The following is a 144,179-nucleotide window of genomic DNA, read 5'->3' on the forward strand; positions in this document are numbered from 1 at the left end:
GCTGTTGTTGTTGTATCTTTCGGCTTTTCCCGGTTAGGGGTCGCCACAGTGGAACTCCGGTCCGCTAATGATTTGCAGTAGATTTTTATGTGCCGAGTTGCCAGCTCTGATGCACAACCTTCAACGAAGGTACGCCCATTCATACATGTCTCCACACAGGAGACGCTTTAGCTGAGAATTGAACAAGACAACATCTTTCTGTGAGGCAACAATGCTACCGCAGCACTGCCACCACATTTTTTTAGGACTTTACTGGTAATCAAATGTCAGTAAATAAGTACATAAATACAATTTACAGACTTCAATTCCCAGTAATTTTACAGAAAAAAACGCAAACTGTATGAGGAATATATGAAAACTATGAGGCAAAATCTGGACATTCCACAAGAATCTCCACAGTTTAGAGGTATGCCATGAGTAGGTATGTTTTTCAAAATGCCTTTACTTTTTCTTATTCAGTGCAAATAACATGCACTTAGCCTATTTGCAAATACTTACAGCAGTGCCCTTCATGGATAATCACTACCCAGCTATGAAATCTTGGACCACGCTATCATGTCTCACATGCAATCTGTGTGCAAAGTGATACATTTTGATGGTACATGCAGCTTTTTACTAAAATGTTATTGCATGCTTTAATCAAATAGATACCACAGATGATGGTGCAGTGGTGCAGCAGTAGCGTTTTCACCTCACAGCAAGAAGTTCACCAGTTTGATTCTCGGCTGGGGTGCCTTCTGTGTGGAATCTGCATGTCCTCCCTAAGTTCATGTGGGTTCCCTCTGGGTGATCTGGTTTCCTCAGACATTGCAAAGACATGCATGTGGAGTGTTTCTCCCCAGTCCTCTGCTGATAATTGGCTTTGTTCCAAGTCGGACTTCCCCAGTAAACAAATGCTAAATAAATAAATAAAGATTGTGCAAATGTCAAAACTGGTATTCCAAGCAGGGACTTATAAGCCCATGTCTCTGTGCCAAGTGCACAAACAGCACTGTGATGCCCCTGCACTGGCCCAGTAATCAAGGAGCCTCAATCCTCACCACTAGCACCAGTGATGGACATGTGCATTGAGAGGAAAACAAGTATACACACAACAAGTATACACACAGTAAAGTACAATTTTCCTTAAGAGCATACAGAGATCACAGTAAGTCTGAGGCAGGTTTCTCCCTATTTCTCCAGATCCCCAATAAGACTCCCCACTGGCAGAGCTATAGGGTTAAAATCTCAGTCGAGTGATCAAGCCAAAACCTCCAGCACCCTCTCTGTCCAACCAGTGTTTCATGTCCTGCCCAAGTAGCTGACACACACACTTGAGATTTGATTTATATACAAACACACACACACCTGGGAAACCTGGCACAGGTTTACTAACTATGCCCCTTCTGCCCAGACTAAAAGGTAGTTATCACTACCACCAACCAGCTCTTTATTAGCTACTATAAGGCCCTTACAAGGGTGACCAATTCTACTGTATAATGATACTATTATACAAAATGTAAGTGTGACTAATAGCAAGGCTATTGGAGTGGCCTATACAACGTCACCAAACACATATGCAAGTACTCTAAGAGGTTAAATATCTCTAAACAAACCAGCCACAATTAAAAGGTTTAAATATATTTAATAATAAATAATAAAAGAACAAGACAGGACTCAATAACTCAACGCAGTGACACAGAGTTCAGAATCACAGGAAATATTTTAAAACAACATTGCAGGACAGTCTCAAATAACTACAGAAAACATCTAAACTAATCTTTACTCTATAATCTTTAATCTTTAATCTTTACTATATTCCGATCTATATCTAATCTATATCTAAGAAAGAGTATTGGTACCCTGATTACTTACTATTAGCAAGGCAAGCACTGATGAGAGGATGTTTCCAGGTTGAAAGGCAAATACAAAATGCACAGTCTCTAAGAGAGTTCCCAAATTAATATCAAAACATTACTGCTTGGTCAGCTGGATTACATCACTATTTGTCACCTGCCTTCAGTTCTCAGGCAAACAGATACCAACAGAATTTTTAGCATCTCTGTGTGAGAAGTACATATCTCTCATATGCTTGCCTAGAACTGGAAGTTGTAAAACAGTTAAACACTTTTACATTTTAAACCTAGTAAATATTTCTGTTTCAAGACAATAGAAAGAAACTCCTAACTATAGACATCTTTTCTCCTTGCTGCCTTCAAACTAACTTTTATAGCACATTGTAAAACACTTTTAACTTATTTTCTTGAAGTTCTGCAAGTTAACTGTGTATGTTCCAACTTCTACCATTAATTTACTCTGGGATTTAACAAACTCTGTGCAGGAATAGTGCTATTCCTACATGGAGTGAACCATGTCTATTTATCATTAGCATTAACAACAGCACATCTTGCGTATTCATGAAGGCATGCTGCTGCTAAGGCTAAATGTACACGAAGAGTACTGAGTGCAGGGAGCCTTTTTAGGTGGTGCACGCACATCTAACATGCCCCCTGCACTCAAAGTGCCATACGGCACTTTTGAAAAGCATTTCAGTGTCTGTGGACATTGAAATGAAATAAAATGAGCATTTCCAAGTCTGTTGACACTGAAATAGCTAGGGGACCATGAAACAGTGCAGGGGGTGTGTGACAGGTTCTGTCAAACACCTCCTGCTTTATAAAAGTGCCGTACGACCATAGCCATCAACTGAACAGGTGCCTGCAGAATGCCCAAATGCCTGCCTCACACACTTTGCAACCCTCTAGAGCAATAAAGCTGTGCAAAGCCATAAATAATGGTGGGATAATGGCACACAAATAAGGACATTCCCTAACAATTGTACTGAGAAACTTGGAAACCTGATAGAATAAAAGGTGTGCAGTAGCACAGACTTCCAGAAGGGTACGAAGACTGAAACACAAATGTCTGCCATATGAAATTGCCATACAGCCATAGCCATTAACAGTAGAGGTTGCTGCAGAATTGCCAGATGCCTGTCTCACATAGTTCTCAACTTCCTAGAAAAAGAAAGCTGTACAAAGTCATAAATAATGGGGGACAAAGGCACATAAATAGAGCAGCATTTGAAATATTGCACTGACAAACCCGGAAAGCTGATAGATTAAAAGGTATACATTAGCACGGACTTCCTGAAGGGTATGAAGACTGAAACACAAATGTCTGCCATCTGAAAGTGCCATATGGGCAAAGCCCTCAACTGTACAGGTGTCTGCAGAATGCCCAGATGTCTGCCTCACATACCTGTTAACCTCCTAAAGTAAATATTTTTTTCCACACTAGGGTATGTTTAAGTATAGCTGAGCGGGTGTGCGCATTATGGCCCTCTGCCCAGCATTGCTTGAACACCCCAGAGGAGATAAATAAAAATATACAGCTAAAGTCCTAATGCTGGGATAGTGTAGTGGTTATAGTCCTAGCTTGGTAGACAGGCATTCACAATTCAAGTACCAAGACAGACATTTCATCCTTACATCGGAAAGTGGTGTTAAAATTATTTTTTTCTTTTTTAAATCATGTAGTAATTGATATCTGTCAACCAGGGTACTGTAGCTGGTCTAAAATGGAAGTGAGAGTGCATATACATCTGAAACCACCCATGTATACACAAGTGTCCCATACAGTATAGTCACACCCCTTGGTAATGTAATGAAAGCACAAGGAGGGACGTAATGTAAAGTAAATCACATACACTTATGCTTAAAGTGGATAAGCATAGCTGAGCACTGTTAACCATTGCTCACTTTTAAATTTTAAACATATCAGACTAATGACTTCATTTAGTAAGTGTATATGATTTACTTTGCATGACGTCCCACGATATGCTTTCATTACATTACCGAGGTATGACTATACTGTATGGGACACTTGTGTATACATGGGTGACCTCACATGTTATATGCACTCACACTACCCTGGTTAGACATGAATGCTAAGCAGCAGTCAGCTCAGCTAAATGGAATTTGTGCACATTTAAGCAGTGCTCAACAATTTCCCCTTTAAGCATTGCTGAAATCGGCTTACCATGTTTGCACACTGCTAAACTGCACTCAACATTTTCAAAATTGACCAATGATGGGAATGGGTAAGAATATGGCCTTATTTAAATTGCACAGGTGGGAATACAACCAATACCTGTTATAGTTCAACCTGTGCAGGAATCATGTCTTCGGTAGGTGAGGGTTTGCACATTAGGGTGCAGCGCTGGGGTATACTGGATTCCAGGGTCATGGCTGGACTCCTCGTAAGTAACCATGATGAGATACTGCTGCAGACCCTGTACCAGGGCTCACAATATAAAGCAGAGGCCTGGGACTGTCTTGCCCGTGATCTCACCAGTGCTTCTGGCATCCCCCAAACTGGTGAGCAGGTCCGGCACCACAATGCTGACCTAAAGCAGAGGAAGGCAGCACTCTTGGACCAGTAGATCCAAGATGCTAGGGATAACCGTGCTCCAGCAGTTTGTAAGTATCACAGAAATAGGTGTACCAAATTCTAGCCTGACGATGTGATAAACAGGTATGCATAATGTTAGTTCTTCTCCCTTACAGCTGCAGCAGTAGTAACATCGAAGCCCATGCCAACAGACTGCTGAGGCTGCACCAACAGGCTGGTGAGTAAAAATCTATTTTGCAGTATATTGAGCAAATAATTAAGAAGGAGTACATTGTTTACTGCTAGTAGGTATACTGTTACTGTGTTAACTGAATAAATAAAGTTTGTCTGACTAATATGGATCTGTAATAAACATCTATAACAGAAACTGTTGTGTTTACTCCGGTATGTTGTTGTAGACTTAGAATGGAGCTGTAAAACCAGATATAAATGAAATGTGAAAAATATACTGCACTAAACTGTGAACCCTGAATAGTACTGTGTAATGTATCAAAGTGTGTTCCATGCAGCAGTGCCTTGTGTTAACCTTTGCTTTTCAGATTGTAGTAATCCAAGGGATTCATGCATAGTACACTATCATTCTGTATGCATCACAGGATTATAAGTTCAGACTGTCTAACTAAGAGACTATTAGGCAGAAACCAGTGAAACAAGAAGCAACAGTTCTTCATTAGCTCAGTGTGATGCAAAATAGCTTAGGTGTTAATTTTGCACACCCAGACATGGTTCGAAGCCAGGGAGTGGTATTAAGATGTGCGCATATCTACACACAAGGAATCAGGAATAAATGTAAAAAAACAATCAGGTAGTGTTAACAGATATTTTCTCCACAGGTTTTACAGGTAAGGAAATGTCGATAGTAGCTGTATGAAGGATATACGGGTATCACTTCTGTGTCACTGTTAGACAGAGGCACAGTATACTAACCTCAAAAAAGGGCAGAGCAAAATTCATTTAAAATGGGAGGTGAAAGCCAAACTCTGGCTAGGCTTATAAATGCCCTAGGGCAGATAGCCTAGTATGAACCTATGAACTATGTACAACTGTTCAACTGTCCCATCACATGCCTACAAATGACAACAGGATAGGTATATACAACGTGCACTCTTCCCGATACATGTCTCTCAAGAGTCACACTGTCACTGCTAGTGGTCACTGCTGCCAATAACCCTGGACATAGATAGGAAACCAGTTGAAGTATGCCAGTAAAACACTCACATAACAGCAGTTCAGGGTACCCCTTCTGTGGCAGATATGTAACCCTGACATTTACGAGTCCCCTCTAGACATGTACCCAGAGTTGTCACAGTTTGCCCCATACCATTCCTGGCTGACAGTTTAATATGTATGTTAGTGCTGCAGAAGCTATGGGCCATAGACAGATGTAAAGTGAGGGCAGGCCCATAGAGTATTGAGCAGTAAAGTTGTGGAAAATAGAAGCATAAACAGTTGTTAATGGATGTTTTGTCTCTCCCCCTACCCCTTATCTTGATCAATACTACAATTCATATACTACAGGTATGTTGTTCTCCAAACCTAATGTTGGGACTTGTGTTCTATTATTGTTCATATATTTGATTGGTTGCATGTTAACATACCTTTTCAAATATCATTGTTGCTGGCCTGTTGCCGTCAATTTTACTGGCATGCTGTTACGATGCATACTGTTGTTCCATTTATGCATGTGTTCTGTTTGCTATGCACCCTTTTCAAATATGTTTTATGGGGTTAATTGGAACACCCACCATGCTGTTATAACTAATCTTGAAATGTGTTGTTCATAACAACCAACATATTTTGTAAAACCTCAACTCCATAGCACGTTTGGGAAGGCAGATTCCAGTGGATCCACCTGTCCCACCTCACCTGGGTGTGGAACCAGGCCCCATCACATCTGGGACCCAACCCAGGACTTCCTTGTCCATTGGTCCTGTATTACCTGTGGGTGGAACCACCTCAGGGGATGGGGCCCATCCCATCCTGGGAGCAAGCGCAGACAGGAACCTGTCACCCACATGCAGTTCCAGGGTATGGTGTGCAGCATCATCTGAAGAGAGTTGGATGACCAGCTGCACAAGATGGAGGGCCACCTGGTGCACCTCAATGGGCAGCCTGCTCCTCCTGTCCAGCCCCACAACACAGCCACCTTCAGGGCCCTGAAGGTACAGTGGTGACTGCCCATGGGTGTGGACCTCAGTCCCACTGTATCCATTTGGGGTCTCATGGGCTTTGGATTCCTAACCACCCTCCCAGTCAAAGGTGTTTACTCCCATCATGTGTCATATACTGCCCCTGTCTGCTGTCTTGTACATTTGCAAATGCAACCTATCCTACCCAACCTACCTCCCCAAACATACCTACTGCAGTTCCCCAGCAGGCCACTCTCACCTTAAAAAACAAAAAGGGCATCTGCCCCACAAAAAAACATTGCCCCATACATAGCTCTACAATTTGCCCCATGTACAGTGAACCTAATCAATCTACCCACAGATTATTCTGCAAATGTCTGTCACCAACACCACTCCCTGTGTGGTGTGAGGCTGTAAATTCCAAATTCTCCACATTATTTACAGCTGTTGCTGCAGAAGAAATGTGGAGCTATGGTCCTTTCCTACACCTGTCCTGCACATCCCTAGCTGGATTTCCTAATGTTTTACCCCCTGCTTGGCCCCATTTCACCACTTTCTTATCACCCTTTTTTTCTTTTCTTTAATTAAAATTAGCGCGGGTGTAAATGGGAATAAGTGGTGCTAAGTGAACCTAAGAGGAATTAGCAATCTGTTAGCAATGCTTAGCTCCATGCAAAACCACGCAAACCTACTTACAACTGCTTAAAAGTGACTTAATCACTCTGTCTCAATCAGCTTTTGTTCTGTCCAGCAACAAAATAATCAGCCCTGCCAAATTTCAAACCCAGGAGGCTGTGCCCTACAATCACAGCAATATACCACTACACCATCTGGGCTAGGGGAATTTGTAATGCTTTTATAAACATATCATGCATTCTGGTCATTTAACATTAATGAAAAAAGTTAGCACTTCTAAGTCTAGGACCCAGGACCCTGTGTACTACAATCACAACAGCATGCCTTTACACTATCTGAGCTATAGAAATTTTGCAATGTTTTAACAAACATATCATGCACAACAGTCATTTAACATTAAGGAAAATATGTATCCATACTACTCTTATATAATTATATATGTATATGGACATACCAATATATATATATATATATATATATATATATTGGTATGTCCATATACATATATATTCATACATAGCTATATATATAGATGGCCAACCTCTTACTGCAAGACATCTGCAAAAAGCCCAACAAAGTGGGGAGGATAAATGGCAAACAATAGTGACATCTTTGAAATATGGCTGTCATGCGCATAGAAGTCTATTAGAGTGGCATGGCTTGATTTAACATATAATTCCAGAGAGATTCCAGGTCTGAAACACAAATTAATGTCATTATTTACTAATATCAATGCTCACATCATCCCAGTGGTTTGTCAGAAACCCACAACTGTTATGAACAACAGACCAAACATATGAGATATGCATCTGGACAGTGTCTAGAGATCTGGGCAGTGGAGAGGTATGACCGCAGTCATGTAACAGAATAAAAAAAATCTGTGACAGCTGCTAACCATGTCACCCAGCACCTTCTGAACCACAGTAAGTCCAACACGACATTACCCCAATACAGTCCTGGGAAATTACCAATGTATATCCAAATATATCATGCACTACTGGGATAAAACTGTAGGGAGTAGCAGATATTGGTGCAAAAATGTCCACCCAAAACCATGTGCACCACAATCACAGCAACATACCAGTAGCCCAATTGCACCCTACTGTAGAATGACTGCTTTAACAAACATATTCTTATTGCCGGTCACACACTACACTGACATATACTGGCCCAACTCACAGTCTACTGAGAATCATGAGGTGTTACAGGACATTTCATAGTCTGCCTCTACAAATATATACACCTGATAGACTACCAGCAACCATAGCAGTATGCACAGTCAGATAGAAAAAGGATCTATGACACTCACATCTGCTACTCTCCCTACTTAGCCCAGCAAGCATTTACACACAACACTGCCACACATTCTTGGCAGTCTGTTAACAATAGCCAGACATACATAACTCTCAACTGTACAGATTTCCACAGAATGTCCAGGGTGTGGGACCATATTCATGGCCACTGCCGCATACCACTTCCAGGAGTCTAAGTCACTGGGATAATACGTTGAGTGCAGTCACTATACCATACCACTAAACCTCTTTCTGCATGACATGTGGACAAAGCATAACATATTTGGGGGCCAGGGGGCCAGAAAGAGGGACATATCTCACATAATGGTGTTACAGGCTTTGTTGTAACATAACATCCCTAAAGGGCATGATGTCTGAAACACCAATGGATGTTAACATTTACTAACTACAATCCTCACATTAGCCTACTGATTTCACAAAAACACATGTCTGAGGAACAGACTAAACATAACAGGCAAACCTCTGGGCAATCTGTGCACAACAGGACAGTCGAGAGGTATGTCAGAGACATATGACTGTCAGATGTCAGGTGACACAGAAAATGCATGTCCGGACAAACTCGGTTAATCTAGCAACCCGCTATGTGTATAACAACACTACTTACTTACAATCTGTACCCAGTTCTTGAGCTTTGTTCCCCATGTTGTGGTGTCTCCACAAGTCCTGTCCTGAGAGGTATTCCAACCTACTGTCTGTGAATCTGTAGCCCACACATCTCCATAATGTCCTCCACAGGCAAGGAAAAGGGGCAAGGCCCACATGAAGGATGTAATTATATCACTGCATTGCTATGGTATTGGCTAATGGAAAGACAACACAGCTGCTCTGGATGCAAGTAGCAAGTGTGAGACACCGATTGGTGCACAGGCATTTACCTGCTCATGAGCAGTACCTACAAAAGGCAAGCTGCTGCCTATGCAACACAGATCAGAACTCATCTACACAATGATAGACTGCGACTACACAAAGCTAACCATTTGCATTGCTGTGAGGAAACACTTCAGCACTATAACATGTATGTCAATCATGAAAGCTTGTAATAGAATACAGAAAGGGGGATGCAATAATGCCAAATGGGACATTAAAACTAGGCCACAATAAGACCTGCTGAACTCACATGCTGCTGTCCAGCACCTATGGCCATTCCTGCGTGCCCTATCTGCATTGACATGGAACACATCTCTGGCCCCTGAGTCACCCCAGCAAAGGTCAGCTCATGTATGACTACCACTGGAGTGTCTGTTGTCCAACACTGAGTGTGTCACTGCTAGGCCAGCTACCTGGGATGCTGCAATTATTCATATGTCACTTGTGAATGCTACTCTGATACATATGCTTGTCTTACAAATGTCAGAGACTTGTATTGGGTATGTGCATAGTAAACAACAGATGCAGAGGTGTGTGCTGAACTGTATATGATATACTGAGCCCATACCTGACAACTGTCCAGAGTTTTGCAGACTGACAACATCTGCCTCATATTTGTAGTCAGTGTCTCATGTATTGTCTATATGCCTTTGTGTAGATGTCATGCTCTAACAGGAGTTAAGTGTCTTACTATGAAGCCTATGTAAATGCAAGCTTACCTTGTCCTGTAGGATGTTGACATTTGTGCAGTCAATGACATCTGCTTTGTAGCTGTGGAGAGCACTCCAACCTTGCCAAGTCACTCATCCCATCATATGTTTAGACCCTAAGTGAAGGCCTGCAAAGCCACAGGAGGTGGAGTGTTGAACATTAGCATACACATACACACATCCAGGCTGGTCAAACAATATGACACATGGGAGACATCCTGAGTGCAGTTAACAGCTGACCAATAACCTAATCAAATCATAGGTAGCTACAGGCTTCCCACCATGACTATGGACAACCACCCCACCTATTGGGACCTGCTGGAATCTATCAGGATTCAATTGTCTACCCTGCTCCTGGGTGACTTCAAATACCCAACCATAGTGTGCATGACCTATGCCACCTGAACATGTATGCATATAAATTCCACTGCTTTGTCAATGGCAATGCAGTGGATCAGCTGGTCAACACTTCTACAGCAGGTGGAAATATCCTGTACCTGGTCCTAACCAACATGTGTAGCCATTGTAGCACTCCTACAGTGCCATCCTCCTTGGTAATATCTGACCACATAGCCATCACTGTGCAGGTCACCATCTCCCCTGCCTCCCCCTTACAGTGGCAAACTGAAGTAACTGTACACAAATGACTATTAACTCCCTTCAGAGCAGGTAGAAGTAGCTTTACAGCCAATGTCCTGTGTGTTGGAACTAGCAGCAGTGTCCCGGCCCACACCATAATACTATGTGGGTACCTACATAGATGTATGGACTCAGCAATACCTGACAGGACATCATCTCCCTCATGGTAGGGTAAATTCCCTTGGTGGATCGCAAGAATACACAAATACCATTATAGGTGGAAATAATTACTGGGCGGGCCAAGGAAGCAATGTCACCTTGGTCTGCACAATCACTAGGCCTTCCACATGTGTCTGCAATTCCAGAGACAACACACAAATCTGCCCTGTAGTGTTGGTCAATAACACAACATACACATATGGCATAGATAGAGGCAACTGGCAGCAAACTGGTGAAGTATAAGCATCACCCCCTGACCCCCCATTGGTACACATGTGCATGCACAGCACCTGCCCCCTCCCCATATCATCAAGAAGCAGGTCCGTAATGCCCTCTCAAAGGCAGCACACAGTGATCTCCATAGGCCTGATACCATCCCTGGCTGCATCCTACATGAACATAGGCATGAGCGCTCAGATCCATTCTGCACTGTAGTCAAACACAGCCTAAGCACCGGTGTCATCCCATCTGCGCAGAGGACAGCCACTGTCATCCCTCTACACAAAGGTGGAACAATCCACCGACCCAGTCAATCATATGCACATCAGTCTAACTAGCCTGCTCTGTAAGGGCATGGAAGGCAATATCAAGGACATTATGAACAGGGACATCAACAACATTGAAATGCCTGAGCCCACACAGCATGGTATTGGCAAAGGGAGATCAGGCCTGTTAAACCTGTCCGACCTCTCTGAAGTGATCAACATACACAAGGATAAGGGGGATATGGTGAACAATGCCTACCTTCACCTAGCCCAATTCTGTCACAATAATCCCCAGGTGGCCAGGATACATGCACCTGCACAGCTAGGCACCAAGCTGTATGTTACTGGATGGGTAGTAGAGTCTTCCAAATTGGTGCACCCCAAGAATCGGTCTAGGTGCCTCTACTGTTTGAGATATACATATCTGAAGTACAAAACTAAAACAGTAGTCTGTGGCTGACTAGGTGTACAGATGCTTGCAAGCTGGACACTGTCTTACAGTCCCCTACTAATGTGAGCATCCTCCAAGAGACACTCACCCAATTAATGACTGGTGCAAGAAGAATTACCGCAGAATGAATGCCAGGAGAGGCATAATTCTCCCTGCTGTGGCAGATGTCATCTGCACTAAGTATGACAGTAATAATGTACTGAGCATGCAATCAGGTGTGAGGTGACTTGTGCACCAAGGTTGTAGCAACCTGATAGTTTCCCAATGTGTGGGCACCATTGTATGGAAGGCTGTCCACATGGCCCACATAACAAATATGGGTATGTAATCCAGGAACCGGGAGACCACAACATCCCTGTACTCCATACTTATCAGACACATTACCAAGTACAATGGCTCCTTTAGCATGTACCTTGCCAAGCAAATGCAGCAGTTGCAGAGACCACAGAGGTTCCTGACCAGACAATTCCAGGGTCTGCAACTCCTATCCTATACAGGTAGGCTGGAAGTCTTGTCCCTGTACTCAGTCTCATACAGAATGATCATAGGTGACCTGTGCCTGGCATCAAAGACCATGTCCAATTCAGCCTTGATGGTGTTTCTGCATATCTGTAAGATGACTTGCACTCATGCATCATGCACGCAAGGCCCTCACCTTGTCTGTGACATGTATAGTACTTGCTGGTGGGATAGCGTGGTGTCCCACACAATACACTCTCTGTAAAATGCACTCCATCCGCATGTCTAGCAGTGTACGTGCATAGCCCTCTGGAAGAGGAAACTGGACGACTGCATGGGAAAAGGATGAGACACCCCTGAAATCCTATGAGTTTGAACTGTGTATGTACTGTAGTGATAGTGTATAGTCCTATCCTATCATCAGTTATCATCACATATTGTTATACCTTGTCAATGTGTGTGGTCTGTATAGCAGTAAGTCAGCCCTTACAGTACATGAATATGCACTTGGAGACACTGTATAGCTCACTCTAATAGCCTTGGTCTTGGCCACAATTACCACTCTGTTACTAGGCCAATCACACAGTGGAATTTGTCACCCTTTGTTGTGGGCCACACAGTAGCAGTGATAGCGATGGATTGTGGCAGGCAGAACTGCAAAAAGAATGTTTGGCAATGATATCACAGGAATGCTCATTGTCAGGGGACACAGACAACATATAGGTTGCAAGCATGTGGATATCCCATATACAACTGTACAAATGACTGGTATGGGCTGTATAGTTTTACATGGTACATGTGAGGCAGATGCTACTAATAGGGTCTTTAAAGTAATGTCATGGGTAGGGGCCAACAGCCCATAAAATGGTATAATATACACACACAACAGCCACAGGGGACAAGCTTCATACACTACTATAGTTGTTGGTATTGATATTAGAACCCCTACCTATCTATTTTCCCTATAGTATTTCACAGTTATTGCACACACCACAGAGCTTGGGGGGCTGACAAGTGTATACAGGTACATCTAGGATGAATGACATCAGCAGGCCTTTTAAAATAGGGCAATAGAATGTGTACTAGGTGGTACACACCTCAAAAGGGTATAACCCACACCACTAGAGGATATAATTCTCAACCAAACACACAGATGTCAGTTACACACACACACACACACACACACTCACACACACACACACACACACACACACACACACACACACACACACACACACGCACACACACACACACACACACACACACACACACACACACACACAGTTTCATAGTTGTCAGTATTGAAATTAGAACCCCCTATATATCTAGTTATGTATACAACAGTGTTACATAGTTATCACATGCACCACGGAGCTTATAGGATTTAACAGTGTCACAAGGTATGTCTAAGGCGATTTCATCAAGAGCCCTTGTAAAGTATGGCAATGGGAAATGTACTGGGTGGGAAGGGCATTAAAATACATTATCCTACAAATACCTTTACACTCCCACACATTTGCCAAAACTAAGTATAGGACCTCTGCCTATCTAGTTATCTGTACTATACAGTTACATAGTTATTACACATGCCACAGAGCTTATACGGCTGAGTGTTGTCCAAAGGTACTTCTAAGGGCAACAACATCAGCAGAACTGCTAAAGTAGGGCACTGGGAAGTGTTGTGGGTGGGAAAGACCTCAAAATACTTCATCCTACAAACATACACACTTACACCTACACACATTTGCCAGATCTGAGAGTAGAACCCCTGCCTATCTACTTATTTGTACTATAGTGCTATGCAGTTATTGCACATACTGCAGAGCTTGCTGGGCTGACAACTACCAAAAGGTGCTTCTAAGGGGAATAACATCAACAGGACTGTTAAAGTAGGGAACTGGGTGGGGAAGTCCTCAAACTACTTCATCCTATAAACATACACTTTTACACCCACACACACACACACACACACACACACACACACACACACACACACACACACACACACACACATTTGCCGGACCTGAGAGTAGAACCCCTGCCTATCTAGTTATTTGAACTATAGTGTTATGCATTTATCGCATGTGCTGCAGAGTTTACTGGGCTCTTAACTCCCCTAAGGTGCTTCTAAAGGGAATGACATCAGCAAGACTACTAAAGTGGGGCATTGGGAAGTGTTGTGGGTGAAAATGGCCTAAAACTGTTTCACCTACAAACAGACACAAACTCCCTCACACACTCTCATTTGCCAGGATTTAAATTAGAACCCCTACCTATCTAGTTATTTGTACTATAGTGTTACACAGTTATTGCATGTGCTACAGAGCTTATAGGGCTGATAGGTGTCCAATTGTATTTCTAAGGTGACTGACAGCAGCCAATCTTGTGAAGTAGGGAAATAGGAAGTGTACTGAGTGGAAACAGTCTCCTAATACTTAGACTTACAGAAACACACAAACACACACACACACACACACACACACACACACACACACACACACACACACACACACACACACACACACACACACAGGCAGATTATGTGATATCATAACCCCCAGCTCAGTACAGTTACCCATTGGGGCTCACCTTTTGGCATGTGCAACTGGCTACAACCTTTATGCTCCTGTCCACAGCAGGACATCACTCTATGCCATTCAGGGTATCCATGTGTGTGACTCACTCTGTCTGTGTCCCCCTGTGTGTGCGTGTGTTTCTCTCTCTATCACTGTCTGTCTCTCATTTCCCCACATCTATGTGTGTGTGTATGCTTGACATATTGTTATCTGTTGCCCATATATATGCCTGTATATCACACACAACAGATGAAGATATATCACATATGGGCCCCTATAGCTAGCTGAGGGTAATCCTGTCTAATGGGTGTGTGTATGGACAGTTAAGGTGTACATAGCTGTTTGTATGCAAAGACATATATACACAATACCGCCATATAGTCCGATGTGGGTTCCAACATGGTGTGTGATTCTCTAAGTGTAGGAGCATGCCCAGTGTGGCCTTCTATATTGAGAGTAGGAATCCAGTCCAGAGATAGGTGTACTCCATTCTGGGGTTTTGTGTGCTACAGCCATACCTCTCAGGAGTAAACAGGTCTTTCCTAAGGGTACTGGGTTTGTTTAGCAGTCAGTTTCGGACATACTTGTAGTCTCACACTGCAATGTATTATGTCATTACCTACTGACAGACATCCTCAGATCATCACAGTGTTTTATCAGAGGAATACAAGATGTATGGTGCACAGACTAATTTTATGAGTCCAGCTATGTACATTCTTGCCTAACAAGGTCAGTTGGGATGTGTGGCTATGACCAGTTGACTGATGATGCTGTGGAAACAGTCCAGCAACCTGGTGATAGACTGGCTTGGGATCTCCTGCTAGTGTGGTATCTTTCTTACCTGAGATGTCATAACCTGGCTGTCCAGGTGTTTGCCAAGAAGTTTCATCCAGTCTACATAAACTTGTGTTTTTATGGCAAGTTAGTTGCATATAATTGAAGACTGATGTTACAGAATAATGACAAACATTACTGCTTTAGACTACATAACCTTCAGACAATTCCAGCTAATGCAAACCCCTTATCCTACCAGCTTTCCCAGTATGTAAGGGCAATATTTCTAACACAAGCCCATGATTGTGCCTTTGTCTCACTTTTATTTATGACCTTCTCCAGATGTGTTGCTGTCAGAGGTTGGAAGGTATGGATGTGGGTACAGAGTGCATTCTACTGTGCAAATATGTCCATTATATGTGTAGTATATTCCACAAGGCACTGTGACTTCCAGGTATGCCAGTGACAGAGCAGTAGGTGTAGCTGAAATATTTGGTACTGCAGTTATCCACACATGGCCTTGTCAAAGACAGCACTGTACCAAGGCCACTACAACACGACAGCCGGGAGTAAGTGCTGGCCAGATCCTGACAGTATTAACCACACATACACATAGCTCATTGACCCCTGCATATTGTGGACATGCAACATGTTTTCATGTGTATTGGGACAACCATGGCAATGTGTGTTCTGCTGCTATTTTCCTGCAAACATACATGTTACTGTATTTCTGTGGGAATATAGTGAGGGTCACACCTGTCAACTGTACACACTTGCACAGACTGTTCTGATATTTGCTTTACATTTTGGTTCCATTTAACATATTATTGTGACCTGTCTTGGGGACTAGAGGAATATCACTAAAGACCACAGGTCAGATTGTAATGGCATACATTTGAGTTTCAGACTTCTTACCCTTCAGACCCTTACGGCAACTGCAAGGCCTGCTATGCTATCACTGTGCATGTCTGTAGGGGAGTCATTTGACATTGTCGCCATTTGTGGGCCTTTGCCAGACGTTTCTTTAAGCTGACTTGCTGGGTGAGGCTGAGATGTGAGTATGGGACCCCCAGACTGACATCTTAGCCTGTGACCTATGACCTCCCAGTTAGTCCCCCCCACATATACTGCAGTGGGATTTGCCACCTTGGGTACTACTGCATAGTGTGGGGAGGCCAGTATTGGGCAGACATTTCCTGGCATCCCACATAGCTGTCAGTTGTTTACTGCTATCCCAGTAGGCCAGCCCATCCCCTTGCATGCATGCAGCAATACCACAGATATGCTACCAAAACATACTGATGCATTCATTTATCTTTAAGAAGATTGACTTACCTTGTGCCTGTGGCAGTTGTGTGGATGGTGTTTGAGGGTTACTATGTCAGATGTATGCAGTACACTGCCTATACATGGTTGGTTACAGGTGGTGTGATGTGTGTGTCATCCATTTTTACTGCGTGTGTGGGTCAGAGAGAGGTGTCAGCCCCTGGGTGCCTACAGTGTCAGTGTGTTTGCTATGCATTGCCTCTTTGCCAAGGCCAGGCCAAACTGGGTGGGCATGCCTCCATCTGCCTACAGGAGCTGGCTCAGGGGGTTCCTCCTCCAAGTCCCTCTGTGCCTGTGGGGACCTTGGCAATGGTGGGGGCTGTGTAGCCCTTCTCCATGTTTTTCCTGCTGCAGCTGTTTCCACAGGAGCATATTGTGTAGCATGGCACATACTGTGAACATGAGGGAACAGGTGAATGGAGAGTACTGCAAGGCTCACCAGATATATCAAGGCAGTGGAACCATGACTTGAGCATCCCAAACACATGCTCTATAATGATCTGGGTTTGTGCCTGTGCCTCATTATGGTGTTCTTGAGTGGGTGTGTGTGCATTTCTGATGGGTGTCATCATCAATGGCTCCAGTGCATAGCCAGCATCCCCAATCAGATAGCCAAACGGAATGTCCCCCTTGCAAATCCCTGATACAGCCGTGAGGAATGCCAGATGTGGGAGTCGTAATAGCTACCAGGGCTGCCAGTGCACACATTTATGATAATGCCCTGGGCATTGCACATGGCCTGACAGTTTATGGAGGCAAAGCCCTTGCGGTTTATGTAGACCCTACCCTGCTCACCGCATGGTGCTTTGATGTGGATTTGTGTACACTCTATGGCACCCAGTACCTCTGGGTATTCTGATACATGGTGAAAGAGGTGCATATTGCTGGTCAACTCCTTCCCGGTGCTGGGGAAGTGAATGTGCTCACTGGCATGTGGTAGCATGGCATCCATGACCTGGTGGAGTCCCCTGGATGTATATGCCTGTGAGATGCCCATGATGTCCCCAGTAGGTCTTTGGAAAGTACCTGTGGTTAGTATTCTTAAGGCTACACATACCTTGGCATCCACTGGGATGGGTTCCCCTCTGTTGGCTCTGGGTCTGAGTTGAGGCCGGCACAGTTCGATGTTTTGCTGAAGTGTGTCTTTGTCCACCCTGTAGCACTCTACTATCTCCAGATCATGTAGCCCCATGGTAGGTTACCCTAGGTCTGAACACTCTTCTCCTCCTCATCAGTCTGTGGCAGTTGTCAGCATTATCCTCCTCACCACTGTATTCCTCCAGCACATATAGGTGTATCAAAACAACAGCAGCCCCTGTTGGTTAAAATTACCCTGAGTGTGAGCACAAATGGTGCAGAGTTTGTGGGAAAAAACAGACTGAAAGGTGTTTACACAATTTATACTTTTGTGCTGCAGATGCTGCCTGTATGATTGGCTAGCTATGATACATTTCACCTGCCTGCTATTTTATTTATACTTGAATACCTTTTTTCCCTTCCCATTTCCACTCCTTTTAAGTCCTATGGTGGACTACGTAAACCCAATCCCCAAATGTAAACAGTTCTATTTCCATTTTTTTTTTGTTCTTGTTTGTTTTGTTTTAGACCCAGTGTGTGCGATGCAAACCCATTTAGCTAAGGTAAACAATGAGAAATGGCCCTCCTCTGGACATGAACATGCTCTTCATTTCATGGAATAAGTCAATACAGCCTCAGACACACACCCTTGCTTAGCTGTGCTTAGTTAAGCTCAAATGGGAGCTGTGGTGCTCCAAGTTGCTTACACCAAGCACGACAGCATCCCCCTCCCCTTTAAGCTGCTTCTCCTGCTTACACCACTGCCTTATAGCTCATACACAGATAAGTGCAGCCAAAGGATGGTCTCCCGTTTATTGATTCAGTAATATTTGCTCATTTGCATACCTCATTGCCTTAGTCCCTGGTTACACCACTACACCACAGCCTTCCTCCTTAGCAACCAGTGTTGCTTGCTATTGTTTTGATTCTGCATGCCATGGACTATAATGGCAAATTGCAGACTTCAGTTAAAATTGCCTTTTCACATTTCTTTTTATTTTCGGCATAATCCCATTTGCACTCCGCTGCCTTATGCTTAAATGGACAAAATCGGCCAAAAAATAAACTTTCATTTTTATGATTTTCCAACGCGTTTCCATGCCAATGGCCATATATTTGGCCACTGGCATGCCTAAGGATTATGATACATGCTTTACTTTGAGCTGTCAAATTGATCAGTCACAGCATGAAGTTATGGGAAAGAGTAGTGGAAGCTAGGTTAAGAAGGGAGGTGATGATTAGTGATCAGCAGTATGGTTTATAGGAAAGAGCACTACAGATGCAATTTCTGCTTTGAGAGTGTTGATGGAGAAGTACAGAGAAGGTCAGAAGGAGTTGCATTGTGTCTTTGTGGATTTAGAAAAAGCATATGACAGGGTGCCTAGAGAGGAGTTGTGGTATTGTATGAGGAAGTCAGGATTGTCAGAGAAGTATGCAAGAGTGGTACAGGATATGTACGAGGGTAGTGTGACAGCGCTGAGGTCTGCGGTGGAAGTGACGGATGCGTTTAAGGTGGAGGTGGGATTACATCAAGGTTCAACTCTGAGCCCTTTCTTATTTGTAATGGTGATGGACAGGTTGACAGACGAGATCAGACAGGAGTCCCCGTGGACTATGATGTTTGCAGATGACATTGTGATCTGTAGTGAGAGTAGGGAACAGATGGAGGAGACCCTGGAGAGGTGGAGATATGCTCTAGAGAGAAGAGGAATGAAGGTCAGCAGGACTAAGACAGAATATATGTGTGTGAATGAGAGGGAGGACAGAGGAATGGTGAGGATGCAGGGAGTAGAGGTGGTGAAGGTGGATGAGTTTAAATACTTGGGATCAACAGTTCAGAGTAATGGTGAGTGTGGAAGAGAGGTGAAGACGAGAGTACAGGTAGGATGGAGTGGGTGGAGAAGAGTGTCAGGAGTGATTTGTGACAGATGAGTGCCAGTAAGAATGAAAGGGAAGGTCTACAAGAGGGTAGTGAGACCAGCTATGTTATATGGGTTGGAGACAGTGGCATTGACAAAAAGGCAGGAGTCAGAGCTTGATGTGGCAGAGTTGAAGATGTTAAGATTTGCACTGGGTGTGATGAGGATGGACAGGATTAGGAATAAGTATATTAGAGGGTCAGCCCAGGTTGGAAGGTTTGGAGACAAAGCCAGAGAGGCAATATTACGTTGGTTTGAACATGTGCTGAGGAGGGATGCAGAGTATATTGGGAAAAAGATGCTAAGGATAAAGCTGCCAGGTAACAGGAAAAGAGGAAGGCCTAAGGTAAGGTTTATGGATGTGGTGAGAGAGGACATGCAGGTGGTTGGTGTGACAGAGCAAGATGCAGAGGACAGGAAAAAATGGAAACAGTTGATCTGCTGTGGCGATCCCTAATGGGAACAGCCGAAAGAAGAAAGAAGAAGAAGAAGACTAGTAGCTGAATACATTTCTGCACCTCACACTGTTCTTGCAAGGATGCCTGCCTGCTTACTGAATCTCTAATTCACCTCATGTGTATGTTTTTCACCAGCAAATGAGGTAATTAGCATTATTCAGTGGTGTCCGTGCAAGAATAGTGCTGGCAGGCATGTGCACGCTCCCAGCCTTGTTTACTGGAGCCATATTCCATGAAGGAGCTCCTACACTATTCCTGCAAAGAGAAAACTAGTTATTGAATCCCAGGGATAGTTTATATACATTTCTGTTCTTTTCCCATCGGGTACACTGTGGCTACATTCTTGAAGCTCAAGTACATATACAGTTCAACACACACTTCTACACCAGTAGTTTAATATCCGCATAACATATAGTTCTCTTACATTTGTAAGACAAGCCTATGGATCATATTAATATTCACAAATGACATATGATTATTTAAAAAATTCCAGATAGCTGGGCTGGCAGCCTCACAAGCACATATTTTGATCACCAAAGCTATGAATCAGAGTTTCTGTGTTGGTTATTTTATTGATTCATTCAATGGTGAAATAAATATTACTGGCTCCATATTACAGGAATTTGTCTATGATTTGGTCTGATTGTTAAGAACAGTAAACCAAAACCATAAAATACACACACACACACACAATCTAAAAATATATTGCATTCTAAAATTTGTGGTTGTTATTAATACATATTACATTTTCTAAGTAGTAGCTTTCTTTACATAATCACAAAACAGCTTCTAACATAGCAATGTACAAAAGTTAAACATTTTAACGATGATAAGCATTTCCTTTTATAAGGCAACTGGAGAAGCTTAAACGAATAAGACAGTAGTCATTGCAATTATTCTAACATTAACAATTTTCAATATGCAATTCAGACATTGCCTCAGTTTATATTGCAGCATCAGTTCTGGTAAATACAATATACTGCTCTTGTTTTATTACATATTGCACAGACACAGTGTGATGTTTTATAAAGTGTTAAATTTGCTTCTAATCAACAGACATTAGCTGAAAGATATAACACATCAACACAGTTTGTAATATGAGCAACGACTGTTTTCACTGGACGTAATCAGATCAGCATAAATGAACAGACTGAGTTTGTTTTCCCTTACAATGCAAACAGAGACAAATATCTCAATCATAGGGGTTTCTTGGCTTCTCTCATGAGCTGAATACACTTGTAAGGAACAAATAAAAGGCACATTTGAAATGGTATCAAATGAACAGGTTTTAATAATGGGAGATAGTAACTCATATAGAAGAACTGTGACATTCCAGAGGGCACAGCTGCTAGAACACAGATAAGGATGTTTTATACAAATGAAAAGAAAAAATAAATAAAAACTCGGATAAAGAAAAGCTAACTCACAATTAAACTAAGCAAAGCATCTTATGTAGAACAACTTGCCTAATAACTGACACCTTGTCCAAATAAAAGAAGCAATATCACCTTCTTCTGTGGAGATTTACATTTTATACAAAGTAAAAGCAAATAAGAAGTAGCATAATAACATATAGATAGAAAACATTATATGATAGATCACAGTATGTGAATAAACAGAAGCGAGTACTGTGGAATATCTGCAATGCATGTAGCTTGGTAACACAGACAATATGACACAGCAAGAAATACAGAATTACTATGCTAAATAAAACAAAGCTGCTTGTGCACACACAGTACATTATTAGATTTATATTAAAAAAATGCATTCGGCATATCCAGATGGCATCATACGAAATAGCAAGATTTAGCATAAAGAGCAGTTCTTACAAATAGCTTGTATATACCAGTATAAAAAAATAATATTTTTGACAAGCAGGCATATAAATGAACAGCCACTGCTCAGGCACACAACTATGGTCAACTAATATTTTCATCATTAATGCCATCAGGCATATTTTAAACACAAAGATAACCCATACTTTGCTGATCATCCTTTCAGACTTATATCCACTCATGTAAGAGACCGATAACAGCTGTGGCATATTTGATGGCAGTTCCGTAAAAGCCATCACATTTAGTATAATTGTCTTGCAAATTTTACTACAGGCATCCACAAAAGCATAGCCCACAGTGCATATTAGTCTGGATTGTTGACGGGTCACATAAAATCATACACAATGATCTAAAACAACAGAAAGGCTGCATTTGCCTTGTGAACTATACTTAAAAAGTCCATATTGACATAGCCATAACAGCTAAATATAGCAGATATGTGAACATAATAAAACAACAAGCATGTTCATTTGAGCAGTTAAGTGCCTTTGTGTACAAAGCAAATTCTTTTGCAGTGGGGCAGGCAGGCTAAGTGACAGCTACTGCAGACAGAGGGATGTGAGACACCAATGAAACTGTACACATGAGTAGTAAAGGAAATCAAGGCACACAAATTATGTGGCAGACTTGTTCCAATTAGACCAGATTGCACAATAGTTATTATATATAAGCAACCTGTAGCAGCATGAACATTCCACACCGTCAAATCAAAGCAATATCCATAAATACAATGCACAGTCACATATAATAGCCATTTAACATGCAATGGGCATTGTGCATAACAACCTCATTTTGCCAAATGGGTGACTCTGAGAAATTCACTAAAGAAATGGAAAAACTAAATCTGAAAAAGGTCTATGTAAATCAATGTTTAGCCTCACTCACAAGTACAAACAAGCAAATAAATAAACAAATACATTTGCAATATGCAAATATCTCAGTTCTGTATCTTACTGATCTGTTTGTAGAAATTCAGACTCCTTATCTGGTAAAAAAATTGTGTGTGTCTTGCTCACTTTAAGAATTATGCAAGCCTCCTGTGCCATTGTCCCTTTTTATGATTTTGGCTCACTCCTCAAGGTTGTTAATGTCATCACTCATTCTAACCCTTTTATGATTAATATGTCTTCTGTGAGTGATATGAAATTCTTTTTTTCAACACAAAATGAATCCTGGACTGTCTGTTCAGTTATTACGCCTGCAACCAAGTGAGCTGTCTTTTTTATAATGAATTTCTGTTAGAACTGTTTTTGTCTCATTTTGCACCAATACTTGGTTAATTGCAACTAGTACAGTATGCACATGACTTATAAGGAATAATTCAGTAAGACTCTGACCAAAACTATAGCTAGGTACGGTTGTCTACCATACTTGTCACTCGACTAGTCAGGATGAAGTAGACGAACATTGTGGGTTCTGTTTGAGCAGCTTTATTATATACAAACACAAACATATATACAAACTAGCTGTCTCATACATAGATGTACAGACTCTCGCTGTACTCACAAAATGGCACTGGAGCTAGCACATGCCTGCTATTTATACTGCATGTTCAGGTCTTAGAAATGCTTCTTAAAGGTACAACACATCTGTTATTCTACATCCTCCCTCTTTGAAAAATGATATCAGCAGTATTGGCTGACATGCTATAGGTACAAAGTAATTTTCTATCATGCAATTATACAAAACTAGATACATATATACAACTACATCCAAGCTGCTGTATATCTCACACAATGTGCCTGGAGATATGACCAAATCGTGTGACGTATAAATAGGAATTGGGATTAGCAACTGGGATTGTATCTGCTGAATGTTCAACCTTAGGGACGTTATTAACATTATCAGAAATGGTAGTGGGAATCAAGACATGTTCTGAGATGGGAACACTGTCTGAATCACTTTGAGATTTAGAGTCTATATCACAGGAATAATGCTGCAATAACGGCTCTGATACATTGAGTAGATGTCTATGATTCCTCCTGTACTCCACACCCTCAGATTTCACATGATATCTCTGGGCCCTCACATATATTTGTTACCTGACCAAGCCAGTCAAAATCTTTCCCCATTTGTATCCTCACTGTCTCTCCTTCTTTTTAACGGACTAAGAAATCTGCTCAATTTCTCATAGCTGGACCTCTGGAAATAATGTTTTCTGAACAATTGGGCTTTAATTGCTTTGTTGTTTTTAGTTTTAGGCCTTAATAAACTGGAACTGATAGGCAATGTTGTTCTCGTTTGCCTAGATAGAAGTCTTTGAGCAGGTGAGCCAAGTATGTCATCACGGGGTATGTTTCTGAGATTGAGTAGTAAGTTTAAAAAGACATTGGTATTATCATGCTTTGACTTCTCAATTAATGCTTTGCACTCTGTACTGAAAGCTCAGCCAGTCCATTTGACTGTGGATATTATGGACTACTAGTAACATGTACAAAGTCCCATTCTCATGCAAATTTCTGAAACAACTGACTGGTAAATTGGGTACCATTGTCAGAGACAATCTTTTGTGGACTTCCACTGACTGGGAAATTACATTTCAACTTGGTAATAACAGTAGTGGAAGTTAGGTTAGGTAGTAAATTGATCTCAAACCAGTTTGAATAAGAGTCTACCAGTACTAAGTAATTTTGATTGTTCCACTCGAATATGTCAGTGGCTACTGTTGACCAAGGTAGTTCAGGAACTGGACTTAGCTGAAATGGTTCTTTTTGCAAATGCAGTTTAGTACTATTGCATACTGAACAAGAAGAAAGTACTTTATCAAAGTCTTTGGCTAGAGAAGGCCAAAATACTAATGCTCTTGTTGTTCTTTTGACAGCTTTGGAACCTGGGTGACTACAGTGCAAAATCTGAATGTATTCATTTTGTAAGGAAGCAGGAACAACAATTGTAGGACCTGTGAAAATAATGTAATCTTCCATCAGCATCTCATCTCTGTAAGGAAAGTAGGGATGCACTTCAGGTGGTACACTACATTGCTTTGATGGCCATCCAGCATGAATGTAGTGGATGAGTTTTTGCAAAACTGGATCAGTCTTTGTATGATCTTGTAGCTCATCAAGTCTTGTGGTAGAAAAATGATGCACTTCCACGACATCAAAGTCAACATTTTCTGTGTCAAGCTGCTCTGTTGTATTTCTGGAAAATCTAGATAAGGTATCAGCCAGGTAAAGAAGTTTGCCTTTTGTATAGACCACTTTGTAGTTGCACTTTTGCAATTTCAGTGTCACTCTTTGTAATCTCACTGGAGCTAAATGCATAGGCTTCTTTAAAATAGTAACCACAGGTTGATGATCAGTTTCAATCTCGACCATATATATAATCATGAATCTTGGAACATGCAAACGCTATTGCCAAAAGTTCTTTCTCAATCTGAGCATATTGCATTTCAATTTGGGTAAGTGTTTTAGATGCATAGGCTACTGGTCTACCCTCTTGAAGAATAACTGCACAAAGACCAAATTTTGAAGCATTGCAGGAAAGAGTTACTGGTCTTTTGATTTCATAGTATCTTAATGTAGGTGGAGTAGCTATTTTCTGCTTAAAGTCTTCAAATGCTTTCTAGGGATGTTCTAACCATGACCATGTAACATTCTTACATGTTAGCTCTCTCAGGGAAGCTGTCAACTTAAGGAAGTCTGGTATAAACTTGCCTAAATAGTTGACCATACCAAAAAAACATAATGCTTGAACATTATCTGGTGCTAGCATTTCAAGAATGGCTGCTTGCGTGGATAGGTCTGGTCTCAAGCCAATGCTAGTAAATAAATGACCTACATATGCAACTTCCGGTAGTCTGAATTTGCACTTTAGAAGATTGAGCTTTAAGTTCACTTCACATGTTCTGTCTAGAATTCTCTTAAGATTTCTGTCATGCTCTGCTTCACCATTGCCTCTGAATAAGAAATCATCTACTATTATGGTACAAGCATAACCTGAAAAAATTGCTCTGTTGCACACTGAAAGACTTCACTTGCAAAATTTATTCCAAATGACATCCCAAGAAATCTGTATCTTCCAAATGGGGTACTGAATGTAGTCAGTAATGAAGATTTGCGGTCAAGCATCACTTGCCAAATGAACTTTTTGCATCTAAAACAGGAAAAAAAACAGTGGCATTTGGTATTAGAGCTGCAACTTCTTCGACTGCACACATAGGATGATATGGTCTTTTTAATGCTTTGTTCAAATCTCTTGCATCAATGCATATTCTGATTTTGTCTGAGCCTTTTTTTGGAGCTGCTACCATGGACGACACCCATTCTGTAGGTTCTGTAACTGGAGAAATTACACCTTGCTTCACCATTTTGTCCAGCTGAGCTTTAACTTTATGCTGCATAGCTATTGGAACTTTTCTTTCAGGTCTGACTACTGGACGGATTTCTGTGTCTAATTTCATAGAATACACAACTGGAAGTTTGTCCAACTTGTCATCGAAAACATCAGCATACTCTGAAAAAAATAGTATTAGTGAAGCTGGAACTGGGACATGTGCTTATATGATGAGCTTCTTTGGTAAAGGAAAGCAGATTCATTCTCAAACTGTCTCCGAGAACCAATAATGACTGCACAGGACTTCAAAGTACATAGAATAATAAGCTATAGCAGTTATTGGCTACATAACATGAAAGCACTACTGAGCCTTCGGTTTGAATTTCTTCACTTCCATAAGCAACAAGTTTCACACAACTGGTGACATGCAGCTGTTCACCAGCTCTCACCTTACCAAAAGTATCTGTAGACTTAACATTACACTTTGAACCAGTGTCTACTTTGAAGTCAATGGATTGATTAATCTGGACAGTACAAAAACTTAATTATTTGCCAATAAATCTGCTGCATCAATCTTTTCACCACTTACTGATATACCTTCTACAAATAAAGAAGACTGTTGCAGTTCAACTTGATCAGTTTGCTTTTTCAAATGATCCTTCTTTATAACAGTGTGAAGTTTACTTGATTTGCAAAATTTTTGAAAATGGTTTAATTGCTGACACTTATGGCATTGCTGATCAACTGCTAAGCACTTTTCTCTTTTAGACTCATGGTTGGCACCACAGTTGCGACAGTTGGAGTGAAGTGAACAATAAAGCTTGATTTGAGTTTTGCTGATTCACTCTTGTATGGCACTGAGCATGCTCCTTTAATTGAACCAGCCTTAGAACTTGCTGGACGTTGCGGGACCTCCTAGCAAAACTTACACCTACAGCAGCTGCCATGTGCTTAGGCTTATTTCTGCCTGCCACATGTTGAATGCTGTCTACATTTGCTCTGGAGCCTGATGAAACCATGTTTTTATCACCTGCAAGCATATTTGTGTGCCTTTCTGTAACTTCATGAATTTGACAAATCTCAATAGCTTTACTCAGCATTAAATCACTGTCACGCAGCAAAATCTTTCTCACAGCGGCATTATTAATACCACACATGAGCCTGTCTTTGATTGCCATCTTTTAAGTCACCAGACTTACACATCTTAGCTTTATTTCTCAGGTCAGTAATATATGCTGCAAAGGTTTCTCATTGCTTTTGCTCTCTAGTGTAAAACAAATGCCTCTCTAATATAACATTGGTCTAGGGGTTGCACATTTCTCTAAATCTGAGCTTCAAACACTCAGTGTTGTCCCATGATTCAGCCTGCACAACAATATGATGATTTTCCCTTCATATACTGCTGGTGCATATACAGATTAATGCTTTCTATGGCTTATGACCTTGCTAGGTTTAGCAAAATGAATGCCCTGGTGCATGCATCTTTATCAGAATAAGCTGCTTGTATGAATATATTGTTCACTTGCTCAAATATTCTCCAGTTCTCTGCAATATTCTGATCAAATACAAGTGGTGGCGGTTTGTGATAGCCGTCTGCAATATTAATGCACCTCAGTGAAGACTTTTGCCAGTATGCAAGAACACACACACATGTACATATGCCTGAAATTTATGCCAGTAATTGTAACTATGCCCAATAGCACAACAAGCCTCTGTATAACTTGAACTTTGCAAAAAAAATTTCCCAGGCACTGTAATACTCTTGAAATCATCATACTGAAAAGTCACTTATCATCATTTTAAGAAACATTTCAAATAACTGCACTGTGCGAGTAAACTGGGCAGAAGATGCTCAGAGTAAGAAATATTTCAAAGTGACTGCACTTTGTGAATAAACAGTACACAGCACGTTGAGATGTCCCCAAAATGGCTGCATTTTGGTAAACAACTCTGTATAGTACAATAAACACTCTATAATGGTGACACTCTGCAAACAGACACACCCAGCACAACAAACTTTTCAAATTGTCTGTATTTGACTGCACTTTATGAATTAGTGGCACCTTGCACACAACAAACTCTTTGAAATAAATGCACAGTAATAAACACACACTATAAGCACTTTTGCACACTTTTAGATACTTTGAATAACTCTAGTTATATTATCATAGCTCTAGTTAATGCAAAGTAGTAGTTTATGCCATAACACAGTAATTCAACAAACACATGCAGTCGACTTTATTTACACTGAGGGCCGGATTCACGAAACCTCCGTGTAAGACTTAATATGTCTTAATCGGAGGCTGCAGTTGAATGGTATGACGTCAGCATTCCATGAATATTCATGAGGGCACGCTGACTCATCCGTAACTCTTACACGGACTGAGTAGGCAAGCAGGGGGCGTGTCCGACTGCCAAGCAGTCTAAAAGTCCACGGCCCTGCAAGATTTTAAAAAGCATAATGTCAACAGACAAGAGCGAGTCCACTCAAATGTACTTGCACCCAACACCACACTCCCTGACACTGTAACCCCCCATCAGAGTTATAAAATGGAAAAAAATATTATTTTTTTTAATCCACGATATAGCTGCCCGTATTTGTGCTTGTTTGCGAGGGTGTGAACATTGCGTAACCATAGTTAGCAATTGTGACATTGAAGAGCATATAAGAACTACTTATTCAAATTAATCCAAATAGCGATAGCGTAATGGTAGAGCATATGCAGAAAGAGAAGGCATTCACGGTTCGAGTCCCACCACTCCCCTTCTTATTTATGTTTTAAATCAGTATCTGAAATAATACCAGACAAATATGATTAAAATGTTATTAAAAGCAGTGACATGGCCAATGTATCAGTGAACAAAATATATATTTTAAAAGACCCAGATATATAATAGCCTGCCGTTAAGCAATGTTTTACACAGCTAAACACAGGTGCCCATAGTTTAATAGTGCTATACCCATCTAAACAGAGGTGCCCATAGTTTAATAGCGCTTTATCCAGCTAAACAGAGTTGCCCATAGTTTAATAGCGCTTCACCCAGCTAAACAGAGTTGCCCATAGTTTAATAGCACTTCACCCAGCTAAACAGAGTTGCCCATAGTGTAATAGCTCTTTACCCAGCGCAATAGAGTTGCCCAACATTTAAAAATGCTTTAACCAGTGCAATGTGTTTGCGTGCATGTGTGCGCCAACCAGGGCACAGTAGGGCACAGGGGAGCAACGTAGAGCTAAGTTGCTTAAATGCAGCCACACCCCCTAGCCTGTCTAGACAGTATTAAAATAAAAGAATGACAAGGTTTGAACCCAGGACCCTTTGCATCATAATCAAAATGCATAACCACTAAGCCATGACAACATAAGGGAAACAGCCACTATTAACACACATAAACTTAGGAATGGTAGTTTAACCATTACTAAGCAGGTCTGCAGTCAGCCGAGAATTTTACAAAATGGCCAATCACAAAAAAGTGCGGGAAATGCGGCATATTTAAGCCCCACAGGCGGGAATACACTTCATAACTGATTGTAGCTCACATCTGCGGTCAGAATGTCTGGTGTTGGGGAGGGAGTGCACTTCCGAGCACAGAGATGGGGCACCGAGGAGTCCAAATATATGGCTTGGCTCCTAGTCCACCGTCATGAGGCAAGACTCCTGCAGGGCCAGTTCCAAGGGATGGAGTACAAGGCAGAGGCTTGGAACCTGTTAGCTCGTGACCTCACCAGTGCCACAGGCATTCCCCAGACTGGTGAGCAGGTCCGTCACCACCATGTTGACCTGAAGAGACAAAAGGAGGACCACCTAAACCAGTGGATACAGGAGGCCTGTGGGATGCGGGATGCCCCACAACTGAGTATGTAGCCATGGAATGCAGTATGTAAGGATGTAAAATGGAGTATGTATAATGGATAGGAATGTCTCAATATCCCTTCATTTACTTTACAGCTGCAGGTGACCGTGTTATGAATCAGCAAGCCTATGAAGATAGGCTGCTAAGGCTGTGCCGCCAGATAGGTTAGTGATTATTCTGCATGTATTGTTATATAAAATATGGGAGAGAGCATGAAAAAAAGTGTTGTAGTCCAATAATACAGCCATAAAATGGACTGAATAAGTCCTCTGCATGTACTGTCAGATAAAAACGTTAGAGATGCAGAAAAAGAGTGTAGCAACCCATTAAGAAAGGTAACAAATGTCTGGAATAATATCTCTGCAGGCACTGTCATATAAAATAATATGTGAGTGAGCCTGAAAAGAGTATGCTAACCTATTAATAAAGGTATAATATGTTGTGAACATGTCTGCCATATATAACGTTAAAACAAATAAAGGAGTGAGCCTGTGGAAAAGTGTGTAATGTCATTAATAAAGGTCTAAAACCCAGAGTGTGTTTGTTTCACTTAGTATGAACTGTTGTTGTACCCTTGCATTATACAAATAGTAATGTGTTAGAAAGTGCTGGCAACCCAGAGTTCTGCAGTCCCATCTAAAGTGGGTGATGGAAGTGCTAGTAGCTGTGAAATAAATATACAGTCCTCAACAGTCAGTTACTGGCTGGCATGCATAAGTAAATCTGGCACACGAGTAGCATGCGAATATGTTCCCCAGAAATGTAAGTGTGCTTCAATAAATGCAGGGTTCTGTACAATTAGAAGTGAAAATGTCATGTGAAAACATCTAGATATGTAGATAAAGAAAATATAAATGTAACCATGAAATATGTAGCAGTAACATCTGCATCCTGGACAGTTAGTATGTGAGATATAGGTCAAGTATAGATTGAACTAGCCAAACCCATTACACAACCTAATGCATGGTGGCAAGTGTAATAATACATGTAGGGAATATACACCTGAAGTCACTAGGAATGTAGTGTAGAGTAAAAGTGTTTATAAGATGTTAATGGAGGTTTTTTCTACACCCTACTGTTTGTGCATAAGCCATGCAATTCCGCACCTCAGTGGGTATGTGTAATCTTAAATATTTGTCGGGATATATGTCCTATTGTTCCATAAATATTTGCACTCATGTTGATGCATGTGCCCTGTTCAAACACCACATTCATGGTGGCCTGTTGTTACCAATCATCCCTGCATGCGGTTGGAATAACCACTGTTGTTCAATATATGCATGTGTTATGTTTGCCGTTCAACTGTTGGAACTGTGGTGTGTTGGGTTAATGGGAATATTACTGCATGCTGTCACAACTAATCTGGAATGCTGTTGTTTATGTTGTAATGAAACACACTGAATCACAGAACGTATGGGAAGGCCGGTCCCAGCGGACTCACCTGTCCCTTCTCAGCTGGCGAATGCACCTGGCACCAGTGGCTCTGGTGCTCAGCCCGGACTCCCCTCCTCTGTTAGTCCTGTGCCACCTTTGGGTGGAAATGCTGCAGGGGATGGGGCTCATTCCCCCGTACAAGCATGGTGGAGAAGGGCCACCCATCACCCTTCGAAGGGTCCGGGCTGTGGTGCGTAGGGAAATCCAGCGTTCAGTTGCTGATCCCCTACGCCAGCTTGAGGCAAGAGTGGTGCGTCTCATGGGTGAGCCTGCCCGTCCTAATCAGCTCCAAGCACAGCCACCCCTGGGGCTGTAAAGGTGCAGTGGTGACTGCCCGTGGGTGGGGATCTCAGTTCCACTGTTATGATCTGTGGGCTCATGGGCTTGCGATTTCCAAACAACCTTCCCTGTCAATTGTCTTCACCCACTCCATGTGTCAAATTCTGCCCCTGTATGCATCTTGTTTGTCTAGTCTGTTTACCTCCCCAACCTACCTCCCCAAATATACCTATTTCCCCTACCTCACTTACCACTCTCACCTGAAAAAAAAAGGGCAATCTGTACCCAAAATAAATTACGCCCCATACATAGCTTCCCATTTTGCACACATGTCCATAGGACATATACACTGATAATTATAATTGGCAGTACAACAAACTATGTTGTCCTCACCCCTCTCTCAAAACTCACTCCAAATTTTCAACATATGCACAGCTGTTGCTGTTAAAGAAATGGGCAACTATGGGCCTTCCCTACACCCTTCCTGCACATCCCGAGCTTGTTTTCCTACTGTCTGTCCCTCTCTGTGCCCCCTTTTTTCACCACTTTCCTGTCTCCCCATTTTCTTTTCTTTAAAAGAAATTAGCGCGAGGGTTAGCGGGAGTAAGCACTTTTAAGCAGTAGTTACCGGGGGTGCAGGAGTGTGAGCTTGTGTGCGCTTAGCTAAGCATTGCTAAGCATCGCGCAAACCTGCGCCAGCCCGCTTACAACTGCTTAAAAGTACCTTAGTCACTCTGTATGACAAGGCCCTTGTATTGCTCAGCAGCAAAATAAAAATAGCCTTGTCAGTCACGAACCCGGGACCTTGGACTCATCAGTCTGCATGAAGTACCACTAAACCACAGTAGATATACAATAATTTAGTGCTGAAAGCAATTTATCATGCATTACCATGAGTGAATGTAAAGGGAAAATAGGAATGGCATAACACAAATCTTGTTCTGTGGGCCTTAACCAGCAGGTGTTGTTGAATTGCATGACATGACTGTGAAAAGAGAATCAGCCATGCTAGTAGGGAATAAGGTTACAGTAGCAGCTTACAAACCCCACACAGTATCGGAGCAGGATACACACTGGCATATTAGCATAGGTCACAGGCCAGACGTCCCAACAGTGACTGCTCTACAGTGATGACCCTGATTAGTAAACAAAAGTTAGCTGTGCCCCTCTGACTCCCTGTGAAATGTACTAACAGTAGGCAGAAAGGTGTTGAATCTCACTTAATAAAAAATGTCAATAAGTGAGAGTAGACACCGCTTGCACGTCAGAAAAGGTGTAGTAATAGAAATGGTCTGAATGACCCAAAGTCTGAACTGAAAAATGTCAGAACTATATCATAGGTGTATCCCAGTTATATGTACCTTTCCCTGAGGCTGTTCAAATATATACGTGAGAGTATCTGAGGCCTGGAAGAGTCAGAAACACACAGGCATATCAGCTTGTCTGCTGTTACACACTCTGCAAATAGCTGTAGAATGAATCCCACAAGCATTCCCTTATGTAGAAGTACAACACAGAAATAGCAAAAGATGTAGCCATGCACTGCTAGCAACCACCTGTGACAATGCCATTGTTCAGGTGCTGAAAAGACTGCTGTGGTGTGCACAGTCAAAGAATACTAGGCTGACCACTGTCTACCATCTGGATATGTCTACAGGTGGGAGCTACTCAGACAGACTACAAGCCTTCATAGACTTACAGGTACACAGCAACTCTGCATGTTCAGCAAGATAAACATCACACGATAATAAATAATGCACACTGCAGTTCTGCACCCCTACCCAAAGGTACTATATACCTGTGTAGTCAGGCACAACCAAGGGTGTAGGTAGGCATACACAGTACAGAAATATATCCAGTTGTTCTGAGCAGACTGTGATAATGCCAACACAAACCACAAACTGTTCAGATGTGAGTAACGTACTAATGACAGTATAGCAGTTCACAAACAGTGCATGTGCCTGATATTCATAATTGGTAGTACAACATACTTAGATGTCCTCACCACTCTCTCAGGGGTGGAAGGTTTCAAATATCCCACCTAATGTATTGCATATGCACAGCTGTTGCTGGAAAGAAATGGGCAGCTATGGACCTTCTCCACACCCATCGTGTACATCTCAAGCTAGTTTCCCTACTGTCTTCCCCTCTTTGAGCACCCTTTATCACCACAGTCCTATCTCCCAATTTACTTTTCTGTCAAAGACATGAGCGCAGGGGTTAGCGGGAGTTAACACTTGTAAACAGTAGTCAGCGGGTTTGCACCAGTGTGTGCATGTGTGCGCCTAGCTTAGCATTGCTAAGATATGATAAGCTCCGCCAAGCTTAGCTTACTATTGTTAACATAAAATAAGCTAAGCTAAGCTTAGCTTAGTACTGCTAAAATACAATAAGCTAAGCTAAGCGTCGCGCAAACCCGCGCCAACTCACTTACAACTGCTTAAAAGTGCCATTATCACTCTGTATGACAAGGCCCTTGTATTGCTCAGCAGCAAAATAAAATACCCTTGTCAGTCTCAAACCCCACAACTTGGACTCACCACTCTGCATGATGTACCACTAAGCCACAGCAGATGCACAATAACTTGGTGCTGAAAGAAATATAAAATGCATTACAAGGAGTGCATGTAAAGGGAAAATAGGAAAGCCATAGGAATACATTGCAATAAAGAAATGTGATATGCAACACAAGGACTGAATGTAAATGGAAAATAGGAAAGCCATAGGAATCCATTGCAATAAAGAAATATAACATGCATTACAAGGACTGAACGTAAAGGGAAAATAGGAAAGCCATAGGAATACATTGCAATAACTACTGTTGTATGCCAGTTAATTCCCTAATTCCAAAAGAAAGTATATACTCCCATGTATCCAGTGTTAGCATTAGCAGGTTTGAGTAAACTTACACACTGAGAAGAGTGTACTGGAAGAAGCAACAGTCAGGTTTCAGTACAACATGCATTTCACTGGCTACAACCCAACTTCAGATATGAGACATATACCAACATTCTGACTGACACAACAGTGTCCACAGCAAACAAGCATGGTCCCCACCTTGCAAAACTGAAAGGCCTACACCTACCTAACCTATCATTTTATGAAATCACTGTGAAAACTGCAATTACCACACAACAGGCTGCATGCACTTACTAAATGGTGGGCACCAACTGGTGCAGCGGCCATCACATGCACATGTGCAGATACCTACAAAAGCAGCCTGTACTTGCTGTCCACACATACAATAATATCATTGCAGCAACTGGAGAGAGAGAGAGAGAGCGAGCGAGAGAGACAGACAGAAAGACAAATAGACAAACAGTTGCAGAGACCAACCCAAAAAAAAAAAACAGAGGCGGTTGGAGACACCAACCAACCAAAACAAAAAAATAAAACAAACAGAGGCAGTGGAAGACACCAACCTAAACAAATAATAAAAAAAAAAAACATCAACTAGTACAACAGACTGAGGTGAGAAATACAAAGGTAAGGTATGTAACAAGATGTATTTGCTGGCATCCGAATTATGTGTCTGAAGGGTACTCTAAATTCTGTGAACACTCCTTATGTGGTATCAGTCTGCATCTCTATGTATATGCAGATGTGCATAGGGCAAGGGGCATACTGCAACTGTTAGTGAAGGCTGGACATATATATGTATTTGAAGGTTGCTATGTGCACATATCTTTGTAGGTTGTAGTGTGTGGCATTGAAAACAGCAAGCAGTGCAAGTATATGTCATGTGGTTGTTAAATGCTGTGGGACTGAGTTATAGCCAGTGAGGTGTGCTACGGCTATATGGCCTGAGGACAGCAAAATGCATTCTGCACAACACTGTGCAATATTATTACATAATTGTATGTCTCACAACTGTTCCATAATTGATATTCCCACCATGAAAGGTGGGTAGTATATGTGCATATATGTGCATGTATATGTACAGCAGTGGCTGTTTACAAGTATGTGTGTGTGTATATATATATATATATATATATATATATATAGAGAGAGAGAGAGATAGATATATATATATATATATATATATATATATATATATATATATATATATATATATAGATATATATAGACATATAGATATAGATATATACATATATACATATATATATATATATATATAGATGTGTAGATATATACATATACAGAGATATATAGATATACAGAGATATATATATATATATATATAAAAATATATATATATATATATATATATGGATATCTATGGATATATAAATATATAGATATATATATATATATAGATATATATACATATACGTATAGAGATATAGATAGATATGTATATATAGAGTGATATATAAATATATATATAGAAATATTCATATATATATATATATATATATATATATATATATATATATATATATACAGTGAGCGAGGGAGACACAGGGTCAGACGTATTGCAACAGGTGCCTGGTGACCAAGGCATGGACTGAACACCAGTGTTGATACTGCAGTGCCATACCCCATTCCAAAACACTTTGCCCACTAACTACCAGATAGGTGGTTGCCTGACTAACACTGAAGGTGTCAGAAGGGAACATGGGACACAGGTGGACAGTAGCCTCCCCTTTTATATTCACAGTGCCACACTAGTCTTGTAATCTGTCTACGTAAGTGCGTGTAATCACAAACGATGTGTCATGTATGGAAATATAGGTCAGTGTTCCCCTGTACTCATCACAATGCCCCATGCGGTATGTACCTCACATGACAACTACAGCAAGTGAAAAGGCCACAGACATACCTCACAAAGGGTAATACTGCCCTGAAACACATACCCTATGCAGACTGACTCACATAACCACAGCTACAGTGCGTTGTATACCGGCCACCCAGACGTTACCTCTGCCAAACATACAGAGGTATGCCACACCCATAGCAGTCAGACAACCACCATGTCAACACCTCACAATCCCACTGGGCTACACGGCCTAGGTCCCTAGTCCCAGAACCTCACTAAACAGCATATGCTGGAGGGATAGGCTCCTATTGGCAAATATGCCATACTCTGGAGTAAACCACCCAGCATGAACAAACAAGGCTCCTCAGTAGCAGATGTCAGACATACCCCTGATGATTGTCTGGGGGATAGGTAACACGCCCTGGAAATCATCTCTGTGTATCCGGTTGACAGGAGGAAGTGAAATCTAATTACATGTGTGTCACAGGCCAGGGTAGCATATGGCTAGGCTGTTGTAGGACCCAGGGACAATAGCATATTACCTACTTATGACACAATGCACACAGACATGTACACAGTGCAATACCTGCTATGTGAGGTGGAATGAGTGTCACAGTGAATGTGTGCAAGGTCTGTGATGGTGTGATAGCTAAGTGTGAGGTTGTTTCTGTCATGGTCGTTTGTGTCCTAAGTGTGAGGCCAGAGAAAGATGTGTCAGTTATTGGGATGCAGACATAGTAGAATGGTATATTTTGTGACGTAGTTCCTTGTGTACGACTGTGGTGTCCCATCATAGGCTGAAGCAATACATGTATGCTCAGTAAGTGGTACTGCTGGTGAATCCAGCCGACATTTAAACTGTTGTACCACCTGAAGTTGTCGGCCTAAACAGCACAGTATGGTGTATGTTCACATTCCCTCGTAACACTGTCTTGTGTGTTTCCTGTAGTCTGCACAGATTACATTCCTCAGGCATAGGTATCTGTAAGTAGGGGCACACAGTACTGTAAGGTACATAGCAAATGCTAATCTGTGTTAGCATACATTTGTGTGTTGTATGAATGTCTGATGTGTGTGTAATGATGCCTGTACCATGTCCGCAATCACATGTGTGATGCAGGGTTTGCGTGTGTACCTAGCAACCTGTATACTCTGTTACAGCAGTATGCCAGCTATATTAACAAATATGCACATATGTTAGGTAGGGGTATGGCATCAACAACTAGAGTGGGTTACTGGTTACCGGAGCCACCCAGCATGGTGACATGGAGCATGCAGGTAACATTGCTAGGGGGTGGTCTAGCACACTTTAGTGGCCTTGAGTGACCACATGATGCATGATGATGATGGCTAATGGTACTACACCCCATACTGTTACAATGGCCATGCCCAGGATCGGTATCCCATCACATATACATGCACCACTCAACCCGTGTGTGTACATAGCATGCATGTGCTACACCTGTGTCCATAATTATCTGCTACAGACACAGACACTGCAATAAGACATGGAAATCCACGTGACACACAGATATCACACGCAGCCATGGTATGTATAACTGTGTGTGATGGTGCACAGGACATTGCAGAGCTTATAATACTTGCACGGAAATGTCATGTCCTTGTACACATTGTGTTCCAGGGTGTAGGCAATCACTGAACATGTACACACATGCACCACAGCCATGTACACTGTCATTAACTATGGCTGTCTACACTAATACTGCATGGACTTGATCAACACTTATTCTGCATGCTGACACATGTGCGTGACTGTTTGCCTTGTGATACTGTCACCCACCTTCAACCAGTATTGAGTATGATTTGGATTTCAGTTGTGTGTGTGTATCTGCTGTAGTGAGGAGTGTGCATGTGTTCCTGTGTTCCTGTGTGCATGTGTTCCTGTGTTCCTGTGTTCCTGTGTGCCTGTGTGCCTGTGTTCCTGTGTTCATGTGTGCATGTGTGCATGTGTGTATGTGTGCATGTGCAGACCGTAACGTGTGTTTCCTGTCTTCCTCTCACAGGTGCTGAGGTAGGGCTTGGCGAAAGCAGCAGATGACCTGAAGCCACTGCCATGGATAGTGGTGATGATGACACATGTATTTTGGCACAGGGAGATTTGACAGGGTCTGTCGTTGGTCCACCAATCGACAGTACACAGTGTTCAACCCCATCTATACGCACACTCATACTGCCATTACATCCCTCACCACCAATGGCCATAGGGGAGGGACAGCATACAGTTGGCATTGACCAGGAGAGTGTGGTAACCATGGAACGTGCATCCCCTCACAGCAGCCATAGCCATAGACCCGGAACTGTACCACATAGGCGGAGGTCCAGGGGTTCTCGGGGGAGCACCACTGGATGTATTGCCCCTGGCAAGCATGCCCTCACAGGTCCTACAATGACCACTATGTTCCAAGCTGTAATGCAGGCTCAGGCACGTATGGAATGGTACACCAGGCAGGGACTTAGGGCGCAGAGGGCACATAACACCGCTATCAATGACAGCATCCGTGACCTTGCCGGTGCCATCTGGACATACACCGAGGTCATTGATAGACGTTGGGTGGAGACAATAGATGCCCTCCACAACATGTCTTCCTTGAGCCAGGACTAAGGAGTGGATGGTTGTGATGTCAACCCAGACGCATGCCAGCATCAGCAACAGCAACAGCTGGCAGTGATCGTGGATGGCCCACAGCTCACAGCCGCTCCCGTAGTGGCAGTATCTGCCCCAGCAATGCTGGGGCTGGCATGTCCATTGTCCACCTCAGTAGACCACGTACACGTGGCTCTGGCCAGTCCCAGCAGGGACATGGGTCCAGTCATCATATCTCTGCCTCTGATGACAGCACCCAGTCAGGGCTGGTACCCGATACCATCCGTAGCACCCCTGCCAGGCACAGGTACTGTGTCCGTGGCCGGAGACAGTGATCTGCACAGCCAAGCAGGTATAGTCTGCGGCTGTCCCACAAACCACCATATATGGCAGCCACATGGTGGAGCTGTGTGCATGCAGACACACACAAATTAAGCAAACAACAAGGGCTCACACATGCACACACACACACATTAAATCAACATTGGCCCATGCTGTACTGATGTCCCTCACACACACACACACACACACACACACACACACACACACACACACACACACACACACACAGACATGTCGATTGGATGGGTCAATGCCAGGCTCTGGCAAACAACAAAATGCCCTGTGCATATGATGATACCTGTGTCGCCGCCTGTCATCTGCATTATCGATGAAGGGACTGGCTAACATGGTGCTGATGCACAGGGTGACACTATAGCAGTCTAGCAATAATACCGAGTTGTCAACAAGGAAGTGTAACTACATCCTTGTAGGTATATCTGAGCAGACATTATGCATCAAAGCTCTGATTGTCAATGTAGCATTGTTTACACCACTGTTAGGTCTGAGTATGTATTATCCACCCATGTGTCACTTGGCTGATGTGTGATGTGTTGCCAGCATGTGTTAGCAAGTGGACAGTACATGTGTGATGTGTGCAGTACAGATTAGCAAGTGTACATCTGTGAACATGGTGGGTGCGCACTGTCTGGATGTACATGCATAGTGGACACATGGGACGTGTGGCATACCCTGTCGTACACATTATTAACATCCCATTGCATCTTTCAATGGCCAGTATGCATTCTACTACAGTTATGTACTAACATCGGTAGACATGTGTATGACATGGGTTGACACTATGCTGCGGGTGATACCATTAATATCAGTCAATGATTTGCAGTCTGGTAGTATACACAACCTCAACAGCATGACTATAAGCAATCATTGGATGATGTCCTAACAAATGACACACAGTAGTAGTGAACCCAGTATCAATTGGATCCTTCCGGTGCTACACTATAACACTAACCAGTGGTGATGACCGCCACCCATTACTGTGACCACACCTGTGTGTCATATAGCCCCCTTAGGTAAATGCAGACACACTAGGGATGTGTCCATCCAAATCTGGGAATGCATGGAATGGCCTACAATGCATTCCCTGGATGGGACACATATCCTACACAAGGGTATCATACAGACAGATACCTGTTGTGTGATACATGCTATATAGCAGTAAGCCGACTATGGCATAGTCATCCTCATGTACTATACATACTATCCCATCAGTACCACACCGGTGGTAGCCCTCAACATGTATGTTGGGTACCATTGTGTACATACAGACCCATGTTATGTCATGTGTCCCTTGGTATCCACATATCCATAGGTATTGTGGAGTCCCAAGGTGTATCACAGACATTAGAGGCCTGAATGCATATCCACAAGGCAGTCATACACCTATAAAGACTGTCCATTCTTGGCAGACTTTGTTGTGTATGACCATGTCTGACATATACCCCAGGCATATACCCTCACTCACACTACTCTTAAGTAACTGTCATGGGTGTGTGTGCCACAGATGACCTTGGCCACAGAACACGATAGTGGACGGCCATGTCACATACATACATATGTGATCTACGATCTGAGTAGCAGCGGCACAACCTGTCAATGGAAACAAATGTATTCATGTAGTATGCAGGCTTCACGCCTATGTACTGATTGAGGGGACATGTTCACATATATATTTGCCATGCAGATACCTGATGTCTGCATTGCACTTACTGTTGTCATCATACCATAGTAAAAGCAAAACCCACACCATGTTGGCCAACAGTGACACACACACAGTCAGTATTTGCAGGATTCAAACCCTTACCTAACTATGTTATGATACTAGGGAGAGACACATTAACACGGCACGCTATTTGCTTTACTGGTGGGTTTCCCTTCTCCTGCTGTATTTGTAGGGTGGTGACATCATCAGACTTTCCAAAGAGGAATGTACCTCTTTCAGTGTGTTTTCACAGTCTCCAAAAAGGGCACTCCTTTCAAAGACAATTGCACACACTCACTGTTTGCAGGATTCAAACCCCTACCTAATTATGTTATGATACTAGAGAGAGACGCACTAACATGGCAGGCTACTGCTGTAGTATTTGTAGGATGGTGGCATCATCAGACTTTCCAAAGAGTAATGTACCTCTTTTAGTGTGTTTTCACGATCTCCAAAAAGGACACTCCTTTCAAAGACAATTGCACGCATACACAAACTCACACTCACTGTTTGTAGGATTCAAACCCCTATCTAACTGTGTTATGATACTAGAGAGAGAGATGCACTATCAAGGCGCACTATTTGCTTTACTGGCTGGTTTCCTTTCTCCTGCAGTATTTGTAGGATGGCGACATCATCAGACTTTCCAAAGAGGAATGTACCTCTTTTAGTGTGTTTCAGTCTCCAAAAAGGGCACTCCTTTTAAAGACAATTGCACACATGCACACACTCACTATTTGCAGGATTCAAACCCATACCTAACTATGTTATGATACTAGAGAATGACACATTAACACGGTGCACTATTTGCTTTATTGGCTAGGTTGCCGTCTCCTGCAGTATTTGTAGGATGGTGACATCATCAGACTTTCCAAAGAGGAATATACCTCTTTTACTGAGTTTTCCCAGTCTCCAAAAAGGGAACACCTCTCAAAGTAAACTGCACACATACACCCCCCACACACACACACAAACACACTTTGCAGGATTCAAACCCCTACCTAACTATGTTATGATACTGGAAAGAGACACATTAACACGGCGTGCTACTTGCTTTACTGGCTGGTTTCCCTTTTCCTGCTGTATTTATAGGATGGTGACATCATCAGACTGGACATAGTGATGTGTGCACACTTTATTTTATGCCATTCCAGGAATGGTCCATGTGGGTCAGCAGGTGTCAACAGCTTGAACATGAGCTCAGTATCCTTACCTTGTGTGATCTATCTGTGGACACATTGACATTCCGTCATATGTCAACACATATTTATGCACAGCTTCTTGGTTTTGTGGATCCTACATGTGTCTGGGATGTTGATAAAGGGCTATTCAAAGTCTATGTGACACATGTGTAGATGTGTTCATTGATGTATGTCCTGGGGGCTGCCTTGCAAACAGTCTAGCATGTTTGGGAACCAGGATCCACACATGAACATACCACAGTTAATAGGGTTGTGTGTGTGTGTCAGCTTCCAATAGCTCTGTTTATGACTGCAACCATGATGGACTCCATGACCTTGCAGATCAGACCTCATAGGCATACTGGACTTGACTTCCCATGGTGTGTTGTGCACCAACACTTGTGGGGAGTGCCATATGTAGCTGTGACACATTCAACGGTTCCACATCCTGTGTAGGGGGTGCGACTCAGCTGACTGTTCAGGTGCATGATCTGTTTGTTCTGTAGTTTGTGCATGACACATATTGGGAATCAATGTATTCCACCTGCTGCCATGCTTTTGGCAGTGGAAGTAGCTGCTCATCCATTCTACATGTGATATCTCCTGGTATGATGATGTGGACTATTGTCAGTGGGGGATGGGTATGTACGTATGGGCCTGTCTGTCATGATGTCGGCATTGGCACTCAGGTACAGTTGGCCCTGACTCAGGACATATATGGGTGTACATTGATATTTATGACATAGCTGAAGGAGGTGTCATGATTCAGTCTGGACTCCTTCTCAGCTCCTCTTTACAAAGCACTAACAAACATGAGCACTAATCCCTGTTATACTCTTTTACATGGTTAACACCCTACTGATCCTTTGTGATCAGGCTACAGAGTATGTCATGATAATATCCTGGCATGTCCAGGGGTCGGTTTTGTGTGTACTCTTCAGTCCAGCTGGTGGATATTGTGATATTGACACAATGTCACATCTGCCTCGTGTACACAGATAACCCTCTCCTCCTCCCGACAAACTCAGATATATGTGTGAGATGCACCTATATAGACATACAGGGAGCTGAACTCTTTCGACCCATGACTGACACAGTCTATCAGGTGGTGAAGGTAACCACACACACACCACATATCAGTCTCACATATCCTCTAGCAACAGCACTCAAACCACATTAGCACACATTGACATACTTGGATGCTGTAAATGTACTCTACCTAAGCAGCAGAGACCTCCAAAGCAGACACACACACATCTGCTACCCCACTACAATACCCACATATCACTAAGTTCACAATGTCAGTGTGCCACACAGTCACTGCCCTTCGGGCTAAACAACACACCTGATATACTTGTAATAGGCAACACTTATGTTCAGACACACAGATGTACCACTCACCAGCCCTGACAAGGGAATAGTCACTTTGGGCTGTCTGTTGGGTGCCAGGATCTGCCGCATAACACAGGCAGTCAGGTCACTCCAAAGCAAGTACAAAACTGGCACCATCATTGTCCATGCTGGTGTGTGCAACCTCAGACGTTACTCCCTGGACCACATGACATGATACATGGAGGTACACTCTGATCATGTAGCCCAGGCCAGTATGACCCTGACCTTGTCTAGCATCTTACACCCACCAATTATGATGTCACAGTATACGCTCACACATATCACATTTAACAGTTGGCTAACAAATTTGTTTCATTCATAGGGGATACAGTGTCTGTCAGCCTGTGGTGACATGCTCGACATGCCACGTAGCTTCACTATGGACAGCTTGCACCTGTCACCCTTGGACTTTGGTATGCTGGCTAAGGCTCTTGCTACCACCAGAGTGCCTTTTTTTAAGCAGGGCTCAGATGACAAACCCACCTCCATAGACATTACAGGTTAAATGAAACTAAGGGTAATGCTGCTCAACAACAGTTGTGTTAACCTCATATTGTGGCCACTCAGGACTCTCCTCAGTATGGAGGAGAGCAATATCTGTGCACTGACAGACACCCGGTTCAGACTTGCTTATGCACACTAGCACTACCAGGTTATGTTTCATACCATGCTGTCTGACAACAAGACTTGGAACAGACAACACAACTAGCGGGAGTATCCATATACATCACAGATAAACACACCTCCGGGTTAGTAGCACTGCACAAAGCATCACAGACCATACATATACAACTACCATTGTGCAATACTGCCTTTCAGTTTGTTGCCTGCTAGAGAACACACTCCCAAACTCAGGAACTACACTCGGCTTTTGTGGGAACTATGGAGAATACGAAGGTCTCCACAGACACCATTATATTGTGTGACTTCATATACACACATATTGACTGGGGATACTACTCAAGCCCCGACAACCTCACCCAACAGTCACTACAATTTGTGGACTCATATGCTTTGGCACAACCAGTCAGCACATCCACAAGGGGGAATACATATTGGACCTGCTCATCACCAACATGGGCACTCTATGTTCCACACCAGCGATACACCCCTCATTGGTAAGGTCAGAACATACATGTATCTCACAGGACATACATATACCTTCCACACACCCATCCTGGGTAATCTTGGTGAACTTCTCATGAGCCAACATCTCACTTCACCAAAGCAAGGTGGTATCCTTCAGAGATCCTGAGAAAGTGGCATATATGGCTCACACTGCTGCATCCTTTACATACACATTCTATGGACACCTAGTGGACTGCATGGATTGTGCTATCCCAAATAACAACAAAACCCACTACTACAATGGCAGGGGACCTGTCTGGTAGACCCCAGCCATTAATAAGCTGTACAACGTCAGGAGGACACTACTATATGATAGAGCACAATCCCAGACTGTGAAGGCATCTGTGATCTGTACTAGCAGATAGCTACAATCACTCATGGACTTTTCTAAGGGCCGCTTCGACCAGACAATTGCACCTGACATGTAGGACTATCACTCAGCCTTCTTCAGTTATGTCAGGAACCTGGGTGGACACTCGCTGATATGCTGTGAGTTACTGCATACTGACTAAACCTACCCTGAACCCACTGGCATTGCCTACATCCTGGGAAACAGGTTTAGTGCAGACGTCTCCCACCCATCCCCCCTAAGGAGCAACTATCCATCCCAACAGAGTATAACCTCCCTGACATCACACAGTAACAGGTGAGTGCTGCCCTCCCCACAGTGTACATCACAGTATCAATGTGACCAGATGGTGTCCCAGCCTGCATCATACACGAGCATCATGACAAACGCAACCCTCACATTATATCACTGTTCAATATCGGAGTTACCACAGGATATGTACCCAAGGAATAGCGTACTGTGACAGTGGTCCCGCTCCACAGAGTTGGTGCCACAACGGACCACAGACAATATTGCCCTATAAGCCTATGTAGCCTGTTCTGCAAAGCTATGGAGCATATTGTCATAGGATTCTTACACATAGACATCGGGAACCTACAGACACTGTGTCCTACTCATTTCAGCGTTGTTGTGGGCAGATCTTGCTTCTTGAACCTGTAGGTATTCTTTAAATGGCTAACAGGTCCATCGACATAGGGACGGCTTATCCACACAGCCTACTTGAACCTTGCAAAACCATTCAACACAATAACCCACTGGGCCATTATGCATAGGCTCACCAGCGTCAATTTGGACACATATCTCACACAATGGATTGATACCTAGATCAGGGATAGCACCCACATGGTCAGGATTGCAGGTGCCATGTATGACTATACACCAGTTACACATGGCATCCCACACAGCTTGGTCCTGGGATCTCTCTTGTTCAGTATATATTTGTCTTACGTACAGGCTATCACAGGGGGAATATGGCTGAACATGTTTGCACTTGACTGCAAACTGGGTGCCATGATCAACTCTCCAGCTGCCACATGTATACTCAATCAGGGTCTCACAGAGATGGATGAGTGGTGCCTGAGCCATGGCCTACAGCTAAATGCGATTAGTTGCATAGTCATCCCCTTTGGGAGTAACAACATGCCCACACATTACCACATAGGTAGTGCTCCATTACATATGGTAGGAGTTGTTAGGGGTTTGGGGACATCACTTGTTCGTACTGTCGCCTTTAACATTCACATTGCCAAAGTGGTTGGACACACCTTCTATGTGTGCCACCTTATCCCATATGGTTTCACATCTAGATCGAGTGAGGTCATTGTGCCCCTATACTCATCACATACATGCTTGGTTACAATGCCACATTTGGGGTGTACCTTACCTGACACCTGCAGCAACTATACTGGCCATGTACGGTCCTCACCAAGCAGATCTAGGGACTCACACAGATGCTCTGCATAGTTCAGATGCAGTAACTCCAGCTCTACTCAGTCACTTACCACCTACTCAGATATGATGTGTGCCTGTTGTTTACAGCTATACCCAAACCAGAATTACTGGACATGCTCCACCTCAGGATATCCAACTCCCTTACAGCTACACACTGCAGGGATGTATACCTCAGTACAGATGTTAATAGGACATTGTGGAGGGACAGATTCTTATCCCAGAGGCTCCACTCACTACAGAATGTAATCCCAGTTTCACATAGGCAGAGCCACCCACTGACCACCTACTGGAGACATCTTGACGACTGTATAGGTGATTGTATATTTACCCCTGGGATATCTTCTGTGTCCCTGCTAGACAGAAGCACACTAGCATAAATGTACATGGGCTATCTTGTGTGATCTACTATTTACACACACAGTGTAGTAATCTGACAGGGTTGCGAATGCCAAACACACTCTGGCTAGGCTTGTACATGCCCTAGGGCAGATAGCCTAGTATCGACCTCTGAACCTATGCTAATGTTCAAGATGCACAATGTTTATTGCTGATACTGTTTGCAGGTCTTTATCATCTTTGCTTTACCAGTTTCCATGAAGAACTTCAGTATCTGCAGAACATATTTGATTATGACAGGGTTCCACTATATTATAGATGTGTCTGTTATCATATAACTGTGTGCACAGGGCAGATTGCTGTATAGTGACAGGTTCCTGGGTTAACACATGCAACTGCCAGATACAATCCCCCAATATCTCAAAACTACAAACTTCCACCTCCAAGTCACCCCCAGTATTCAAGTTAGAACCAGTACCAACATCATATATTCGATCCCTTCTCCAAAAGCTAAAAGCAACAACCCCCTCTGCTGATAAACTCCCAGATGAATTCCTGCAAATAGCATCTAAAGCCATAGCTCATCCCATCTCCATATTGATAAATTGAACCATAAACGAAGGTATTATCCCATCCATCTGGAAAATTTCTCGTATTATCCCATTACACAAAGGTGGTAGCTCCAACGACACTTCCAGCTATCGTCCTATAGCACTGCTCTCTCTCCACTTGCAAAAATAATGGAAAAGTGTGTATACAAACAGCTAATGAACCATCTTCTCCATCACAAGCTAACTGTCAACATGGATTTAGACCTTTCCATAGTACCTCTTCTGCCTTGCTTTCCTTCACTAACTGTATCAATGAGAACCGCAACAAAAATATCCTCTCCTCAGCAGTCTTTGTTAATTTATCAAAAGCTTTTGACATGGTTAATCACAAAATCCTCCTTCACATCCTAAAGTCCTACTCACTGAATCCACTTTCAATGAACTGGTTCACTTACTATCTAGATAACAGACAGCAGGCTGTACTCTGGCAAAATAGACTATCAAACCTTCTGCCCATTACATTAGGTGTTCCACAAGGATCCATTTTAGGCCCTCTCTTGTTTTCCATCTACATCAATGACCTCCACTTAGCCATCCCTCTCTCCACATGTATTCAATATGCAGACGACTCTACTATAGTCTGTGTAGCCACCTCTCAAGATGAACTTCAGGCTCATACACAAAAAGCGTTTAATATAGTAGAGAACTGGTTCTCTGACCGCTGCCTCCTACTAAACCCCCCAAAAACTAAACTTTTACTCTTTACACCAACCCAAAAGACTACCCCTGTACACTTCAATATCACATCAAATAATGGCACCCTTATTACTCCTGATCTAACCACTAAACTCTTAGGAATCACAATTGACAACAATCTCAACTTTGATACCCACATTAATGCCACAGTAAAATCAGTTAACCATAAATTAGGATCCCTCTACAGAATTAAACCTTTTCTTACACCACTGGCCAGGTCCACTATAGCTAGAACTCATTTACTCTCAACTCTTCTTTATGCCTCTCCCATTTACACCAACCTCTCTAAAAAGAACCTTCACAAACTAGCTATATCCTATAATAACATTGCCAGGTTCACTACAAGCTCCCCTTTTAGAACTCATCACTGTCTTAATCTGAAACAACTAGGCTGGTTAGAATTTCATAATCAGATACAATTTCTGTAACTTACAATAACATACAAGGCCCTTTATCAACCCCATAATACTCCCACACTCTCTAGCTTCATTATACCATACAGCAATCTCAAAAATTTACGCTCCTCTAACAAAATGCTTATGCATATTACTAAATCTAAAAACTTAGCAGGTGATTCTTTGTTCTCTAACTCTGTCGGAAAAGTATGGAATCAATTACCACCCGACCTTACATCTCTGACCCCTCTCCCACTTTTTAAAAGAAATCCAAAGCTATATTTCAATAATCACTGGTTATGCCCATGTTCTAACCCTGACTAACATTCTCTTGACTCTAATCTTTTACCTTTCTCCTATTACAACCTTCTTAGATTACTTCTATACCCTTTTCTCTCACATAGAAATAAGTGTTACTAGTACACCCTTCTAAGACTTGCTTCCAGTATTTACATACTACTACCTTTTATATTCTTTTACAATTTCTTTAGCTTACATGTTTAGGCTAAATTTGTTGCAGTATAAAACTGTATTAATCATATAATTATTGCTGTATAAAACTGCTTTTATACTATTGTCTATTAATTGTTTGTATAAATATTGCTGTATAAAAATGTTTTATGTTATTCTCTATTAATTGTATGTTTTTTCCCTGGAGCTTTTCTCCCCGGGCCTCTACTGAAAATGGACATATATCCAGTTAGACTAGCCCGGTCAACAAATGTAAAAATAAAAATAAATAAAATAAATATGTGTGGCCCACTGCTGTACTCAGACATGGCCCAAGTGTGTGAGCATGCCCAGTTCTGACATTCCATGTTTTGTTGCCTGACATTTGTCTCATTTATTCAAGTGTGTGAGCATGCCCAGTGTGACCCTTCAGTATGTTGCTATCTGAGGTCCACTACATTTGCTGATGTGTGCGAACATGACCAATATTAACATTTATACTCTGTGTGTTGGAAGTGAGGTTCTGTTCTCACTGCAGGACTCACCTTTGTGTCATAACTCAACAAGGATTATGCTGTGCCTGCAGGGTTTCCATGGAATGCTTTGCATTAGACTTATCAACATTCCATCATACAGTTGGACCACTGCAATACTGTCATGGCTTAGTGGTTCAGTACTTTGGCTATAGTGCACAGTATCCTGGGTTTGAGGCCCATCGCTGCTTTAAATTTTCATACTGAGCAGACCAGACTGCTTAAGGGCCTTTTAAGCAAATATGAGCATGTTGGCTTTTGTTCAGCTATGCCCTACTTAGATCAGGCTTGTCTGACATTGCTCAATATTCACCAACATTGCTGGACGTTGCCCAATATTACTGAACATTGACCACAGTTGTGCTAGTTGGTGTGTGCGATTTTGTTTGCGTATACTACATGGTGGTAATTGCTGTTTAGCACTGCTTTATATTGCTTAACACATGGCATTCATGCCTTAGGTGGTGCTGCAGGGCTGCCTATGTCGGATGCACATACTACACTCCCTGCACATGTTTGGAAGCAGGTAGTGTCAACTTAGGCATCCCTATTACTTTATGTGCGAGTGGGAGAGGGGTATCATTTCCAGAGTTCCTACTGAGCCAGTGTATGTGCTATGCATTGTCTGTTTGCCAAGGCCAAAGCATAGTGGTCATGCCTCCTTCTGCCTACTGGGGCAGGCTCAGGTTGTTTCTCCTCCGAGTCACGCTCTGCCTGTGATGGCCTTGGCAATGTTGGGGGGCTGTTTGCCCCAGACCTATGCTGGTCCTGCTGCAGCTTTTTTCACAGAATCATATTATGTAGCATAGCACATACCATGACAATTTGGGTACATGTAGTTGGTGAGTACTGCAAGGCTCCACCAGATGTGTCCAGGCACCAGAACCATGACTTGAGCAGCCCAAACACATGCTCTATTACATTACGTGTTTGTGCGTGTGCTTCATTATGGCATTCCTGTCCAGGTGGGTGTCATCAGCCACGGCTCCAGTGCATAGCCAGCATCCCCCACTAGGTGACCATGTGGGATGTCCCCATTGGCAAATGTCTGGTACAGCTGCGTCAGATGCCAGATATGGGAATCATGGTAGCTTCCAGGGCAGCCTGCACACACATTCAGTATTATGCCCTGGGCATCACACATGACCTGGCAGTTGATGGAGGGGAAACCCTTGCGGTTGAAGTAGACCCTACACCGCTCGCCAGCTGGTGCTTTGATGCGTATGTGTGTGCAGTCTACTGCACTCACTACTTCAGGGTATTCCACTATTTGCTGGAAGAGACACATATTGCTGGCCAATACCTCATGGGAATTAGGGAAATATACATGATCACCGGCATGTGCTGACATGGCATCCAGGAACTGGTGTAATACCCTGGATGCTGATGCCTGTGATATCCCCATCATATCACTAGTTGGTCTCTGGAAGGTACCTGTTGCTAATATTCTTAGGCCAACACATACCTTGGTTTCCACTGGGATGGGTTCCCCTCTGTTGGTTCTGTGTGTGAGGTGTGGCCTGCACAGCTCAACAATTTGCTGCAGGAGGTCTCTATCCACTCTATATCGCTCCACTATCTCCAGCTCATGTAGCCCCTGGTAGGTTACCCTGGGCCTGTACACTCTTCTCAGTCTCATCACTGTGGGTTGTCCAGCAGCATTTCCATTGCCACCACCCTCATCATGTTAGATATGTCGCCTTATAACAGCAATGGCAGCCCCTAACATTTCTTTGTCTCAGTAAAGCTGTTTCAGTTTTCACTTCTATTAGCTTACTACAGTGTCTGTTGTGAGAAACATAATGGACTGTTGTTGGCAGAGTTTTAAGTGCTAGGCTGGGCTGGGCTAGTGTACTGCCTGTGTAATTGCCTGATTCTGATTGTTTTCACCTGCTAGCTCTGCTAGTACTCCCTGGTAGCTTCCTACTATTTGTTGTGCTTCTTTTTTTCTTTCTGTTTCCTCAGGGGGGAGCGCCGTGCACACAAGCCCAAACACACGCACAGCAGCTAACATGCACGCACACATGCTTACACAGACTAAAACTTGCTTATTCGGCTTAAACCATGTGCACACCAGCGCAAACGTGCTTACAACTCTTTAAACAGCCTTATACATGCTTACTCCGGCTTAAACACGCACACTCACACTTACACACGTGCACTCTGACTTACTCGGGTTTACAGGCATGCACACGTGCACATGCACGCTCAGCAAGAAACTTTGGTGTTATCCATGGTATACACTTTCCATTTCATGGCTTTCCCTAGCCTACCTATTGACACACCTCTTTCCATGATGTCTAAATGACAGCGGACACATGCCACTCTGCTCCAATGAGCTCCACTTCTTTCATACATACCCACCTCGTGATGTCACCTATCTTCTACTCTGTTACTCCCCATATCCTACTCCTACACTCCACTGACTGTGCTCATTTGCTATGTAAACTAGCGATTCACTATCCTAACACTCATTTACATAGGATTGCCTACTAATGCTTGGTTACATGTCGTAGACTGAGCTTCCCCCCTTAGCAACCTCTACTCAGTGGCCATCTTGTCTTCAGCCTGCCATTCCCTTGCATTGTACATTACCACTTTCAATAAAATCACATTTGTGGGTTTTAATTTGTAGTATTCTGGTTTTTAGAGCGCTGCCCATTTGCGAGGTGCTGCGCTACGCTTAAACATCAGAAATCGGCAAAAATAAAATATTTTTATTTTAATTTTGCATCAAGGAACGTTTCCAATGGCCGTATATTTGGCCATTGGCATGCTTCCTGCACTGGATGCAACCTTTATTTGGAGCTGTCACGGCTCCGTTTTGCTATTTGCAGAACGGTACTCAGTTGTCAACTGAGTACATTTCTGCAAATAACACTGCTCTTACTCGGACAGGTTCAAGTTTCCTGAATCGCAAATCTACCTCATTTGCATGCCTTTCACCTGCAATTGAGGTGATTTGCATGTCCCAGCCCTGTCCGTGTAAGAGCCATTTTAGGAGCTCTCTTACACGCCCCTACAGGCTGTTCCTGGATCGCTCGTCAGACATGATGGCTGCATGGAGTCTTACTCTACTCTTAGACTCCGTGCAAGCCATCATGAATCCGGCCCTTAGTGTGCCCTTTTTGCTCTTTGTTATATTCATTTTGCTCATTTAATCTCCTTTCATGCCCATTATATTTCCTTGTGTTCATTTTAACTCAAAACATGTTATTTTACATTAAACATGCTCATTTTGCAATTCTGAGGTAATTTTGAACCCTTTATGTGCTTTTCTGATGCTTGTTTATCAAATCTCTTAATTTTGAACATTTCACTTAATAAACTTTTTAGGCCTTTTGTTTGCTTAATAAATGTTGTTCTGCTATTCATTTGCTTAGTAATGCATGCTGTGCCCTTGTAATGCTCTGTTTTATATTTTTTATAAAATAAATAGTTTGTGCAAGTGTTCATTACCTTTAGTTCGTTTCTGGATCTTTTTTGATCTCGGTTAGTTCTCCTTCACTGTTATCTCTGCACCTTCTGGCTCTGAAAAGCAGTCTCTGCAATCCCGGTTCTGACACCATATTTGTTACCTAGTCAGGATGAAGTAGACAAACATTGTGAGTTCTGTTCAAGCAGCTTTATTATATACAAGCACAAACATAATCTAGCTGTCTCATACACGGATTTTCACACTCTGGCTATACTCACAAAATGACACTGGAGATAGCACATGCCTGCTATTTATACTGCATGTTCAGGTCTTAGAAATGCTTCTTAAAGGTAAAACACATCTGTTATTCTACAATACTGAAAGGAACAAAACTATACCTTCCATACTTAACATTTCATTAGGCGATTTCTTCATTGTAACTTTGAACATTAGACAATACCTTTGGTTAAGCAATTTATAGCAGGGTTCATTCGTACAGTATTAAATTGGATAATTATATTATATTTAATTAAAACAATTCAATTATTCTTCTCCTTTCAACCTTTTCCCAGTTAGAGATTGCCACAGTGGAACAACTGTATGCAGAATGATTGGCAGTGGAGTTTTACTCTGTCGAGTTGCCAGCCTGGCACCCAACATTCATAAAAGGCACACGCTCACACCTAGGGCCAATTAAGAGTATCCAATCCATCTACAGCATGTCATTGGGATGTGGGAGGAAACTGGAGAACCTGGAGGAAACCCACGTGACTACAGGGAAGACATGCAGACCCTGCACAGAAGGCACCCCAGCTGAGAACTCAACCAGGGAACCTCTTGCTGTGAGGCAGCAATGCTAAATACTGACCACTGCGGCTACCCAATTCAATTCTTCTAACACTGATATGCACAATAATTAGTAACAGTGTATTCTTGTTGTTGTTGTTGTTTGTCTTTCGGCTTTTCCCGGTTAGGGGTTGCCACAGCGGAACTCCAGTCCGCTAATGATTGGCAGTAGATTTTCACGAACACCGAGGTGCCAGCTCGACGTTCAACCTTCAACGAAGGCACACCCATTTACGCATGTCTTTCAAAGGCCCACTCAACTGTGGGGAGGACATGCAGACTCCACACAGAAGGCACTCCCCACACTCAAGCCAAGAATCGAAGAAGCTTTAATAATTGTATGAAGTTTCATGCTAGTGTCTTCATTCTCAGAACACCAGGATGGAAAACATGCATGGTACAGTAAACTCTCAGTAAACCAGCACCCATGGGGATTGGTGGATGCCAGATAACTGTAGTTTCTGGTTGCTTGAGAGCTACTATTAAAAATAGGCCTGACTAATACTGTACCCTATACTATTTGTTTGATTTGACTTCTTCTTAGGTTGGCGAAAGAGGGAATGCATTCCTATCTTCCTTTTTAAAAGTCTAAAACTCTAAACATGTAAGGTATGTTTCTGTGTGGGAGGGGCAGAAAGTGCAGCACATTGAAATTGTACTGTATTTCTTTAATTTTTTTTCTGGTTGCTTGAGAGTTCTGGTTGCTTGAGTTCCGGTTAACTGAGAGTTTACTGGACTGCTTTCTTTATTTAATATATAAAAATAACTTTTATTCTTGCAGAACACACCCTTTCTTTATAAAAAGTTTAATATTTTTGATGCACTTTTAAGCTCTCATCTCAGCAGAGGCCAGTCATCTGTAGCAAAGGTTAATACACTGGTAGTTCATTATTTTTTCTTGTCATACATGCTGTCATTTTTATATCGACTAGGATTGCTTGTCTTGATCTTTGGTAATGACAGTGGATGGGCAAAGCCGCCTAGCAGACATTAAGCTGTCTGTTTTTTTAATCACTCTCATCTCATTCAAAACACATAAATGATAAAATGATATTTGCTAATTATAACTACAATGACCACTCACATCATATTGGGGGGTTGCTACTGCACATCCTGTTGTGTTCCAATATAGATAATTGCCAAAGCTTGATATCAGTTTTAAAAAATATGTATTTTATCTGCTTTGAAATATTGTGAAAGGGTAAGCTATATATTTTTGAGAAATGGAAGGTACAGAACCTGATCCAAATGGTAACCCATAATGTATAACCAGTCCTCAGGTGTATTTATAGTTGCATGTAAACATTATCAAGCCACACTTGTTGCTGCGCAGATGATAAGTAAGTCTTTGGGAACACAGTTTCATTATTAAACATGGCCATTAATTCTTCTGCTCTTGGTTATAGATCTGTTCAAAAATCAGACGCTTGATTCACAGACAACTTGAAATCACCACACAAGTGAACTGAATTGCCTTACTTTTTTTATTAGTGGAATAATAGGTACAGACTATTTGTTATAATTCACTGACTAAAGTTTTTCTAACTCTTCTTATTCCCTTTGTCTCTTTGCAAATAACAGGTGATGACTTTTCCAGGAAATGGAGAGAAGTATTTAGATTCAACAAAATGGCAGCTGCGCCATCATTTATTGTAGGTACTTCCTCTAGAAGCATTAATCACGCATTTCTATCATTTCCTGGCTTTATCTGTGCCTAGTTTACAGCATACATTGACAGCAAGTTGTTGCCACAAAAAGCTAAACCCTTTTTTCAAAGTAATTGACAATAACTTGTTCTACTTTTGATTTTTATAGCACACTATAGTCACAAACTGTCACACTAATAATACATTCTCTCAAGTATACAAAATATAAACTAATGAGTAAAAAACAGCACAAACAGAGCTGGAGAGCAGCTGATGCAGAGGAAAAAGTTAAATGATGTCACCAAGTAGATTTCAAGCACAAAGATTTATTCCACACAAAAATCCAGGTTATATGCACAAGCTTTCGTCCCTGCTCAGTCAGGAACTTCTTCAAAGTGATTTAGTTAGTCAGATGCACTTCATTTAAATACTTGAATAGCATATAATCAATCCTAAAAATGCCCCCCCTTATTTACATTACTAATATGATATATCTTAATAAATGAATAAATACACTCTGTCGCATACATAAATACAATATAATGACTAAAACATATTATTTAATTTTCATATAAAATATATAAAACGACTTCTATATAAAATTCATCTTTCCAGAGCTTTTAGTTTTAAAACACATGCAAGTGAAAAACTATCATTCAGTCCTGGCCATTGTAGGGAGTTCATCCTTAGTTGTCATAGGGCTTCTTGTTTTTTTGTATTAATGCCTGAGGTATTAATGCCAGAGGTCCACCCCTTATATCTGGTGTTATTACCTCCAATATTCCAAATTTAAAACTATGGTCAGGATACTCCATATTATGCCTAGCTAAGGCATTTGTTTCCTTTTTGTTCCTTATATCTCTTACATGTTCATAAATTCTGCTTTTTAGTTTCCGCTCTGTTTTCCCTATGTAAAAACATGGACATTTTGTGCAAACTGCGCAATATACCACTTTCTCTGTCGTGCATGTACATCTACTGGTAATTTTCACCATGATATTGTTAATTTTAAGTGAACTACCCTCATGAATATAACAACAATAGTTACATGCACCACATTTTTTCATGCATCCATTTTGTGGATTCACTTGTGTATATTCTAAAAAGTTTTTCATAGTTCTACCCTTTTTATATACGATGGTAGGAGATTCACCCACTATATTTCTGGTGTCTCTGTTATTAGTTAATACTACCCAATTTTTAAACAAAATGTCAGCTACACTCTTACTGCTTTTATTAAAAATTGTAATGAATGCACTGTTAAATTTAATTTTTATATAGGGAAAACAGAGTTGAAACTAAAAAGCAGAATTCATGAACATGTAAGAGATATAAGGAACAAAAAGAAAACAAATGCCTTAGCTAGGCATAATATGGAGTATCCTGACCATAGTTTTAAATTTGGAATATTGGAGGTAATAACATCAGATATAAGGGGTGGACAGTGGGCATTAATACAGAAAAACAAGAAGCCCTATGGCAACTAAGGATGAACTCCCTACAATGGTCAGGACTGAAAGACAGTTTTTCACTTGCATGTTTTTTAAAACTCAAAGCTCTGAAAAATGAATTTTATATAGAAGTGGTTTTATATGTTTTATATTAAAATTAAATAGTATGTTTTAGTCATTATATTGTAGTTATGTATGAGACAGAGTGTATTTACTCATTTATTAAGATATATCCTATTAGTTATGTAAATAAGGAGGGAGTGATTTTAGTATTGATTATATGCTATTCAAGTATTTAAATGAATTGTATCTGACTAACTAAATCACTCTGAACAAGTTCCTGACTGAGCAGGGACGAAAGCTTGTGCATATAACTTGGATTTTTGTGTGGAATAAATATTTGTGCTTGAAATCTACTTGGTGACATCATTTAACTTTTTCATCTGCATCAGCTGCTCTCCAGCTCTGTGTGTGCTGTTTTTTTACTTATTCTCTCAAGTATGTTTTAAATGTAATTACTTAGGCTTCGGTAGCATTGTCGCCTCACAGTAAGACGCTGTCTGGTTCGATTCTCAGTTAGAGCGTTTTCTGCATGGTGACATGCATGAATGGGCATACCTTTGTTGAAGGTTGTGCGTCAGGGCTGGTAACTCGGCACGTAAAAATCAACTACCAATCATTAGCAGATAAGAGTTCTGCTCTGGCGAACCCTAACTGGGAAAAGCCGAAAGACACAACAGCAACGTAGGCTTGTAATGCTGTTTTTGTGAATAATGTACAAAACATTGTCTCAGGTGTGCTTCCTTTGCATTGACCTCCATTTCCTATTTCTCTATAATATTTTAATTACATTATAACTTTCTTTACTTATTTTACTTGTTGGTTCTTCATCCATTTGCTGGTGCTATGTAGAATAGTCTGTCAGTGGTCTACACTGCCTACTTGTACAAAGTAATGCTGAAAGTTCATGTAAGAGCTGACATGTTGCAATAAGTGCTACCATTTTCACATCCACCTGTAGCTGACACCTAAGAATTTCAAACTAACCATGGGCTTCTTCATCTATACATTTGCAATTCTCACCAGATTAACAGACTTATTTGCTTATCAGGGCACAGGCATGAGGTCAAATAGAAGACATATACCTTTATTCAACCTTTGTCTTGGCTCTAAAAATTGCTGTCAATAATTATATATAATTTCTCCTCCTCGACACGTGACCTGGTGCCTGAATCATGAACTGCACTTGAGTAACCAAGTCATCAACACTACAGAGGAGACCTAACTTTTGGCAACATGTTAGCCCTCATGTCCATTACTTTCAATACAGAAGGTCTTATCCAAATAGCAGAAAAAGTAGAACCGTGTAAGTAAATGTGCCATAATAATAGACGTTTAAATGATTGCTGCTGCAGAAGCCTAAGCTATATGAGTTTTATCTTGTATAGGATATAACAGCCAGCCAGCTTCCAAAAGCATCAGGGTACCTTTCACAGCTGAAATCATTAGTTAGCTAAAAAGATAGGTTTGGGATGCAAGCCTTTCAGAGCTTCAATGCCAATTGAGAAGGAAAAAGAGAGAGAGGCTGAGCCCTGAGAAGACATATGAACAACAAAAAAGTGAATGTTCACACTGTGGGATGAAAAACACAGCAAAACTCAAGGATGTTGGAGGTAGGGAGAGGATACAGCAGCAGTGATCATTCAAGCATCTACTATTATGGCATATTTACTTACACAACTGTACCATGTTCTTCATATTGATCACTGCTGCAGTAGTCTAAGCTATACGGATAGATTACCAAAGCTTAGCATAACAGGAAGGTGGAAGGAGAAGGGTCCAGAAACCCACAGAGAATGTCCCTAAAAAAGCCTGACCTAAATATGACAAGGGACTCTAGCTTGCGGTGCTTTGTAGAACAATATACAGAGGATTAAGCTGCTGCTTATGGAACATGTCTAGAGTCCAACTCTTTCCAAAACGGCACATATTAAGTCAAGGCCTTGGTAGAATGTACCTTAACCTGCTTGGAATAGTTTTATTGTGGTGGGAATAACAAAAGGGAATAGTCCAAGACAACCATTTGGAAAAAGTCTGCTTTGACACAGGTAGTTCCTTCTTACTTTCACAAGAAATGAACAACTGATTGGAAGTTCTGAAAGATTTTGTTCTGTCATGATAGTACCATAGTACCTGAGTTGTCTGTCGACATCCAAGCTAGGAAGTATCCATTTTCCCTCATTTTGGTGTTCAGAAAATAACGCAGGGTGGTGCATAGTTTAGCTTAAAGTAAATTTGGATAACACTTTAGGTATTAAAGAAGAATTAGTCCTCAAGGAAACCATGTCTCTGTGGAAAATGAGAAAAGGTTGACCAACCATAATAGCTTGCAACTCAGAAATTCTTTTTGGGGAGGTCAGAGCAATCAGCAAACTGTTTCCCATGTCAAGAAGTTCAAGTCAGTCAGATAACTGAGTTCAAATGGAGCAAGTGTTTACATCTCTAACACAAAAGTAAGATTCCAAGGAGGAGCTGTCATTTTTCTTGGAGGTCTCTAATGCAGATCCCCTTTCAAAATCATTTTGACATAACAATGCCTTGAAAGATGAGATTGTGGGCAGACTTCCTGATATGGCTGAGAAATGAACCTGGATAGAGGAGTAAGACAAGCCATGGGAAAGTAAATAAAAAAAATGATAGCAAAACAAGAAAAACACTAGCGATGAATGGGTGCTGGTTATACTTTTGGCACCAACTAGAAAACTTTTCTATTTGTTATTATATGATTTTCTAGTAGCAGGCTTTCTTGCCTCCATAGGTACCTGCTGCACATCTTCAATAAACAGGTGTCTAATGTATTAAGACCCTATCATCCAGGCAGTTAGTTGAAGGTGCTTGGGGTTAGGCTGTATCAAATAGCCCTGATCTTGTGTGAGTAGATCCAGTCAGGGAGGAAGCTTGTGGTCACTGCCCCTGGTCAATTCGACACAACAGAGTCAACACATGGTCTTGGAGGATTTTTTCTGAACCATCAGAAGTACCTGGGTATCAGTGGATGGGTGTAAATGTATAAAGAAACATTCTTGTCCAAGAAAAAGGAAAGAAGAGTCCTGGAACAGAATTTCATCATCACATTGTTAAGTGAGGAGGGGAAAAGGTCTACTTGAGGACCTCCTCACAGATGGATGAAATCTGGGAAGACCTCTGATCTAGTAACAGCCACATTGAGGAGCAGATAAGCTCGATTACACAATATAAACAACAGGTTGTAAATTAGCTCAATCTCAGTAACTTCAAAAGTGCAGGAGGCACAAAGGGCAACTTGAAGTACATAATTAAGAGTTAGGTGGAAGTAATGAGGAACCTGCAGGCATATATCTGCAGATTAATGTCAAAACATCACTATTTCAAATTATTGATAACTATGTTAATAATCCTGTCCACTTAGGGACACATCTACATAATAAAAAAGAAATGTTGACAAAATGAGATGGGAGGAACACAGCTACAGTGTAACAAAGGGACCAAAAGTGATACAGGTAAAACAATATTAAAGTGGAGATGTGAGACAGCCCAGTTATCAAGGAAAGCAGATGCACTGGGGATACTGAATATACTGTAGGTAGAGTACATCAGTTGTTTATCCAGAAAGGTACATGTTGTAGCAAACACTATGATCTTGCCTTCACCACTCACTAACACTTAAGAAATGTACTCAACACTCAAACTGATGCCCTATGCACTTCAGAAAGGGACTAGTATTGTCAATTGTTGCACTATTTTCCACTATAAATTTTCTGAGATGTGCTTGGAAAAATATCTTTTCACAGGAGTAGATTGATTATGCCTGCCTACACCCATGGTACAGATGTCTGGACCTACACCGCCATGTTCATGTATACTGTAAAAAGTAATCAAAGGAAATAATGTTCATACACATGATTGATGTTAGAATATAATTTCAGGTTAAAGAATTGTAGCCCTGTCGTTATTTTATGTATATGAAGAAAACAATAACGACATTGTAATGGCAATGTCTGTACCTGTAGCAATGAATAAATACTATGGAAAATCACTGACACCTGTGAAATCATTCTAGCATAGTATTAATTCAGGAAAAAGCATTTGGGGCAGCAACATGCATGCTGTGAATGGTACAAAGTGTGACTGTTCATTCATGCTGTGTATGTATGTACTGAAATCCAGAAGGACATGACACATACACGGACCCATTACTTTGGCTAGCATATTATCACAATACTGTTCTGCTATCCATAATTCTGTTGTCTAAATATAGCAGATGTGAGAGGTACATACTTGCAAATGAGGGGTATGGTCATGTGACATATACTAACAACTACAAAAATCAAGAAAAAACTCACACTAAGTCATTTGGCAACTGGGTTGGTTGTGTAGGCCTGTCAATATGACACTGTGCATAGGATTTAAGTATGTGTGATACAAATAACACAAATAGATAAATAGTTCATACGAGACTTATGTCAAACAAGCTTACACGCCAGCAGTATTGTATAATGACATCAATTATAGGATAAATGTATCAACTATCATTTTATAATTAATTGTGTGTGATATATTTGTGTGAGAGTAATCAGTCATCTTACGTGTGTCATTCCTGATGCAACTGCCACACCATACACGTTGAAATGCAAAAGTCTGCCAAAGTACGTGTGAAAGTAGTGTAGCATCCTGTTGTAAATCATATTTAATCTTGAAGTGAGCCTTGTTAAACACATTTGTAATACATATATTATTGTACAGTAACATAATTCACAACTAGGTGAAACATTAATATGTATTAATAAGTGAACTGTTGAACATTCACATTTTACATACAGCAAGGTGTTCACTGACTCATATCAAATGTTATTATCCTCTGCGCATAGGTCTAAAACGGTATTGCACAGGCACTGGCAAAGTCAACCTTCAGAGGTTAATTCTGTTACTGTTTGACAAGGAAAAAGAAGAAATAACAAGAACTACCTCATAGCATTGATTCTTCAATGTGCATCGTGCTAAACTAAGTCTATCTATTACATCATCATATTGGGCTTATTCATAAAGAAATACAGCAATAACTACAACAACATCAACTGTACACAACAAAGCCACAATAAAGTAACATAACACAGATCTAATCATGCTTTGTGACACATCAATAAATGATGAATAAGCCATTATTGCCTTTAAAGCACTATATTTTGAACATAGTAATACAAGTTCATGGGTTCATAGGTTCATAGGTAGGTACTAGGCTATGGGCCCTAGGGTCTATACAAGCCTAGCCAAAAAGGTACTCTGGCTTTCGCCACCCAATAAAATTATTTTCTTGTGCCTCTGTCAAGCAGAACCACAGAAGTGATCCCCGACGTGAATTTCCTATTACCCATCCAATCATCACCAATCATCACCAATTATGCAAATGTTTGCATTAAGTCATGGGATATAGATTATTATCTTTTAGAAATAAATAAAAAAATGCTTGCAAGCATTTGTGTGGCATACTCAGTAGTTACATCTCACTAGACTTGAATACATGACTGAGGTCAGTCCTCAGAGAGTGAGGTGTATCAACCATTGATGCCACAGAAAGAAGCCTGCTAAGTGTCTCATGTAGAACACACTTGAAGGGATTACATCAGTATCCTTTTAGAATGTTTATGACTACCCTGATGTCCAGGCTGACATCTTAAAAAGTATACCTGTTACTGTGCCATATCACCATTCTTTAACTAAGCCACTCCTCCCTGTTACAGTTTTCTGGCAGACATACCTTTCCAGATTCAAACCTCTACCTATTATGGTTCACCCTCTAAAGAGCTGTATATTGACTGTGTGTATGTCACAATAGATAGTAATGGACTGGTGTAAAAAAGAACCATATTCAAGATGTGAACTAAGAAAGCTTTTGATGATAAGCTAGTCTTGTCAGTCAATATTGCTTTGCACATAGACATTTACTATCTAATTACAAATGCCGTAGAAGTGAGTATTAACTGCATGTGATGAAGGAAAAATCTCACGAGGATCACAGAACTCCTCTATGAATGGCATGAATGCCTATGCTAGGCATAAAAGGGATAGAAATATTTTCTGTAATGTTGGATGTGTCACAGGTTTATGGCACTACACTCACATTGTGCTGTCCTTTTCTGGATGTGAACAGCTGCCTATGTAAGTCCACACTCTAGAGAAATTTGTATTAACTGTATGAACCACAAGTATAATCTTAGCACAACTGTGAGACAGAACATATTTGAGGGCATATCACAATTATTATAGTGCAAGGGGGTAAAAAGGTGTGAAAACAACTGAAGAGCCCTCATCCAATGTAACCATGCACATTACATTTGTGATGAGCATCAGTCATCTGTAGCACTAGAGTCACACACACTCATATTGCTCGGTCACTGCTGGTTTTGAACATTACCTGTGTAAGTATATATGCTACATAGGATATTGCATGGACTGCACATGCTACAGGAAAAGTCATACTACAGCTGTGAGTCAAAGCACATTTGAAGGCATGGCATCATCACAGTGTTGCAAGGTATAAGTGTGTCTTAAAATAGATTGCAAGAGTGTTGTAAGTTGTCTACCCATGTTAATGTTTTGCATGACAGGTGCATATAACCACAGGTGTTCACTAATTCAGTCTTCCCCATGAAATGTAGAAGTGCATACACTCATAATATTAAGAGAATGGCCAATTCAAACTCATTCCTCACTAATTCTACAAGCTAGAGAACATTGTATGATTTCCTGATGTTTTAGAAGTCTTATGACAAGGGTGAAATCAAGTACATTTCAATAAATGGATTCATCAGTATTTAACAAAGCATTTGTCTGTGCTAAAAGTAGTGGAAGTGCCCTCTCTGGCTACACAAAAAATGTGCGGGTGATGGCATTCCTAGCTACATGTAGATTCACAAACAAATTTATGCAACTGAGTATATGGGATATGGATTAATGTCTGTATTGGCACCACCTACCTAAGGATATTGCATACATTGTATGCACCACATGAGATGTTTGATGGTAAGACATAGAGTACAAATGAAAAGATGACATCATCATTTATTGGCAAAGGATCTATGTCTGTTAAAATGGACTAAAATGAGAAGTTTCCCATGGTCAAAGCAAACATCAGCTCTGTGTGTGAAACCATTCCTAGCTAGTAGAAGAGACACAGTCTAATTATGTACTACTGGATATGAACCTCCTACCTATCAAGATGCACAGTTTGCAGTACACAGTATCATAAGAAACCTCCTACCTATCTAGCATACCTCTCAACCTTTTAGGACAAGAAATCTGGATAAAGCGATATAAAAGTGGGAAAAAGGTAAAAAAATAGGGACATTTTTAAAATATTACTCTTACAAACTTAGAAAGTTGATAGAAGAACATGTTTTGCATTAGCATGAATTTTCTTAAGGGTATTAAATATGAAACTTAAATGTCTGTCATTATTTTCCAACTTCAGTCTTTCATGATTTCCACTAATTTGCCAGAAAACCACAAATTTTTGAAAAATGGACCAAAAATGTGAGGCAAGAATCTGGACATTCTGCGAAAATCTGTGCAGCTGAGAGGTATGCTATCTAGTTACACAATTTGCAGTACACAGTATCATATGAACCTCCTATTAATCTAGTTACACAGTCTTCAATACAGAGTATCATATGAACATCCTACCTATCTAGTTACACAGTCTGGAATACACAGTATCATATGAACCTCCTACCTTTCTAGTTACACAGTCTGGAATACACAGTATCATATGAACGAATACATAGTATCATATGAATCTCCTACCTTTCTAGTTACACAGTCTGGAATACACAGTATCATATGAATCTCCTACCTATCGAGTTACACAGTCTGCAATACACAGTATCATATGGACCTCCTACCTATCTAGTTACACAGTCTGCAATACACAGTATCATATGAACCTTCTACCTATCCAGTTACACTGTCTACAATACACACTATCAGCAGCAAGTGTCAATAGAAATCTGAGAGCAAGAAGGGATAGTAAACATCTGAAAGGCTGATATCACCATATATTATCAAAGTGTCTATGTGTGTGTGTATATGTGTGTGTGTGTGTGTGTGTGTGTGTGTGTGTGTGTGTGTGTGTGTGTGTGTGTGTGTGTGAGTGTGTGTGTGTGTGTGTGCGCGTGTGCTAAAATGTATTGAAAGTGGTAATAGAGACTTTTCCCACTGTTAAGGTAAACATCAGATCTGTATGTGAAACCATTCCTAGCTAGCACTAGTGAGATGCACACTCATGCTAGCCAGTCACTGGTGAATTTGTTTTACCTACAAATCTAGTTACACAGTCTAGCCTACACAGTATCAACTGTATGCATCACATGAGAAGTCTGATCATAAGAGCGGGATAGTGTACTTTTGAAAGGATGACATCATCAGTGTGATGCAGGACAGTTATTTGTGTTAAAATGTGAAGAAATTGATAGGGAGGGGAGCCATATCCCAGGGTAAATGTTTCTCCTGAATGAAAATGTAAATAGGTGATCTGAGAGTGAAGCCAGTCCTATCTAGCACTAGATATGCACACACAAGTAGTCAATCTGTGCTGGATGTGAACTGACTATGTACTTAGTCAGGCAATCTAGAGTACAGATTATTAACTGCAAGTGACACAAGAGAAGTCTAATTACAACTGTGAGATATAGCATGTTTAAAAGGATGACCCCATCAGTGTGCTGCAGAGATATTTATTCTAAAAATGGAAGAAAGTGATTGGGAGCCTTCCCCAGATTTAAATGCTTCTCACATTCCACACTTTCAGGCCAGCTACTGGACAGGTGGGGACCAAAAGTGGAGGCTTCTCAATCTATATTGACACAAACTCATGAAACGTCAAACAAGATGATACATTTGAACTTCTCCATGTCCACATTTCTATAGGCAAAGTCCATTATCCTATCCTTGCAGGCTATACGTCACTCTGTGTGACCAAAGTAACCCACCACATGTAATTGAACTTACTGGAAGCCTTCAACATTCAAACCAATCCCATATTTATGGGTGACTTTAACTACCTCACTGTAAACTGGAATATTTACAAGACTCAGAAATTATAGGCCCAGAGACTCTTTTACTTTGCATTTTTGAATTTTTGGCCAGGCAATCCATACACCCCCTAGGGATGCAAATATACTTGATGTAGTACTCACAAACACTGGAGAATGATGTGCACCCTCTAGTGTTGTGTCCCCATCTGGTAAGGTCAGACCACAAAGCTGTCTCCTTCATAAAATAATCAGTTACCTGATCCTGACAAACCCCATAACATATACAATCTATTTGAAAGCAAACTTCTTACTACTAAGTGATAACCTATCAAAATTTCAAGTCCCTCAAACCTTGAGAGCTCAGATGCCTATAAGGAATTGTTCAAAGAAATCTGGTATAATCATGTGAATAAATGTATAGAGACAGCCATGCCTACCAGAACTAAGCTGAGAACTAACTTAAAAAACTTCTCTGGTGGAATTCAAACATAAACAGGTTGTACAACAAAAAAAAAAAGTCATAGCCAAGATTAGGAAGTCATACGCACAGCGTGATAAAAACCTGTTCGTCAATCTAAATTAACAAACAATTAAGAGGTCAAAGTAAGTCTACTAAAGCCAAATTTATGGTAAAGATACCCACCCCAGCAAAGGGCAACCACAATGCTTTTGTTAGCTATGCCCAAACCTCAAAAGCAGCTCATAGCAGTTTACAGAAGCAATTGTAAATGCAGCCACCTGTACAGAGTATAGAAAAATCTGCTGACTAAAAAAAATCATCTCCCATAGTTTCATAGGTGTTTACTAGGCTAATGACCATAAGAGCCTTTTTAAGCCTAGCCATATATCCCAAATCTCCGAGTTCTGATACACTTGATAAGTGTAAGCATGGGCCTGGGAGAGGAACCATTTACAGGTTACCTGTCTGCATCAGAGACATAGGTGCCAAACCAGGGATCAATTTCCAGTTAACCATCCAATTGTCCAAGTTGCAGTTGAATTAGATTAGGGAGGAACTCTGCTTCACATGGATGGGGAGCCTGTTCCATAGATGGGGTAGTCTCTGGGATACATATCTATCTTTCCAGCAGGTCCTATTTATATCACAGGCAAGGTTTAAGTCTTTAGAATGGGTATTTCTGGTACAGTTTGTTTTGTGGATATGCAGGAGGTCCATCAGAGTGGGGTCTGACAATGCCCTGTATGCAGGCATAGATCTCTCCTCAAAAATCTGTAGGAGACAGAATACAGGGATAGGCCTTGAGGCAGTCTGCAAAGGACATATTACTTATGCCCTGTATTCTTTTATTGAGGAACCTCTGTGGATGTTCCAGTTGTTGGATATGCCTAGTTAGGTACATACCAAAGGGGACATTGTACTCAATGATAGGTTTGATGAATGCTGAATACAGTGGAACGATGACTTCCTTGGACTTAGATGCCATACCTTTGTTTATAAGATGCACAGCATAGAATGATTTCCTCACCACTGTAGACATGTGTTGATGATAGGCTAGATTACTATCCATGTGTGTCCCTAAGCCCCTGATTACTGGGTCAACTCTAAGGGGTGTGTTGTCAATATGATAGTTACCAAGGATGGATGACATCCCAAAGGATACTATTATGCATTTCTTGGCATTTAGTTTTAGTCCATGACTCTGACACCAGTTGTTTGCCTGTGTCAGTGTGAGTTTCAATGACAGCTCCTAATTTGCAATCATCTGCAAATTTAGGCAGCCAGAGACCACTAACATTGGCCATGACTTCTGAGAAGTAAATGTCAAAAAGGAGCGGTCCAAGGATTGATCCCTGAGAGTCTCCAGTTGTGACTGGCCTCTTTGTAGAGGTAGACTCCCCAATTCTAACTTCCTGGCTCCTGTCTGTGAGCCAGCTGGCTATCCAACAGATGACATATGGGTTGTATCTAACCTATTGGGTTTGTCAACAATGCCAAAGTGGGGTATTGTGTCAAATGCCTTAGCCAGATCAAGGTAGGCAGTGTGAACAATTTTGCCCTCATCCGTTGCTTTGGTGACCTTTTGAAAGAAGTCCACCAGGTTGAGTAGACATGATCTGCCCTTTACGAAACCAAAATGGGTTGGGTCCAGTGTCTAGAGGTTTACTATATCTCTGTTGATCATCTCCATGATAATTCTTTCCATGGCTTTACATATTTTATTTATTTATTTTTTATTTTACATTTGTTTACCGGGAAAGTTCAACTGGAACTAGGTCTATTTACAGTGGAGGCCCGGGGAGAAAAGCTCCACATCAAACAATTTTATACAGTGGTATATATAAAATCAGGATACATCATACAATAGTTTGTTCCAGGCAGGCTTAGTTTACACATAGTGGACTCTGGATGTCGGTATTTGGGAAAAAATACACATTGACTGATGCAATTAAAGAGACATCTCACAAGACATAATAGTAGCAAATAGTAGGCCCTGTATGGGAGTTTCTGAGTGCTGCGTATTAGACATAGTAAGCAGTGAAAGAGAGGAGGGTAGCGAGAAATTGGAGGAGAGCAGGAAAGCATTTGTGGTCTGACCTTACCTAAGGGGACACTAAACTAGTGGGTGTACAGCATTCTCCAGTGTTTGTGAGTACTACATCAAGTATATTTGCATCCCTAGGGGGTGATTTTTTGAACAGTGAGATAGATGTTGCTGGAGAGATATTTTGGGGGAGGTTATTCCATTCCTTAGCGATTGTATGAGAGAAAGGAGCTTTCCCTGCAATGTTGTTGGCTTTGGATATACAGAGCATGGTCTTTTTGAATGAGCGTAGAGGACAGTTTGTTGAATATTGGTTGAATAGTTGGCTTAGAGCTGGCGTTTTGTGAGGATTCTTTAGTATGTTGAAGGTGAGTACTAGTTGGTGGTACCTAATTAGCTGAGGTAGTTCTAACCACTGTAACTCCTTTAAGGCAAGACAGTGATGACTTCTAAAAGTGGAGTTATTGGTGAATATTGCAATTTTATTGTAATATGATTTAGGTTTGCCTAAGTCTGTTTTCCTGATGTGAATTAGGATTGGTGATGCATATAGTAGGGTAGACAAGAGGTGGGTTCGGGCTAAACTAGTGAGACTTATGGGTCTCTACTTCCCAGTTTCTGTAGATGGCCCACCTTTGTGCAGTGGGATAACTGTTGCCTTTCTCCATTCATAAGGCACAAAATCTGTTTGCAGGCTACAGTTAAACAGTAATTCCAGAGGCCATGATAGGTCATGTTTCATGCTATTAAGGCATCCTGGGATATTGTCTGGTTGCATTGATGCAGAGCTCATGGTCTTAGAGAAAACATTGAGGACCTGTTCCCTAGTGATAGTAGTGGGAGTTATACTTGATGATATTTCCTGAGGGAAGGCTGAGGGGGAGAAAGGAGTAAAGTTGGAGCTGAATTAATCAGCCAGACAGTTTCCTATATCTTCTGGCTCAGTGTAGGTGGCTGCATTTACAATGAGCTCTGCACACAATTGTGCATTGCCTTTGAGGTTGTGGACATAGCTAAAAATGCTTTGTAGTTGTCCTTGGCCTGGGAGGCTAAACCTACCTCAAATTTGGATTTGGTAGACTATATTTGTCCTCTGAGTTGTTTAGTTTAATGAGAGTGCTTTTATCCTGATGGGTGCTGCACCTTCTAATTTTCGTCATGATTTTCTTCCTCCTGTTATACATCTGTTTGATTTTGTGATTCCACCAGGGTGGTTTGTTTATTTTATTTTATTAACATTTGTTGACCAGGAAAGTCCACTGGGTCAGAAACCCATTTTCAGTGGAGGCCTCGGGAGAAAAGCTCCACATGCATTACAAAGTTTACAATGTTTAACATAAATTCAACAAATTTTGCAGCTATAACAGGCAAAAATATAGTACAATTTAAACTTCATAGGGTTTACATTAATGTGAATTAGGAATAATTAAATATGGGTAGAAAAGTTACATACACCAGTTTGGTGGACCCCTGCAATAAACAGGCTATACAATAGAAGGAGGAAACTAGTTCAGAAAAAAAGCAAATCCCAAGAAGGAAAGACATCCCTGATCAGTATCAGTAAGAAACTAAGGTCCCTCATGAAATCATCCAATGCTAACTTCGAAAGAAAAATAGCCAAGGATTCAAAAGATAACCACAAAGCCTTCTTTTCCTGTGTTAAGAATCTAAGTGGCAAATCGCAGATATGCACTAAACTAGTACAAAATAGCACAAAATATACTGAACCTACTGATATTGCCAACATCCTGGCAGATAGATTCAGTGCAAACTTCACCCCGCTCTCACCTCCAAAAGGGCCACAACAATACCGGAAAAGTGTAGTGTCCCAAAAATCACAGATGCACAGGTGAAAACAGCCCTTTCAAAAGCCAAAAACACAGCATCAGTTGGGACCAGATGGTGTCCCAGGCTGTGTCTTGCATGAACTACAGAACAAACTAACCCTCCACCTAAACACACTATTCAACCTCAGCTTCTCCACAGGCTACGTGCCCATAGAATGGTGCACAGCAACGGTTATTCATCTCCACAAAAGAGGGGCCACAACTGACCCTGGTAACTATCGCCCCATAAGCCTGACTAGCCTGGTCTGCAAGGCTATGGAGCGCATCATCATGGAACTCATTAACAAAGACATTGGGAACCTCTGAACACTTGACCAGACCCAGATCGGCTTTGTTAAGGGCAGATCATGCCTACTAAACCTGGTTGACTTCATCGAGACAGTCACCAAGGCCATAAATGAGGGAAAGGTGGTTCACACAGCTTACCTTGACCTTGCCAAAGATTTTGACACCATTCCCCACTCGGGTATTACAGAAAAACTCACCAGCCTGAACATAAACCCCTTTGTCATGAGATGGGTTGCCAACTGGCTTACAGACAGAACTCACATGGTAAGAATAGCAGGCTCCAGGTCCAACTCTAAACCAGTCACAAGTGGTGTCCCACAAGGCTTGGTCCTGGGACCCCTACTGTTCAGCATATACTACTCAGAAGTACAGGCAAACACAGGAGGACTATGGCTAACCAAGTTCACCAATGACTGCAAACTGGGAGCCATAATTGACTCTCCGGCTGACACCGACATCCTCCAAAAGGGCCTTATTGAGATGGACACCTGGTGTCAAAGTCATGGCCTCAAGCTAAATGCCAAAAATGCATAGTCATCCCATTTGGGAAAAATAAAACACCCACAAATTACCACATAGGTGGCAGCCCCCTTAATCCATAAGAGGTAATAAGAGATCTGGGGACCCAGGTAGATAGTAATCTCTCCTTTGACAATCATATTGCCAAAGTAGTTAGGAAATCCTTCTATGTGGCCCATCTAATTACTAAAGGGTTTGCATCTAGAGATAAAGAGGTTATAGTGCCCCTCTCTTCATCACTCATTAGACCCATCATAGAGTACAATGCCCCATTTGAGATGTACCTCACAAGACACTTTCAACAGCTGGAAAGTCCACAAAAGTACCTCACCAAGAGGATTACTGGCCTCAAACATATGTCCTATGCAGCCCAACTGAAAAATCTCTGGCTGTATTCAGTGGCATGTCGCTTACTCAGAGGTGATCTCTGCCTGACTTACAAAGCAATGTTCAACTCAGTCACTGAGAGCCACGTGCTCTAGTGTGCTAAACCTCACCATAACAATAAATAGAACATGCTGGAGGGATAGATTCCTGTCACAGAGACTCCCCATGCTTTGGAACAAAATTCCAAATTACATCAGGCAGAGCCCCTCACTAACACTCTATAAGAGAAACCTTGACGAGTGGATGGGTAAAAGAAAATACACCCCTGGGATCACTTCATTGGCTCTGCTTGACAGAGGATCAGTTAATTAATCAATGGGGTGGCGAAAGCCGACACACACTGGCTAGGCTTATAAATGGCCTTGGGCAGATAGCCTAGTACCTACCTATGAACCTATGAACCTATGTAGAAAAAGTATGGAATTTGAAACAGTACTATCTGTGGTGAGAGTGAAATAAAATGCAGAGTATGTATACAGTAATTATTGTAAGACTGGTTATAACAAGTTGCACCATTCTGGTATTTGGTAAATGTGAAGCTCAAGTAGGTTTGTTTATGTGGCAGAAGCAGGATGGATTATTTAGATAATGTGATTTTAGAGCTAACTTAAAGGTGTTTGGGTGGTCAATTTGGGTTATTTGAGATGGAAGTTTGTTGCATAGTTTGCAATGGTATAGGAGTATAGACATTGTCCAGCTCTTTTGTTGGGTTTTGTTACTGTTAGCATGAATTTGCAAGAGGACCTTAGTGTTCTTTTAGGTGTATATGTTTGTAGGATTGCGTTGAGTGCTGGGCAGTCATTAGGTTTGTAGATTAGTTTGTGGTCTAAGGTTAGTTGGGTGCATTGGAGATGGTTGAAAAACTCTAGCCATCCCACATCCCAAAGACATGCAGTGGGTGGATTGGACACTCTAAATTAGCCCTAGGTGTGAGTGTGTGCAGGTGTGTGCCTTCTGTGGAATTTTCTGCACCGGGCTGGCAACTCAACACTGTAAAACGTCACTGCCAATCATGAGTAGGCAGGTGATCTGCTGTGGCGACCCCTAACTGGAAAAAGCCAGAAGAAGAAGAAGATAGTGTGGCAATGATGAGAATGGTATGATTTTCAGGAGATTAATTTAGTTATTTTATAGTAGTGGGATTGTAGTTTGTTACTAAGGGTTGAATGCAGATTAGTAAAAATGGCAGTACCATATAGAAGGGAAGGGATGAATAAGGTATTGACAAGTTTTGTTTTGGTGTATTTATCCAGGTAAAGCTTGTGGCGATATAGTTTGCTTAATTTAAAGTATGTTTTCTTTATTGTATTAAGGATATGTGGTTCATAAGTAACATTGTTGTCTATTGTAATTCCTAGCAGTTTGGCTGTTTTCACTAATTCTATTTCTGTAACATCTTTGACATGGATTTTGAAGTCAATGTCAGGTGATTTTGTAGAGAAAAGTAAACATTTCATTTTTGGGGGGTTTTACATAAGTTATGCATTAATACATCATGATTCAGTAGAAGTAAACGCCTGTTGTATAACTCTGAGGAGATCTGGGAAATTGTCAGAGATGGATATTAACATAGAATCATTGGCATATTGGATAAGGTTTTGGATGTAGGGGGCTTTGTGAAGATCATTGATAAAGATATTAAACAGTAGTGGACCTTCCCCTGTGTTATTAGCTTGATAATTGGATTGTACATTAAGACACCTTACTGATTGTTCCCTGTTTTGTAGGTAAGAGGCAAACCATTTGAGGGATTCTGGGGAGCAACCTAATTTTGATAGTTGAGTTAGTAGCTTTGTATGTGACACTGTGTTGAAAGCCTTAGATAGGTGTAGTAAGATTACTGAGGTAGGATGACCTGCATCTATGGCTTTGTTAATGGTGTCAGAGAAGGAGAGTAGGGCAGTGGTAGTGCTGTAGCCTGGCTGGAACCCATGTTGGGTAGGGGATAGCAGGACATTGTCAGAGAAGTTTTTATGTAGTTGTGTGTGAACACATTTTTCTAGGATTTTTGATAGTGGAGAAAAATAGTTGGTGAGGGGAATATGGTTGCATGTATGGAGGTGGTTTGTATTAGTAGGATTAGAAGTAAAATATGGGTCATGCAGGAAATAATAAATGATAAGTGACTTCTGTTGATTGCAGAAGCCATAATGAGAGAGAAATATTATGGGTGTGAATGCAAGAGTGGGTCTTTCAGTTTATTAATGGTGGGGGGTTTATTGGATGAGGAAGGAAAGGGAGGGGCTGAGGAAATAAATAAATGTAATGAAAGTGGGGGTGTGTGTGAATGGGGTAGGGTAGGGGAGCAAAGTGAGCCTGGACCAGGGATGAGCCGGACATCGAAAGCAGAAAACCAACTAATATAGCCATCAGAAACTATCTCTAATTGTTTTAGTAGAAATGCAGGTGAGAAAGACATAAATACCTCACATGCACTTTGTATTTTGTGTTAGGTTTGGGCTTTTATTGTCTTGCCAGAAGGTCTGTAATTTGGAGTGTGTAGGTAAAACAGATGGACTAGTGTAATACTGAAATATATGGCTATTTACTATGGAGGGAATAAGCAGCAACACGGAAGGAGTAGGGAGAGATGTTAGCAGACCAGGTAGTAAGGGAAATGCTTGGCAACAGAAAGCAGTGCAAGTACTGGGCTAAACATTACAGGAGAGGATAGCTTGTAATAATAGAGTATAAGGGGAAACACAATGGTTAAAGTAGGGAAGATTTATAATTATTGAGAAAGAGGTGTATGGAGGCTAATCTACAGCAAGCTTCCTAGAGTGCAAGGGCTAGCTATATAATAGAAAAGTTTAAAAGAGCTGGACATACATGGCTATAGTGACAAACTAGGAGATTCAGTTGTAGAGGTCACTCAGAAATGCTGAAGGAAGCCCTGTTGCTGATTATTCAGTTCAAAGCGCAGAGGGTATAATTTGGCCAGGATAGTTAATGTCCTCTAGGTGGAGGGCATACTAAAGGAGAATGGAGCAAACAATGCAAAATATTAACAAAAGTTAGCTTCAGGTGGCTAAACTCATGCAATATCAATGTAAATTACATCTATGCTTAGAGTATGCAATAAGACATTCTCCAAGCTCAGTTATGGGACAAATACTCCATTAAACTGCAGTTCATCAGTATACAGCACTAAACTAAAAGTATGGGTACTGTTTCAACATCCATGTTTTCCCACCCTATGCAGTTTCATCAAAAATGTAGTGACTGACTACAGTAAATGCTTTACAATTTTAACTGCGTAGTTAGTTAGTTCTGTACTTAGTTAGTTCTGTACTTCGTCCCAGTGGGTACAGCTGCTATTAAGATGCTTATACAGGGCTTCTGTGAACAGTTCTGCTTAGGCAGAAGTGTTCTCAGGGTTTATAGTGGCTTGAATTTTGCCAGGCTCTCAATTAATAGCAGGAGGTTAGCCTTAGAATAGTTCCTGAATATTCCCGGTTTAGCTGGGTGTCCAGGTTTTATTTTTACGTCAAAGGAGCCCATTCTGTGATCTGACCTTACCAGGGAAGTCATTACAGTAGGGAGTGTGTGGCACTCTCCCAATTTTACTATCCCCCTCCCACTATCACTAGGATGTTAGTCCTAGATGTGCTTTCTATGGTCATAAATACTGCATTTTGATGGGCCCTGATAACATCCCAAGATGCCTCCTAAATAGCCTGAAACATGACCTGTCAGGACCACTGGAGTCACTATTTAACCATGGCCTCCAGACAGGCTTTGTGTCACACAAACAGAAAATTGCAGAGGCACAAGGGCAGACCATCAACAGACTCTGGGAAGTACACACCCAAAAGTGTGACTAGTCTCATATACAAAGTCATGGAAAGAATTATTATGAAAATTATTAATAAGGACATGGAAAACCTTAAAACACTGGACCCAGCCCAGTTTGGTTTCATCAAGGGCAGATCATACCTAATCAACATGGTGGGGTGGACTTCTTTGAGAAGATCACCAAGGCAATAAATGAGGCCAAAATGGTGCATACTGCCTTCCTTGACCTCTCTGTTGCATTTGATGCAATACCCCACTAGGGCACTGTAAACAAACTCACAGATCTAAGCATAAACCCATATATTACATGCTGGATAGCCAGCTGGCTCTCAGACAGGACCCTGGAAGTTAGGATAAGTGAGACCAACTCCACAAAAAGGCACTAGTCTAGTTCATTAGGGCTCAGTGCTGGGCTCACTCCTGTTTTGACATCTACTTCTCAGAAGTCAAGGCCAATATCAAGGGCCTCTTTTTGATCAAATTTGCAGATGACTGCAAACTAAGAGCAGTCATAGAATCCCCCAGGCCCTAATATCCTATGGAAAGGACTAACACAGAAAAATGGCTCCTGGCAAAGCCATGGCTTAAAATACAATGCCAAGAAATATATAATAGTACCCTTTGGGAAGTCAGCCATTCTAGAAAATTACCTCATAGGTAGCACCCCCCTAACAGTAGAACTAGTAGTCCAAGATTTGGTTGTGCATGTAGATAGTAACCTGGCTTTCAACAAACGTGTGTCTAAGATAGTAAGGAATGCATTCTATGTTGCTCACCCTATAGGCAAGGGTATGGCATATAGGTCCAAGAAAGTCATTGTTCCATTGTATTTAGCCTTCATCAGGTCTATCATTAAGTGCAACACCCCCTACAATATATACCCGACCAGGTACATGCAGCAAATGGAATGTCCACAGAGGTTTCTGGCAAAACGAATACAGGGAGTAAACAGCATGTCACATACAGATAATGTCAAAGCCCTCTCACTATACTTTGTTTCCTACAGTCTATTGAGAGGCAATACATTGCATACAAGGCGTCCTTGGATCCCACTCTGATGGATGTTTTGTATATCTGCAAAATGAATACCATCAAAATTACTTGATCTAGGGATTTACACTTTGCTTGCATCATAAATATGACATGTTGGAGTGACAGGTATGTGTGTCAGAGAATTCCCCTTTTCAGAAACAGGCTTCCCATCTATGTGAAGCACATCTTTTCCCTAATCCTGTTTGAGAAAAAACTGAACCATTGGAAGGAAAATCAGAAATACACCATGGGTTTTGCATCTACATCTTTAATAAACAGAACCAGCATGGAAATCTTCACCTAGCATGCATTTATCTCTCTAAGGTACATAAACATGCAGGATACAATTGGCATGCTTTGCTAGGCTTATAAAGGCCAAAGTGGTCATCTGCCTAGAATATACCTGTAAACCTAGGAATCTGTATATGTTTGCTTCTGTATGGTGGAGGGAATGGTTGTTTCATTACTTAACTGAGTGCCATCTACCATTTACAAATTTCATTCTGTAAAGGAGGGTTTAACAATTGCTGTTATAAAAGGATCATTGACTTGTATTATATTTTATTTATTTATTTGTTTTATTTATTTAAATTTGTTGACTGGGAGTGTCCGACTGGATGTGGGTCCATTTTCAGTGGAGGCCCGGAGAGAAAAGCTCCACAGTAAAATAAACAGACAGTAGTTACATTGGATTACATAGTAATTAATTTAACATAGAAATTACTTACAACATATTTACAAATGAAGAACATAGTACATCAGTAGACAACTAGAATCTTTATCTGTGAATTACATAACCGGCATTAACAAATGTAATAATGAGAAGTTCCTGCTGTATAATAAGTAATAGGCTTATGAGCATCTGAGCTTGCTATCATCAAGGTAGTTAGTGGAGGTGAAAGAAAGGTAGTAGTTGGATGGGGTGGATGATATTAGAGTGGGAGTTGCAAGGGCATAGCCAGCATGTTTTTAGGTGCACTTTTAATAAAGTTTTGAAGTGGGTGCATGATGGTACGGAGGTAATTGTGTGTGGGAGTGAGTTCCATAATTTGGCTATGGCGCAAGAGAATAGTGCTTCACCAGCAGAGTTATTGGCTTTAGTGATCTGCAAGTGATTTTTGTTGCTGGATCTTAGTGGTCTGGTGGTGCGATAGGGTTGGAGTAGATTCTGGAGGGATGGCACATTTAGTGGATGGTTTACTAGTTTGTGGGTGAGTGAGAATTGATACCACTGAAGGAGGTGAGGAAGTTCAAGCCAGCCCAGTTCAGCAAGTGAGAGACAGTGGTGACTACGGTAGGATGCCCCTGTGGCGAATTTGGCGATTTTGTTGTAGCAGGTCTCTAGCTTGTTTAGATCACATTGCCTTAGGTTGGTATATATTGGAGAGGCATAAAGTAGGTTGGAGATAAGGTGGGAATTTGCTATTGAAATCTTTGCTGCTTTGGTGAGAAATTGTTTATTTCTGTATAATGCTCCTAGTTTTTTGTGGACTTTCTTTATGGTCATGGATATGTGAATATCAAATTTTAGTTTATTGTCTAGTTCCACTCCTAGCAATTTGGTGTGTTCAGTTGGGTATATAGTGGTGTTGTCTTTTGCTGTGATGTTAAAGTGAGAGTTGTTTTGAGTATGTTTGGTGGGTTGGAAGATGAGTAGTTTAGTTTTGTTTGGGTTGAGTATTAATTGGGCATTGGATAACCATGTTTCAACAGAGGAAAAGGCTTCCTGTGTGACCTTTTGCAGTTTGGGAAGGGACTGGTCTAAACAGATGATGGTAGAGTCATCTGCGTGTTGGATGAGTGTGCCATGTTTGGTGGCAGAGGCTAAATTATTGGTGTAAACAGAGAAGAGTAGGGGTCCAAGGATGGATCCTTGGGGAACCCCTATGGAGACAGGTAGTTGGGGAGATATGTCATTCTGCCATACAACGGATTGTTGGCGGTCAGACAGGTAACTCTGAAACCAGTTGGTGACTGATTGTGAGAAGAATAGGTTATTGAGGACAGAGACAAGTTGTTTGTGTGGGACCATGTCAAATGCTTTAGATAGGTCTAGGAAAGTAGCAGAGGAGAGATGGCCATTGTTTTTATGCTGAAGGATAGTGTTAGTAAAGGAGAGTAAGGCAGTGGTGGTGCTATGGTTTGGTCGGAAACCATGCTGAGTACTGGAAAGGAGGTTGTTAGTAAGGAGGTAGTCTGAGACCTGAGAGTGTATGCATCTCTCTAGTATTTTGGAGAGTGGAGAGAGAATAGCTATGGGGTGGTAATTGGTTAGTTCTGCAGAGGGTCCACCTTTGTGGAGGGGAGTTATATGTGAGACTTTCCACAGTGTGGGAACATAACTTTCTGACAGAGATTGGTTAATCAAGATGGATACTGGGTAGGCCAGAGCATCAGCTGAGATTTGTAGGTATTCACTTGGGAGGTTGTCTGCTGCTAATTTGGTGGGTTTAAATTTAGTTAAGAGTTTTTTTATGTTGGAGGTAGGTACAGGAGAAAAAGAGAAGGCAGTGGGGAGATTACTAGGTATGGGTTGGAGGGGAGGGGGGTTGTGTTTAGCTAGTGATAGTATGGTTTGGGCAAAGTGTGTGTTGAATGAGGTAGCAATATTTTCTGAGGAGTGAGGGATGTTAGGAGGAGGGGTACTGACTTTACCTGGGTGGAGGATGGAGTTTATGGAGGACCAGAATTGTTTGGGGCTGTGTTGTGAGGAGTCAAGGGCAGACTGGTAGTATAGGAATTTGCCCTGTTTTATTAGCTTTTTGACTCTATTGCGTAATTCTAGGAATTTCTGTCTAACTGTGGGGGTTTTGGTTTTGCGCCAGTGCTCCCAGGCTTTATCCCTGTTTTTCATTTCTGACTTAGTGGTTTTCTGTAGCCATGGGGAGGGTTGTGCTTTGGTTCTGGAAAATCTTATGGGGGCATGGTAATTAAGGATGTTCAGGAAGGTAGTATTAAAAAATTCAACTGCGTCATCTAGACTGAGGTACTTTAGAGCATGCCACTTACATTCTTTGAGGGATGAGATGAATGTGACTGGGTTAAAGTTTATTTTCTTACGTATTTGATGATAGATGACAGGTTTATCTTGGTATAGGTATTTTTTGAGTAGGAATGTTGAGGAGTGATCACTGAGGCTATCTGATAAGCAGCCTGTTATATATGACTGGGGGCTCTTGCTGACTAGTATCCAATCCGGGGTAGTGTGCTTGCTGGAGTTTTTATTTATCCTTGTTGATGACTGGACTAGTTGGGTGAAGCCATGAAGGTGTACATGATGGGTTGGATTGTTGCCAGAACAGGATTGCCAGTCAATATTGAAATCACCTAAGATGATAGTTTCTTGGGGGAGATGGTGGGTAGACCAGCTGAGGAGGTTTTCTAGTGGAGGGATGTTTTGGCCAGGTGGGAAGTAGCATCCAATTATGTTGATGGTTTTGTTTTGGTTAATTTTGAAGTTGGTATATATTATTTCTTCACTGCATATTTGTGGAGCTGATGATTTTAAGATCTGGGTATTTAGATGCTGTTTAAATATTATAGCTACACCACCTCCTTTTTTATTTAGCTGGTCTACTCTTAGTATGCCGTAACCTGTAGGGAGTATTTGCTCACTGGTAATGTGAGGTTTTAGCCAGGTTTCTGTCAGGATGACTATATCTGGGAAGTACAAGTCTATGGTGGCATGGAGTTCATGGACTTTGTTGGATATACTTCTAATATTTAGGCTTAGTAGAAGGAAGTCACTTGGCTTTCTATTGGCTGTAATATGGGAAAAGTTGTGGTTTCTAGTCTGATTATGTGGATTGGGGTTGGAGATGGTAGGGCCAGGGTTGGGGTGGATGTCTCCACTTAGGGCTAGTTTTGATATGCATGAGATTATTAGTTTTCTCAGTTTTTGAATGTGTTTGTTTATAAGTAAAACTTTATGATTGTGCTCTGTGGGTAATAGGTATGGTGGGAGGGTAACTATGTTAAGTTGTAGGGATGCGTTACGTTTGAGTAATATAGTTGGTAGAATATGTGGGGGGTGCATAGGGATGGTTCTTGAGCTGGTGGGAGGGGAGCTGAGTATGGGTGAGATATGAGTGGTAGTGTGAGTAGTAGTACAGTGGTAGTGGTTGAGTGGGGGAATGATGGAGCTTTGGTAGGATGTAAGATATGCAAGGAGAGTGCATGCAGTGAGCAAAGGAAAGGTATGCTTGTACATCTTAGTTGAGGTGTGATAGTAGTGGGAAAGATGGAGGAAGTAATGTTGGGTTAGTGCTGTGGTTGGCTATTGGAAAGATGAGAGGGGTTTGAGTGCAATAAAGGTGGGGCCACTGGGGGTGGGAGGGAATAGGGGGCAGGGTGAGGAGTGAAGCGGGTAGAGACCCTGTTAGGTTCTTGTATGAGGGGCTGGAAACAATCACAAAGCAAAGACAAGTATGTGTTAAGAAACAATCACAATTGACCAAGGACTGCTCTGAAAATGTAAGTCATTTCTTAATTTCTCAGGTGGAGAAACAGGATAACCTTGTATCAGTAGGCTACTGTGGTCATAGTTTAAATTAACAAACACACAGTATTGATCAGTATTGATATATAAAAGTTTTGTTCTGCCCACACATCCTTTGCATTGTTAACAGAAAACTGAATACAGAAAGCAAATGTTTTTTGCAACTCATTTCATACTCTTCATTCATTGGCAATGATGTAATATGTTCCAGACTAACACATTTCTTTATCCTTATTCACTTGTATTATTGCCTCGGGGGTGGTGGATTTACAGCAATGTCTTAGATGTGTGTTTTCACATAGATAAGTTTTGTATATGTTTTTAATGGATGCCTGCATAACTGCATATTATTTGCCTGGACAGTCCATGCTGATTTTTTTGATACAAATATCAGATGGAGGAATTCCTGTCCATTGTAAGGGACCCAAGCAGCTCAGTGGGTTTTCCTTGGTTAAATTTCTCCAAATCTTTTGGGTTGCTAATAACATGATGGTAATGGATGCCATTTCTAAATCAGGATATAACTGAAGTTCATGAATTTGGCATTGTTTCAATTTTCAATGTGCTTTTCACAACATCGATAATGTTCCTAGAGTTAATTCCTTCTACAATTCATATGGAGTTACATGCATTGGTAGTATATGTAAATATGACTGTAAATTCTTCTTTTATTAGGCCCATTGCTCCTACTGCTATTGGAACTGTCTCTGAATTTTCCTTCCACACTGGTCTTATTTTTGCCTACAAATCTTGATCTTTTATGACTTTTTGTCTCTCTAAACAACTCTGAACATGAGACACTGAAATCACTAGGTGTAGCAGTTTCGATGGTCAATGCTACCTTTGTCTTTTTTTCATGGGCTACTATGTCTATTTTTTTTTTGCATCTATTTTTCAAATTGCTGGTAATGGGAGATGACATATGACATATACCTCATTCTCTATAATGCTTTGTGGTCCATGTTTCCAATGCTTCTCAGCAACTTCTATACTGCAGTGCTTGCACAATGTCCAGTGCAACAAACTTGCCACATTATTGTTCCTTTCAGTGCACAGGCCCTCTGCCATGAGCATATCACACCCAGTTACAAGGTATGTGACTGTTTCCAATTCCTTTTTCTACAGAACTTACATTTGTCTTGTTCTCTCACATGTTCAATGAACTTTGTAAACCAACGTGTATGTAGTCCACTATCTTGTACTGCCGCTGTTAACCTTCCATCCCTTGGTTTCGACTCAGCTCTCCGCAACTATTCCTGCATCAAATTGTGATCAACATGAGGTTGTTCCATGAGATCTCTATACTTCCCATTATATTTATGGCTTTTCCACATTACTTTTCTTCTCACCTTATGCTTCTCCTTATATTCTTTTTTTTTTTTTTGGGGGGGCACATTCAGTTACTGTTTTGTCTACTTCTGATTTGATTTCCATTCCTGCTTGCCACCTGAATGCTTCTGCTAAAATAAGCAAACTGATCATCTTACACATCTGTGTTTTTTGTGGACTAGTCATTCCTTTCACAGCAGGGGGCCACCCCCCCCAAGCTTGGCATGGCCCCATTGTAGGAATGTATATGTGTCGTGAAGGTTCTACACTGCTATCTTTCTAGTCCTGGCACTACTGCACACACCCAGATTGGGGATTTTTTTTTATCCTGGGACTTGCACATACAGCTATCCTTTTCATTTTAACTTAACTCTCTGCATGATATATGCTATATAAAATACAGCCGATATATATCAGTGTCATCTTGGAGAGATTTTGTGAAAACAGGGTCCACCTTGTGGAGGTATTCAGCAAGATTTAAGGATAACTTCAGTTCCAGCAACAGTACTTTCCTTTTCTTGCTGATTTCATCATCTCTCCATTCAAATTAGTGGTGTGCTCATTGTGAGTGCAGGGATGGAAGACAAACTAAGGTGGTCTACTGCCCATGCTCCAGGTATGCCATTCACACACACACACACACACACACACACACACACACACACACACACACACACACACACACACACACACACACATATATATATATAGAGAGATAATAGAGACATATCTTATAAAACTTTATTTAGTGTTATAAGCGATGAGGTAATCTTTTATCTGCCATCTGCTTAATGTTTATCATACCTGCAGTCCTCTCTATTTAGTCTGTCTAGGCACATCTGTTACTGAGTTTCCATGACCATCTGAAAATGTTATGGGCATATATCTTTTAGTTGTATTCTTTCATATAATTGATCTTTAGTGTACCTTAGTGACATTTTGAATTGCTTTGACTTGATGTACAGGCTGTATACCTTGGCCTGTGAAAAATTATTGTTATATTCCTTTTTAATATGTCAGTATTTATGCTGCTTATAATACTCATGAGTTACATCTGAAATTCCAGTACAGCTGAGTCATGTTTACTCTTAGTGATGTCCAGTATTTGCATATGAGGGTAATCAATTTTCTCTCTTCTTACCCTGATCTAGAAGCAGCAACAGCATTTTGTATTAAAACCTGTTGCTCATACAGATTAATGATAGCAGCAGCAATACCCAACACTTTTTTTCTTTTTTCTAAGTGCGTTCATGGCTGGATTCCAAACAGTATTGGAACTGAGGACTAAAGAGAACATGGTGTGTTTGTCTGGCTTTTATAAGTTTCTGAATCGTTCCACCATGTTGAATTTTTTCAACAGCATCTAATTCATCTACTTATTCTTTCATTGGCATTATTCTCTCACTTACCCTTGTTTTGTGGTCGGGTGCATTGAGTACAGATCCTTAACAAATACCAAACAGTGCGGCCATCACTGTGCATTGTGCACATGTACTTAGTGCAAATTGTAGGATTTCATAAATCCAGCCAAATGTCTTCAGCAAAGGTACATCATGTTATTTAGAATTAATTATACAATAATGGGTCATTACTATTCAAAAATTAGTTTGTTGATTGGGTAGACTAATAAGTGTACCCATTGTAAATTGAGCATATACCAATAGAAAGAATCCCATCCCATGAAGTATCATTGAGCAGACAGACTTCCTGTTGGCATATATTGGATAATAGCTTTGCAAACCTGTGTTATAAGGCACAGTTCTAAATATGAGAGACACCAGGGACATTCTGCAAAACTGTAGACAGTGAAGAGGAATGGTTACTGGTCCATATCTTTGTCAAGTTATCTACAGTTTTACAAAATATTCCTGGTTTTCCTCACATTTTGCACTGTCTCTCATATTTTTTTGATGCCATATTAGAGTTTCAGCTGAAAAAATAGATATGTATATAGAGACAGATAAACGTGATCGATGGAGGTACTGCTTCTTCCATCATTTCTCTTAAAGTGCGCTGATGTACTGTGGAACTGTAGGGGTATAAGTCCTATATACACATGCAGTAGATCAGCATAGAGAAGACAATCCAGAAGAAGACCAAAGCGCTGTTATACAAAAACATTTTTTAAAAAAGATAAGCAGTTTCATTTATAATAATGTCATTGCATAATAGCAACAACCCACTTGTAGATGTGGGTATCATAGGATTTACCCATACCCAGTCATGTGTTATGCTAAAGAATGTTATAATAATGGATAAATTGTTCAGAAGACTTGGAAGAAGAATGGTATTTGTTATGAAACTAAAAATAGAGTTGCTGGCCTAATAGTACAATAGAGACATGCTTACTATACTGAAAAGGATTCATTTCTCAAAAGTAAGCAACACATAGCAACTGACATGGAAATAATAATAATGGGAGACTATAATCGAGATATTCGAAAGGACAGAGGGAAAGCTATACAAAATATTAAAACAGATATCAATCTTCGGAACTTTGGGAATTTGAAATAAGGATTTTGAAACACATTGACAAATAAAGGAAGCATAAGAAAATTGATAGATATCTTCTCTTTTTAAAACAGTAAGGAAAATGAAAGGTGACAAAGAATTTATAGGACACACTGACAATTGCATTATACGGACAGTATATGGCAATGATGAGGAAGAAACTAAGATGAAGAAGAGTATAATAAGATTGAATGTCGATTGTACAAATGAAAAAGAACGGGAAATGAAATGATTCAAATAAGGGAATCTTACTACTATGAAACATTTTTAGACTGGACAACATTATGGATTATGTTAAAAGAAAAGCAAAAAAAAGATATATAAATAAAGATATAAAAGGAACAAAAAAGAAGGAATACAGAAATTAATAGTAGAAACTCAATATAGATTGTAGTATTTAAAGGAAAAATACATGAAAACAATGAAGGAAAATGAAAGAATTAAAAAACAAACAATGGAATTCAAAATGCATAAAGCAGTGTGCAGTCCAGTTTATAGCAGCATTACTCAGGGCATTATGCAGAGTGAATCATAGACTGGTGCTGTGCTACAGTGGGAAGAAGGCTCCAGTTTGTAGAGCAACAGCAATTTCAATGGAGAAAGTCACATGCACATGTGTATTCTGGAGCATAGCTAATATAAATTAACCATGTGTTTTCCCCTGAAGATTTCAATGGGAATGGAATCGCTTGGTAGAGTAATTCTAATTAGTTTTTCTATACTATTTGGGGTGTTAAGCAATTCAGTCTGTGGCAGAAGTGGGACTCCTAGCTCCACTGCAGATAAGTACTTTGAAGGTGTGAGGGCATGTGTTTGTGTGTGTGTGTGTGTGTGTGTGTGTGTGTGTGTGTGTGTGTGTGTGTGTGTGTGTGTGTTTGTATGTAGGTATGTATCTGAATATAGGTCATGACTGTAGCTGTCTCAATGTCTGTGTGCGTGTGTGCACGCATGCCTCTGTGTGTGTGTGTGTGTGTGTGTGTGTGTGTGTGTGTGTGTGTGTGTGTTTGTGTGTGTGTGTGTGTGTCCTTGCAGGTGTGTGTGTGTGTGTGTGTGTGTGTGTGTGTGTGTATGTTTGGAGTGTGTTCTTGTAGGTATGTATCTGAATATAGGTCATGATTGTAGCTGTCTGGATATGTGTGCGGTTGTGTGTGTGTGTGTGTGTGTGTGTGTGTGTGTGTGTGTGTGTGTGTGTGTGTGTGTGCGTGTGTGCGTGTGCAATAATCAATGAAACACAGTAGAAATAATTAAACAGAGCATAATACAGAAACTGTGGATGCAGATTTGGCAGACAACGGCAAATGCTGGGATGTGCAGCACAGGATAGAGCAGTACTACAGTTAGTATGCCTAACGCTAGAAATAATAAAAGGCACTGTCTCATAATTAATGTTGTGATAGCCAAAAAGAACAATAAGCCTCATTGCAGTGATACACATTTTCAGTACAGTTGCTGTATACATGTTATATCAGGAATAACTGACATAGTAAAGGACACTAGGCCATTTACAAATATATTACAAAATAGTAGTCTTTCAGGACCAATGAAGAGCTATACAATAGTAATAGCATCCCTCAGAGGCTATGTACAGTAAATGTTGTAGTAATACAAACTCACCACTACTCCATTACACTCACCATGCACAGAAATATAGAACTGTGTAGTAGTGAGGTCTTATAAATGAAAGAAAAAAATGGTCAATATTGTGGTAAGCAGGTTAACAACTGATGCAGTTACAGCAGCAGTACAGTTATGTCACCTGGGGAATCTGGCCTGTCTCCTCTGGCAAACAGGGCTATTTTCTGCAATTTCTTCCTCCAATGGAAAAAAAAACATTATTGAACACTGTATACTCATGATGACAAAAAGAGAGTAAATTTATACTTTCAGGCCTACTTTACAATGACGTAGCAAAAGGAAAAAAAGTAATCTTTTGTTTGAGTTTTGGCTGGGTGTTTTTTGTTAAATGCAAGGCTATAGTTAGTTCATTATCTGAGCTGCTTGCAGCAAGCCATGCATTATTTGACCACATTCCCTCTTTATGTGATGCTCGGGTGAAATAAAGGCTTGGAGTAGTTGGGTGTAGGACAGGAGAGGTGAAATCAGTGTGTTATTTATTATCATGATTGTGTAGGTTGAAAAAGAAAACAGAAAGTTAAAGAAAAAAAAACAGTACTGGAAATAGTAGTTGGCAATAATTTGCGTTCCCAGGCCACCAGATGAAAAAACTTTGAATACTTTCAGAAATGTGGTGACAATTCTTTGGTGAGAGGAGATAGACATACAGCATATACTTGTGTGTTGTTATAGATTCAAATTCAAAGAAATTTTATTGTCATTTAGGACTACACAAGTGCAGCCTAAATGAAATTACAAATGTCAGCTCACTAGAGAAATGCAGTGTAAATAAAGTAGATACAGCAGTATCAAAGAATAACATAAGAAAGAAAATAACACATATGACATGAAAGAGGTAGTTCACATTACAAATACATTCAATACCCATTATCCAGTGATAAATAATAAATAAATACCCACCACCAAAACCCTACACTGTTAAGATAGAGAATAAATAGAGACTGGTGAAAAGCAGCTGTTTACTTTACCATATTGCACTTGTTAACCTTAGACGTGACTCAGTATAGCCATCATATTGCATAATAGTAATGCTGGCAGTAATTGTTCAAAGCAGCAGGACTAAATGAAAAAAAGAGGTTTCAATGTATCAGGTATTATGGTTGGTGTTCGTATTAATAAGTCTCATAGATGTAGGATGCAAACTGTTCCTGAATCTGGTAGTCCTACAGTGGAAGCTGTGGTACGTCTTTCCAGACATAAGTTGTGAGAACCAGTTGTGGGCCAGATGGGTAGAATCAGCAAGCATTTTATATGTTGTCTTTCCTGCTCTTGTAAAAAAATCCTCCTGAATAGAAGGGAGGTTTGTGCCCAAGATTTACTCAGCCACTGTCACCACCCTCTGTAGTTTCTTCTTCTCAGCAGCTGAGCAGTTTCTGAACCATGCTATGACGTTGCTAGTGAGGATGCCCTCAATAGCTCCCCTGTAAAAAGTGGTGAGAGCAGACAGGGGGAGCCTGGCCTTTTTGAGCTTCCTCAGGAGGTGAAGCTGCTGTTGAGCCTTCTTGACTATATGGTCGGTATTAATAGTCCAAGAGAGATCATCAGAGGTGTGAAGGCCCAGGAACCTGGTTGTTTTGACTTTCTCTATTACCTCTCCTTTAATAGTGAGTGGTTGGTGAACCATTGCCTTTCTACTGAAGTCCATAATCATTTCTTTGGACTTATTAACATTCAGGTCCAGATTGTTCCTGTCATACCAGGCAATCAAAGTGTGCACCTCATCCCTGTAGCTATGTTCATTCCCACCACTAATGAGACTCACGACTATGGCATCATCAGCAAATTTTATAACATGGTTTGACTTATGTTTTTCAGTGCAGTCATGGGTGAGGATGGTGAAGAGCAAGGGGCTGAGCACACAACCTTGGGGAACACCAGTATTCAGGACTATGCATTGAGAGGTGTTGTTTTCAGTGCATGTCCACTGGGGTCTACCAGTCAAAAAGTCAAGAGTCCAGTTACATAGGTACTTGTGTATCCCACATTTCATGAGCTTATCCACCAGTTGTATTGGTATCACAGTGTTGAACGCAGAACTGAAGTCGATGTACAGTATCCTTACTTGGTTATTCCTTCCTTCTAGGTGTTTTATTGCAAGGTGTAGTGTGACAGATATAGCATCTGTAGTCGATCTATTTGCCTGGTATGCAAACTGGAGTGGATCGAAGGACTTAAGACAGACTCACAGATAGATGTTTCTTCACAATCCTCTCAAAGCACTTCATGACGTTTGAGGTTAAGGCAACCGGTCTGAAGTCAATGAGGCAAGTAGGGTTGGGTTTCTTTTGATGTGGGACAATGCTTGCTTCCTTGAAACATGAGGGAACTTTCTCCATAGCAAGGGATGCATTGAAGATATCTGTCAGTGCCAGACATAACCGATCAGCTGACCCTTCAGCACCTTCCAGGTATGTTGTCTGGTCCAGCAGCCTTCCTAGGATTCACCTTCTTAAGCTGAAGTCTCACCTCCTTGGAGTTTAAGGTGAGCACTGTCTCCTCTTTGTCACTGTTTGTTTTAGAAGGTATGGTGGTGTTATTCTCCTCAAATCTGCCAAAATAGGAGTTCAGTTCATTTAGGAATTCCAAGCTGTCATCACATTGGGGTGATTTGGACTTATAGTCCATGAGCTGCTGTATCCCTGCCATAGGCTTCTTGTATCCCTCATGTCTTATAAGCAGATCTGAATTTTCCTTCCATGCTCCCTCTTTGCCTCTTTGATGCCCTTTATCAGATTTGACCTGGCCACCTTTAACCTTTCTTTGTCGTTTGCCTTGAAGGCTGTGTTTCTGTCCTTCAGTAGCTCATAGACATTTGTGGTGAGCCAGGGCTTCTGATAAAGTTTCATTTCCTGTACATCTTTTTTAACTTTTTTGTTTAGGTTTTTTCACCCACACCTTGCCAAAGTGGGCCTTTGCTTTGACAAGTGGTCTTGCAGGGGGGCTCTGGGACAAAAACATAGGTTCATAGTTAGTTACTAGGCTATCTGCCCAAAGGCATTTATAAGCCTAGCCAGAATGTGTTAGCTTTTGCCGCCCCCTTAGATTAGTTCCCTGTGCTTCTGAAGTGATCCCCGGGGTAAACTTTGTTTCTCATCCACTAGTCAATGTTTCTCTTGAAGAGTGTTAGTGAGCAGCTCTGCCTAATGTAGATTGGAATCTTGTTCCAAAGCATGGGAAGTCTCTGGGACAGGAATCTGTCCATCCAGCATGTCCTATTTATTATTGTGGTGAGGTTTAGATCCCTAGAGCGTGTGGCTCGAGGGGATATGGTTTTCATTAGGTGGAGCATGTCCATCAATTCTGGGTTGGACATTGCCTTGTATGTCAGGCAGAGATCACCTCTGAGTAGGTGGTATGCAACCGAGTACAGCTGGAGTTTCTTCAGTTGTGCTGCACAGGGCATCTGTTTGAGGCCAGTGATCCTCTTGGTGAGGTACTTCTGTGGTCTTTCCAGCATCTAAACAGAAATTAAAAAAAAAAATAGCAAAACAAATAAAAGAGAAGGAAAAAAGAAAGAGATAAAAAAAGAACTTTGTTACAAATATATTCATCACCAAAAATAGACAAGCTATCCTGTATTTGTGAGTGTTGACTTAAACTTGGGTTTGCTTGAGTGTGAAGCACTCCATTTTCTAGAGGAGCTCATTAGGGGTCGATAGGCTAGGTTTCCTGAAAAAGAAGGAACAAGCATGCTGAAACTGAAGGGCTTTGGGGAAATTTCAGAACATGGATAGTTTTAAAAGTTCAGTGCACTGTATACTTTATCATTGTTAGTTAAACTTAAAACAGAAGAGCAAAGAAACTCGTCATTAGTTGTTGGATGCAGTGAAAGCTGATACTAATAGTAAACTTGCTTTATTACATATTACACTAGTTTTAAAGACATGAAGACCTCTGTTTAGCATTTTTGTTTCCAATTGCCAAAAATCTCATCTTTGTAAGTGTGTTTTAGGACAGTACTGTACACATCTACAGGCTACCAAGTTGACAAAATAGAATAGTTGTATTAATTTCTACTAGGACAGAAAGTCACACTACTAGCAGCATTGTTGAGCACCCTTGTTTGGATTTTTATATCAATATTACTTTTACTGTTCAGAATAAGCATAGTCAACACAGGTAATAATTGTGTGTTATTATAGCAATAACCCACGGCTGGGTGTGGGTAATGTTGGATCTGCCCACAGTTGGTGTGGTTTGGTCATGAGGGCGAAGCAAGTAACATTCAGGTGAGTGCCAGATACTGTAGCATACTATGATCAAACACTTTAACACAGGACAACAGCCCAGAGGACTATTAACACTTCACAGTATGACTTACAGAACTTTGCTCACACCCAATCAAACACTACCATTCACTTGCCAAAGGAGAACATATAAAAGCAACACATTTCAATTAAGAATATCCACAACCAACCTTTGGATCATATCTCTCACTTCTTTCACAGTACTGCTAATTTGGGCACCTGAAAAGAAACATAGGGTAAAATTTTCATAGCACATATTAATAGACCGGGTGACTGGATGTTTTTCCAGTGATATATGCTCGATTTACACAGGCACACTGCTTGGTCTGACCAATCAGCATGCTCATTTTGTAATGTTAATGGCCAGTCATTGTGTAATTATACGTTATTTAAGGTTCCCTTTTGGAAGTGTGAGACCTGATATGATACAATAGTGCAAGTTTGAACACTTTAAAATATTTAACATGAGACTCAACTGAATGCTAAAAAGGAATAATCACATTAAACTTGTGGCAATTAATCATTAATAGATGGACTTTATACATCAGCACTAAATGACAAGGCAATGTGCATAGTAAGTGTCCCACTCATCCCCTTTATAAGAAAACAGTAGTGTATGCCATTTCATTATTAGTAATGTTTTCAAATAATGTTTTATGGGGTTGGAATCAGAAACAAATAGTTCCACTATACCAATAAATTTGTTGATAGCAGCAGAATGGATGATGTTGATGATAACACAGTTAGGTTTATGAGTCGTCATGAGGAACATGGCAGGCAGTCCCCAGGTTTAATGGCAGGATCTGAAATCCCACGTCATGTTAGTATCATGGCAAGAAGCAGAACATGCGATGATTTTAAACTCACCCTTGTATAGGAGGAACACTCAGTATCTCCAAACCCAGACAAAAACTTTCAGAATGTTGGCAGACAATCAGAGGTAAGATTCTCCACAGAGACATGTTTATAAATGGGAGCCAGGTGCAGAAATTTGTTACAGCTGCCTCAGGAAATATGCAAAGCATTTGGTGCCCAACAGGCAATGTGCAGTGACATTGCCAGGGCTAAGACCACTGCTACAAAGAATCATCTGGAAATGGTCAGTCTTCCAGGAAATGTGTGAGGATTTCCAGCACTACTTGAAAATGGCACAGAGGAAGTATAATGTCATGGTCACACTAATGTGTAGTATGGCAATGCATCAAGCATCAGTGGTGTCTCCATTTGTACACTAGCTAGGACATATCAGAGTCAAGCTGGAGACAGTCTTGCAAGGGACAGAGGACAGAGTACTGTCTAGACACATGGGGGAGATCACATGAGAATATAACCGCTTCTCAGGAAAGTACAGTAAATAGTCTAGGAGAATAAGCACAACAGGTTTCATGCAGGCCACATCAGTGGTCATGTAGACCTAGCAGAACCTCTCATTTCAGGTCACGATCATGGTCACGCAGGACTGCCAGATCAGTGTCTTCAGGATCACCTAGATAAAGCAGGTCACAACATCAAATCAACTCACTTTATAGTTCTTATGGGAGCCCCTCTTCAAAAACAGCTGTGCCATCACCTAGCCGAGTCTCTATTAGATGATCGAACTTTCAAAAATTCAACTGTCATATGGTCGATACCATATGATTGAATTTTTGAAAGTTCAAACGTTTTAACGGAGATCTCCGTACAGCACGGAATGGGAAGATTTCCCTTTTCTGGACTGCAGTGCAATCTCAGAGTTTGTTGCGTATCTCGGGCTTGAAGCGAATATCCGAATCCTTGTGTACCTGAGTTCCTGCCTTTATCCACTCTAAAGAGGCCCGATGCGGAGATCCAATTAAGGAACAGAGTCCTGATAAAAGATTTTGTTTGTCCTTCCCACCAAGACTTTCTACCTAGAAGGTCCTTTTTTTTTGGAAACCTGTTCCTGCCTGCCTTTATCCATCCACTCTAAAGAGAGAGTGGATGGAATCCAATTTGGAAACAGAGTGAATAAGATTTTTTGTGTCCTTCCCAAGACTTTCTACCCTGAACAGTCCTTTTTGAAAGTAAGTATGTCCTGCTAATTTTAATTTTAAGCTTAATATATTCCAGGCTATTGACTTCCCTCCCAAGTTAAGCAGCCTACACCTAACTCCTCCCTGTGCCTCCAAGCCCTCTCTCCTCCACTCCATCTCTCTTCCCAGTAATTTGCTCTTTGCCTCCTTATTTTCTCACTCTTTGGTACCCACCCATGGTACTCTTAAATCTAGTAAATCTCTATTATCCCTAAATATCTCACAGTTTCTGTTCTCTTCCATGATATCATCCATCCTCCTAAACCCCTAATTTCTATCTACCTCTTACTAACTGTACCCTGTCTCTCTTCTCTTTGAACTTCTTTATTTTCTCCCAATCTACCTATCTCTATCATCCTCTCTGTCTCCTTCTCTCTACCTTGCCCTTCAGCACTTCTGCCATTTCTTTCTCTGCTTCCTCACTCTGCCTCCTTCCTCTCTTTCTCTTCCTCCTGTCCCCACTCCTCTCTTTCTCCTTCCCGCCCTCCCCCCCAGCCCCCCCCACCCCCCCCCCACCCCCCCCCCCCCCACCTTCCCACACCATCAATTTCTAGCCCCCATTTCCAATTTACCAACTTTCAACACCCTCCTCCTACCACCTACCTATCCACACTCGCTCTACTCCTCACCAACCTCCACACACCCACTATACCCCTCAAATTGCCCCTGCCCCTCAACCTAACCAAGCCTACTATACTATAACCTTCCCTCTCCTGCCATCTATTATCTTTTCCCTGCTATTTACTACATTTCCTTACACCTACTACCTTCTTTCCACACACATTTTCACCTTCACAGATAGCTAGTTCACTACATTCCTTAAAAACACTCAAGTTTTCCCTTCCCTTCTCTCATCATGCCTTCCACATCTTAATGTTCCTCACACACAACTACCACACCACTCATCAACAATACTACATTCACACATCATTCACACTCTAAGACCAACTCGCTTTTCTCTTCCTCACTTCTACCAAACAACTCCCACACTCTCTACATGAACCCCTTCACCCCAACCCCTCCCCAAACAAACAGTCCCCCAATTAACACCCACCAAAAACCAACCACTCTCTATTAAACCCCCTCACTATCTTCTAATTCTCTTCTAGAGCACACCTACCAAATCTTAACAAACAACTACACTAACACAGCCTCATGCTTTAATTGACCTCACTACATTTGACATCCTCTGTCTTAGTTGAAACCTATCCATTTAAAACCAGGCTGACAATTACATTACCTGGTTAAATTTTTAGCAAGCAAGTGCAAATTCGTCTTAGCAAACCTAAGTGTTCCTCATTCTTTACCTCCTCTAAATCAACTACTCCCTCCTCTGTTTTCTCCCTCCTTCCTCCCTGCCAATGCTGAAATAAATAACAACATTATTATATCCCTAAAAAAAAAAAAATATATATAATTTGTTCCTATTACCTCAAACAACAACTTAAAATATAAACCTTTCTGCTCCTCAGACTGTCCTAAACAGCTTTCCTCAGGAAATATCTGGAACTCTTGATTACTTTACAACTCACTGAAAAACCCCCACTATTCAAACCAAATATCACACTCTCTTTTCTTTCAACTCAACGACTTTAAACAACCACTAAAATACTCAAATCTGGTCAATAAAAATCCTCTTTCTTATAAAACTGGGTATATTTCTAACTTCAATCTCTTAAAATTATCAAATCTACAATTTCAACTTAAAAAACCAGCCCTCACCAAAGCCCAACCAAAAAAAAACAAAAATTTAACTACCACAAAACTCAAGCCTTCACGGTAACAAAAAAACTCTAAACCTTCAACTAACAAAACAAAGACATCTGCCTTTATCCTAAACACACTTTATCACATACAACTGCCCAAAATTCTTCGCACCATCAAGCGAGGAACCCATTTTCCTCAAGTTACAGAGCAAACGCCCCTCTGAAAGCATAAAAAAAAATGATCATGGAAAGAATGGAACAATAAAGATACCAAAAAAAAACAATGGGGATAAAAAAAACACAATGAAACCCACAAAATACTAAAAAACTTAACAACACCAAAAAAAAACTAATAACTACCTTCAAAAATCAAAAACAACAATATTATAAAAATTACAAAATATTAAAAAAATCCTAAAAACCATTTAATTCCAAAACCCCAAAAATCAATATCATAACCACTTACTCCAGCTAGCACAAAACAGTAGCTCACCCATCTACCAAATTCCATGACCACCCAACAATTCTCTGTACAAGCCAACCATGATTCCCACCCCTTTTTCTCAAACACCTCACTCAAAATGATCTCCACCTTAATAAATAGTGCAATAACCTCCAACACCTCTCTCAACTTAATATACAACATAACTCTCCTCCTACTTCAGAGCATCTCCACTTCTAGCAGCTTCCTACCAGCTGGATATCTTAATAAAGCATTCATGCTCTCCATCTTAATTAATACAACATTAATTAATATCTGCACTGAATCCCTATGGAAAGTATTCCATATCATTCCCTTCCATCTATATTCCATAATCTAAAAGAATTCAATTCCTTTTCCAACTTAATTTCATTAGCCTCCTCATAAAGGATTATCAGCTCTATGACGTTATGAACTTCAACCTCTACATCATTAACACCTCTACTATGACTCCCTATTGACCATTCCTTTTGACCCACAACACTTTCTACAACATCTTTTCCACAACTTGACTCTATATTCTTCTCCTAGACAACTTCTATCAACTTGCTTGCTTCTTAGAAAGCCACTCTCACTTTCTTTTATTTCCTAACCACTATCTCTCTTGATCCCTTGAAGAACCCTCTCTTTGCTCACTGGTTTGACTCTGCTTGACTCCTTTCTTCAGACGACATTGCCAAATGTTTGACTCCTATTTGAAGATCCTCCAACAAACTTGATCCCAGTCACCATCAGCCATCCCTCCCTCAGCTTCCCAGTCACTCTCTATGTGCCCTCAATATCTCTCTCCTTCACTTCTTCCCTCACCACATGTGTTACACAAACTCTCTGTCTCTTCCCCACTCTCCAGCCATTCTTCATTCTAGTGATTCAACTCTCATCTGTTCTCTCACTACAGCATCAGAAAATGGTCTCCTCACATCTCTTCTAAATCCAGCAGTAGAAAACACACTATTACTTTTCTCCTCTCTCTTAAATCCCCCTCTCCTTTCTTCTTAACTTACTCAGCTGCACTCAACCCCCCCCTGACTTTTTCAATTATGTCTGATCCCTAAACTTTCATTACACCTGACTGTTCCCATCAACATACTAGCAACCTCCTCAGCTAAGCTCAAAAGATTGGTTAAACTAAACTTTACTTGATCTATCTCCACTCTGTAAGTGAACATACTTGACCACCTTTATTTATCTTTCCCCTAAATTCCTAATCCTTTCCAATACTCCTGTCAAAACACAACACCATCTCCTCTAACATACCCAATCTTGGCATGCCTCATACACATTTCACACCCATCATCTCAATAATCCCTCAAAACATCCAAGATTGTATGCCACCACTAAATCCCATTCATTCAACCCATCATTGTGTTAACTCCCTAAAAAATCCTCTGACACTCATCTAAAATCTATTCTCTAACACATCAATGAGTTATCACCTATTAAATCCCCACTACCTTCCAACACACACTCACCTAAAAACACAATCTGGCACTCTCTTGAATAAACTATTCTTCTCCAACTTCTTACTAAACTCATTAGCTCCATCTGGAAACACACAACAAAGCTGAAACCTCTCTGGCTCTCAGCAACTTCTCAGATAACTGAATAAACTTCTGATACAGACTGACTCCATCTGCCATTACTCAAACCTTCACTGACAGCTGACCTTAACTCTTTCTGGCTCTTGTTCTCTCATTGCCCTGGCTATACTTGTCCCTATCACCCCCAGCTCTATATTCTCATCATTCTTACTTATGCTTGCTTGTTTACTACTACTTTCTTAAATCTATGTTATCTTCAGAGCTTTGTAAATACAAAAAATATCTTAATCTGCCTCTTAATATCTGTCTGATTTTTAACCATGTCTCCATTTGCTAATTGTATGACATCTACTGAGGCTTCTTTATTTTGCTTAGCTTTCTTTTAGGCTTGTACTATTGTACATAAAGACTTAATATATAATTAATTATCTTCTTTTTTTGCTTTTATGGCTATTTCTACAGCTACTTAGAAAATTGCTAATTTTAGTTCTATGTTATTTCTATTGTATGCTTAGTATATGAATTTATTTTTTACCATTACTATCATATTGCTAACTTGCTAATTAATTTTGTATTATGGTATATTTAAAACGTTCAGGTAGGTTATTTGTGTAGTTTATTTTTATTTTATTAAATTTTACAACTTTTAAATGTTCAATCATATGGTGTCGACCATATGACAGTCGAAATTTTGAAAGTTTGTTTATCTAATATAGACCCACCTAGCCAACCTTTAGGAGAACTGCATGGCTCATTTGATCTTGAACTATGTGAATCATGCCTGACAATTCTGTACATACACTCTTACCTTCAAAGACACAGCTGAATGTCTAACATGAAGGGGAATAAGACAAACAAACAAACAAACAAACAAAATGATTGGGGGACCAACTTTGCAGATGTATGCATTTCATCCCTGTATTGGATTACATAAACCATCAAGGAAGGTGGAAAAAATCTGTATGACATGTCATTGCAATCATTAACAGCAATGCTATATGCATTACCATTCCTACAGGTGGCAGTTGCCTACAATATAAGAGTATTAATACATAAAAAGTTTCAGTAGAAGTATAGTAAGAAAATTACATATTAAAATGACTGCCCTGGCATGTAAACTTATCCTGCTGTCATTTAGTCCTCATCACTGCACAAATGATAATACTTTTATGTCTCTGAAGTCACAAATTATTGTGTATGACAATATAAAAATAATCTAGTGTGCAGTACTAGTACAACAGCAAACAGAATTTGAGAAGAAATGCCATAATTAAAAAAAACAGTATAATACATTTTCATTCAATTGCAGTGCATTAAGTCATAAAATATTGAAATGTTGAGGAGATTCAGAACTTTCATATGTAAGTAAAGCATTACAATAGAATTTATTCATCAAAACAAAGAAAAATGTGTTATTTAAATTATACCTTATAGCATCGCTGAGCAATGGGTTGGTACAATGGTTAAGGTATTTATCTTACAAACACAAGGTGCAACGTTTGACTCTCACATGGGGAATTAACTAGGCTTAAAATGACCCAAAAAGTTAGCCTAGTACTAATCTATGAACAAGTAACATGTCAGTAACTTTTGTAAAACAAAAAACACCATTTTAAAATGAGAGAGAAAGTAGGATGAACTGTGACAGCAGACAATGCACCACACACCAAAGCCCACAGATATCACTGCATGCATCAGTTATACTCTGTTTGCTTTTTTACAATAAAGGAAACACTAACATGAATGTCATGGTCCATAGTTTGGGACTGGACACCATTTCTTTACCTGCACAGCCATATGCTGTGCATGAGTCTGCTGCATGGCATCCATTACTACTGCTGCAGGCTGGTCATCATTAATCATATTGTGTACAGAACTGGGAGATACAGACACAGTGTAGGTCATTTCACCACCAGACCAGCACATGATCATGTTATGAGGAATGCAACATGCAATAAACAATCTGCATGAAGTAGTAGGGTCATACTAAAGGGCAACCCCTGACTTATTCAGGCACTGGGAATAGCTCTTCATTAGGCCAAAGACCCGCTCAATGACAATACAGGTCTGGGACAGAAATGTGTCATAGGTCTCCTCTGCAGCTCCACTTGGATTTCTCACTGGTGTCATAATCCATGGCTCCAGTAGATATCCAGCATCACCTGAAAAAAGAAAGAAAGAAAGAAAGACAGAAAAGGATGTTGTCAGACAAAACAAAAAAAATGTTTAGTATTTAACAATCCATTTTAACATGAATAACTACTTAAATACAATATAAAAAGAAAATGATTTTTCCACTTGCCAACAAGATGACCAGTGGGCATTCTACCATGCAGGAAGAGGTGGAACAGTGAGCTAGTATGCCAAATATGCGAATCATGTGTACCACCAGGATGCTGGGCAGAGACAACAGGGATACTCTTCTATGCCTCACACATTACCTGGCAGTTGATGGAATGGTAGCCCTTCCTATTCTGGTAATGCTTACCTTGTGGATCAGAAGGGACCTTAATTTCAACATGGGTGCAATCTATTGCATCACATGGCTCAGAGAAATGTATCACTCAATAAAAGGCATGCATAGTTCTGGTTCTTTCCTAAGATGACACTGGGATATAGATCCACATATGCTGAGACTACATCCAGGCACTGCTGCAATATTCTTGAGGCAGAAGCCTGTGAGGTCTCCAGTGTGTCCCCAGTCCATCTCTGGATAGTTGCCGTGGCAAGCATAGTGAGGACTATAAGTGCGTTAGTGTCCACAGGGTTAGAATGTATACTCATTCCTCCAGTACCACTATGGGGGTCAAATTTACCCATTAAGACCATTATAATGTCTGTGTTCATGCTGCAGCTATCAAATATTTCCTGATTGCTAAAGTTACAGTGAGTTTTCCTGTTCTTAAATAGATTTGGTGAGACTTCCTTTATATAACATATGTGCAGATAGTGCAAACAAGCACCAGACTTTTAGTATGAATTGCAAATGGTGTAGAGAATACTTCATTAGCATTTGCTTAGTTGCACCATTCCTCATTTATATCTTATTATTAGTACTTTTGCATAGGCTCATTTGAGGTCATTGCGCATTTGTATAAATGGCCTCTATGAAACGCAACTCAGCTGCAATCATTCATGGACATTGCAGATAGCCTAAACACATTTGTGTGAATGACTATAAATACTGTCCTGAATGTTCTTAATATGCAACATAAAGTAGTGTTTTGAAATTAAAGTCTTATATAGTTTAAAACAGTTTAAATAGTTGGCAGATGTTTTACATTATTGTGTGCTAAGTATATATTTTAAGTGGTGGGTTAATTTTGTAAATAGCTTTAATGGTTTTAGTAGTAATTAAACAAGTGTTTTAACTGGTCGATCATAGTCATGTGAGTGTTTGGGGCAGGGTATTTAAATTGGTAACAACTGTGTTTTTGTGATTCTGATGAAGTGTATTACAAAAGTGCTTAGTCATCAAAATTTTATACATTGGGAACTGTGGACTGTGGTTTGCCATTTCCTTGGGCTTCTTTCAGCATTTTTGTGGCTGCTTACTGTTTGTTTGTGTTTTGGTTCTTGGCCTTGGTATTATGTCTTCTGGTCCATGAGTGGTTCATAGGTTCAGAGGTGTGTACTAGGCTAAAGGCCCTTGAGCCTATATAGGCCTATCCCAAGAAGATTCCCTGGAATCATGTCACCCAAAGTTAGTTTCCAGTGGCTTTTCATGATTCAGGTCTGGGCAATAATTGCTTGTACACCATTGCAGCAAGTGTCTGCTTGTTAACACAGCTAGTCCAAGAGTTAAGTAACAAAGTTAATTTTATTCAGCAGAACTATGACCGTGACAAAGTAGGAGATCATGAGTTCATGCAGACTCCATCCTGTCTTTTGACTGCTGGACTAAAGGACTTTGCTGGCAGCAACAACAATAATACCTCTGATACCAGATACAATAAAGATACACTTTCTGAATGGTTTAATTGTACCTGGTCATTTGGTAATGGTGTAGTGTGGGATCCATCCACTATAAAACAATATTTGGCTAACTTTGAAAAGGTAGTATTGAGATGCCATAAGTTGCAGCTGGAAAATTCCTATCTCTGTGAGTGCTTAAAGGTGAAAAGGATCCCTAAGAGTCTCCATTTTTGGAAATTTCCCAGTGGTATAACTGTTGACTCTCAGTTTTACAATGAATTGGTAGGTCTTTTTAATCATTGCGGCTGTGAAATGTTGGAATGTTTGGTGAGACACAATCAAAGAGAAATAGACTCTCTCATGACTGAGGACAACAAACTTGACTTGTTTATAACACAAGACTTGTTATTTGCAGAGAATCGATTAGACTATGTGAATATTTTTCAAAGGGTGGCTCTGAAGATTTCTGTCATCAAAAACAGAAAAGAAAAAAGTTTGAAAGAGACCGCCTAGAGTACATTGAGGGGCGGTCATATCCTAAACCTAATTCTGCCAATAGAAAGCAGTTTTTTGATCAAAGAGACAATTAGGAGAGCTTTGATGCTATGAAGGCGGAGCAAGATGATTCTAGTGTCCGCCCTTTATGGAAGAATTTGGTGCGGAGATCGGAGAAAATCAAGAACCAGAAATTACGTCAGAGGGATCCGTGTTCTGTTCACTGAGGAGTATGGAATGGCCAGAACAGGAAGAACCAATGTTGTCAATGGCTTTAGAAGCCTAAACAATTTCATCTCCTATGGATTATGTTGTTCTTTTCAACAACATGGAGATTATGGACAAAACCGGACTGTAAATGATGAAAAATAGTCCAGGTGACTTTTCTGTGTACAATTTTATTTGTACTTCACAACACGCTGATTTACTGAGTAGAGAAGGTACTCTTGTTCCATCTACAAGGTTAAAAATGGATAGCCTTTTGATTGATTTAAAGCTATATTTGAGAAAATTTAATTTTCAGTTGATGTTTGATGGGCAGGAGAATGTAAATAGGTGATTGTGTATTTGGAAAAGTATTTTAACCCACCATTGGCTTTGCCCTTGATATTGTTTGAAAAGGTGGTGGAATTTGAGTTTTGTAGCTTAGATTTGACAAAACCTAAGGTTGGAATCAATTATAATTTGAGAACTCAGGAGTCCCATTTACTGTTAGAATTATACAAAACAAAGAGTTAAGTATCATGAAACCTGACAAGGGGGAGGGGTTGTTGTTATGGGCAAAAATGATTATCTCTAAAGAATGCATTGTTATGTTTCCAACAGTGAACTTTATGAGGAAACATCCCTCAATTTTGTTCACTTGGCATATCGGAGGATTGTTACAGGATATGGTGGATCAAGGGGAGATAAGCCCTGAAGTTTATTATTACTTTTATGTGCAACATCCAGTGGTGCCAAGTATATTTGGGATTCCGAAAATACATAAAAATACCACTGATCTACCAATGAGACCCATAGTTAATGCAGCAAGATCAAAAACATAAATATTTTGACGTAATGTTAAAAAAATTGCTTAAATGTTTTTGACCACCTGTGTAGGGACTCATGGGATTTTTTGTTGAAAATTAAAAATCTAAGTTTTTCTAGAGATTTTATTTTTCTTACAGTAGATGTTGTTGAGTTATTCCATGTGATCCCTCATGAAGTGGGCCTTGAATGGTTTCATGTTTTTTTTGTTTTTTTTTTTTTATGTGAGTTCACTGATCTGACTAATAATGACATTAATGTTTTAGTTTTTTGCATGGAGATGGTCCTGAAAAAGAAGTTTGTCTACCTGGAGGGTCAATATTTTCAACAGATTAAGGGGGTCACAATGAGGGCTGCCTGTGCCCCCATTTTTGCTAATATTGTTCTTCTTCAGTGGGAAAGGCAATATGCATTTAATAAATTCTCAGTTCAACCCTGGAAAATGTACCTCTCTTTTTTGGATGACATATTTATTGTGTGGGACCAATCTGAAAGGGAGATCAGTGCTTTTATTGATTATTTATTTTATTTATTTATTTTATGTTTACATTTGTTAACCGGGTTAGTCTGTCTGGGTTCTTAGAAGCCCTTTTTCAGCAGAGACCCAAGGAGAAAAGTTCCCACAAAAAAGTTTAAGTAAACAAATAGTAAGAACAAAGATAAACACAGATCACATTTTAAGTATTTGAACAGCACTAGTTCTTCCTTAGGTTTATTTATTCATACAATTGGAATTGTATTAATTAAGTTGATGTTTGGCTTCTTTAGGATGTCTCTGGGGACAACTTGGTCAGTTCCATATATAGAAAACTGATGTATTGCAATAGTCTGTTGCATTTTGTGAGCAGTCACCTTATGTATCAAAAAAAGGGTTGATCAACAGCCAATATATCTGTTTGGCTAGAATGGTTTCTGATTATGACAATTTTCTTAAGGAGTGTAATGTATTGGAGGACATGTTGTTTGCAAGGGATTACCCTAAATGGTTAACCTCCTCCATCAGAAGTGAAGTGATTGATAGAAGAATAAAGGGTGATATCATACCCATTTTACAGTCCACTTATGCATCTGTTGTTGAGATGACAGATAGAAAGCTGTCCTACACAGCTGAGCACAACTTGGGCTTTATTACAAACTATTGTCCAGAAGAGTCTCAGGTAAGAGAAATTTTAACTAAGAACTAGACGATTTTTTTCTTGTTTCAGTGATGTGACCAATAAAATTGGATGTAATCTAGTAATTGTTTATAGAAGGGGCAAACTAGCGAACTATAAAAAATTACTTGGAAAAAGGTTCTGATTGAGATGGACCCCAGTATAGTAGGAAAAAGTCTGGAACCTATAAATGCATTTTTTTTGTAAGATGTGTAAATATTTATTGATGGGGGAGCAATTTGTAGTTAATTGTACGGTGATCAGACCCAGATTCCATACTACCTGTAATTCCCAAGGTGTGGTATATGTGGCTGTCTGTCAGAAATGCAGCAGTTTTTATGTTGGGAAACCTCAAGAGTAAATTCAAAGATAGAATTTATGAGCATGTCTTTGACATTAAGAAAATGAATATTGAGAATGCTTTAGCAAAACATCTTGGGGGGTTATCCTGACCATCATTTTTTGTTCTTTGTAGTGGAACGCATTGTAAAAAATCCTAGGGGGGGACCATGGGCTGACCTCATTAAAGAAAAGGAACTTAATTTCATCTTAGACTCAATGCCACAGTCGCCCCAGGATTAAATGATAATATTGCATTTAGTAGTGTGTTGAAGTTAAAGACTTATATAATTTAACACCGTTTAAATAGTTGGCAGGTGTTTTACCTTATTGTGTGCTATGTTTATATTTATGTCATGTATATATTTTAAGTGGTGGGATAATTTTATAAATAGCTTTAATGGTTATAGTAGTAATTAAGCAAGTTTTTTAACTGGCCAGTCATGGTCATGTGAATGGTTGTGGCAGGGTATTTGAATTGGTAACAATTGTGCTTTTGTGATTCTGATGAAGTGTATTAGGAAAGCGTTTAATCATTAAAGTTTTGTACATTGGGACCTGTGGACTGTGGTTTGCCATTTCCTTGGGCTTCTTTCAGCATTTTTTGTGGCAACATAATATAATCACTTTACTGTGTTTATTTTACAAAAAAAAAAAAAAAAATAACATTTATCACACAATTAGTAGCTCACAGAAGCACAGTATATAATCTGGCTCCAGTTTTGTCATATCTTTTTTTATTCTCATTTGTAGGACACAGAATTGTTAGACAGACATCAGAGTTGCAATGGTGGTTGTATGACAAAGTTTTATATTCTTTACAAAGCGATACAAAATTTGAGCAAAATGCATTAATTTCCAGCAACATAGTATTGTTTCTGTTGGTATACATGGTTTAGAAAACCAAGTTTTTAAAAGAATGTAAAGAATGAGTATTTTAAATATTAGCAAAGGTGTAAGTCCCTAATCACAGTAAGAACCTGCACTCAACTCAAAGCAGCTTCCTGGCATTAAGCTTTAGGTGTGATCATGTTATTTGCAGTTGGTCAGCATGAACCCCAAAAGACATTTCTTAAGTAAGAATGTTTAGCATAGCAAGAGTTACCATTGCCTTGTGCATTGCATACCTTACAAAATGACCAAAGGCCTTTATTCCAAGAAGGTAGAAGTTGATCGGTATATCATTTTTGCTTCAGAAAATTTTGTTGTGTTAAAGCATGACTAACTGCCTCATACGGCTACGTAAAAGGCATTATGAAACTGCAGTTACTGGAGACTGCAACACAGAAAGATCTTCTTCTTTTTCAACTGACTGATTCACTTATTTCCAATACTAGAATTATGCATTTATTCTAACATTGCAAATCCTGCTGGAAGCCACGTTTGATGGGAGGACAGTTTATAAGCATCTGTAGGCAGACCGAACAGTTTGAAAGACTAAAAAGTGACAATTGACAGAAGGCTTGATACATTTTACAAAAGTAACAAGACTGCACAGTGTGTTTGTGTGTATGTGTGTGTGTGTGTGTGTGTGTGTGTGTGTGTGTGTGTGTATATATATATATATATATATATATATATATATATATATATATATATATATATATATATATATATACACACACACACACACACACACACACACACACACTCACACACACACATACACACACACATACACAGATAGACGGACAGATGTATATGTATATGTGTATGCATGCATATACATAGATAGATTTATAGATGCATATATTCAACAAAAGGAAATGTTAACACAATGCAATAGTAGATTTGGGATTTTATTGAAAATGGCCAACACCGAAAGTAAACCAGGTTTTGCCCAAAAGGGTTTCTTCACTGTATTAAGAAAATACTATAATGAACCATGTAAAATGCAAAAGAGGCAGACCACATGATCAAATACAACAAATCAGCTCAAATGTATAGATACAAGTTGTCTCGTACATATAAATACAAAATGACCTTCCTTAAATTCATATTTTAAATGTACCAAAAGGCAGAGCTATAACTTAGGCAGGGAGAAGAAGCAGTTGCCTGAGGCACATATGATTTAGAGTGGGAGTGATAGCTGCTGATGGGGCATTAGTGCAATTTCAGCATCAATTTGAGATGGCAGGTGATATCATGGATACTTAAATGAAAGCCAATACTGCATTCATGGTTGCAACAGAGCATCTCACTAACTTTAGAAAAGAGCTTGCTATAGCTACAGTGGTAGTGGAAGTTGTCTTTACTTCAGAAAGGACGACTTCACGAAGACTTTTTTTTTTGTTCCTCAGCTTTGAGTTGAGGAGGAGTACCATTTTTGGACTATGGCCCAGGATGCCAGATGACCTATCTATACAACTTTGCCATAATACGAAATTGTTTGACAGTCCATATTTAAACCTAAAACAATGCCTGAAAATATGCATTGATAACAACCATAGTGACACCTCACCCTTATAGTATATGGAATGCTACTTGAAAAGAAATATCTAACCATGTTAATATTTTTGTACAGGCCGGAACAGTGGAATTCAGTTATTTGTAAAAATAACTTGAGGAAAATGCAGAATATTAACACTGATCTAAATGATTTAAAATCACAAAAAATAAAAGGACAATACATGAATGTAGCCAGATTATATTGAAATGCAATAGCTCCCTCTGATCATTAATTATCGTTGAATGCTTTTAGATTAAAAATACTATCATATGCAAATATGCATTGTTATCATAATTACTTAAAAATAAAATATATTTTTCAAAAAATAGTAAAGAAACTCTCGGTTTGAACTGGCAAGAGGGTTGCACTACATAAAATGCATCACAAAAATATATGTTGCTAAGTACATTGCCTATTCTCTATTGCAGATTTTAAGTTCTCTGATGTCAAATGTTTTATATGTGTTTACTGAAGAAAATATTTTAGTTCATAGGTGCTTACTAGGCTAATGACCACAAGGGCCTTTTTAAGCCAAGCCATGCATCCCAAATCTCAGACAAGTTCTGATACCCTTGATAACTTTAAACAGGGGCTTGTAGGATGAAACATTTACAGGTTGCCTGTGTCCATTAGAGACATGGGTGCCGAACAAGGGATGAATTTCCTGTCCCCATCCAATTGTACAAGTTCCACTTGAATTGGGTTAGGGAGGAACTCTGGTTCACATTGATGGGGAGCCTGTTCCAGAGATGAGATAGTCTCTAGGATACATACCTGTCTGTCTAGCAGGTCCTATTTATATCACAGGCAAGGTTTAAGTCTTTAGAATGAGTAAGTCTGGTGCTTTTTGTTTTGTGGATATGCAGGAGGTCCATCAGAGTTGTGTCTGCCCTGTATGCCAGTTATAGATCTCCTCATGGATAAGAACATTCCTACTGTTACCATTACTGGCTTGGTGGACATGTGTATCCTGAGGCAATGTAGAAATTGCCTCATGTTTATTGACAACCAGCTAATTCTAAAACAAACTGATATGGTACATGAGAGATGTATTTACAGAACATCACTGGAGGCAAAGCTCTCACATAAAAGTACTCCTAACGTCAATAAGGTAGTCAGTAGTACACATGCTGCACCCATCATGCACAATTCAAAGCAGACATATAGACCCACATTTGGTGAGGCACTTACATGTAACCTTTCTAAACCACAAAGACCTCCTAGATGAAGTGCACATAACAAATGCCATCAGCACCCCCAAATGTGCTCTTTCAGAACAACAACCACATCAGCACATAGAGCTACATCTTATGGAGCCTCTACCTCTAAGCCCATAAGGTAAGTCACCACACAATCCAACATTCTAGTCACTGGAAACTCCATCATGAGATACACTGATGTCCCTCTCACCAGGCTGTGTAAGGAGAAAGTTATGGTCAGTTGCTTATCAGGGGCTAGGATCTGCCACATTATGCATGCACTCAGGTCATTGGACCACAATTACCAATGTGACTCAGTCATAGTCCTTGTGGGAGTAAATGACCTGAGATGTACCTCCCTAGACTATATGAAGAGAGACATCATGGAGCTCTCAAAATATATGTCTCAGGCTGGTAAGAGCCTAGCATTGAGCAACATTTTACCTTCTCCAAGGATGATGCCACAACATGAACAAAAGAGGACTGACTTTTATAATTGGCTTAGTTTCTGGTGTCACGCTAAGGGAGTGCAATATTTGTCAGCATGAAAGGAGATGGTCAACAGACCATGCTGCTTTGCCAGGGACCTCTCCCCTCTAGGCTTTCAAATATTAGCCAAAACATTGTCTTCCCCCATAGTGCCTTTTATAGGTAATGCCAAACTGAAAGTACTTCTGACATAACAAATCAAAACCAAGAAAATCTAAAGATATTATTGCTCAGTGCTAGGAGTCTGAACAAAAACTCCACTCCCTAAAATCTCTCTTCACCCTGGAGAATGCTGATGTATGTGCGGTCCTGAGACATGGTTTAAAGCTGCGAAGGGCACACTAACAGTGTAAGATTATAATGCCTTCCACATAATAAGACCAGCTATTACACAAACAGGGACTAAAGGTGGAGGTGTCTCAATTTACATCAGAAATAAATATACCTCAAGGCTGGTCAAACAAGACAATACAATTGACCTGCTTTATGTTCAAGTCAGCATAGGCAAAATCCACCACCACTTCCTTACAAGCTATAGGTCCACCTCTATGACCAGGAATGCATACCATGTATTTAAACTTATTTGAAACACTCTCCATCTAACCCAACACCATATTCATAGGCGATTTTGTACAGGAACAGAGAGTCCTGGATTTTGTAAACATAAACTCCCTGTACCAGATAGTCAATACACCAACCATGGGTGCAACCATACTGGAGTTAGTCCTCAGTAATATGGGAGACTGCTGCACATCCCTTAGTGTAATGTCTTCCCTGGTAAGATCAGACCACAAAATGGTCTCCTTTCAAGTAAACATAAAACCTGGACCCCCAACTTAACCTGGAACATTCAGAAACTACACCAAGTCTAACTTCCTGCTATTAAGTGATAATCTGGCAAAATGTCATGCCTCCTTAAACCCTGAGAACACAGCTGCCTATGCAGAACTGTTCACAAAAATCTTGTACAAGCATGTTAATAGCTGCATAGAAGCAGCTGTACGCACCAGGAAGAAGTACAGAACTAACTCAAAAAACAAGCCACACTGCTGGAATCACAAAACCAATAGGCTCTGTAACAGAAGGAAGAAATGTGGCAAAAATTAGGATGTGCAGTACCCAGCAGAATAAAAGTACTCCCATCAAAACTAAACAAACAACTCAGAGGACAAGTAATGCCTAACAAAGCCAAATTTTAGGTAAATTTGGCCTCCCAGGCCAAGGACAAACACAAGGCATTCTTTAGCTATGTTCACAACCTCAAAGGCAATACACAGTTGTGTGCAGAGCTCATTGTATATGCAGCCACCTATAGTGAGCCAGAAGGTATAGCAAACCTACTGGCCAATAAATTCAGCTTTAACGTAACCTCTCCCTCACCCTCAATCTTCCTTCAGGAAATACAATCACATATAACTCTCCCTACTATCACTACGGAACATGTCTTAATGCTCTCTCTCTCTCTAATACCAATAACATAATAATGTTGCCTCCTTCCTACTTAATCTGGGACCACTTCTAGTATAAGAGTCTCCTCATTCTGATACATTTACCCTATCCTCCTCCTATAGACATATTCCAACAACTATATCTATCTCTCCCTGCAATCTCCTGCAGCTTTATCCCTCTACTTAACTACCTCTACCCCTAGAGCTAGATTTGATCACCAAAACTGGAAAATACTACCTAATCCTTCTACTCCTACAGCTATCCTTGCTCAACAAAACTTGTAAATACTATACAATCCTTCTACTCCCAGAACTATACCTGCTCAACAAAGCACGTAAATATTGTAAATATTGAGCTCTAATTTCTATCTCTAATACTTTCACTCAAAGCACTACCACTATTTCTCCATCCTACAACCTTAACTATCTGTTTAGGAATCTCTAAGAATTACTGCTTTACTATGCAAATGTAATAACCATAACTTAATGTTAAAAAACAAAAATTTTAATCAATTTCAGTATGAATTGTACTGTCATACTGTCCTGTATTCCTTGAAATCATATTCTGTAAATTGTTTAATGCTTTGATTGTGTTGAAATCCTGTATGTAATATTTTTTTAAGCATTTTCCGAGCTTTTCTCCCTGGGCCTCCACTGAAAATGGGCCATGTTGACCCAGTGGACTTCCCCGGTAATCAAACTGGAATAAATAAATAAATAACTAATACTGCATCAATGGGCCCAAACAATATCCCATGATTCCTTCTAAATAACATGAAACATGACCTATCAAGCCATCTGGAATTGCTATTTTATTTTATTTATTTAACATTTACTTACCTGGAAAGTCTGAGCCAATTTTCAGCAGAGGCCCAGGGAAAAACACTTCAGATGCATATCTTTGTAACATGGGTGGAAACTGATGCACCCAGAGAAAACCCACACAAATGCAGGGAAGACATGCAGACTCCACATAGAGAGCACCCTAGCTGAGAATCGAATTGGAGAACCTCTTGCTGGTGATGCAATAATATTAACCACTGCTCCACTGTGCTGTCCAGTTAACTGTAGCCTTCAAACAGGTTTTATGCCTCATGAATTGAGAACAGCAACAGTCATCCTTCTGCACAAAGGTGGGCCATCCACAGACCCTGGAAACTACAGACCCATAAGTCTCACTAGTCTTATATGCAAAGCCATAGAAAGGCTTGTCATGGAAATGATCAATAATGATAGAGTAAATGTCCATACTCTGGACCTAACCCATTTAACTGTAGCCTCCAAACAGGTTTCATGCCTCATGAATGGAAAACAGCTACATTCACCCCTCTGTGCAAAGATGGGCCATCTACAGAGCCTAGAAGCTACAAACCAATAAGACTGACCAGTCCTATATGCAAAGTCATGGAAAGACTTGATATGGAAATGATCAATAATGATATTTTAAATGTCCAGACACTGGACCTAACCCACCTTGGTGTCATCAAGGGCAGGTCATGCTTACTCATCTGGTGGACTTCTTTGAAAAGGTCACCAAAGCAATGGATGAGGGAAAAATGGTATTTAATTGTTTCATTGAATATTGTGGACAGTGTCTCTGTAGTTATTTATTTTTCTATTTAATTGTTTCATAGAATACTGTGGTCTCTCTCTCTGTCTCTGCAGTTAGTTTCCCACCCGCACTCCCTGTTCTTGTAGTATTAATCTTGGTGGCTTTGGAATTGCTCGCCCCTCCTGTAAATTTGTGTTTGAACACTCCTCTTGGGTCTATCTCATTTGCTCACTCAACCAAGTACAGTGAGATCATATTTTGACTTCAGAAACCCCTACCACTCTCATCTGTTCAGCTCTATCCCAGCTCTATTTCAGTCTAGTGTCACTAGCTCATTCTACCTAATACAGAGAAAATATTTGTGAAGAGAAAGCCACTTAGGTCCTTAATTTTGAATTATCTTCTGTTTCTCCTTTCTCCCTTTCCAAAAAAAAAAAAATTCTAAGCTTGTTCCCTGCCTTTCCTGCAACTTTTGTTGTGTCTTTTGGCTTTTCCCGATTAGGGGTCGCCACAGCTGAACCCCGGTCTGCTAATGATTGGCAGTAGAATTTTACGTGCCGAGTTGCCGGCCCTGACACACAACCTACAACGAAAGTATGCCCATTCATGCATGTCTCCACACAGAAGATGCTCTAGCTGAGAATCGAACGGGACAACGTCTTACTGTGAGGCGACAACACTACCGCAGCACCACCACCACCGTAGCTCTGCCTTTCCTGTAACTAGTCTAGTCCATACACAGAATTGCTGCAGGACTGTTTGTAAGCTTCTGAGCCCCCAGAGCCTTTCTGTGTTGGAGGGAAGCCTTCTAGCTTATCAGTGGAAGTTGTAAGCACTAGGTAGCCTATCTACCATAAGAGTGGTTTCTGGCCCAGAAATTGTAGTTTATTGGCCGTTTGGGCAGTTTTTCCATCTCATTCAACTTTCTGGTTTAAAAGTATGTGTTTGCACTTGTTTCCCACCTTTCCTGTAGCTAGTCTAGTCCAGATACAGATTTGCTGAATCCAGGACTGTTTGCAAGCTTCTGTGCTCCCAAAGCCTTTCTGTGTTGGAGGGAAGCCTTCTGGCTTATCAGTGGGAGTGGTAAGCACTAGGTAGTCTATCTACCACAGGAGTGGTTCTGGCCCAGAAATTGTAGTTTATTGGCTGTTTTGCAGTTCTTCCATCTCTTTCAACTTTCTGGTTTAAAAGCCCATGTTTGCGCTTGTTCCCACCTTTCCTGTAACTAGTCTAGTCCAGCTACAGATTTGCTGCATCCAGGACTGTTTGTAAGCTTCTGAGTCCCCCAAGCCTTTCAGTGTTGGAGGGAAGCCTTCTAGCCTATCAATCGGAGTGGTAAGCACTAGGTAGTCTATCTACCACAGGAGTGGTTTCTGGGCAGAAATTGTAGTTTATTGGCCATTTGGCAGTTTTCCATCTCTTTCAACTTACTGGTTTAAAAGCCCATGTTTGTGCTTGTTTCCCATCTTTCCTGTTACTAGTCTAGTCCAGATACAGATTTGCTGTAACCAGGACTGTTTGTAAGCTTCTGAGCCCCGCATGCCTTTCTGTGTTGGAGGGAACCCTCAGTGGGAGTGATAAGCAGTAGGTAGCCTATCTACCACAAGAGTGGTTGCTGGCCCAGAAATTGTAGTTTATTGGCCATTTGGGCAGTTTTACCATCTCTTTCAACCTGGTTTAAAAGCACACATTTGCGCTCATTTCTCACCTTTCCTGTAACTAGTCTAGTCCACATACAGATCTGATGTATCCAGGACTGTTTGTAAGCTTTTGAGCCCCCCAAACCTTTCTGTGTTGGAGAGAAGCATTCTAGCTTATCAGTGGGAGTGGTAAGCACTAGGTAGCCTATCTACCATAAGATCCAGGTACAGATTCTTAGTTTTAGCAGTTGAATTTGCTTCTTCATGCTCAACACTTGTTCAGAACTTGTTTTTAGCACTAAATAAGCTGCAAATTACTACAGCACTCAACCTTCCTTTTTACCTAGAGGAAAACAGTTTTTTTACTTATTTTCCTCACTTGCTTAGAGAAAAACAGCTCATGCTCACTTTCCTCACTTGTTTAGAGGCAAGTAGTTTTTATTCAGGCATGTACAAGGGTCAGCTCCGAGTGTTCTCTCCTGTCTATCTGATGAATCTGAGCATCTTGAGGCAATGTAGCAATTGCATCATGTACACAGACAACCCTCTCCTCCTACCACCCAACACCACAACCTGTGAGACATGTACTTATCTAGCCAAACTGGAGATAAAGCTCTCTCCAGCCTAGACTGAACTTGACAGTCAAGAGGAGAAGGTAAACATTTGCACCACACCACACTCATCACATAGTCCCACTAAACCTACACCACCAAAATCCACACATAGAAACACAAAAACATTTGCAGAGGCTCTCAATAATAATCTGCTAAAGCAACAGAGACCTCCAAAGCAGAAATGCAAGCAACCTCCACCCCAATACAACCCAAATGACACATAGCCCTTAGACTCAGTGTGCCAATAAACCACTGGCCATAAAGCTAACCAATGTACCCAAAACACTAGTCATAGGTGACTCTATAGTCATACACACTGAAGTCCCACTCACCAGGCTAAACAAGGAGAAGGTTACTGTCAGCTGCCTGTCGGGTGCCAGGATCCACCACATAACCCACGCACTTGGGTCACTCCACAACAAGTACAAATATGACTCTGTCATTATCCATGTTGGTGTGAACGACCTGAGACGTAGCTCCCTGGACTACATGAAAAGAGACATGGAAGAGCTCTCCGATCTTGTAGCCCAGGCAGGTATGACAGTAGCTCTGAATAGCATCCTGCCATCATCCAGAATGATACTGCAGCACAAGGACAAAATGATTGATTTCAACAATTGGCTAAGCTTCTGGTGTCATTCTAAGAGGATCCAGTATCTGTCTGCCTAGGATGACATGGTTGACAGACCATAATGCATTGCCATAGATGGCCTGCACCTGTTGCCCCTGGGATCTCGGATACTGGCTAAGGCTCTTGCTGCCCCTATAGTGCCTTTTTAGGCAAGGTTCAAATGACAAATACACCACCATAACAGGAACAGGCAAGCAAAAACTGAGGGTAATGCTACTCAATGCTAGAAGTCTAAATCTCAAAATGCACTCACTCGAGGCACTCATTAAAATGGAGAACATTGATATCTGTGCAGTGACTGAGACCTGGTTCAAGGCTCTAGATAGCAGCCCTGCATTACCTGGCTATAACTCATACCACACTTTTCGGCCATCTAACCTGGACCAGAACACCAAAGGCAGAGGTATGTCCATATTCATTAAGGATATCCACATCTCCAGGCTAGTTGTGCAGCATAATGCATCCGAGATTATGCAACTAACTCTGGGCAAAACTGCAATCTAAATTGTAGCTTGCTACAGATCCCCAACCATACCCCAGGATTCCCACTCCTCTTTTCTTGATATACTGGAAAATATTAGGGTTAAACCAAGCACCCTAATAATGGGCGATTTCAACTACCCCACCATTAACTGGGAAAACTACTCATGTACCAACTCCTTCACTCAATACTTTCAGAAATTCATAAATTCCAATGCTCTGGATCAAATTATCCATACCTCCACCAGGGGCAACAATATCCTAGACCTAGTCATTGCCAACATGAGTGAACGGTGTTCTACACCTGAAGTCAACTCCTCGTTGGTCAGATCTGACCAAAAGCTAATCACCCTAGATATCCACATCCCATCCCCACCCACCATTAAGAGACCATGGTAAAACATTTATCCAAAGCTAACTTCATGTTTCTTAAGACAGATGTTGTGAACTTCATGACACCCATGCAGATGGACAATACAGTTGTGACTGCTGAATCCTACACAAATGCACTCATTAAGCACTTACATGAGTGCATGGATTGTGCTATCCCAAACAGAACCAAGACGCTATCCTCCAAAAAAAGGAAGCCAATCTAGTGGTCCCCTGCCATAAACAAACTCTACAACAGAAGGAAGAAACTGTTGCAAAAGAGAGTAAAATCCCATGAGTGGAGGATCTCCCTGGTCAGCCTTATAAGATCCTCCAAAGCCAGCTATGAAAACAAAATCACCATTGATTCTAAGGGCAACCACAAAGCATTCTATAGCTATGTCAAGAATCTCAATGGCAACACCCAGATCTGCTCTGAGTTACAGCACAAAGGCACGAAAATTACAGAACCAACTGATATTGCCAACATCCTGGCAGATAGGTTCGGTGCTAACTTTACAGCCCTCTCAACCTGTAACGGGCCTATATCTATACAGGAAGTATGCAGAGTCCCTGTAATCACATCAATGCAGGTAAAAGTTGCACTCTCATACCAAAAACACAGCATCCATAGGACCGGACAACATACCAGACTGTGTTTTACACGAACTTCAGAACAAACTGGCTCCCCACCTAAGCACCATGTTCAATTATAGTCTCACATCAGGCTTTGTGCCCACTGAATGGCACACAGCAACAGTTATCCCACTCCACAAAGGGGGAGCCACCACTGATCCTTGGAACTTTTGCCCTATTAGCCTGATGAGCCTGATCTGCAAGTCCATGGAACATATCATCATGGAACTCATAAACAAAGACATTGGTAACCTCCAAACTCTGGATCCCACCCAGTTCAGGTTTGTGAAAGGCAGATCATGCCTTCTGAACCTGATCAACTTCTTAGAGGCAGTCACCAAAGCCGTAGACGAGGGTAAGGTGGTTTGCACAGCCTATCTTGACCTCACCAAGGCTTTTCACACCATCCCCCATTCTGCAATTTTAGCTAAACTCACCAAACTAGGTATAAATCCCTATGTTACAAGATGGGTTGCCAACTGGCTTACTGACAGAACCCACACTGTAAAAGTTGCAGACTCCAAATCTGACTTCAAGCCAGTAACAAGTGTAGTACCACAGGGTTCAGTCCTGGGACATCTCCTTTTTGGTATCTACTTCTCTGAAGTACAGGCTAACACAGAAGGCCTCTGGCTAACAAAGTTCACAGATTACTGCAAACTAGGAGCCATAGTCGAGTCCCCAAATGATGTGGACATCCTACAGAAGGGTCTCACTGAGACAGATGCCTGGTGTCAGAGGCATGGCCTCAAGCTCAATTCCAAAAAGTGCATTGTCATCCCCTTTGGTAAAAACTCTGTACCCATGAACTGCCACATAAACAGCAGTCTAATTAATGCTGAATGTGTGATAAGAGACCTTGGGACCAAGGTGGACAGAAGTCTCTCCTTTGATAATCACATCATCACAGTAGTCAGAAAATCCTTCTATGAGGCACACCTCATCACAAAAGAGTTCTCATCCAGGAAAAAAGAGGTCATTGTTCCCCTCTACTCGACACTCATTAGACCCAATATAGAGTACAATGCCCTTTTTGGAATTTACCTCACAAGACATCTGCAGTAGCTGGAAAGGCCACAGAAGTATCTCACAAAGAGGATTACTGGCCTCAACCAGATGCCCTACACTGACCATCTCAAAAAACTCCAGCTTTACTCTGTAGTATATCGCCTACTCCGAGGAGACCTCTGCCTAACATATAAAGCTATGTTAAACCCAGAGCTGTTGGACATGCTACACCTAAAGAAGTCCCAATCCCCTCCAAGCTACATGATCTAGGGACCTAAACCTTGCCACCACAATAAAATGGACCTGTGGATGTTCCAGTTGTTGGATATGCCTGGTTAGGTACATACCAAAGGGCACATTGTACTCAATGATAGGTCTGATGAATGCTGAATACAGTGGAACAATAACTTCCTTGGAATCAGATGCCATAACTTTGTTTATAAATCATGCAACATAGAATGATTTCCTCACCACTGTAGACAAGTGATTATCAAAGGTCAGATTACTATCTATGTGTGTCCCTAAGTCCCTGACTACTGGGTCAACTCTAAGAAGTATGTTGCCAATATGATAGTTACCATGGATGGATTCCTTCCCAAAGGATACTATTATGCATCTACTGGCATTTAGTTTTAGTCCATGGCTCTGATACCAGTTCTTTGTCGTTGTCAGACCCTCCTGTAGAAAAGTTGTGTCAGTCTGAGATTCAATGACAGTTCTTAATTTACAATCATCTGAAAATTTAGTCAGCCAGAGACCGCTGACATTGGCCTTGACTTCTGAGAAGTAAATGCCAAAAAAGGAACGGTCCATGGACTGATCCCTGAGGGGCTCCACTTGTGACTGGCCTCTTTGTAGAGGTGGAATCCCCAATTCTAACTTTCTGGGTCCTGTCTGTGAGCCAGTTGGCTATCCACTGGGTGACATACTGGTTTGTACCTAAACTCTTGAGTTTATCAACAATGCCCAAATGCAGTATTGTGTCAAATGCCTTAGCCAGGTCCAGGTAGGCAGTGTGAAGAATTCTGCCCTCATTCATTGCTTTGGTGAACTTCTCATAGAGGTCCACCACATTCAGTATGCATGATCTACCCTTGACGAATCCAAACTGGGTTGGGTCCAGTGTCTGGAGGTTTACTAGATCTCTGTTGATCATCTCCCTGATAATTTTTACCATAGCTTTACATATAAGACTACTGAGACTTATGGGTCTGTATTTTTCAGGGTCTGTAGATAGCCCACCTTTGTGCAGAGGGATGACTATTGCCTTTCTTCATTCATGAGGCACAAAGCTTGTTTGGATGCTACAGTTAAATTGTAATTCCAGAGGCCCTGATAGGTCATGTTTCATGCTATTTAGAAGGCATCATGGGATATTGTCTGGGCCCATTGATGCAGTGTTCTTGGTATTAGAGAGAACATTAAGGACCTGTTCCCTAGTGATAGTAGGGGGAGTTATATTTGATGATATTTCCTGAGGGAAGGTTGAATGGGAGAGAGGAGTAATGTTGGAACTGAATTTATCAGCTAGGAGGTTTGCTATGTCTTCTTGCTCAGTATAGATTTCTACATTTACAATGAGCTCTGCACACAATTGTGTATTGCCTTTGAGGTTTTGAACATAGCTAAGGAATGCTTTATGGTTACCCTTGGCCTGGGAGGCCAAACTTACCTCCAATTTGGCTTTGGTACACTTTCTTTGTCCTCTGATTTGTTTGTTTAGTTTGAGAGTGCTTTTATACTGCTGGGTGCTGCACTTCCTATTTTTGCTATGATTTTCTTCCTCCTGTTATACAGATGATTGATTCTGTGATTCCACCAGGGTGGCTTGTTTTTTGAGTTAGTTCCGTACTTCTTCCTGGTGGGTACAGCTAGCTCTATGCAGCTATTAACATGCTTGTACAGGGTTTATGTGAACAGTTCTGCATAGGCAGAAGTTTTCTCAGGGTTTATGGGGGCTTGAAATTTTACCAGGTTCTCACTTAATAGCAGGAGGTTAAACTTGGAATAATTCCTGAATATTCTGAGTTTAGCTGTGGGTCCAGGTTTTATTTTCTACTTCAAAGGAGATCATTTTGTGGTCTAACCTTACCAGGGAAGGCATTACAGTAGGAGATGTGCAGCAGTCTCTCATATTATTGAGGACCAGACCCAGTATGGTTGCACCTCTGGTTGGTGTATTGACTATCTGGTCCAGGGATTTGTGTTTACAAAATCTAGGAATCTCTGTGCATGCACGTTTGGTGTCGTATAGGATTCCCGGTTAATAGTGGAGTAATTAAAATCACCCATGAATATGATGTTGGGTTGGATGGTTAGTGTTTCCAGTAAGTTTAAATACATGGTATGGGTTTCCTGGGTCATAGAAGGGGATCTATAGCTTACAAGGAAGTGGTCCTGGATTTTACCTATGGTGATTTGAACATGGAACAGCTAAAGTGCAGTGTCCTGTTTCACCAGCCTTAATGTATATTTATTTTTGATGTAAACAGAGACACATCCACCTCACCTTTAGTCCCTATCTGTGAAGTAGCTGGCATAAATGTATGGAAGGCATTATAACCAAGCACTCTTGGTGTGCTCTCCATGGCTTTAAACCATGTTTCAGTGACTACACAGACATCAGCATTCTCTAGGGTAAAGAGAATTTCTAGGGAGTGGCTTTTTTTGTTTAGACTCGTAGCAGTGAGCAGTAATACCTTTAGATTTTCTTGGTTTTGATTTGCTATGTCAGAAGTACTTTCAGTTTGGCATTACTTAAAAAAGGCACTATGGGGGAAGACAATGTTTTGGCTAATATTTGACAGCCTAGAGGGGAGAGGTGCAGACCATCCATGGCAAAGCAGCATGGTCTGTTGACCATCTCCTTTCATGCTGACAAATATTGCACCCCCGTAGAGTGACATCAGAAATTAAGCCAGTTATTAAAACCATTCATTTTTTGTTCGTATTGTGGCATCATTATTGGAGAATGTAAAATGCTGCTCAGTGCTAGGTTCATACCAGTGCTAGACAAAAGTTGGATTGAGAAATAGCCTACTACTTCATACTGTTATTGTTTGCATCAGGACTAATATTTACAGCTAAATAATCAACATATTGTCTTATATTACTCATGAAAAATGTAAGAAATCAATGCTTGAATTGAATAAAAACAAAATGATTTTCCACTGAGTCTGAGTTTAACCCATTCTCAATATAGATGGACATAAACTTTGTTTTTGAACCACTACAGGACACCTTGGGGTGAAATGGGGAATATGAAACATTTTTTAGTATTTTTGAAATTCGATATAGGTACCCCCAATTTTGGTGTATGAATTGTTAGAAAAATGCATGCAAACAAATCATAAGTTATAAAACCTCAATGTAAAAATTACAAAATTTATTTTTATTTATTTATTTATTTATTTAACATTTATTAACCGGGAAAGTCCAACTTGGAACAAAGCCAATTTTCAGCGGAGGCCCAGGGAGAAAGGCTCCAGATGCATGTCTTTGTTATCTTTATTTTTATGTTATCTTTAAACCTACATATGTTAGGAATTAATAACCAGTCTGTTTCATTATAACTGAGAGAATCTGCAAGCAATGTATTTGGATTGGTCCATTATTATAATGCACAAAAACAAAGTCATCTGCAAGTATGACCGGTGCAAGGCAAAAGGCCAACAAAACATGAAAAAATAGCCAGCACCAGACGTCAGAGCATGAAAAAGGCACAAATAGTAAAGTTTAACATATAAGATTTATTTGGATAAATAAATCCCAGACCGGTTTCAGCCATAAGGCTTTCATCAGTGGGAGAAAATATCCAAATAAATTTTATGTGTTAAACTTTACTATCTGTGCCTTTTTCATACTCTGACGTCTGGTGCTGGCTATTTTTTTCATCCATTATTATAATACCATTGTCCTTGTCTGCTTTCACCACATAAATATCACCTCAAGCATTTAAAGCATAAGAAACAATTCCTTTCAGTCAAAAACATGTCAAAATATTGATATTTTGCTGTACAGGATGCAAATGCTCTAATCTCAGTATCACACGTGCTTTCAAAGGTATTTAAAAAGGGTAGCAATGTTGGATTAGAAGTTGTGCACTTTTTTGTACAAAACTGCATCCCTTTCATTAAAAGCAGCGACATCATGCAAATTGTATTTATAACTGTCTTCAAAATAATTTGAGCTCATACAAAGTTATCAGCTTAACTGGCAGTTACAGTTGGAATGAAAGAAAAGCATTTGTGCAGTACTTGTTTTTGAATGTCAATAAACACTTTTGAGAACTCAGATTATGTACAGGAATTCTCAAGGCTGTATCAGATAGCCTCATCACCCCCCCCCCCCCCCACACACACACACACACACACAACTGCTCTGCTGCTGATTGTTACTTTAAATTTTTTTCTGTAGTTTGAACAGCTTTTGAATGGTGATAGTTGATCAAGATTGTCCTGCTGGCATATCTCAAGGACTTTTCATGGTGGACTTCAACTGTCTACTCCTCTAACCAAAAAAGTTGGCTGGTGTAGATTTCTCTAATAAGCTTATAACAGACCATCTTGAAGAGGTGGAATCTTAGGGACCTCCAGACAATTGACTCTACCTCATATGCCAGAATCCAAGATGGTAGTGTTCTTAAGAGTGTAGGAGTGAGATATGAAAAAGACAGTTCACTTGATCTTACACGCTATGCCTCAGGAATGGCAATTATATAAAATATATGTATGTAGGATATACATTGTACCTATATAGCTATATGCATCTATATCTGTATCTACCTATCTATCTATCTAGCTATGAATACAAACACACAAACACAAACACACAAATGATGTTCAGATATTAAGGAATAACAATGAACAATGTCAAACATCACATGAAAGATACCATTTACCTTACTTCATATGAAAAATTGAGGAAAGGAAAATAATCATAATGATAAAATGCAAAATGCACTCACTCGAGGCACTCCTTAAAATGGAGAACATCCACATCTGTGCAATGACAGAGACTTGGTTCAAGGCTCCAGATAGCACCCCTACATTACCAGGCTATAATTCATACCATACCTTTCAGCCACCTAACCTGGACCGAAACACAAAAGGTGGAGGTGTGTCCATATTCATTAAGGATATCCACACCTCCAGGGCTAGTTGCTCAACATAATGAATCCAAAATTATCCAAGTGCAACTAACACTGAGCAAGACTGCAGTCCAGGTTGTAGCTTGTTACAGATCCCCCACCATGCCCCAGGATTCCCACTCTTCATTTCTTAAGATACTGGAAAATATTAAGGTACAGCCCAATACCTTAATTATGGGTGATTTCAACTACCCCACCATCAACTAGAAAAACTACTCATGTACCAACTCATTCACTCAATGTTTTCTGGAATTCATAAATTCCAATGCCTTGGATCAGCTTGTCCACACCCCCACCAGGGGCAGCAATATCCTGGACCTGGTCATTACCAATATGGGTAACCAGTGTTCCACACCGGAGGTCAGCTCCTCGCTAGTCAGATCCAACCACAAGCTAATAACCTAGACATCCATATCCCTCCCCCACATCCCATTAAAGAAACCACTGTCAAAAACTACTCCAAAGCCAACTTCATGCTTCTTAAGACAGAAGTGGCAAACTTCACAACAAACATGCAGATGGACAATAGAGGTACGACTGCTGAATCTTATACAAATGCAATGTATAAGCAAATACACAAATGCATGGATCGTGCCATCCCCAACAGAACCAAGATGCTAACCTCCAAAAAAGGCAAGCCAATCTGGTGGTTCCCTGCCACAAACAAACTCTACAACAGAAGGAAGAAGCGGCTGCAAAAAAGAGTAAAATCCCAAGATTGGAGGAACTCCCTGGTCAGCCTCAGCAAGAAGCTGAGATCCCTCATAAAATCCTCCAAAGCCAGTTATGAAAATAAAATCGCCACTGATTCCAAAGGCAACCACAAAGCATTCTACAGATATGTCAAGAATCTCAATGGCAACACTTAGATCTGCTCTGAGCTACAGCACAATGGCACTAAATATACAGAATCAACCGATGTTGCCAACATCCTGGCTGATAGGTTCAGTGCTAACTTTATCCCCCTCTTACTCTTCAAACGGCCCATCTTAATACCAGAAGAATGCAAAGCCCCTGTAATCACAGATGAACAAGTAAAGACCACACTCTCCAAAGCCAAGAACACAGCATCCATGGGACCAGACAACATCCAAGGCTGCATACTGCACATACTACAGAACGAACTAGCACCCCACTTAAGTACCATGTTCAATTATAACCTCACCTCAGGCAATATGCCTACTGAATGGCACACAGCGATGGGTATCCCACTCCACAAAGGAGTGCCACCATGGACCCCGGAAACTAATGCCCCATTAGCCTGATCAACCTGGTCTGCAAGGCCATGGAACGTATCATCTTGAAGCTTATAAACAAAGATATAGGTAACCTACAAACCCTGGACTCCACTCAGTTTGGGTTTGTAAAGGGTAGGTCATGTCTACTAAACCTGACTGACTTCTTTGAAGCAGTCACTAAAGCTGTAGATGAAAGCAAGGAAGTGCACACAGCCTATCTTGACCTCGCCAAGTCTTCTGACACCATCCCCAACTCAGGAATTATAGATTAACTCACTAAACTGTGCATAAATCCCTATGTCACAAGATGGGTGGCCAACTGGCTCACAGACAGAATCCATACAGTAACAGTAGCTGACTCCAAGTCCAACTTCAGACCAGTGATGAGTGGAGTACCACAGTATTTGGTCCTGGGTCCCCTCCTGTTTGGTATCTACTTCTCTGAAGTGCAGGCCAACACAGAAGGTATTTGGCTAACAAAATTTGCACATGACTACAAACTGGGAGCCATAATAGAATCACCTAATAATGTAGACATTCTACAAAAGGGCCTCACAGAGACAGATGCTTGGTGTCAAAGTCATGGCCTCAAGCTCAATGCCAAGAAGTGCATTGTCATCTCCTTTGGGAAATACTTGGTACCCATGAGCTACCACATAGGTGGTAGCTCACCAAACACTGAAAGTGTGATAAGAGACCTCGGGACACAGGTGGACAGTAGTCTCTCCTTTGATAACCACATCACAACAGTAGTCAGGAAATCCTTCTACATGGCACATCTCATTACAAAAGGTTTCTCCTCTAGAAAAAAGGAGGTCATTGCTCCTCTCTACTCATCCCTCATCAGACCCATAATAGGGTACAATGGCCTGTTTGGCATGTATCACACAAGATGCCTACAACAATTGGAAAGACCACAGAAATACCTCACTAAGAGGATTATCAGCCTCAAACAGATGCCATACGCAGACTGTCTAAAAAAAACTCCAGCTCTACTCCATTGCATATCGCCTACTCAGAGACGATCTCTGCCTAACATACAAAGCTATGTCAAACCCAGAACTGTTGGATATGCTACACTTAAAGAAATCCCAATTTCTCCAAACAACACACTCCAGAGACTTAAACCTTGTCACCACAATAAACAGAACATGCTGGAGGCTTCCCACACTCTGGAACAAACTACCCATTCATGTCAAGCAAAGCTCCTCATTGGCCCTCTTTAAGAAATATCTTGATGACTGAATGGGAAATACAAAATTCACCCTGGGGATCACTTCTGCAGCACTTCTTGACAGAGGCACAGGAAAATAATTTTCTTGGGTGGTGAAAACCAGGGAACCTTTTTGGCTAGGCTTATATAGGCCCCAGGGCCGATAGCCTAGTACCTACTTATGAACCTATGAACCTATAATGATGTAGAAGAATTCAGCTGCCACTAGTACACACAGCAGTATCTGTCAAGGCACAATATGAGACCAAATAATCACTTCCTACACTTTTATTCACTATTCTCACATATCTTCATGGTCTCCTGTGAGAGTGCAGTCACTGCTATATATTTTCTTTTGATTTGACAAGGGCCACAAATGCATCTCATCATGGCCCACATTTGCATTAGGTAAAATTCTACTGCTAATACTATTACTTAATTCACTCAGGACTTCATGTCATATGGAGGACTTCCGCATAGGATAATTTTGTAAAACTGGCCTTAATATACATATATATGCAAATTATCAAAGACAGTGAAAATCTTTGATATGTTTCCATCTGATAATATGCTGGTCTGCAAAGACTTCAGTCATTTTAAAACTCAATGTGTAATTCTTTGCCTTGTTAAAAAAACAGCAGGCTTTGTCATGTAATACAGTATTTAATATGCAGTAAGATTTTTAAGTGTGAAATCACTGAATCATTAGTCTTGAGTTGTGAAGCTTTTATTTGCACAGGAAACTTCTCTTTTCAAGCATCTGAAGGAAAGCAAGGGCATCAGAGATAAGAGTATATGCTAGGCCCATATTCTTCTTTTTTCAGCTTTTCCCGGTTAGGGGTCACCACAGCGGATCACTTGTCCACTCATGATTGGCAGTGGAGTTTTACGGTGTTGAGTTGCCAGCCAAGTGCCAAAATTCCACAGAAGGCACACACACACACACACACACACACACACACATACACACACACACACACACACACACACACACACACACACACACACACACACACACACACACACACACACACACACACACACTCACACCTAGGGCCAATTTAGATTGTCCAATACACCTACAGCATGTCTTTGGGATGTGGAAGGAAACCGGAGCACCCGGAGGAAACCCACGTGACCACAGGGAGGCATGCAAACTCTGCACAGAAGGCACCCCAGTCGAGGATCAAACCGGAGAACCTCTTGCTGTCAGGCAGTAACGTTAACCACTGCACAGTATACACTAGGTCCATAATCTACAAAATTTATAACTATGTGCTCAACATAAAAGTACTGTCTGTCTACTGTCAAGCAGTTCTTCATCCTATCATAATATAGCAAAAGAGAGTGATCATTTGGTATTTCTCCACCTGGTACACTGGATGCCTGCAAAAGACATAGGCACATAATAATAATAATAATAATAATAATAATAATGATAGGCAATCTGTAAAGGGACTAATGTTTACAGATGAGAAGGTGTAAGTAAAGCAGGACTTGTCCAGAAACTGGACGGTAATGAGGAAAGTTTGCTGCTGTAGTGTGAGTGTGCAGAATGGATAAAGTTAAGTTTTGCATGATATGCCCTGTGAACTTCAGAGAACTGTTTCCAGTTCACACTCATACTTTTCTTAATCCTAGTGAAGCAGTTGAATTATTAAGGAAACAATTCACACAAACTATTCAGAATGACACACACAGGGTATTAGTGAACCAGTAAAAGGAAGTTGACAAAAACAGTGTCAATGACATTCACAGAAGCACACCAGATTCTTAAAATGATTTCCACAGGCTTGTTTCTTCTTGATCCATAAAAAGATTTATTCTTGCAGACAAAACATCCAAGAAGGCATAAAATAAGTGCTTTCACCCAGCTGGCATGGGCTTCCTCAGATTTACAGTAATCTTACTGAACTATGTGTTTTCAAGGCTCTTTAATTATTGTTCCTTGGAAGGGATAATGCTAAGGTAGAACAAGTCACATACTGTTGTTTGATAGATTCTAAGGGAGGTAGAGCATAAATTGTAATTGATATAGTAAACACATTTTAAAGAAATGTGAATGTGCCAGGGGAGGGAGTGTTGCTCAGCTAGGTTACTTTGTAAAATAAATTTACATTTCTTACACTAGTATTTGAAAATGTTGAGCAATTTTTCCTTTTTTTATTGCTTGTCACCAACCAAACCAAAAAAAGTGGTAATAATAAAATTAAAAAAAAAAAAAAACTAAACAGAATTTCAGGGTCAGTCTTCAGTGAACTGAGATTCTAGGCAAAAAGTTTTTGTGTGTTCGACCGCATTGCCCAAGGATCCCTTCATACATTTCCCAGTACCTCCAGGGTGACCCCAATCCTAGCCTAACAACACCATCCAGATGACTTTTTCTGCCTTTTTTTACAGTTTGTCTTACACTTCCATTTTTTGCTTAATTCATTAATTCATCCATTCCTAACTAGACAGATTGTACTCTGACAACTGTGGAAGAAATGTGTATTATAGCAGGAGCCTGGAGGCTGCTAAGTCCACAGAAGCTATGATGATTGTAGATGCTCTGAGGTGCATTTTAGAGTTTATTTTAAATAACCTTTTCATCCAATGATGTCTTAACCAAATATTGTAATTAAGGAAAGAAGCCAAGTCTTCCACATCAGTTTTGCTTTTTCTTGAATCCTTTCAACAAACTCTGACTAAGACAATGCTGTAATCACTGTGGAGGAAGTAACTGAATTAAGTTGGGGATCTGGAGCCACTAGGTCCACATAAGTCATAGGGGTTCTTGATGCTCTGAGGTGGCACTTTAGATTTTTTTTTGAACAACCTGTTCATTCAATGATAGCCCTAGTCTAGATTAAGAAACCAAATTCAATTTTATTCCTCTTCAGCTTTGCTTTGTCCAGCACCCTTTCAACACTTCTGTGGATGTGGAGAGTACTTTTACATTTTTTTCTAATGAGATTACTATTATCCTAAAAGTCGTCTATCAAAAAGTGATCACTTGAGATGGGGACTTTGGTATCATAGTGAATATTTTTCCTGGCAAAGATCTGACAGGGGAGAGGTAAGTCAGAAAATGGTAAGCTTATACCAAAAAACAAAATGATACCCGGTTATCTGGGAACCACACCATGATATACTGTAGATGGAGTAGAATATATCCTAGAGCCTGTTATGACAGCAAGGTTCTTGCTGCTCTTTGAAAGAAAGTTTTTAACTCATTACATCCAAGTGATGCTTCCAGGTTCATCTGCAGTTAAATCCTACTGACGCCTCGAGACGTCAAATTTTGCTTGTTCATAGTTGCATCAATAATTCCAAAACCATGTTATGTACAGGTTTTAAAAGATTTCATCTTAAAACTTACCCAATGCAAACTCAACTGCATTAATAGTTAACCCCTGTCTAGTAAAGATAACTAGAATTAACTATTGTTTTTATATTAATGTATAGAGATATAATTTTCACATTTTACTATCTCAACAATCAAGTAACAGAGACAGAACTCCTTAGCCTCATATGAAAGCTCTCAGCTAGATGAATAAAATGCTGCTGACAGTATGTATATAACAAAATGGTTGCTAAGATATTATAAGTTGTTTACAAAATATTACAAATGTAATAGTTACTGTATTTACTGTGACTTATAAAATTCAGTTTAAGACCTAGAACCTAAAGAATACTACCACTATAAAATTAGCTTGTGCTGAAGTTTGCCATTTATACTTTTTTCAAATTCCCTATGGTTCCGGATATATGAACATTTGTTTGAAATGTAAGGACATCATTTGATTCTGTCAAAAGGCTTAGGTTCCATCCATTGGAAGTTCCAGTGCAAACTTCCTGAGCTCCATTGAAGTGAATGAGTATAATTTTTTCTATAGGCTGATTTGTAAATGGCATATTTCTGTAAACATAATAATGTTGTTTTATGTTCATTTGTTATGATCTTTATAATGTTCCTTAATACTGTTGAGAAAACATTGGATTTTGGAACTACTAGTGCTAGGGGAGTGAAAAGAGAAGACGTTGCATTTTGGAACTACTAGTGCTAGGGGAATGAAGACTATTCAGAGGAAGCTGGGCTAGACAATACACAGAGCCAATGAGGTGCCACTGTTGGTGTGCATAGCATAGTATGTCAGGTATCAGGAGTTACACTGGATATGGGAAATATCAGACAAAGATATGTTTAAAATGGGCATATTTTGATAATAACAGTTGTTAAGATTTATCTAACTATGTGTTGGTCTAACCAATCAGAAACATAACACGTTTAGCAAATTAAAATATTTATACAAGTGGTAAATGTACACACATGCACACACACTCGTACACAAAAGCAGACACACACACACGCACACACACACACACACACACACACACACACACACACACACACACACGCACACACACACACACACACACACACATGCATACACAAACACACATTTGGATGCCCAGGAATTCCACCACAGGAAATGAGGTTGCCTACTTCATCTGTGAGCACAACTGGCAATTCTGCTGTCTCTGTAGGCAACTGCTGAAACTTTGAAATATGCAGACAAGAAGAAGCATCAACAAGAATATTGCAAATGCCTGAAATATGCTCAACAGAGAAGGAAATGTTAATTCACACAATGTGGAGCACTAAAAGCCCCAAAACCAACTTACCCATGCAGATTTAGTTGACATTTTAGTGAAAGCTTGCACAATAGTGTTGTTGTTTCATCTAAAAGCAACTCTTTTGCTGAACACTTCCTGCCAAATGACAACTACAACCCAAATGGGCATCATTTCCAAGAAAGTGAAGTCTTTTTTTCTTTTGCTGTACCAGGAATAAGACCAGTTAATGGAAAACCATTCTCTTTTGAAGGAGGCCCCCATTCCCTACCCATTGCAACATCTGTGAATGACTTAACCAAATCATTTGGAGCACATTCTGCTGACCAAAATTGGCTACTATTGAAGTATGTCAAAAATATGAATCATAGACAAAAGTGTGATTTAACCCTTTTTAACCCTGACTCTATAATATTTCTAAAAGCGGCACTACAAAAAAAAGTTAACCAGTGAACTGGTAAATGACCTTCTTGGAGCTACACCTTACATGTAAAATTTAACCTATTCCAACCTATTCCACTCTAATTGTTTTGATAGACCAGAAAAAACTAATGCAAGACATGAGGTTTTGCAGCTTATCCTCTGGTAATCGACAAGCTGTAGAAATTATATGCACATCAGTACCCAAAAATGTAAGTGTCCTAACAGGGCCTTTAATTTTGTTTTTGACTAGGAGCGCATGATTCTGTTGAGACAGATCCCAAATTGCTGAATATCCTGCTTTGAAACCATGCATTATCTCAATGGTACAAGTCTTCCCTTCACCAATAGTAAATAAATCTATAGTTAATGCATAGCAAGATGAAAAATAAATGTCTCCCTCCAACAGCACTTCAAGGCTCTGCTGAATATTATGCCTTCCCCCCTGCTTTCATGTGCTATCAATCATGGAGGAACTGAATGGAAAAGAAAGATAAAGCCACAATGCTTCCCTAGGGATGGCTTGCACCTGTCACACCTGGGCTTTCGGATATTGGCAAAGGCTCTTGCCACCCCCATAGTGCCTTTTTTAGGCAAGGCTCAAAAGGCAAACCCACCTCCATAGATATCACAAGGGATAAGAAACTAAGAGTAATGCTACTCAACGCCAGAAGTCTAAACCTCAATATGCACACACTCAAAACTCTCCTTAGCATGGAGAACATCGATATCTGTGCAGTAACAGAAACCTGGTACAAGGCTCCCGAGAGCACCCCAGCAATACCAGGTTATACCTCATACCATGCTTTTCGGCCTCAAAACTTGGACCGAACCACAAAAGGAGGGGGAGTATCAATATTCGTCAAAGATACCCACACCTCCAGGTTGGTGGCACAGCACAAAGCATCAGAGACTATCCATGTGCAACTAACAGAGGGTAAAACTGCCTTCCAGTTTATAGCCTGCTACAGACCACCCTCCCAAACCCAGGAACCCCACTCGGCCTTCCTGAGAACACTGGAAAATATGAAGGTCTGTCCAAACACCATTATATTGGGCGACTTCAACTACCCAAACATAGACCGGGAGCATTATTCTAGCTCCAACACCCTAGCCCAAAGGTTCCTAGAATTTATAAACTCAAATGCTATGGAACAACTTGCTACCACTCCCACAAGAGGGGAAAACATACTGGACCTGATCACCACCAACATGGGGACTCTATGCTGCAGACCAGAAGTGTATCCCTCATTGGTAAGATCAGATCATAAACTAATCTCACTGGATATTCACATCCCGACCCCAACCCCTGCTCAGAAAACCACAGTGGAAAACTTCTCTAAAGCAAATTTCACTCCTCAAATCCTTCAAAGCCCCCGGGCCTGTGGAAAATACACCCCAGACCGCAGAATCATTTATAAATGCATTCTATGAACTCCTTCAGGAATGCATGGATCATGTATTCCCAAATAAAACCAAGACCCAATCCTCCAAAGGCAGACGTCCTGTCTGGTGGACCCCAGCCATAAACAAACTATACAATAGAAGGAGGAAGCTGCTACATGACAGAGCAAAATCCCAAAAAGGGAAGGCATCTCTGATCAGTATTAGCAAAAAACTATGGGCACTCATAAAATCGTCTAAGGCCAGCTTCAAGAGAAAAATTGCACAGGACACTAAGGATAATCACAAGGCTTTCTTTAGTTATGTTAGGAACCTGGGTGGGAATTCCCAGATATGCTCAGAATTAGTCCAAAATGACAAGTAGTACACCAACTCCACAGACATTGCCAACATCCTAGCAGACAGGTTCAGTGCAAACTCCCCACCAAAAGGGCAAATATCTATCCCAGCAGAGTGCTGCCCCCCTGACATCTCCGATGCTCTGGTAAGAGCTGCCCTCTCCAAAGCAAAAAACACAGCATCAATGGGACCAGATGGTGTCTCAGGCTGCGTCCTACATGAACTCCAAGAAGAGCTAAACCCAAACATAAAACTACTGTTCAATCTCAGCCTTACTACAGGATATGTTCCCAAAGAGTAGCGTACAGCAACAGTGGTCCCTCTCCACAAAGGTGGTGCCTCAACAGATCCCGGAAACTACTGCCCCATAAGCCTGACTAGCTTGGTCTGCAAAGCTATGGAAAGGATCATCATGGACCTCATAAATAAAGATATTGGGGACCTACAGACACTGGATCCTACCCAGTTTGGCTTTGTTAAGGGCAGATCCTGCCTCTTAAACCTGGTTGATTTCTTTGAAATGGTCACCAAGGCCATTGACGAGGGGAAGGTGGTCCACACAGCCTACCTGGACCTCACAAAAGCCTTGATACAATACCCCACTCGGGCATTATAGATAAACTCACCAGCTTAAATATAAACCCCTATGTCACTAGATGGGTTGCAAACTGGCTCAAGGACAGAACCCACATGGTTAGAATTGCTGGAGCCATGTCAGACTCCAAACCAGTTATAAGTGGCATCCCACAAGGCTCAGTCCTGGGACCTCTCTTGTTCGGTATATATTTCTCGGAGGTACAGGCCAACACGGAAGGACTGTGGCTGACCAAGTTCGCAGTTGACTGCAAACTGGGCACCATAATCGACTCTCCAGCCGACACAAGCATCCTCCAAAAGGGCCTCATAGAAACAGACAATTGGTGCCAGAGCCATGGCCTCAAGCTAAACACCAACAAGTGTATTGCCATCCCCTTTGGCAAAAACAAAGTGCCCACAAATTACCACATAGGTGGTAATCCATTAAGTACAGAAGAAGTAATTAGGGACCTGGGGACCCAAGTTGATAGCAATCTTTCATTTGATAACCATGTGGCCAAAGTGGTTAGAAAAACATTTTATATAGCCCACGTAATCATGAAGGGATTCACATCTAGATCAGGGGAGGTCATCGTGCCTCTTTACTCATCCCTCATCAGGCCCATAATTGAGTACAATGCCCCTTTTGGGATGTACCTTACTAGACACCTGCAGCAACTGGTAAGACCCCAAAAGTACCTCACCAAGAGGATGAAAGGGCTCAAACAGATGCCATACGCTGCCTGGTTAAAGAAACTCCAGCTCTACTCAGTGGCATACCACCTGCTCAGAGGCGATCTATGCCTGACGTATAAAGCCATTTCCAACCTGGAATTAAAGGACATGCTGCACCTCAGAAAATCCAAATCCCATCGAGCTACGTGCTCGAGTGACTTGAACCTCAGCACTGAAATAAATAGGATATTCATAACCCAGAGGCTCCCTTTACTCTGGAATAAAATCCCAGTCCAGGTTAGGCAGAGTCCCGCATTGACTCTCTTCAAGAAGAATCTTGATGAGTGGATGGGAGATAGTAGGTTTACCCTGGGTATCACTTCTATGTCACTGCTAGACAGAGGCACAGTATACGAACCTCAAAAAAGGGCATAGCAAAATTGATTTAAAATGGGTGGCGAAAGCCAAACACACTCTGGATAGGCTTATAAATGCCCTAGGGCAGATAGTCTAGTATGAACCTATGAACCTATGAACCACTGAACAAGATATCAGGCCTCAATGTAGATTACAATCCCTTTCTCTATGCTGGGTTGGAAAATAGTGGGGGACAGATACTATGTCATGGCAGAGAGAATGTCCGTAGCAGCTACTATTTACTAAGAAATGTGTATGCTACAAACTGAAGCTGAATGTGATGCTGCAGGCAATAGGCATAGGCAGAAAAGGTGACCACTTTGCAGGACAACAAGCTTTAATAGTAAGTGTGGGACCTGTGGCAGCCTTGTTGTATAGCAGAACCAGATTGAGAGTACCCACCCCACTGGGAAGTAAGGCATATGTGTCGGGTAGGTCTGTCAGCCAATGGTATCAGTAAGACAATGCAAGGCAAAATGCTTATTGTGTCCCAGAAAACAGGTAGGTGTACCTTAACCATGATATCAGGCTGTTGGACAACTGCCAAGTCACATGTTATGTTATGTTTTTCCCTTGTTAAGTGTGTGCTGGCAACCCTTACATGTAACTCAACCTTCAGATATGTATGTTACTTGTGCAGCTGTGGTTGTCTGTGATATCACTAGCAAAACATTGTGGGATGCTGTGTGATATTACTGGGCCACAATTTTAGTACACACTTCAACATCTATTGGGAATTCAGGATACTGCATTACCTGTTGTACTAGGAATAGGTGAGAGTGATCCTATCTGTAGGCCTTTGCCCTCTATAATATAGATGCAGACATTACAAATGTACTGCTTTGGGTGGAAAAATAGGTGATGAGGCAGACATATCACACTTTATAATATTGATGGCCACATATATATATATTTTCATTGGTAGATGCAGTTGTACTTGAATCAGGACCATGTGTACCAAAAACTACGTTTTCAATGCATTTTACAGGCTGAGCTACAGAGTCACTATTATAGCAGGTGAATTTTTACATGTTGTACCTCTCATTCCACAGTTATCTGCTGTTAAATACTGCACTTATATCTATTATTATGTGTATGGCTTTAGAGTGCTGTATCTGTATACCAGAGTCCCAGTTAAAATCCTTGTTTCCATTAATGTTTTATCAAGTGTGTTCTTACATATTGTAGACATAATTGATGGGCTTCCTGCTATCAGATGCCACAATTACATCTAAGCTTATGTATGTGCCTTTGTAGTGATGTAGTTGTGTACTGGAGTGCTAATTACAGTACTATTTTTGTATGAATCTCTTTGCTGATTTGCACAGTGTGGTGTGATGCACAGCACTGTTTAAACACGCTTAATGAGGGGAACTATAGCATTAGTATGTTTTGCTTAACACACTTGTTCTCAGCAGCTGTGTGGCTTGGTGGGATGATCCAATGTTCTGCAGGTGCAGTGATCATGGATTCCAAATAGGGTGCAGATGTACTTTTTGAATGTGATTAATACTGCTCCAAAGCATATATCAGTATAATGCTATTTAACATAGCTAAGTGATGTGGTGTGTCATGCTGCTTCATGCAAAAAATCTTTATCGAAAAGAAAAATGGGGAATAGGACAGTGGTAAAAAGGGGTGCAAGCAGGAGGAAAAACATAGTGATAGGCAAGTAGGGATGTGCAGGATGGGTGTAGGAAAACACCATAGCTATCCATTCCTTTATCAGCAACAATTGTGCACTGTCACAGATTTTTACCTGAATTTGGACTATCACCCCCAGACAGGGGTGACAACAACCTAATTCTGTTGCCAAGCCAATTTGACCAAATTAAGTGTGCCCAGTGGACATGTGTGTGAAATGGACAGCTATGCATGGGACAATATTTTTTGGGGGGACAGGTGCCCATTTTTTTAAGGTGAGAGTGAAATGTTGGGGCAGGGACATAGGTACATGTGTGGGGAGGTATGGTGGGAGGGAGAGGAAGCTTTTTCAGACAGACAAGACAAACAAGGCAGTAGACAGGGTTGGTGTGTGACACAAGAACAGGGGTGAACACCTTGGATGGGGAGAGTATTGTGAAATCCCAGTCCCATGAGCATCCACATGGTAGCAGTGAAACTCAAGTCCTCACTCATGGAACTGTCAGCACTGCTCCTTCAATACCCCTGTGGTGGTAGTGGTGGAGGCTGTCATCTGGGATGAGGCTTCCCCATCAGGATGGCAAGCATGATCTCCATCCAGTGAGGTGTGCTCCAACAGTTCGATGGAGCACCCTGCACACCATACCTGGTAGTTCATCACGGGTGGCAAAATTAACCCCTCCGCTCCCATTCCCAGAAAGTGGCCCAGCCTCAGCCTGTGGGGCAGAACTACTCGACACTGCAGGTAATGCAGGGGCAGCAGAGAGGGCACAAAGTGGTTGTGGCCCAAATATGTTGGGCCTTGGTGCCACAGTCAGGGGATCCAAGAGTATGCAGATCACCAGAACCAGCTGATCTTATCATGCTGCAGGAAATTAAATATAAACATAAGGTAAGATAAGTAATAACCAAAAAAGCTAGTATTAACATAATGGAAGATAATATTGATTAATTAAAATGCATATTAAGGTATATTTTGTGGAACACAACAATAAATAACATAACGGTAAGTATAGGAACAAAGCACCAGCTGGGCAGCCAAAACCAAGAAATAACAACAGCCCAAGGTGGATAGCAAAAAAATAAAGCCTCAGGAATGAGCGATAACACCATTTAATGCACACATGATGTTTGTGTGCATTAAACGGTTTTATTGCTCGTTCCTGAGGCTTTATTGTTTTGCAATCCACCTTGGGCAGTTATTTTTTTCTTTATAACTGTAAGTATGTTAACAGCAAAGCAGTATGAAATAATCCATAAGGCCACCATAACAGTTTGTTTAAAAGAATATATTAATATCAAATCATAGTAATAACATTAATAAATGTAAAAAGATAAGGGGTGGAGAGTGAGAAAAACATACCATTAGTGACCTCGCAGCTGATATTACTACACAGGCTAACACATACTTCTACAGCTGTGCAGTGTCAGTTGTGAGCACTGTGACGCCAATTCTTGTATAGATGATGTTCCATGTACATACCTCTCAACCTGTTAGCATGGGACAGTATGGGCCAAGCAGAAACAAATATAGGTACACAACTATAAAGAACTGTTTTACATACTATGTTCATACATTACTACCAAGGTCTTCTGTAAATGGATTTGCAAATAAATTGCATTGCAAGTAATGTCATTTATCTGCTAATCAAGGACAAGACAGATGGGGCATTAGTCATTACATTCCGAAAAATCATAACAGTTGAGAGGTATATCAATGTAGATTAAATAGACTAGACAGCCTTTGATGTCTTAGCTGGCTGTCATGAGATTAGAACCTACAAGCTGTGACTCCAAGGAAAACGTGCACTTAATTTAACAGTTGACTGTTGTCAGATTTGAAAAGACAGGCAGTGCATACCGGACTACTTCACAGATTGGAAAGGATTATTTATCAAGGCACACTCCTGCTTTAAACTTTATTGATAATGTTCCTTAAAACCTGGCATATATACAGATGGATAACTGCACAGAATATGAACTACCTTATCCATATACCTTGTTCCTGGAATGTTATTTGACTCAAAATGGTCAGAACATAGGCTTGAACCTTACTGTGGATATTGCACTACATTTATGAGACACTTATTTCTGCAGTATTTATTTATTTCCTTGTTACAGTTGACTGGTGTCAGATCTAACACAGATCCAGTGAATAGAGCCATACCACAATGTTATGTGAAGAGATTACTTATCAAAGCACAATCAAGCTTTAAACTTTGTTGATATTACTCCTTAGAATCTGGCACTAATACACATGGATATCTGCCCAGAACATGAGCTACCTTACCCAAATACCTTGTTCCTGGACTGGGAGTAATAGACAGCATTATTTCACTCAAAATGGCCAGAACACAGGCTTGAACCTTACTCTGGGTATTGCACTACATTTATCAGACATTTTTCCCCACTTATCACAATCTCACCTCATCCTGGCCAGGCACTCTGCATGGGACTGAACATTGTGAGCCAATTCATCTGCAGCTGTTGAAACAGAAGCAGACCATTAAGCATACCAGTTTTGTATGGATTCAGCTTGTATATTACTAAAGTACTGGCAAACATGCTTACATTTCTGTGGGGTTTGACCAGCCTGAGCTTCTTGACCCCAGGCATCCAAGGTCCCCCTCTTCCTCCATTTCAGGTCATCATAGTGGTGACAACACTGCTCACCAGTGCAGGGGATACCAGTAGCATTAGTAAAATCCCTAGCCATCCAATCCCAGGCCTCATCCTTACATTCTGAGCCCTGGTAATTGCTCTGCAGCAGCTGCGGTTTGTAGTTTTTCATTGGGAGTCCAACAAATACTGTGAACTCCAGCACACCCCACCTCTGCACCTGAAAGCGAGGTCCCCCTCCAACACCAACAGGCATATCAATAGCCAAGTAAGGACTCCAATGAATGGTGTGGAATTTCCACCTACTGACCTTAATATAGACTGCATTCTGGCCATTACACATCATACTGTAATTTTCTAAACAGCACCATGTTGCTTAGCATCCCACAAAACAGTTTAGCAAAGCTGAGCATCGTGCAAACTCACACAACTGCGATTAAGCTGAGTTTAGCAGCGTGCAAACAGGAATAGCTGTTGATCATGTTACAGCAGTGCTTAGTATCACATGGCCTTTGTAATTGTAACAATTTTTCTTTTTGAATTAAACCACCTTTTAGGTCACCTCACACATTTTCACAGCAATAAATTTAAAAAGGTATGACTCTTCAGGACTCAAACCCAGGACCTACTACACTGTAGGTTATGACTCAACCTATTTAGTCACTTGGGTAGTAATGGAACCAACACACCTTCACATATACTACTAAACTACCTTTTAACATTGCTTAGCACTGTGCCGTGCAAAGGGGCATTAAAAAATTGATTACATCCAGTTTCTATTTTTAGATGTCTGGCAGGTGTCAGCTGTGTATGTGTAAACACAGCTCAGCATTGCTAAGCACTGTGCCACATCACACAAACACAGAGATTAAAAAAAATAGAACATATTATACAATAGCAGACTACATTAAAAAGATTATTATCCTGTGCATACCATCTGTCCAGGATATTCCTGGACAGACCACATGTACAGGACAGCCTATATACTACTGCTTGTGTAGATTCAATATCGGTGTTATTATAATCTCTCTCAGCAGCTCACCATGATTAATATGCATGGCATGCTGCTGAGGGGGAACCGTGGCCATGGACATGGGTACATTGAATCCTGCCGCAAATCTTAAAGCCTTCTTGGTTTTCTACATTTGTTGGTATTCTAGAAGTTAAATCTGTTTTCTTGAAATTGCTCATCTTTAAAATTAAAACATTATGGTCGGAAAGGGGAATATAGATTATTTCATAGTTTTAAAGTTTTCATCTTAGATATTTTATGATTTTCTGTCCTAAAGTTATCTGTTCTAGATTGTGTGCCAAAAGCGAAAACATAATTGCATATGTCTGTGTGTCTTTGTCCTTAAGAATGTTTCTTTGATATTTAATGAGCTTAGCCATTTTCAGAGTTTTTGCTACAACTGATATTTTTGTGTTCTAGTTGTGCTCGCTGCTAGCTTGCTAAAAATATGGTTAAAGACTCCTCTCATAATTAAGACACCGTTCTTATTTGTGAGGATGGATTCAAAATATAGTTTAGCTATTTTGGCTCCTATACTCCGGAATCAGTATAGGCTCACTAAAGTCCAAGTTCTATTATTAATTTCTATTTTTATCATAGAAAGCATACCATCTTGGTAGTATATATTTATATACATCTTGGGCATAACTAGATTATTTTTCAGCATAATTAATGCTCCTCTGCTGTTGCTTTTGAAGATTGTGCTGATATTTCACATTACAGAAATATTTATTTATCTCTGTCTGTTTGATTGACTTGTTCCCTACTGGAAAATGATTTACAATTTGTTTAAGTTATGATATTTAGTAACCCTCCTTGTTTTTTTTTAACTTTTTTCAAGCCATTGATAGCCAAATACTCCATACCATATTATTGTTTTGATCTGTTAAAATTATTAATAAGGGAAATATCTGAAGTTATTTGTTTTTTGGTTTAAAACTATTCATATTGAATACTGAAGTCAATATTATGCGTTTTAAAATCAAACCATTTAAGTAGTTTTAAACATTTTAGTTAGAGAAATACCTGCAAAATGTGTTTGAACTACAACATATGTTAATGTTCAATAGAAGTAGAAATTCACACATGGCATCCTACAGAATTCCTACTCTGATTAGTTAAGTCCAATTAATCTACCCTCTTTAGCACTACCTTACCAAAGACACTTTTAAAAGCAACCTCACTAGAAGAGCCACTGCAATTTAATGTTTTTTTCTTCATTCATTTTTCAATTCGCTATCTCTTCTATTGTTTCCCCCTCTTTCATCTCTAATTTTGATTTCCTTTCTCCTTTTTCTTTCTCTCCCTTGTTTTTGTATTTTCTCTTATTCTTGCCTTCTTTTCTTTATTTTCCTTTAATTTGTTCTGCTTACTATGCTCCACTTTTTTCACTTCTCCTCTTAATCTTTGTTAAAGCTGTCATCTTCTTCTTTTTTAAAATCCCTTCTCATTTTAGTTTCATGTTTTGACCTTTTCCTTATTTATTTCTGTTTTCCTCGTTTTTTCTCTTTTTTTCATTGAATTCCTTCTGTGTCTCTTTTCTGTTTAGTTTCCCCTTTCCTTTCCTTTCCTTTCCATCATCTCCTTTTCCCATCGCCCTTTCTTTGCTTGCTGCTATTCTCTTTTACCTTTGTTCTCTTTTATCCACTGTTTCTGTTTTTTATTTCCTTTTCCATTGCTCTTTCTTTCTTTGAAACAGGTTCATGTAAATAAATCTTTAAGCTTCCAACTTAATGTCTATTAATGAAGTATTTATAAAATACTTAAGTCTAACAAATAAGGTAGTAATTAATACAAGGTATCATTGTTCAGTTTTGGTGTGTTTGTAATATTAATTGTATGTGTAATATTATTTTTAGAAAGTACTTGACCTGGTGTATTACTATATATTCTACTGGATAAGAAATTCATTTAAGTGATGTATTAACATTATGAGTAATGCACATCATTTCCAACTAAACAACATGTAAAAATATAATACCAATTTAAATGTTGGCTTCAATATTTCTTCTTTCTGTACAAGTCTTCTTTTTCATTTAATGCTTTATTGCTAATCATATGTATACTTCAAAACCTTTATATACCTGAAAATATAAACTATATATGTTAACGTGTAACATCAACAGGAAAATAAATATTATAAACATTATAAGAAATGAAGGAGAGCTTATGCTTTCTTATGTTTAAAGTGTAACTTTAAATAAATTAAAAGGCAAGTGTTTTTGTCAGAAAAACCTTCAGCTTATCAAACTCCTCTACTTTTTATGTAATACTGGAAGTAGTGCTTAGTTAGACTGTAGTGATAATGACTGAATCAAATTTTCTGTACATTACAGAGGTACATATTGCAATATTGGCTCTAATGTTGTCAATGTAGCTAATTAATACTGTTTCTTATCTTCTGCCACTAATCTCCTACATACAGTATTAGCATGTCACCTTCACACAAACCAGGATATGTTTAAAATGTGATTAAGTTATTTTATACTTCTGCATTAAAATTCACCACAACTTCTTATTTAGTTTTTTGTTTAAGAACATATATGCAAAAACAGTGGCCAGATTTAAAAAATGATAGTGATGTGTGCACAGACATATACACATCACAGTAAGTGTTTTTCAGTTCATGAAACATCCTTATACAGTGTTTCATGGTGCTCCAATGTGATGGCATGCAACAACATGAAAGTCTGGCCCCACAGCTATGTGAAATGCTAATGATGCATTGCATGGGAGAGGCATATGCTAAATAGCCATGTGCTCTATCTCTGGAACTGCCACATAGAAGCCATCTATATAAGCATGTGATTCAAAACAGGGCTCAGCCATGTTGATCAGCATGACCATCCCCACCATGACATGATAAAAACCATGGTTAAGATGCCATGTTCAACTGCAAACATAAACATGGTGAGGAGAACCACTAGACACCAGAGCTTACTGTAAGAGTGGCATAACATCACCAGCATCAGAAGAGAGACTGGGCAGTGTAGAGAATCACCAGGAACCAGGAAGAATAATGTGAATAAAATGTAATACCAGCAGCACTACTACTGCAGGGTATGTGGGGTAGAGAGAAACGTATCCTACAATGCCATACTGGCACCAAAATTTCTAAAGGAATGACAGAATACACTGGACACTATGGAAGAGTGCCCTAAGACATAGAACAACAGGACACTGATATGTGTAGACACTGGACACACTCTTAAATGATGTAATGGCACCAACGGCATTACAGGGATTGTGGATGGGTAAACACCAATGGGCCTCAAGATAAAACATTGCAATGATGGCAACAATGATACTACAAAGATCAAGGTGGGGTAACAACTACACTTCCAGGTATGACTTTTTAAAGTGCTGTAATGGCACCTACAGCATAAGAGAGTCAGAGAGTAGGGGATATGATAGGTTGCCATAATGGTACTGAGGGATTACAGGGTGGGGGTTCACAGGGTAGAAGGGATGGGTACAGAAACTCTGTGAGTGTGTGTGTGTGTGTGTGTGTGTGTGTGTGTGTGTGTGTGTGTGTGTGTGTGTGTGTGTGTGTGAAACAGAGTGACTGGAGGGAGGATTCCATGGCTTTCTTGAGCAGTGGGGTACTGATTCAAGAAACATACAAATTAATTGATAATGAGATATGACCTCATAGTACTTGGCATGTTCCTGAATCACATTTGGGAATTCTGTGTTAGAGAAGCCTTTCTAGAGTGAGACATACACTAGGGTATTTAATGAATTCTTGGGGATATCTTCACCATGGTAAAATATGTTTAGACAAAGTAAATGCTAAAGTAAAAGTGGCTTCATGACATTTTTAAACAACAATTGGCATCCTTACATAGCTATACTAGGGGATGAATCTCTGTGTAAGTACTTATTTTTTTTATAACTACTTCATAGAGTGGAGATTAATCTGCTATATTCATTAATACTCACAAGTTACTTATTATTATTAAGTTGGCTCATAATTTGACTGTCAAATTCTTTACATAAACAAAGCCAATAATTAGGCTTATGCTTTAATTGTGAATTGTTTTATATGTATTTTACTGAAATATTAGTTAATTTTAAAAGTGAAAAATTTTGACAGGCAGATAAGATCTCAGTCTAATATGCATGCATTAAATTAGTGACTTATAAGAATTTCTTTCCTTATGTTTGATTTTGGTGAAAGCAATAGATTCTTCCAGACCCATAGTCTTTCATAACTAGTTTATAACAACACTGAACTACTGCCAGCTTTAAAAATACAAATATAACATTTCCAAAATGCAGTTTCCCATTAAAGTGCATAGCAATCAGAACTCTTTTTAGTTAGATTTCTTTTATCTTTTTTACTGCATATAATAGTAAATACTGAAGAAGGAACTGTCCTTTGTATTTATATAATATTTCAAACTATATTTTGGGAGTTCTTCTCATATGAATAGAATAGTTCATGGTTTTAGATGATTTTAGTATTTTGACAAAACTTCTTCCAGACTACTGAAAATTCATTCTCCATTGGGTAAAAAATGGTTTTAATCTTGTTGGAGCCAACAAGTCAGCCTTTATGTAATTTTGCCTTAATATTCTTATTAGGGGGCAGAATTTTCTGCTTTGTGCTGATGTTTTGTTTCTCTAATTACTGCCAAATTGTTTTTAATCTATTTTAGATTAAACTTTAGTCCATGCTACTTTCAAACCAGTTCTTTATCCAGGTAGGAGAGGACTTTTACTATTATTGATCTTGGTAGAGCCTCTGGATTTGTGGGAAGTGCCTTACCAGTTTTCCTGTGTGGCTTTTCAATGCCACTTGTAGGTTTAAGAATTGAAGTAACCAAGATGTCCGGATTGAACTTAAGTCATTGTCTTCTGTACTAGCAGGGACACTGCAACTCTTATATTAGACCTTTTTCTGTCTGTTTTCTAGAGCATCTATTTTATTTAGTAGTCAGGTATTGTGTTTTAAAAAGTATTCTGTATGAAATTCTCCTTCCTTCACTTTATTCTTGATAACATTTGTTTCTATTTCTTGAATTTGTACATTGTTTTTATCATCACTGTCTAAGACTATTATCTTATAGTGTATAGTTTATTCTGTAAGTTATTCTATATTTAATTCTCACAATGAAGAGAATACCTGTTGGAATTTCTTTTTCAAGGACTGATCTCAAGATGTGAATTTCAAGGAACTCATTTGCATGTTTTCTTTGGAGAGAATGATTTTAAAAATTGGAGGTCAGACTCAAGTAAATCTTTGGGATTACAGTTCATGAGCATAATTATTCCTTTTTCAAGCTGTTTTACTATCTTTTCCAAAAAAAAAGATCTCAGATTTCCCCACTGCCACTTGTCAACTGGCATCTTGAATGGAACTCCTTGTTCTACAGTTTTTGATGATGTTGCTAAACCTCTATTTCTGTAGAAAAGAGATCTTCAGTGCTCCCACATCACAGGTTATCAAAATGGTAATAACACTGTTTCTCAGTCCTGGTGAGGCCATTGCTGAGGCAAAATCACTAACTACATCTTACTGGCCTCCATGTTTTTAAAAGTACCATGATAATAGCCAGTCAACTGCTTCCTAAAATTACTACAAAAGAGGCATCTGGCTCTCCTTTATGCACTTTTGCAGGCAATCTATAGCAGGCACTACCAGAAGATGGCTTTCTACTAAATCTGTTCTCAGATTGTTTTGCCTTCATGAAGGATAAAATGGTCACATCTGAATCATGTCTACACGGTGATATCTGAATCACATGCAGTGCAACAAGTAGCTGCAAAGTAGCCTTATGCAAACAGTCAGGCAGGTCTCCTGCACAAACTCACAGTTGTGAGCCATTTGAAGCAAGTACAGAGAGCAAGTTTCACTTTAAGTCACAGAAGCATGGCAGCATAATAAAGCAATTCAGTCATTCATTCATGTAGCCCTAATCTATATGCATCACACATATAGATAAAAACTGCATTCCTTTAGAGTTGTGCAATTATTCTGTATACTAGGTCATGTAGAGATGGGAAATACTTTGGATATTCAAGCAATAGTATTAAGAGGGATAACAGCATTTTCTTTACATAAAAACAACCTTGTTGAGACACAAAGTGTATTGAAAGCATATGGTTAACAATTTTGTCTACCTTATTAAGGATATGCACCCTATAACTACAATTCCTATTACAAAAAAGGTAGCAATAAGAATATGTGTCCTTGCATGTGTGTATTGTATGCAGATTATATTGGCCAAAAGGTCGCCTGCAATATCAAGTCAATCTGTGCATGTCTGTCATGACATATGGATAGGTAATGTGCTATCTAATCTATACGGTAGCCTGTGGTGGTGGGTACACAATTCCTGTGCCTCAAAGTATGTATTTTACCTTCACTGTACTAAGGATGGGCCATGCCAACATTTACCGAAGTGTTCCATATTGGTAACAGCAGTGATGATTCCCTTGTGCTTACTACTTGTAGGTCTTAACAAAGTAGATGATCCCTGGAGGTTGTTTATATTCCATTGCATGTCATGTAAACCTGTTGTATGGATTCCCATATCTGTCCCATCATCCCACCTTCTATCATACGGCATGCAGTTATAGCTATCATTGTGAACAAGGTTACCTCTTTCTGTGTAGTTGCCATCCTCCTAATCCCAGTATTATGCAGT

This window comes from Protopterus annectens, chromosome 1.part2, assembly GCF_019279795.1.
Source record: "Protopterus annectens isolate FY-2018-M chromosome 1.part2, PAN1.0, whole genome shotgun sequence".
NCBI lineage: Eukaryota > Metazoa > Chordata > Ceratodontiformes > Protopteridae > Protopterus > Protopterus annectens.